The 142,609-nt window shown below is 51.3% G+C and overlaps 2 protein-coding genes across 3 annotated transcripts; both read right to left on the reverse strand.

Moving 5' to 3' along the window:
- Positions 1-10,006: 10,006 nt before the first annotated feature.
- On the reverse strand, positions 10,007-41,308 carry TBL2 (transducin beta like 2). Its single transcript, XM_044993493.1, has 7 exons — positions 41,092-41,308; positions 35,799-35,929; positions 34,516-34,700; positions 32,996-33,147; positions 12,304-12,430; positions 11,153-11,305; positions 10,007-10,577 (listed from the first exon to the last, which is right to left on the reverse strand). Exons 1-7 carry the CDS (start codon positions 41,204-41,206, stop codon positions 10,121-10,123), a joined length of 1,320 nt encoding a protein of 439 aa, XP_044849428.1. The 5' UTR covers positions 41,207-41,308; the 3' UTR covers positions 10,007-10,120.
- A 2,912-nt stretch (positions 41,309-44,220) lies between these two features.
- On the reverse strand, positions 44,221-106,960 carry MLXIPL (MLX interacting protein like). 2 transcript variants are annotated; one of them, XM_044993605.1, is made up of 17 exons: positions 106,457-106,960; positions 90,770-90,876; positions 90,382-90,464; positions 88,960-89,049; positions 87,911-87,955; positions 85,581-85,779; positions 82,968-83,048; positions 71,387-71,586; positions 70,584-71,154; positions 60,657-60,730; positions 55,387-55,561; positions 53,170-53,282; positions 52,803-52,922; positions 52,201-52,328; positions 50,856-50,936; positions 47,702-47,831; positions 44,221-46,168 (listed from the first exon to the last, which is right to left on the reverse strand). In XM_044993605.1, the coding sequence occupies exons 1-16, from the start codon at positions 106,750-106,752 to the stop codon at positions 47,744-47,746; spliced, it is 2,451 nt and encodes an 816-aa protein (XP_044849540.1). In that variant the 5' UTR covers positions 106,753-106,960; the 3' UTR covers positions 44,221-46,168; positions 47,702-47,743. The 2 variants fall into 2 exon arrangements, with proteins under 2 accessions (XP_044849540.1, XP_044849539.1); XM_044993604.1 differs by having other exon boundaries at positions 50,813-50,936.
- Positions 106,961-142,609: the final 35,649 nt, after the last annotated feature.

A 142,609-nucleotide genomic window follows, 5' to 3' on the forward strand; every position in this document is an offset into this window, starting at 1 on the left:
ACGTTCTGGTTGCACATCGGGGCGAGCTCCGCAGCACCGGCAGCAATGCAGAGCTCTCCAGCACAGGAGTTCATGTAATCTCTGAATAGAAAGAGGGACCCGGCATAGACTGACCGGGAACTCTTGGATCTGATCGGTGTGTGGGGCGAGGAGTCTGTGTTTTCGGAGCTGCGCTCCAACGAACGGAATGCAAAGACCTACGAGAAGGTCTCCAAAGCCATGATACAGACAGAGGATACAGCCGTCATGCAACGCAGCGCCGCGTGAAAATCAAGGACCCCAGACAAGCCTACCAAAAAATCAAAGCGGCCAACGGACGCTACGGAGCCTGCCACCACTGCCCCACCAGTGACCATGGACTCTGATGATGGGACAGTGTCGACGGACAGTTCCTCGACGATGTTCACGGACGGGGAAGATGAGGAAGGGTTTGTGGAGGACGAGGCAGGCGATAGCGCTTACAACGCTGGTTTCCCCGACAGCCAGGATCTATTCATCACCGTCACGGAGATCCCCTACCAACCCTCCCCGGCCAGGAACCCGGATCCTGAATCAGGGGTAGGAGCAGTCGGTAAGTGCTTTAACCATGTTAACTTTTATTCTTAATATAACAGGAATCTGAAGTGTGTGAAAAGGAGGTCTCTGTATATATGGTGATAGAACAGAAATCCTCCTGGGAGAACGCCACGAAGCTCTCCTGCCGTTAATCGATAAGCATCAGCAGGAGGTTCCTGGGGAGAGCTGCCTTATTGGGTGCTCCGTGATAGCACACTTTTCCGCGCGAGGCTTTCATGCGGTATTCAGGGAGCACTGCCTCCCAGAGCATGGCTGCATAGGTCCGTGGTTCGTGCTAGATTTCACGCCGCATGCGCTCTCTATCTCCTTCAGTGCCCGTCCTCACGGTGATCTCGCTCGGAGACTCCTGCATCTAAGTAGGGGAAGAAATGTTACGTTACGCCTGGTCCAAAGTATTTTTAATAAATAAACGGACAGACGGCATAGCACAGACTCAGCACGCAGCTGCGTGACGAGCGTAACGGAAAGCCAAAGAATCAAATGGACGCTCATGGAGGGAGGGGGGAACGAGGACGCAAGGTATCCCACAGTTCCTGCTGTCTCCGAAAAGCATTTGCATTCTTGGCTGATCTCCAAATGCTTCTAGGGTCAAACACAGTGTCCGCGGTGGGTCGGGGCATAGCTCGGCAATTTACGCACCCCCCCGACCCCCAGAAGTTAAAGGGAAAACAATCCTCTGTTGACTCTTTTACATGTCACCATATCTGTACTGAATGCTGCAGATAGACGCGATGGTGCAGCACTCAACACCAACATCCTTACTCCCCCCACGCTATGGATGGCTGATGATGAGGATGCATTTCCATCTTTTTGTACCATCAGCCTATTGGCACATGGGGCAGTGCAAAAGGGCTGGTAACCATGACAACCATACCAACTTGCTTGGGACCGGTCGGTCAAGGCCGCCTGTTGCTAATTTTTCATGGTAGATGGTGCAGTATGGCTGGTAACCGTCCTCATCATTGCAACAGGGGGCTGAGCTCCATCAGCCCCCACCCTTCATTGTAAAGAAAAGATTCAATTGCCCCTGGACTAGCAGAGGGATGAGTGGCTCCCTCCTCCACACCCCTTAATGTCATCTCTGGACTATCATTGCAGCTGGAGGCTTCCTTCCACTCATTTCTCACAAACGACTACCTGTGTCTTATTCATGCATTCTATATTACTTCATCACACAAGTGGGGGGACAATGGTATTGGAACCCAGGAACGCTGGGGGAAGAACGGAATGAACAGCTGGGGTTGTTTCAGGAGCACACCCTGTGAATAGCGTTCAGCTCAAAATTTATGCAGGATTGGACAGAGAGCAGCTGTGGTCTCTGGTTGTATGATACAGTGGTTCTCTAGTACACTTGCCCATAATCTAGGCAGGACTGATTCTATTTTTAGATACCCAGAAAGGAGGGATTGACTCGGGGAGTCATTCCCAAATTTTGCTTTTGCACCCCTGGCTGATCGACCGGGGCACTTATGACAGCACCAAATGGCGCAGTGCAAAAGGACAGGTAACCATGACCATCTTATTACCGTCTTCTTACCAGTTCATGGTATGGTAGACGGTGCAGTATGCCTGGTAACCATCGCTGCTGTCATGCAAAAGCATAAGCATGCTGCTGTGTAGCGCTGCTGGTCCGCCTCTGTCAGCGGCATCCAGTACACATACGGTGACATACACAAAAGGCAAAATAGGGTCCATTGTTGCCACGCTATGGCGTGTGCCAGGGCATTTCATGGAAAACGTGCTCGAAATGATTGTCTGCCGTTGCTTTCCCGGAGGAAGGAATGACTGGCGACATTTACCCAGAATCCACCGCGCAAATGATTTGTGCAACAGCAGGCACAGGGGTCTCAACAAAAAATTCACAGAGACAGCCTAGACTCAGTTAATTGTTCGCAAAAAAGTATAATTGCAAGGAATTAACTGTTTCCCATCTCACAGCTTCCACTGTCTCCAGACCTTCCACAGCATCCACCTCGCAGAGGCTGGCGAAGATTAGGTGGCGAAAGAAAAAGACAAGGGACACGATTTTCGATGAATGTGTGGGCTGCTACCTAGCCGAGGCGGACCAGCAGAGGCAGTGGAGGGAGAAAGTCTCTCTGTACCAGCGCTCACACAGCGAATGGGAGGAGAGGTGGCGTGAGGAACACAAGCAGGCGACTCAAGCAATGCTTGTACTACTGAGGGAGCAAACGGACACGCTCCGGCGACTTGTGTATGTTCTGCAGGACCGCTGCAGGACAGAGCCCCCGGCAGTATCTCTGCAACCGCCCTCCCCCGCCACAAAGTCACATACCCCCCTCACCCCAAATAACCAGGAGGATGCCCGCCCTGGGCCGTGAATACTGTCACTGCACCCCAGCAGAGTGCTCAAGTAACCAAAAGCTCTCATACCCTACGTTTGCATAAGTCCTTCCCTTCCGGACTCAAACAAGTCCCAATCCCAGTCCCATCCCATAACTGTGTACTTAAGTAATAAAATTATTTTGCTGTTAAGTACTGTTTCCGTCATGTTTCTTCACTGAAGACTGTGTTTGAATGGGGTGCGTGGGGAAGTGCGTTGCTAATTGCATAGGACAGGCACCTTTCGCAGGGTACAGACACGGGGGCCGGATCAGCAGCGGGTAACACACACAGTGCAGTCAGCAGGCACCGTGGTCGGTATGGGAGGTGGTTTCCAGGTTCTGCGTGGGCGGTGGGGATGTGACTTTTTAGCGGGGGAGGGCGGGTACAGATCTTATACAGCGGTCCTTGTCGTGGACCGCTGAGTCACGCAGCAGAGGAATCTGTATCCGTCCTCCTCCGCCACAAGGCCACATAGCCCCCCGCACACAGAATCCCAAAAAGGAGGGATGGCAGGCTCCGTTGAAACAAGCAGTCCGGCAATGCGGACCGCTGTAGGAGCAGGAGCCTGTCATTCCTTGAGTTTAGAGGCGGTCTTTACATCAGCGCACACCCTACCCACCGCAGTCTGCGTTCCAGTTTCGACCCTTTAACGAAAAGTCATGAATAAAGAAACCTCTCCTCAGTAACAGTGTGACATGTATTTTATTTTTACACGTGTCTTGGAAGTGGAGGAAACGGGGAGAACGGGGTATTTAACCGAAGAGGAGAGTCAACAGTCAGTGGGTAAAGAAACAGGGGCAGGTTCAGCTTCTCTGTAAAGAAACTGAACAGTCACAGGTCACGCTGCTCGCTGGTATTTAAAGAGTTCCTTGTCGCTGTCCCAGGCGCCTGTATAGGGCTTCATGAGCAAGTGCATTAGCGGGCAGGCTGGGTCACCGAGGATCACTATAGGCAAATGCACATCCACAACAGTTATTTCGTGGTACGGGAAGAAACTACCTTCCAGCAGGCGTCTGAGCAGCCCACAGTTCCTGAGAACACACGCATCAGGAACCTTGCCCGGCCATACAACGTTCATGTTGGTAAAAAGGCCCCTATGGTCCCCCAGTGCTTGCAGAACCATTGAAAAGTAGCCCAATTTCTCAGCAGCTGAATGTGGAAGAGGTGGACGATAAAGTGCGAGGAGGAGAAAACGGCGAGGATCGCAGCGGGCTCCATGCTTGCAGTGCTGTGGCGTCCACGCTGTCACTGACCAGAAAAGTGCACGAACAGATTGCCCGCAGGCGCGTTCAGGGAGGGAGGGAGTGAGGGCGTGATTGACGGTTCAATGACGACAGTTACCCAAAACCACCCTCGACACATTTTTTCCCCCAGCAGGCATTGGGGGCTCTACCCAGCATTCCAATGGGCAGCGGGGACTGCGGGAACTGTGGGATAGCTTCCCACAGTGCACCGCTTCAAAAGTCGACGCCGGCCCCGTTAATGTGGACTCAGAAGTTCGAATTAGTGTATTTAGTATGGATACACAAATTCGACTTCATAAGGTTGAATCCACAAATTCGAATTAAGTAGATTTGAAATAGTCCTGTAGTGTAGACAAGGCCTAATTAGTCACCCAATAGCACTTGTGTCTATGGTCCTCCTCCATGCTGATGGAACAGTTAGAAGAACAGACAAAGCTGAATTAGGGCATCAGCTAGAAGCTCAAGCTGAAAAGAGTCCATGAGCTAAGAGTAGGGTGACCAGATGTCTCGATTTTATAGGGACAGTCCTGATCTTTGGGTCTTTTTCTTATATAGGCTCTTATTACCCCCCACCACAATCCTGATTTTTCACATTTGCTGTCTGATCACTCTAGCTGACAACACCTCTCCTGCCCCTGCTCCTGAGGGCATGTTGCCTTCTGCTGGAAAGGAGCTAGTCTCAGCCCATCGCATACCTGGAAGCACCCTGCTTCCCTGTGTAACAGAGTCACAGGAATCTGCACCCACCTCAGTGGTTTCTGAGATCTCCTGCCCCTTCTCTGGGTTCTCCTCTGGGACACGTTGCTCCATGCTCCCTAGAGCTGGTTTTGCCTCTAGTTTAACTGCGACCTGCTGGCAGCTAACAACCTGGACAGTTCTCCCTTCCTGATGTGGTGTTGCCTCCAGCTGCAGTGCAGGAGTTGGTCTCAACCACCCTCCCACCTGGAAGCATGTGGCTTCCCCCCTGCTGCAGAAGAATCAAGGAGACTCTCTCCCATTCTCTCAGCAGTTCCTGAGACCTGACCCTTTCCCTCAGGGGTCCCAGCATAAAACTCCCTCCTGCTCCAGGCAAATACTTTAACCTGAGCTACATGGAAAAAATCATTACCAAGGAGCAGGTGGAATAGGAGGTGTTCCATTACCTCCCCTCCACCCCCAGTCAAAACACTTTCCAAACCTTCCCACACCACATGGATTCTAGCTAGTGGTACAAGGAATCGGCTTTCGCCCACCCCTATAATCTCTGCCATTTGGCCAGGTAGCATATTGGCCTTTGGAACTACTCTGCTTAACCAGAGATCTGGGCACCTGTATCCCTCTGCCCCAAGTATTCCCTGCCATTAGTTTTGACAACCTTAACATTCTCCATATCTGGTTCTGCAAAGGCGAATCTCACAAAACCAGTATGACAGGTTTCAATTGCTGGGGGGGGAGGGGGGGCGGGTTGTGTGTTGAGGACAGGAGAACTAACATGAGCTATTGTTTGCCTGCTTCCTCCTAGCACAGGGCATTTATTCCTCAGGTGATCAATAGAACCTGTCAGGGTTCCCTCCCCACTCTGAGGTACAGATGTGGGGACACACATGAAAGACCCCTCTAAGCTTATTTTTACCAGCTCAGGTTAACACTTCTCCAAGGCACAAATCCTTTCCTTGTCCTTGGACGGTATTGCTGCCACCACCAAGTGATTTAGACAATTCAGGAAAAGGGTCACTTGGGAGTTCCTTGTTCTCCAAAATATTCTCCCAAGCCTCTTCACCTCCTTTCCTGGGGAGGCTTGAGAATAATGTGAGTACCGACCAGACCCTTTGTCTCTAGGACACTGAAAATCAAACAGGTTCTTAAAGGAAGAACTTTATTTAAAGGAAAAAAAGTAAACGAATCACACCTGCAAAATCAGGATGGAAGGTAATTTTACAGGGTAATAAGATTTAAAACACAGGATTCCCCTCTAGGCTCAACTTCAAAGTTACAAAACAGGAATAAACCTCCCTCTTGGCATAGGGAAAATTCACAAGCTAAAACAAGAGATAAACACATTTCCTTGCCCTTACTTACAATTTCTGTAATTTTAGGTATGTTTTTAAGAGATGTTTTACCTGCCTGGTCTCTCTCTCCATCCCGAGAGGGAACAACAAAGAGCACAAACAAAACCTCCTCCCTCCCCGGCCCCCCCCAGATGTGAAAGTATCTTCTTTCCTTATTGGTCCTTTTGGTCAGGTGCCAACTAGGTTATTTGAACTTCTTAACCCCCTCAGTACATCTGGCCAGGAGGGATTCCATGCTACTGCACACACAAAGGCTGTCACCCTTTAACAGCACCTTTTGGGCTCTTCTGCTTTTACAGGAGATTTGGGATGAGGGCTAGAGGAACATTTTTGGGTAAGAGAATGTTTAGGCTCCCAGCCCCTTTCCCAGGGGCAAAATGGGATCCTCCCTTCCCACCAGTTTTAAACCCCTCTTTCTGTGGCCTGCCCTCAATAGATGCCTGATTCTGTTAAAAGGCATCAGCTAAAAAAAGCCACCTCATCCACAAACTTTACATCTTTGTCCCATAGACACTGCTGTACATCAGCCTTACATATGCTTAGGAAATGCTCTTGAGCAACAAGATCCAACATTCCCTTAAAAATTACCAACTCTTTATCCCTTACCCATTTTCCCAACAAATCTTTCATTTTGTTTACATATTCTCCATTACTCATACCAATATCCCTCTTAAGATTCCTAAATTTAACTCTATATGTTTCAAGGGGTAATCTGAAAACGTACAGTGTCTTTAAATTTACCTTCAATAGGCATTCCATTGAATACTTTTCGAGCTTTACCAGTTAATTTTGCAATCAGGGTAGGAACTCTCTTGTCAGGGATTTCATGTATTACAGCCTTTCGAAGGTAGTCAGATATTCAGCAATATCATCGTCCTCACTGTATGCAGGACATAAGTGTTCCCACTTGCGGATTTTTGGAGTGATGGGAGTCGTTGGGGTCGGGGGTTCTGGTTCTGCTTCTCTAGCAGGTCCAATTGGTATTTTGCTCTCTTTTTCTTCTCTCTCCAGTTCTTTCAGTTGCAGTAATCTCTGGTGCTCCCGTTCCTTTTCTGCAATTTACAGCCTAAAAAGCTCCAACTTCACAATCACTTCACTGCTTTCATTCATTTTCCTACTTTTCTGTCCTGTAGATGGGTCGGACTCACCCCTGTGGCGCCTCCTGCTGGTGACTCCGGGAATTAGCTGTTCCAGCACAGAGCGCCCTCTGCAGACTGGTGATCCGCCTGTCCTCTGGCCCCCATGTCCCTCCCTGGACCCGGTGCCCTCTTACAGGGGGTGCTGCCCCTGGCAGTAACCCCTTTCTCTCTGGGTCTCCCCTCCTTGGGGAACCCCCACCCAATATCCCCACCTTGCCTCAGTATTGGCTACTGCCAATCATTGTCTAGCCCCACACTCTGGGGCAGACTGCAGTATCAGCCCACTCATCACAGGCATGGAGGGTTTGGACCTGCTGCCTTGGCCTACCCGTGGGCTGCCCTCTGCAACCCCCAGTACCAGTTGGCCCTTCGCTAGGCCGCAGCCTGGGGCTTTCTAGGCTGGAGCTCCCCAGCTCCTCAACCTTTCCCCAGCCCTGCTTCACCCTAGGTACCTTGCCTATAGCCCCTGCAGCCAGGCCCTTCTTCCTCTTCAGGCAGAGGAAGACTGTCTGCTTCTGGCTTCGCTGGCCTTTTTTAGGGGCCAGCTGTCGCTCAGTTTGGGGCATGGCCTCACCTGCAGCCACTTCCTCAATCAACCCAGCCTTGAGAGCAGCAGCTCTCAAGCCCTGCCAGGCTGCTTTTAAACCCCTCACAGCAGGAGCAGGGTTTCACCCTGCTACATGTCCCTACTTCCCTTTCCTGAAATAAGCAAACAGAAAATAAGAAAAACTATGACCTCCTCCTCCTGACTGTTCTTAGCCACTACACTTAAAACTCACTTAAAATCACAAATATCAGTGTTTAAAGTGTGAACTTCGCTTTGAGTAACAAGCTGTACGTACACCCTGCTCGCTGCGCCACTGTGATGTTACCCTCTGGTGTTATCCGGACCGGTGAGCTGCTGGGTCACCCCAATCCTTGACTCTGGGAGCCAACCTTACCCTGCGCTGCAGTGAGAACCCCCACTCCTGGGCTGTTCACGCACAGCCTCTGGCGTGTAAGCTGCTCCCAGTTACTTGCAAGTAAATGACACTAGCCAATATCTTTGGTCCCAGACACAACCCTAGGAACCTCCATCTTGCAGCGTCCAGTTATGCCCACTGGATGCTGCAAGCTTATGAGTTCGTCAATTTAACAAAGAAATTGATATGTACCAGGCTTCTTATCCCAAGGGGAGCCTCTGCCACACTTCAAACCAAACACACTGCTTCAGGTAGAACAAACAGATTTATTAACTATAAAGATGGATCTTAAGTGATTATAAGTCAAAGCATAAGAAGTCTGAGTGGTTACCAAAGGAAAATAAAATATAAGCACAGTCTAAACTCTCAACCCTATTAGACTGGGAAGCAAGTAGATTAAGCAGTTTTTCTCACCCCACTGGATATTGCAGTCCTTAATATACAGGTTTGTTCCTTAAACTTGGGCCAATCTCCTGTGTTGGAGCCTTGTCTTTTTTCTCAGTGTCCTGGTTGCTTGCAGTAGAAGTGGGGGCAGAAGGGCCTTGTATGTGTCCATTCTGTCTGTTTTATACCCTCAGTCCATGTGCTTGTAGAACATGAGTCCAGGCATGTCTGGGGGCACTGCTGAGTCCCCAGGCAAGGTTGAGCAATTCCTCTGGTGGGGCCTCATGCAGGTGAATCATTGCATTGTAGCTCTCTTGCTGGACATGGCTGTAGTTGGGCTGTTTCACACCCCGCCCGGGCGTTGGTTACTTTCCTTGCTGTTGCCTCTGGGGAGCTAATATCTGGCTGATTCCTCCAATTTACAGCATGTTTTAGTGATAACCATACAACACAATTCCCATAACTTAATATGCATTAAATGATACACCTCTATGGATAGAGAAATGACTTTCAGCAGATCGTAACCTTTCCCCTGATACCTTACAAGGCATGCTTCATATGCAAGATCATGATTATATGAAAATGAGCAATATGGGGGTTACAGCATTCTCCCCCCAAGGTACAGAATGTCACAGTCACCTATTACATTTCAATACCTGTACAAATTTATTATTCAATTTTGTTTGCCCTTTAAATTGCTTTTGTGATGCTTAGTGGTCACAAAGAAATCCAACAGAGTCATTAAACGAACAGAAACAAATGCAAATATCTATCAAATGCAGCTCCTCTCCATTCCCTCTCCCCCAGGAGAAAGCTGTATGCATAGCATGTGCGTGTGTGAGTTAGTTAGTGAGCTGTGCGTTGTTCTTTGGGACGATGAAGTCAAAGAAATGGGTCTTGCATTTGAACTGCATTGGAGCAACAGCTGTACACATTTCTAGGTCTTGTGAGAGTTCAACAGTCTGGGGCAATCCCCTAAGAAGGCCTGTCTCCTACATGGACAAGCTTCACCTCTGACAGACAGTTCCATTGCTCCTGAGGAGTGGCACTGATGAGCCCCTTCTAACTTCCTCACACAAAACCAATCCTCCATTTGGCACAAAATCTCTCTCACTGTGGCTCAAGCTTGAGGTGCAGTTTATTAGTAGTCTTCCTTCTCTCAGTTCTCCTCCCCAGGCAGCTAATTCGCTGCACGGAGCCCCACTAAACCACCCCCCCTCCCAGACGAAGTAAAAGGCACCAGCCACTCAGCTCTGTAACTCTCCATTCAACTCTGTACAGAAATAACACAAGGCAACCACAAGGGGAGGTCAGGCTGTCAGTAAACTCTTTTATTACAACTCATTCAGTTATTAAAAACCCACCACACAGCATAAGGCTCCCTGACCTGGAGGAGTCTGCACATACCCAGTTCCCAGAGAAGTTTAATCCTTCTTGGCATAGATACTGTCCAGCGCATTCTGGGCATCTGTGATCTGCTGCTGCAGTCTCTCTCTAGTAGCCTCATTAGTAGTTTTTTTCAGCATGCCTTTCATTTCTTCCACAACAGCCCGATAACCCGCCGTGTTATGGAACACCCTGATGGCCCGGTCCCCACACGACACAAGGTAGCGACTGTTAATGTCAAAGGCCAAGTCCGTGATGTACTCTCCATGGACGTTGACAAAGTGCTCCTCCTTCTCCCCCCTCCGGGTGTTGTACACAGTGATGCTGGTGCTGCTAGAGACGGCCAGCACACGAGCATCAGGGGACAGAGCAATGCGACAAGGCTCCATCACTTCACATTTCCCTGTCAGGAGCAGATAAGGATCCTGTTGCTTCTTGTATTCTACATCTGTGTCCCACAGCTTCCATGTGCCATCCTTCGAAACGGTCACCATCCTATGGCAGGAGAGAGCACACACGTTACAGCTGCAAAGAGACTAAGCGGCACCATTTCTCTATCCACCCTAACAAACCACAGCCCCTGTTATGGACCAGAAAGAAGGAACAACTCTCTTGAACAGTGCAGACTGCAAGTAGACAGCAGCTGACCCCATTATCTGGGGAGAGGGGAAGGTTAGTGCTCATAAAAGAAATTCCCTTCAAACATGAGCATATGGGCCTGTCACCAATTAGGTCAAAAATGAAGGAACAGGAAATCTCAAATGTTAAACGAGAGTCTTCAATCTCCATCCAAGTGGGGAAGAATGGCTATGTACAAAGGTTAGCGCAATCTGTCTGGAGTGGGAGAGGAAGAAGTGGGACCCTGCCTGGCACAGTCTCCATGCTGGCTCAGAGATTTGCTGCTATGGATTCCTTTTCCCAAGCTTCCTGTTGGTCAGGATGGACACTTTTGGGGCACACTGCTGGGAAAGAGGAGTCCATACAGGCTTACTGCTCCTATACATTAGAAGGGGCCAGCTAACAAGCCACAAAGGCATGGGATACTGATATTTTTCAGGGTAGCTCCTTACCGTCTGGAGTCATTGGAGAAGGAGAAGGAGTACACACCAGCAGAATGGCCCTTCAGCTCAAAGGCCCTGGTCACCTCCCGGAAGTCTCCTCCCTTGCCAAAGCACACCTCCCATACCTTCACATCAGGGGTGAAACCACACGATGCTACAAATCTGGGGAGGAGGGAGAGAGAGAGAGAATGTGTGTTCATCAGTTATGCCAGCCCAGTCACTAAGCATCTCCCAGGCCTGTGACAGCACCAGCATGATTCCATTTTTGGATCCCTCCTAAACAAACTGAAGGAATAAAACGCAACCAGCTGGGGGTGCCAAAAAAATGAGTGTGTATAAGAAAGCATTCAGGGTGCTGGCTGATCCTGTGTGGAGATGTGAATCACAGCTTGGGTCACACGGAAAACTATTTCACCTGCCACCAAGAAGTCACTGCAGTGACAGGTGAATGGCAATCCCAAGGGGTCAGTATGGGACAGGACGATGCAGAGTGACCACTCCAAATAAAGGAAATCCTGGCATTGCATGTTTTTAGCCCAGCGAAAGGGGAGCCCAAACACCTGCCCTCAGGGGTCAGATCCTCTAGTGCCTAAGCTTGGAGCCTGATGAGCTCATGATCTCAGTGGTGAGAGATCATTACAGAGTGATCTTGGTTAATGGACAATGTCCACTATGAAAATCACATTTCCATCAGAAGATTTAGTAAAAGTAACCCCTACAATTTTCTTAAACTTGGAAAAAACAGCAACACTTCTGCACCTCTGACAGCATAAGTCTAGTCAGTCGCAGATCTGATGACGTACACTCTTTCCCAGACTTCAAGAGTGCGGTTAGCTGAAAGGGAACAGGCAGCAAGCAGGTGTAGAAAGGGAAGGAGAGATGAGCCAGAACATGCCTGCTGGTACCACTTTTAGACCTGCCCAAAGGCCCTTCTAAACAAGCAGGGGAACATAACCGTCCATAACTTCTCAAAGGTTTTTAGGGGTAGCATGTACTGTTTAAAAGTGGATCTACTGCAAACAATTCAAGTTGATGATGCCCCTTTGGGGAAGGAGTGAGGCTCCTAGCCTGTTATATTTCTTGTGTCCCTCACGCTCCCCGATCGGAGCAGATAGCATCCTGATCCCCCATCCCATTGGCAGCAGTCTTGTGTTCCTCACCGCCCACAAGGAGATACAGCTGCAAAGGCGTTGTTCATCTGGTTAGTATTGATGTTGGCCAGGACTTCACCTTTCAGGTCCCAGATCAGGATGGTTGTGTCGCTGGAAGCTGTCATGATGAACTTCCCTAGGGAATGAAGGACAAAGATTAGTAGTCTCCCAAGTCTAGTGTTAAGTCTAGCCACACAGAAGAACATGCTAGCAGCCAAGCAGTCTTATCACTCAAGCTTCCTATGGGCTGTCCCACCCCTCACCAGGAGAGGAATATCTAGTCTAGAAAGCGATCCATTCCCAGACATCAGGGAGGGGAAGGAAAAAGCAAAAGAACTCCCCAATTCTGAGAGCTGTGGGGTAGGGGAGAGATCCACTCTGAGCTCCCCTCTTCCTGGATGCAATGGCAGAGAGAGGCACAAGGCTGGCAAATGCTCATTGAGAGCAGTTTCAGCTGCCCTTGGACCCAAACTCTCCCCTCTGAGCAGGATCCCCGTACTTGACTGGCTTAACATTTTTTGGAGGCGGGGCAGGAGTTGTAAAGAACAGGGCAGGAACTAAAGGTCCCAAATACTTCTGTCCCTGGGCATGCTCCTTTTTGTAACTAAGCAGACCATGGGCTTTCTGCGTTCAGCCAGATAAAGCTTTCCCATAGTGCACAGAATATGCCAACCAGATTCTACAAGCTTCAGTGACATAAGGCTTTAAGTGTGTCCGCGAAGATCACTTGCAAGAAGGCTCAGTCCCTGACTCTGCACTGATGCTGAGTCCCTTTAGTTTCCACAGGGTGTACCAGGATAGAAAGGATTGACTTTGAAATAAGACAGTTACCTTTTTCCATAACTGGTGTTCTTAGAGACGTGTTGCTCATGTCCATTCAACTTAGGTGTGTGTGCTCACCATATGCACCGGTGCCGCAAGTTTTTCCCTCGGCAATATCCGTGGGGGACTGGTTCTGGCGCCCCCTGGAATGGCGCGCACATGTCACAGTATATAGGGCGCCACCAGCCCACTCCACCTTCAGTTCCTTCTTGCTGGAAGAAGACAGTGGGGAAGGACGGCGGGTCATTGAATGGACATGAGCAACACATCTCGAAGAACACCAGTAATGGAAAAAGGTAACTTTTCTTCTTTGAGTGATTGCTGTTAGGATACAGATATTCAGGCCTGTCTGCAAAGGCCTATACTTTAAGAATTTAGGTATATTCTTATCACTTAGCTAGTTATAGAGGTATAAAAGAAAGAATCAAAAAAATCACTGTGTCTGTGTGATGGCCTTCTCTTACTGTGACAGTCTGAGGCCTGGTTCTTCAGCTAAGCAGCAGAGGCCAGCCATAAACTGGGAAATGTATGGTCACAGCCTCATATTCCAAACTAGTCGCATTGAAATAAGGCGCTATTGGGCTGTTAGGAATACAATCCAGTCCTGATATTCCTGTCACCTCCAGAGAAAGGGAAGAGCCTAGAAGATGTAAAAGGAAACTCACTTTGATAGCATCCTGTCTGGCAAGAACTCACTTATCAATAGCTGGGATGTGAAATCCTCATTTCTGCATTGTTCTATCACTGTAGTCTCCACTTCCCTATTGTTTGTCTGTATAATCTCTGTTTGGTTCTGTAATTGTTTCTGTCTGCTGTATAATTAATTTTGTTGGGTGTAAACCAATTAAGGTGGTGGGATATAATTGGTTAAATAACCATGTTACAATATGTTAGGATTGGTTAGTTAAATTTCAGTAAAATGATTGGTTAAAGTATAGCTAAGCAGAACTCAAGTTTTACTATATAGTCTGCAGTCAATCAGGAAGTAAGGGGGGGAAAATGGGAACAGGGACTGGGGATGGGGGAATTGGGATCATGTTTTGCTAAAGGGGGGAATGGGAATGGGGGATGGGAACAGGGACACAGCTCTGTGGTGTCAGAGCTGGGAAGGGGGACACTAAGGAAGGAAACTGGAATCCTGCTTGCTGGAAGTTCACCCCCAATAAACATCAAATTGTTTTCACCTTCGGACTTTGGGTATTGTTGCTCTCTGTTCATGCGAGAAGGACCAGGGAAGTGAGAGGGTGAAGGAATAAGCCCCCTAACAATTGCTCACATCCATTCAACTTAGGTGACTCCAAGCAGTACCTCTGGAGGCGGGTAAGGAGTTCACAGACATGTAGATTGCAACACAGCTCTGCCAAACCCAGCATCACTATTGGCCTGCTGCGTGATGGCACAGTGGGCCGTGAACATGTGTACCAGGGACCACATCACGGCTTTACAGATGTCCTGGATTGGAACGTGCCAGGAAGACCACAGAGGATGCCTGTGCTGTAGTCGAGTGGGCTCTGAATATCGGCAGCAGCAGAGCCCCTGCCAGCTCGTAACAAGTCCTTACGCAAGAGGTAATCCAGTTAGAAATCCTCTGAATGGACACTGGGAGGCCCTTCATCCTATCAGCTGTAGAGATGAAAAGCTGAGTCAACCTACGGAAACACTTTGTCCAATCTAGGTAGAAAGTCAGGGCCCTTCTTATGTCCAAAGCGTCGAAGCGCCTATCTTCACTAGTATCATGGGGCTTAGGGCAGAAGTTCGGAAGGAAGATGTCCTGGCACATGTGGAGAGTAAACACTACCCTGGGAAGGAAGGCTGGGTGGGGACAGAGTTGGAGCTTGTCCTTACAGAAGACCACATACGGCGGTTCTGAGGTCAGGGCATGCAGCTCAGAAACTGACCTCGCTGATGTCACCAGGAAAGCTATCTTCCACGATAGGTGAGACAAGGGAGCACAAGGCCACCCTCAGCAAATTTGCAGATGACACTAAACTGGGAGGAGTGGTAGATACGGTGGAGGGTAGGGATAGGATACAAAGGGACCTAGACAAATTAGAGGACTGGGCCAAAAGAAATCTGATGAGGTTCAACAATGACAAGTGCAGAGTCCTGCACTTAGGACAGAAGAATCCCATGCACTGCTACAGACTAGGGATTGAATGGCTGGGCAGCAGTTCTGCAGAAAAGGACATAGGGGTTACAGTGGACGAGAAGCTGGTTATAAGTCGACAGTGTGCCCTTGTTGCCAAGAAGGCTAACGGCATTTTGGGCTGTATAAGTAGATTGAGGAATGTGATCGTTCCCCTCTGTTCAACATTGGTGAGGCCTCATCTGCAGTACTGTGTCCAGTTCTGGGCCCCACACTACAAGAAGGATGTGGAAAAATTGGAAAGAGTCCAGCGGAGGGCAACAAAAATGATTAGGGGGCTGGAGCACATGATTTATGAGGAGAGGCTGAGGGAACTGGGATTGTTTAGTCTGCAGAAGAGAAGGATGAGGGGGGATTTGATAGCTGCTTTCAACTACCTGAAAGGGGGTTCCAAAGAGGATGGATCTAGACTGTTCTCAGTGGTAGAAGATGACAGAACAAGGAGTAATGGTCTCAAGTTGCAGTGGGGGAGGTTTAGGTTGGATATTAGGAAAAACTTTTTCACTCAGAGAGTGGTGAAGCACTGGAATGGGTTACCTAGGGAGGTGGTGGAATCTCCTTCCTTAGAGGTTTTTAAGGTTAGGCTTGACAAAGCCCTGGCTGGGATGATTTAGTTGGGGATTGGTCTTGCTTTGAGCAAGGGGTTGGACTAGATGACCTCTTGAGGTCCCTTCCAACTATGATTCTATGATGTGAGGTCGGGGTGCAACTGTGGTCCTGTGACAGCAGGTCTGGTCGGTCCAGCAGGGGCCACGGGAGGACCGCTGCCAAGCTCAGTGTGCCAAACCAATGTTGGCATGACCACATTGGGGCAATCATAACTTGGGCCCTCTCTCTTGACTTTTGCCAGGTCTCCGCTGATGAGTGGGATCGGAGGGAACGTGTACATCAGGCTTCCCACCCAGGATAGGAGGAAGGCATCGGAAAGGGAGATCCCCACCTCTGGAAGATCGCGCGGGCTACCTCTGGGTGGAGCGCCCACTCGTGGTGAGAGGAGAAGTCCCTGCTTAGGTGATCCACTAATGTGTTCTTGACTCCCAGGAGGTGACACACTTCTAGACGGATTCCGTGGTTGACGCAGAAGTCCCAAGGATGGAGTGCCTCTTTGCATAGGACCGAGGATCAAGCTTCCCCCGTGTGTTGATATAGAACATTGAGGCTGTGCTGCCTGTGAAGACTCTGACCAACAGGTGAGGAAGGAAGATTGCGCACGCCCTGCGGACCATCCTGAGCTCTTTGACATTTATGTGTAACGTCATCTGTTCTGGGGACCACATACCCTGAGTCTGGAGATTGCTAAGGTGTGCCCCCGACCCAAGATCCAAGGCATCCGAAACCAACTTGACCGAGTGGGGAGTGCTGTTGAAGGGGACTCCTTCCAGGACATTCCTGGGGTCGGACAACCATGGGACTGAGGTGAGTATCATTGCGGGAATGGTGACAAACTTTTCCAGGTGGTGCCTGGACTGGGAGTAGACACTTGCCAGCCATTGCTGCAGGGGTCGCATCTGGAGCCTGGCATGGTGCACAACATATGTGCATGCCGCCATGTGACCAAGGAGGTGCAGGCAAACCCTGGCTGAAACGCAGAGACTTCTGCAATGAGGTACGCTAATGCCCTGAACCTCGCCAATAGCAGGAACGCTCTGGGGGAGGCTGAGTCGAGCACTGCTCTGATGAACTGTATCCTCTGTACCAGAACTAATGTGGATTTTGTGTTGTTCACCAACAGCCGAGGCAATGGCATGTGCCCACAGCACCACAACGTCCCCTTGGACCTGGAGTTGCCCTTGAGAAGCCAGTTGTCAAGATGCATGGGAAACAAACAGGGAGAACTGGAAGTCCTGGCACAGTCAAGGAACTATGATGTGACTGGAATAACAGAGACTTGGTGGGATAACTCACATGATTGGAGTACTGTCATGGATGGATATAAACTGTTCAGGAAGGACAGGCAGGGCAGAAAAGGTGGGGGAGTTGCATTGTATGTAAGAGAGCAGTATGACTGCTCAGAGCTCCGGTATGAAACTGCAGAAAAGTCTGAGAGTCTCTGGATTAAGTTTAGAAGTGTGAGCAACAAGGGAGATGTCGTGGTGGGAGTCTGTTATAGACCACCAGACCAGGGGGATGAAGTGGACAAGGCTTTCTTCCGGCAACTAGCAGAAGTTACTAGATCGCAGGCCCTGGTTCTCATGGGAGACTTTAATCACCCTGATTACACGGGGGAAGCTTGAGCCTCAGTCCTATGCCAAGAGGCACTCCATCCTTGGGACTTCTGCGTCAACCACGGAATCCGTCTAGAAGCATGTCACCTCCTGGGAGTCAAGAACACGTTAGTGGATCACCTAAGCAGGGACTTCTCCTCTCACCACGAGTGGGCGCTCCACCCAGAGGTAGCCTGCGCGATATTCCAGAGGTGGGGATCTCCCTTTCCGATGCCTTCCTCCTATCCTGGGAGAGCAATACAGCGGTGCACAGACAATCCAGGAAGTTTTTGGAAAGTGTAGGGGACAATTTCCTGGTCCAAGTTCTGAAGGAACCAACTAGGGGCAGAGCTCCTCTTGACCTGCTGCACAAACAGAGAAAAGTTAGTAGGGGAAGCAAAAGTGGATGGGAACCTAGGAAGCAGTGACCATGAGATGGTCGAGTTCAGGATCCTGACACAAGGAAGAAAGAAGAGCAGCAGAATACAGACCCTGGACTTCAGAAAAGCAGACTTCGACTCCCTCAGGGAGCTGATGGGCAGGATCCCCTGGGAGAACAACATGAGAGGGAAAGGAGTCCAGGAGAGCTGGCTGTATTTTAAAGAATCCTTATTGAGGTTGCAGGAAAAAAACATCCCAATGTGTAGGAAGAATAGTAAATATGGCAGGCGACCAGCTTGGCTTAACAGTGAAATCCTTGCTGATCTTAAACGCAAAAGAGAAGCTTCCACTTCTTGTAAGACTGGACAAATGACCAGGGAGGAGTATAAAAATATTGCTCAGGCATGCAGGAGTGAAATCAGGAAGGCCAAATCACACTTGGAGTTGCAGCTAGCAAGAGATGTTAAGAGTAACAAGAAGGGTTTCTTCAGGTATGTTAGCAACAAGAAGAAAGTCAAGGAAAGTGTGGGCCCCTTACTGAATGAGGGAGGCAACCTAGTGACAGAGGATGTGGAAAAAGCTAATGTACTCAATGATTTTTTGGCCTCTGTCTTCACAAACAAGGTCAGCTCCCAGGCTGCTGTACTGGGCAGCACAGTAGGGGGAGAAGGTGACCAGCCCTCTGTGAAGAAAGAAGTGGTTCGGGACTATTTAGAAAAACTGGACGAGCACAAGTCCACAGGGCCGTATGCGCTGCATCCAAGGGTGCTAAAGGAGTTGGCGGATGTGATTGCAGAGCCATTGGCCATTATCTTTGAAAATTCATGGCCAACGGGGGAGGTCCCGGATGACTGGAAAAAGGCTACTGTAGTGCCCATCTTTAAAAAAGGGAAGGAGGAGGATCCGGGGAACTACAGGCCAGTCAGCCTCACCTCAGTCCCTGGAAAAAGTCATGGAGTAGGTCCTCAAGGAATCAATTCTGAAGCACTTAGAGGAGAGGAAAATGATCAGGAACAGTCAGCATGGATTCACCAAGGGCAAGTCATGCCTGACTAACCTAATTGCCTTCTATGAGGAGATAACTGAGTCTGTGGATAAGGGGAAAGCAGTGGATGCGTTATTCCTTGACGTTAGCAAAGCTTTAGATACGGTCTCCCACAGTATTCTTGCCAGCAAGTTAAAGAAGTATGGGCTGGATGATTGGACTATAAGGTGGATAGAAAGCTGGCTAGATCATCGGGCTCAACGGCTCGTGATCAACGGCTCCATGTCTAGTTGGCAGCCGGTTTCAAGTGGAGTGCCCCAAGGGTCTGTCCTGGGGCCGGTTTTGTTCAATATCTTCATTAATGATTTGGAGGATGGTGTGGACTGCACCCTCAGCAAGTTTGCAGATGACACTAAACTTGGAGGAGTGGTAGATACGGTGGAGGGTAGGGATAGGATACAAAGGGACCTAGACAAATTAGAGGACTGGGCCAAAAGAAACCTGATGAGATTCAGCAAGGACAAGTGCAGAGTCCTGCACTTAGGATGGAAGAATCCCATGCACTGCTACAGGCTGGGGACCGAATGGGCTAGGAAGCAGTTCTGCAGAAAAGGACCTAGGGGTTACAGTGGACGAGAAACTGGATATGAGTCAACAGTGTGCCCTTGTTGCCAAGAAGGCTAATGGCATTTTGGGTTGTATAAGTAGGGGCATTTCCAGCAGATCGAGGGATGTGATCATTCCCCTCTATTCAGCACTGGTGAGGCCTCATCTGGAGTACTGTGTCCAGTTTTGGGCCCCACACTACAAGAAGGATGTGGATAAATTGGAAAGAGTCCAGGGGGAGGGCAACAAAAATGATTAGGGGGCTGGAGCACATGACTTATGAGGAGAGGCTGAGGGAACTGGGATTGTTTAGTCTGCAGAAGAGAAGGATGAGGGGGGATTTGATAGCTGCTTTCAACTACCTGAAGGGGGGGTCCAAAGAGGATGGATCTAGACTGTTCTCAGTGGTAGCAGATAACAGAACAAGGAGTAATGGTCTCAAGTTGCAGTGGGGGAGGTTTAGGTTGAATATTAGGAAAAACTTTTTCACTCAGAGAGTGGTGAAGCACTGGAATGGGTTCCCTAGGGAGGTGGTGGAATCTCCTTCCTTAGAGGTTTTTAAGGTCAGGCTCGACAAAGCCCTGGCTGGGATGATTTAGTTGGGGACTGGGTCCTGCTTTGAGCAGGGGAGTGGACTAGATGACCTCCTGAGGTCCCTTCCAACCCTGATATTCTATGCGGTTGCTCTGGATACCCCAATGTCTGAGGTAAGCTGCCACCACTGGCATCACAGAAGGACCACGAATGGATAGTGGTTGGGATCTACCATGAACCGGAGAAAGTGTCTGTGTCCCTCGAAGATGGAGATATGGAAGTATGCATCTTTCAGATCGAGAGTGGCGTACCAGTCTCCCAGATCCAGGGATGGGGATGACGGAGGCCAGGGAGACCATGCGGAACTTCAGTTTTGCTAAGTAGTTGTTCAAGCCCCACAGGTCTAGTATGGGCCACAGACCACTCTTGGCCTTGGAGATTAAAAGGTATTGGGAACAGAACTCCTTGTTCCTGTACTCCACAGGAACTACCTCCACCACACCCAGCTGCAGTTGACCCTCTGCCTCCTGCGCGAGAAGACTCATGAGAAGGGTCCCTGAAGAGAGTCAGGGAGGGAGGGTGGGTAACTGAAGGGTGCAACCCTGTGCCACCGTATTGAGGACCCATTGGTCCGATGTTATAGACATCCATGCAAGGAGGAAGGAAGAAAACAGAGGGGAGGAAGGATCTGGGGAACAGGCCGGTAGGTCGTCCTCAGACATACCCTCAAAATGGGCGCTTGCCCATCTGCTTACTGCAGGTCGAGCCTGACTGTGATGTAGACAAGGGTTGGTGGCCAGGGTGCCTCTTGTAACCCCTGGATTTTTTATGGGGAGGCTCCTGGCGAGGGTGGCTCTCCTGGCTCTGAGGCTGCTGCGGCTTAAACCGCTTGTGGGCAGGTCCAGGGATGTAAAGGCCCAGTGTTTTCAGGGTCGTGTGGGAATCTTTCCGGCCATGGAGTTTACTGTCTGTTCTGCGAACAGGGTGTGTCCATCAAAAGGGAGGTCTTGCATTGACTGCTAAGCCTCTGAGGAAAGACCAGAGAGGAGCAGCCAAGAAGCCCTGAACAATGAGATGGCCAATGCCATGGTACAGGTGGCGGTGTCCAATGCTGCTTGGAGAGTTGCTCTGGCCACAGTCGAGCCCTAATCCAGGATCACCCAGAACTTCTTCCTCGAGGCCTCAGGAAGGGCGCTCTTGAACTTGGTCATGGCCTGCCACATATTAAAATCATAGCGGCCTAGAGGGCCTGATGGTTGGCCACCTGCAACTGTAAAACAAAAACTTTACGCCCAAACGAGTCTAGTCTCCTTGAGTCTTTATTCTTAGGGGTAGCCCCCGATTGACTCTCTCTCTCCCTGTAGTTGACTGCCTCTACCACTAAGGAATTGGGAGCAGGGTGGGTATAAAGGTGCTCGTGACCCCTGGTTGGCACAAAAGTACTTGTGCTCTGCCCTCTTGGAGATTGGAGGCAAGGAGGAGAGGGTTTGCCAGAGGGCATTTGTATTTTTTGCGACCCCTGGATGTAGGAGCGAAGCTTCCCTGGCCAGGGCTATGGAACAGAAAATATCAAAGAGGATGTCTGCAGGTTCCTCTAACTTCTCTGCCTGGAGGCTCAAGTTGGCGGCGACCCTCTTTAACAGCTCCTGATGCATCATAGCATCATCCTGGGGAACCACTGGAGGGGGCCCCACTATAGCCTCGTCTGGCAACGATGAGGAGGAAGCCAGTACCAAGGGTCCTCCGCAACAAGAGGTGGTCCAGCAGTTTGCTCACCCACTTCCTCCTGTGCCTTTGGGGTGCCTGCAGCCGAGGCCTCTTGAACTAGAGGGGAACAGGGGACGGAGGTAGCCGGTCTCTCCAAAATTCTGGATACCAAGCGGGCAGCCTGGGGGGGCCGAGTGACCTCCCATGAGTTCCATGGATACCACTGTGCTGGCCACAGAGTCGGAGGCCACAGGGCCGGCTGTGGTGCTGCCAATGTAGTCTGCACCGTAGGTATTGGAGCTTGTCCTGCAGCTAGGGAACCTTGCTCCAAACCTGAGCTAGAGCCCGAGCGGTCGCAGCCTGCAACCAAGGCGGGGCTGAGAGGTACCAGCCACCCCTCCCGGAGTTGGATCTGGCTTACTTCGACGAGCGCCTGGATCGGAGCTTCGGCAACTGGCGGCACTCGGTGGATCCGCGATGGCCCTGGGCTGGCAATCTACGCCTCACGCTTGATGAGCAGTACCGGGAACCAGAGCGGGCTTGGCGTTGTCAAGATGCAGCTGCATGCAGTGCTGCTGCCCTGGAAGATCGGTAACGCTCTGGAGAATGGTACCATCAGTCCCTCAACCTGTCCCTGGAGCAGTACCAGTGCTGCAGAGATTCTGGGGGCCGACTCTAACTCCTGCTGGTGTACGCATGCCTCCAGAGGTCTGCACTTGGTCATTGGCGAGCCGCCCCTTGAGTCTCTCTGCCCTCGTCCAAGGTCCAGAGGCCAGATGGGGCTGGAAGCTTCTGCCAATCATGGTCAGAAGCGTGTCGGCTGTGATAGGGTGACTGTTCGCGGGATGTCTCCTACGATGGGGAGTGTTGCTGTAGAGGTGGAGACTGTGGTGGTCCAAACGTGGGTTTACCCTGTGACTGGGACCCCACAGGGGCCAGAGTGGGCAGCACTGGGAGGGACAATCTCTTGCACCACTTGCAGGGCCTCTGGTGTGGATGGCACCTGGAGCTGACAAGGACCTCCGTTGCTATCCAGGGTAGCCAGCAGGGAGCGGGCTGGGGTACACCGCTCGACCTGAGCTGGGGCCTGAGATCCCGAAAGGGGTAAAGAGGTGCCCGAGACAGGGCCTTGATCCACCCCCGACTTGTCCTTTCCCTTGCGGGAAGCTGGAGACCTTCTTCGCTGGAGCCACATAAGGGGACTGTAGAAGCAGCAAAGAATCCTGTGGCACCTTATAGACTAACAGATGTTTTTGCAGCATGAGCTTTCGTGGGTGAATACCCACTTCTTCGGATGCAACCGAAGAAGGGGACTGGTGCTGGCTCACAGACGGTACTGGCAGGGCACTGCACACCGAGGTCACGGTACTTGGTGCTGAATCAGAGCACTGCTCCAGCATCGGGGTAAGGGCAGACTCCATAAGGAGCGCTTTAAAGCGAACGTCATGCTCCTTCTTCATCCTGGGCTTGAAGGACTTGCAGATTCTGCATTTATCACTAATGTGACCTTTGCCCAAGGACCGTAAACAACTGTTATGTGGATCGCTAATGGGCATGGGCCTTTTACAGCGACCACAGGGCTTAAAGCCGGGGAACGGAGCATGCCCCATCCCAAGGCGAAGTCCCGTTCAGGACCTACTAAGTCTCTAACTAACAAATAGGGAAACTAAAACTAGAGGGTAACTACATACAATAATGTACAAGAGGTAAATGGGTTCGAACAAACGAGAAGCAACAGCGCTAGCTGAAGCAGCAACAGTTCTATGCACCGTCACTGGCAGCAAGGAGGAACTGAGAGTGGAGGGGGCTGGCGGCGCCCTATATGCTGTGGCATATGTGCGCCACTCCAGGGGGTGCCAGAGCCAGTCCCCTACAGATACAGGCAAGTCTTATCTTACGCGGGGGTTCCGTTAGGGCATAAAGCGAAAACTGCGTATACTCAAAATTACATCCCCAAGCCCTTTAAATCCCGCCTGCAGCTCTGGCAGCCGGGCCGGGGCAGCATTTAAAGGCCTTCTCTGGAGCTGCGGGCAGGAGCTGGGAGCCCCCTGGGTGATTTAAAGGCCTTGAGACTCCCAGCCACAGCTGGTGCCCCAGGACCTTTAAATCTTGAGGCCACGCCCCACCCCAACTCCGGCCCTACAGCGTAAAGCTGAAATTGCGCATGTTAAATGCGCGTAAGTTGCGACAGACCTGTACTGCTGAGAGAAAAATTTCCAGCACCTGTGCATGTGGCGAGCACACACACCTAAGTTGAATAGACATGAGCAATCACTCGAAGAAGCAGCCAATGTACAGGATGCCAGTCTGAATTCTGAGCACTGCCTGGGACGTCACAGCTTTTTGGGCCTGTCAGAGTTGGAGTTGGAGTCTACAGAGGAGGCAGGATAACGATGCAGTTAAAAGACCTGATTCCCCACAAGAAACTCACTCTGACAGGTGCAAGTAATAAAATTGAAGGGACGCTGCCCACTTAAAAGTCATGGATAAAGAAACTGATTTGGTTACAACCCATGCTACTAATGCACTGCAGATTGCTGCTGATGCCATTTACTTTGTATATTTCTTTCAGCTTGGACACAATGAATGTTTCCCATTTGTTCAGAGACAAAAGGTGGGTGACGTAATCGCTTTTATTGGACCAACTTCTGTTGGTGAGAGAAATAAACTTTTGAGTTTACACATAGCTCTTCTTCAGGTCTGGGAAACTTACTTAGGCCGGGTCTACACTTAGAACGCTGCATCAGCGCAGCTGCACCACTGTAGCACTTAAGATGCTCCTATACCATAGTTAAACCACCTCCCCGAGAGGACGTAGCAGCTCTCCCATTGACATAGCACTGTCTACATAGAGGGTTAAGGTCAGTGTAACTATGTTGCTCGGGGTGTGGATTTTTCACCCCCCCGAACAACTTAGTTATACTGAGGCCTGGTCTACACTAGGACTTTAAATCGAATTTAGCAGCGTTAATTCGAACTAACCGCTCAACCGTCCACACCAGGAAGCCATTTAATTCGAACTAGAGGGCTCTTTAGTTCGAATTTGGTACTCCACCCCGACAGGTGGAGTAACGCTAAATTCGACATGGCTAGCTCGAATTAGGCTAGGTGTGGATGCAAATCGAACTTAGTAGCTCCGGGAGCTATCCCACACTGCACCACTCTGTTGACGCTCTGGAGAGCAGTCCGAGCTTCGATGCTCTGAGCAGCCACACAGGAAACGACCCGGGAAAATTTGAATTCCTTTTCCTTTCTGGACAGTTAGAATCTCATTTCGTGGTTGGACATCGGGGCGAGCTCAGCAGCACCGGCAGCAATGCAGAGCTCTCCAGCAGAGGAGTTCATGTAATCTCTGAATAGAAAGAGGGACCCGGCCTAGACTGACCGGGAACTCTTGGATCTGATCGGTGTGTGGGGCGAGGAGTCTGTGCTTTCGGAGCTGCGCTCCAACAAACGGAATGCAAAGACCTACGAGAAGGTCTCCAAAGCCATGATCCAGACAGAGGATACAGCCGTCATGCAACGCATCGCCGCGTGAAAACCAAGGACCCCAGACAAGGCTACCAAAAAATCAAAGCGGCAAACGGACGCTACGGAGCCTGCCACCACTGCCCCACCAGTGACCATGGACTCTGATGATGGGACAGTGTCGACGGACAGTTCCTCGACGATGTTCACGGACGGGGAAGATGAGGAAGTGTTTGTGGAGGACGAGGCAGGCGAGAGCGCTTACAACGCTGGTTTCCCCGACAGCCAGGATCTATTCATCACCGTCACGGAGATCCCCTACCAACCCTCCCCGGCCATGAACCCGGATCCTGAATCAGGGGAAGGAGCAGTCGGTAAGTGCTTTAACCATGTTAACTTTTATTCTTAATATAACAGGAATCTGAAGTGTGTGAGAAGGAGGTCTCTCTATATATGGTGATAGAACAGAAATCCTCCTGGGAGATCTCCACGAAGCTCTCCTTCCGTTAATCGATAAGCATCAGCAGGAGGTTCCTGGGGAAAGCTGCCTTATTGGGTGCTCCGTGATAGCACCCTTTTCCGCGCGAGGCTTTCATGCGGTATTCAGGGAGCATTGCCTCCCCGAGCACGGCTGCATCGGTCCGTGGTTCGTGATAGATTTCACGCAGCATGCGCTCTCTATCTCCTTCAGTGCCCGTCCTCACGGTGATCTCGCTAGGAGACTCATGCATCTAAGTAGTGGAATTACTGTTATGGTGCGCCTGGTCCAAAGTATTTTTAATAAATCCACGGACAGACGGCATAGCACAGACTCAGCACGCAGCTGCATGACGAGCGTAACGGAAAGCCAAAGAATATAATGGACGCTCATGGAGGGAGGGGGGAATGAGGACACAAGGTATCCCACAGTTCCTGCTGTCTCCGAAAAGTATTTGCATTCTTGGATGAGCTCCAAATGCTTTTAGGGTCAAACACAGTGTCTGCGGTGGGTCAGGGCATAGTTCGGCAATTTGCACACACACCCCACCCACCACCAGAAGTGAAAGGGAAAACAATCCTCTCTTGACTCTTCTACATGTCACCCTATCTTTACTGAATGCTGCAGATAGACGCGATGGTGCAGCACTCAACACCAACATCCTTGCTCCCCCCACGCTATGGATGGCTGATGGTGCAATATGGCTGGTATCCGTCCTCATCATCAGCCTATTGGCACATGGGGCAGTGCAAAAGGACTGGTAACCATGCGTACTAGCATCTGTGAGGTCGATCAAGGGCGCCTGGCCCTAATTTTTCATGGTAGATGGTGCAGTATGGCTGGTAACCGTCCTCATCATTGCAACAGGGGGCTGAGCTCCATCAGCCCCCACTCTTCCTGTGTAAAGAAAAGATTGAATTGCCCCTGGACTAGCAGAGGGATGATGGGCTCCTTCATCCACAGTAATTAATGTCCTGCCTGGACTATCATTGCAGCTGGAGGCTTCCTTCCACTCATTTCTCACAAACAAGTCACTGTGTCTTATTCCTGCATTCTTTATTACTTCATCACACAAGTGGGGGGACAATGGTATGGTAGCCCAGGAAGGCTGTGGGAAGGCCGGAATGAACAGGTGGTGTTGTTGCAGGAGCACCCCCTGTGAATAGCATACAGCTCCAAATTTATGCAGGATCGGACACAGAGCAGCTGTGCTATCTGGTTCTATGATACAGTGGTTCTCTAGTACACTTGCCCATAATCTAGGCAGGACTGATTCTATTTTTAGATACCAAAAAGGAGGGATTGACTCAGGGAGTCATTCCCAATTTTTGCTTTTGCGCCCCTGGCTGCTCGGCCAGGGGCACTTATGACAGCACCAAATGGTGCAGTGCAAAAGGACAGGTAACCATGCCCATCTTATTACCATCTTATTACTAATTTATGGTATGGTAGATGGTACAATATGGCTGGTAACCATCTCTGCTGTCATGCAAAAGCAAAAGCATGCTGCTGTGTAGCGCTGCTGGACCGCCTCTGTCAGCGGCTTCTAGTACACATACGGTGACATACACAAAAGGCAAAACAGTGTCCATGGTTGCCACGCTATGGCGTATGCCAGGGCAATTCTGGGAAAACGGGCTTGAAATGATTCTCTGCCGTTGCTTTCCCGGAGGAAGGAATGACTGGCGACATTTACCCAGAATCCACCGCGAAAATTATTTGTGCCCCAGCAGGCACAGGGGTCTCAACCCAGAATTCACAGAGACAGCCTAGACTCAGTTAATTGTTCGCAAAAATGTATCTTTGCAAGGAATTCACTCCCTGTTTCCCATCTCACAGCTTCCACTGTCTCCAGACCTGCCACAGCATCCCCCTCGCAGAGGCTGGCAAAGATTAGGCAGAGAAAGAAAAAGACAAGGGACAAGATGTTCGATCAACGTGTGGGCTGCTACCTAGCCGAGGCGGACCAGCAGAGCCAGTGGAGGGAGACCGTCTCTCTGTGCCAGCGCTCACACAGCGAACGGGAGGAGAGGTGGCGTGAGGAAGACAAGCAGGCGACTCAAACAATGTTTGGACTAGTGAGGGAGCAAACGGACACGCTCAGGCGCCTTGTGGATGTTCTGCAGGACCGCAGGAGGACAGAGCCCCCCTGCAGTGTATCTGCAACCGCCCTCCCCCGCCACAAAGTCCCATACCCCCCTCACCCAAAATAACCAGAAGGAGGGTCGCCAGAGGCCGTGTAAACTGTCACTGCACCCCAGCAGAGTGCTCAAGTACCCAAAAGCTCTCATACCCTACATTTGCAGAAGTCGTTCCCTTCCGGACTCACACAAGTCCCAATCCCAGTTCCATCCCCTAAGTGTCTACTTAAGTAATAAAAATACTTTGCTGTTAATTACTGTTTCCGTCATGTTTTTTCAAAGAAGACTGTGTTTGAATGGGGGGCGTGGGGAAGGGGGTTGTTAATTGCATAGGACAGTCACCTTTCCCAGGGTACAGACACGGGGGCAGGATCAGCAGCGGGTCACACACACAGTGCAGTCAGTAGGCACCATGGTCAGTATGGGAGGTGGTTTCCAGGTTCTGTGTGGGCGGGGGGGATGTGACTTTGTAGCAGGGGAGGGCGGTTACAGATCTTATACAGCGGTCCTTGTCCTGGACCGCTGAGTCACGCAGCAGAGGAATCTGTATCCGTACTCCTCCGTCACATATCCCCCCGCACACAGAATTCGAAAAAGAGGGATGGCAGGCTCCGTTGAAAGAAGCATTCCGGCACTGCGGACCGCTCTAGGAGCAGGAGCCTGTCATTCCTTGAGTTTAGAGGCGGTCTTTACATCACCGCACACCCTACCCAGCACAGTCTGCCTCCCAGTTTCAACCCTTTAACGCAAAGTCATGAATAAAGAAACCTTTCTTCAGTAACAATGGGACATGTATTTTATTTTTACACGTGTGTTGGAAGTGGGGGAAACGGGGTGAACGGGGTATGTAACCGAAGAGGAGAGTCAACAGTCAGTGGGTAAAGAAACAGGGGCAGGTTCAGCTTCTCTGTAAAGAAAATGAACAGTCACAGGTCACGCTGCTCGCTGGTATTTGAAGAGTTCCTTGTCGCTGTCCCAGGCGCCTGTATAGGGCTTCATGAGCAAGTGCATTAGCAGGCAGGCTGGGTCCCCGAGGATGACTTTAGGAATCTGCTCATCCACAACAGTTATTTCGTGGTCCGGGAAGGAACTACCTTCCTGCAGGCGTCTGAGCAGCCCACAGTTCCTGAAAACACACGCATCATGAACCTTGCCCGGCCACCCGACGATGTTTGCAAAACGTCCCCTATGGTCCCCCAGTGCTTGCAGCACCTTTGAAAAGTAGCCCAATTTCTCATCAGCTGACTGTGGAAGAGGTGGACGATAAAGTGCGAGGAGGAGAAAATGGCGAGGATCGCAGCGGGCTCCATGCTTGCAGTGCTGTGGCGTCCGCGCTGTCACTGACCAGAAAAGTGCACGAACAGATTGCCCGCAGGCGCTTTCAAGGAGGGAGGGAGGGAGGTTGTGATTGACGGTTCAATGACGACACTTACCCAAAACCACCCTCAACACATTTCTCCCCCCAGCAGGCATTGGGGGCTCTACCCAGCATTCCAATGGGCAGCGGGGACTGCGGGAACTGTGGGATAGCTTCCCACAGTGCACCGCTTCCAAAGTCGACGCTGGCCCCGTGAATGTGGACTCAGAAATTCGAATTAGTGTATTTAGTATGGATACACAAATTCGACTTCATAAGGTCGAATCCACAAATTCGAACTAAGTTGATTCGAAATAGTCTTGTAGTGTAGACAAGGCCTGACATAGCTCTGTAGTGTAGACCTGGCCTCAGAGTGTGTCAGATAAATACAAGGTGGAACAAATTGTTTAGGGTTAAGTAGGTATTTAACCCAAGGGACCATTCAAGGTGAAGTGGCCCATTCCCACCCTTCCTTTCCTCCCTGTGATTGGAGGGGTGTTAAGAGCAGTTGGGGGTGGGGGGAAAGGTTTGTTTGTGGGTTGGTTATAGATTGTTATAAGCAGCCATAAATCCAGTCTCTATTCAGTCCATGATTCCTAGTGTCTAGTAGAGTTATGATTTTAAGCTCACGTTTTGAAAGTGTTGTGTTGGTTTCCTTTGAGGATGAGGACTGATAGGTGAGACAGAGTGACTGCTTTGTGAAAAGTGTTTACCCATTGGTGAGAGGGTGTTTTTGTCTGTTACCATTTTCCCATGTGAGTTTATTCGAGAGCACAGTGATTGTCTACTTTCACTCACATAGTTGCTATTGGGGCACTTAGTGCATGGGGTGAGGTACACCATGCGTTGTGGTAGGCATGTATAGGACCATGGATCTTGAAAGGTGTGTTGCGGAGGGTTGTTGATTGCTGTAGCAGTGGAGATAGGTCTGCAGGTTTTGCATCTATTGTTCTGGCAGGGTCTGGTGCTGCTCTGCGTTAGGAGTCCCCTGGGCTGTGGGGAGCTTGCATCTGCTGATGAGCTTGGAGATAGGTTATCTGAAGGCTAGAGGAGTGGGTTCAGGAAAGATTTCTTTCAGGATGGGGTCCCCATCGAGTATGGGTTGTAGTTGTTTGAGAGTACCCCACACGGATTCCAGTTTGGGATGGTAGATGACAACTAGGGGTATGTGGTCAGAAGGGGGTTTATTTCTGTATTGAAGCAGGTTCTCTCAGAGTATTTGGGTGGCCCGTTCCATGATGCAATCTATTTCAATGGTGGAGTGTCCTTGTTTGGTGAAGGCAGTTTTGTCTGTGTTAAGGTGTTGGGAGCATTTTCTGTAGTATCTGAGTACCTGGCTGTAGATAACAGACAACTTCACCTTGAATGGTCCCTTGAAATATATGCTAACTACTTATGCTATTGTATTTAGCTCAGAGACTCTGGGTATGGCTACACAGCAATGTAAGCCTAAGCCCCCTTGCATCCGCACACCAATTGTTAATCTACAGCTCAAACCTAGGGTCCCAGGACCCTACAGGGCTAGAGGGTCTCTGAGCCCTATTGCTTTCCTGTGTGTACATGGCCCCAGAGGTCCTCCGGATATAGCCCAGAGTTCCTTGGGGCAACTTCCTTAGTCCTCTTCATGCCATTGCACTCTATTCCAGCAGAAGCCACACCTGCCTCTGCAACTCAGATCAGTGTTAACCCATTGTCTGCTGAACAAGCACACTATCAGAGCACCTGCAGGGTTTTCAATGCAAAGAAGCTTTTTGCAAACAAAGCTGTTCCCTGGTCACAAGAACACAGCCAGATTTTGATGCATGCTCCCCAGGCGCCCTGCATACATACCCCCCCCCGGGGGGGGGGGGTAGGAAGCAGAGAGCAAAGCAGGGACTAAGCAGCTGCCCAGCAGTGACTGGATGCAGCAGAGCTCCCGGCTCAGCGGGGAAGAGACCCCAATACCCTGGCTCACTGTGCATGTGGTGAATAGGAGCCAGCCCAAAAACCTCCCTGCAGCCTCCTGTGGCGGTGGCTCCAGCTTCTCCTTGCCACTGCACAGAGCTTGCTCGGATCAGGGAGCAAAGCTGACCAGTGGGAGATGGCTCCCAGCTGCCAAGGTATTGGGGTCATCCCTCCCCCAGCATGCTCCCCCTTCCTGCAGGGCAGCTGCTTGGTTCTGCCTTGCTCCTGGGTCCCCCTACCCTCCCTGGGGCTGTGTCCAAGGGCACCCAGGCAGTGTACCCTGTGAGGGCGGTGAGTGGGAGCCAGTCCCAACACTTCTCCACAGCCTCCCAGGAATCCCTTATCCCTACCTCCGGGGGTGTGGCAGGGATAAGGGAACCCCATAGGGTGCTGGAGCACACTGCACCCCAAACCTTGGGGAAGCTCTTCACCTCTCTGGCAGCAGAGAGGTGAAACCTACATTTTATGTCAAACTTGAAGACAGACAAAAATAAATAAAAAGCCAACCAAACAAAAACTATTTCACTAGAGATCCCATTTTAAAAATTAAGAATAGCAACGTTTCATTTTAATAGTTTGACAGCCCTGGAGATTGATGTGCTAATTATCCTCAGACAGGTGCACACGGGCATTTTCCTGCCAATGTGACTCAACCTAGAGCTGGAGAGCCCAGTTCTCAGGTTAGATAGTAGCTCAGTATAAAGCCTTCTCGAACTGCAGTCATTCTACTGAGACAGCCACCAAAGGAGCTAATTATGCAGTTATGTGCTCCTTATGGCACCAGAGTCCCATCAATAGCACCTCACAGTTAGGATGGACAGTAGAGTTTTCCCACAGTGAAACATTCATAGGGCTAGAGTGACGCTAGCCACTCTGGGATAGGGTTACTTTGACTTGGGTCTGTGCACTGCACAGCCCTCGGTTTGAACATGGGACAGAAAATCCCTAGTTTAGGGTTAAAATGCAGTGTAGATGCTCAATCCCAGAGTTCTCTGATACAGGTCAGCTGACTCACATCCCACTAACTCTAGGCTTACATTGCTGTGTAGCCATACCCTCTAAGCGTCCCAGATTTGAAGTAGAACTCTATAGGCTTGAAAGCGTGTCTCTCTCACCAACAGAAATTGGCCAATGAAAGATATTACCTCACCCACCCTGTCTCTCTAATATCCTGGGACTGACACAGCTACAACATCCCATTTGTTCAGACAGGTTTGTCCTCAGGTTCTCAGCTGCAATATTTGGGATTCCAACATCACAGCCAAGTGTGTTAAAAACTAACATTTCTCCACAACTCTAAAGAAATAAATCCAATGAAAATACTCATTTCACTTCGGAGTCACACACAGGTCAACAGTGTCCCTTGAAATGCTAGGGCTCCTACAAACAATGTGACCTCTCTTGCAGCCACAACTCTGAGCAGGGTCACAGGACATTCAGAGGTAAATCTTAATCCATCAGGACCTGTATGTATACAGTACAGCAGCTGAGGTCCCACCATTGGGAACAATGTTTTGTTACATGGATCCCAGAAGCTCTCGGTGAGCACCCCCTTCCTCATCCTATCAACCTGCACTTGGAGAGATTCTTACCAGTTAAAAACACGTGTGTGTCAGAACACAGCGTGTACAGTGTTAGAGACCAGACCTCTTTGCAAGCAGAATCTCTGAAGAGTCAAGAAGGGAGAACATATGCACTGGGAAGTGAATTTGAATGTTCCCGGCTCTTACGGGAAGAATATATCTACTTAACACATGAGACGTGGAGACAAGTGTTAACTGACTTCTCCAATGTCACTCAGTCAGTTACTAAGTTGGAATTGGATCGAAAGTGTAACCAATGCTCAAACCAGCAGCTGTTGCTCTTCAGAAAGTACAAGGCAGATGGCTCACAAGCCCAGACGAAAGGGGGCAGCCCTGTCTCTGTACCTGTCTCGGCAATTCCGATGTTGATGATGGGGGCTTTGTGCTTCTTTGGGAAGTCCTCAGGGGCTGCAGTGAAAGTGAAGTTGCCATCCTCCTTCTTGGTCATTTTAAAGACACGAATGGTCTCTCCGTTTGCCAGCCAGGTGATGAAGGCTCTGAATGAAGGAAGGACAGTCATTTCCTGTAGCCAACATAATGAACAAACCACTGCAGAATGTCACAGACCACGTGTAGGTGTACTCATCTCACACTAAGCTTATTTTTGTGCACCTAGCTAGATTGCAAGGGATAAAGCTGGGTGACTAGAGGCAACCAATCCAGGAATGTGATTAGAGCTTTCCTAGCCTGTCTCCCATTTGCAATGGTCTGAGTGTAGCTCTTTGTATGGAATTTAGTGCTGGTGAGAAGTTCCAGATGGCAGCTCTGATGACTGAATCCTCCGTTTGTCCCCAGAGTAGGTAGAACATGGGCAGCAGCAGGGCAAGCTTCCCCATCACAACAGCTCTGACCCAGAGATGCCTGCTCTCAGACACAGTCAAATAGGCTCCATAGCTCCTACTCCCTTTGTGAGAATGCCAAGTGTGACACCTAATGCCCATTTTGATGGTGTTTTTTGGTGATGCAGGCACCTGCCCACTGGGTATTACACCAAGACTCCCAGCTCATTCCATACAGGTCAGAGTCAGAGGTAGACTTGTGATCCCTACAAATCTGGGCTGGATTCAAACCAATAAGGCAGAGGGTTACAGCTACATGTAATCAGGCACAACCTAGGAGAGGTGGCTGGGATCATTACTGCAGTTAAGGGGTTTGGCCAGTTTTTATATTTAAAGACCACAGCTTATCATGCTGACCAATATTCTCTGTTTCCTTGGGTATAGAGAGATGGGAATACATCTCATGTCTATTGTCTTGCACTTTGATTGTAAACCCCTTGAGGCAGAGACTGTCTTTTTGTGGTTTGTACTGTGCCCAGCACAATGGGGGCTGGGTCCATGGCTGGGGCTCCTAGGAGCTACATTAATACAAGTCATAAAACAAAGACTCCAGGATCATTTGCACTTTGCGTGATGTAAACCTGCTGAGAAACAGCTGCAGCTCTGCTCACAGCACTGGCCTGAAAGCCTGGGAAGTGCTGCAGCTCGACGGCCTGCACAGTTAACCTCCCACTCAAATCCATTTTTCTGTTGCCAAACCCAGATAGTCGGGAGAGGGAGAAAGAAGCTGAAGTTAGAGCCTAGCTCCTGGGACATTGGGAGCCTGCAGGAGTAGGAACAGGCCAATTCTGAACTCACTAAACCCTGTGAAAAGAGGAACTAATTTTCGGTGAGGGAATTTACTTGTTCAGATCAGCAAGGATCTAATAAATCTTCAGGGGCAGAGTGTGCTGGATAAGATCCTGCTCCCCCACTTAGGCCTTTGTAATAAGAAGGGCTATCCTGTCAAGCTAAGAAAAGAAAATCCTTCCTTTGTAAGTCTCCTGCTTTGATTTCCCAGCCCCACCCACAGCAGTCACTTCTCACCTGGAATCTGGGCTGAAGCAGACCAGTGTGGCATGGTCCAGTTCCACATTGGCTCGCATGCAGCGGTGCTCACGCTCCAGGAAGTCTTTGGTGCTCCAGATCCGGACAGTGCGGTCATCAGCGCAGGACACCAAGTACTTGCCATTGCTACTGAAGTCGAGGCAGGTTACGCTCCCACTGTGACCCTGCAGAAAACCAACATGATCAGCACCAGCTTTCTGTGTGATGAATGGAACAGGTAATCTGCCTGTTCCATCCCAGGGCTCCAAGGCCTGCTGAAGGGACTACTGGCCACAGCTGAGACACAGAGAGAAAAACCATGTACATGAATCCCATCTGCTTCAAGAGCAAAAACTCACAAGACAAAGACCCCCTTCCCATCCAAACATAGCAATGACCATCCCTAGGTTCTCACACCCATTCTCCTTCCCCCTGCTCTTCTGCTGTTCCAGGGCATACCTTTCGCAGCTGATTCTCCAGGGCACTGGGCAAGTAAATCAAAGGGAATGGACACAGGATTATGTGTGAAGAATGAGGTGGGCTACAATAGGAAGAATTATAATAATTCCTAGCACTTACACAACGCTAGATCTCAGAGCACTTCCAAAAGGAGTTCGGGATAATTATCCCCATTTTACAGATGGGGAAACTTACGCGCAAGGAAGTCAAAGGTCACTAAGCAGGCCAGTGTCAGAGCTGGAAACTGAACCCAGGTCTCCTGAGTCCCAATCCAGTGCCCTCTCCACTAGGCTATATTGCCTCCCCAAAATACCACCAAGCTATTATATAGCATTTTTTCATATCATGTCATGCTACCCCTTGCCTGTGTGACTGCCTACGGCACCTTCCTGCAGCTTGATTTCAGGAGGCAGCTACTGACAAAAGGAGAGACATACCCATCATTAAGGAACTCTCAGCATTTCAGTGGGGACTGAAGCAGCAGAGAAAAGCCCAGCAGAGGAATGCAGAGGCACTGAGCTCTGTGAGGAGCTGCAGCAATCACAGACTAGGATGGGGACAGGGACGTGACAAGAAGTGTTCGTTTTCCAAGTTCCAAGGAGCTGCTCAGGGGTCGCAGACATTAAACGAAGCAGTCCCAAAGAGGGCACATCCAGGAACGGGCAGGGAACTTGTGCCTCATGCTTGAATGGCAGATCTCTCAGCAGGTGTGTGCAGATGCATGGAAGTCTGTTGGTACCTGTCCCCATGCATAACAGTAGGTCAATGTCCGTTGTCAGGCAAAAAAACAGGTGCTGATGCTCACCAACTGATATGCCAGTTACCTTGAGAGCAGCAGCTAGGAGTGGATGTGTGAAGTTGTGTGGCTGGGGCTTATCCTTGCGGCTTCGTTGGTGCTGCTTCTGTCTCTTTAGTCCCGATGTCTGTCTTACTGCTTCCCCATTTACTTTCTGGTCTAGAAAAAAACAGGAGGAGGGAGAGGCATCAAGGTGATTTCCTGACATCTGTCTCTCATTAGGAAACAAAGACAGACAAATTGAGTAAACCAGAGCCACCATGCACAGTGGGACACATGAATGAGTTATGAAGCACCTCAGATGCTAAGGCATTCCCTAGAACAGGGGTCTCCAAACTACGGCCCGCAGGCCGGATCTGGCCTCAGGCTTCCATTTATCCAGCCCTCCAACCAACAGGGGAGAAGTGAACAGCTGAGTAGGCACCCCAAGCAGGCAGGGGGAGGGGCTGCCGGCAGCAGCTCATGCGGGGTGGCAGCACAGCTGAGCTGTGCAGAGGGGTGAGTGCCCCCAGGAGCCAGTGTCCCCCCAGAAGGGGAGCCAACTTAGGGCAGAGTTGCTGCTGCAGCCGAACAGGCACAGACTCCTGCCTTAGAGTAAAAATACAAGCCAGATGCTTAATTACATCTCCAATAAATGGAGTAATGAAGATAAAATTTAACCATTATGAAATTGTTAATTTCCAACTACAACACTAATAAAACCAAACAGTATTTGTATGATACAAATGTGAGTTTTTAGAAATAAAAGAAAAGAAAGTGAAATGATTTTTAATGTATTGACAAATATTTTGTGTGATTTCACAGTACCTGCATCGATTAACTTTTATACCTGATTTAAAATTTAATGCAACACTGACACAGTAGAGTAGTGGGTTTTTTTTTAAACAATTTTGCATATATTTTGCATATAATTTCTTTCACAGTCGCTTCAGCCCATGAAACCCCTTCAAAAAACTAATATGGCCCTCGTCTCAAAGTTCGGAGACCCCTGCCCTAGAGAGCCTGCTCCCTCCTCTTTGCTAAAAGATTCCCACCTGACAGATAGACAGCCCCTAAAAAGATATTCTCATGGTAAAGCAAAATAAATCAGTTGTTCCTGGGAAGGGTGTGAGAAATTAATTGCCCCCTTAACTTGCCCTGACTTGTCTAGGTATGAAAGCTTGTACATAACATAAGGAGCAATTGCTTGCACCACTTATTGTTAGAAACATAAAACTGAAAATTATTCTTACTAGTTAACATACCATGCTATGATATGCTGGAGTTAGGGTTGAGAGTTTTTACCAGTAATTTACAGGTGCAAAGTTGTAGAAAAACACTGTAGTTTAATGACAAAAATCACCACTAGGAACTCAGCCTAGATTCCCCTTCCCATGCTGACAGTATTCCACTAGTCATCTGCACTCATAACCCTGTCCTTCTCCACATGTGGTATGGAAAAAAAAGGCTCTTGGATTTCTACTTGAAGCAAAAATATGACTAAACGAGTCTACTGGTCTCTTTTTATCCTGGACACTAAGGCAGACCAGCTCTTGCCCTAAGCAACAAGAGCAGAGTGTATTTACTGAAGAAAAGAACACAAAACAGGATTATAATGATGTTAGCAAATTAAACATACACCACTATTCCTAAGAGTTCCTATTCCTAAATTCCTAAGAAATGATTTAACTCAGATTTGCCTGGTACATTATCCTGCTCCACAAGCAGTGACTGAAGCTACATCAAGGTGACATACTGCATTCCCGATTATGAGGACTGACATTAATATTCAATAGCTTCTGGGGCCCAGACCCCAGAAACAGATAGAAGGCTTCTCTCCAGAAGGAAGAAAGCACTCGCACCCAGGCCAGCAAATCTGGATCTTCCAAATCTTCCAAATCGGGTCATGACACTACAGTACCCGCCTGGCCATCACATACAGTCCCCAGCTCAAACCCCTCCAGCGCATCATCAGGGATCTACAACCCATCCTGGAGAATGATCCCACACTACAGACAACCTGCCAACCTGAAGCATATTCTCACCAGTAACTGCACACCGCACCATAGTAACTCTAGCTCAGGAACCAACCCATGCAACAAACCTCGATGCCAACTCTGCCCACATATCTACACCAGCAACACCATCACAGGACCTAACCAGATCAGCCACACCATCACTGGTTCATTCACCTGCACGTCCACCAATGTAATATATGCCATCATATGCCAGCAGTGCCCCTCTGCTATGTACATCGGCCAAACTGGACAGTCTCTAAGGAAAAGGATAAATGGACACAAATCAGATATTAGGAATGGCAATATACAAAAACCTGTAGGAGAACACTTCAACCTCCCTGGCCACACAATAGCAGATCTTAAGGTGGCCATCCTGCAGCAAAAAAACTTCAGGACCAGACTTCAAAGAGAAACTGCTGAGCTCCAGTTCATCTGCAAATTTGACACCATCAGCTCAGGATTAAACAAAGACTGTGAATGGCTTGCCAATTACAGAACCAGTTTCTCCTCCCTTGGTTTTCACACCTCAACTGCTAGAACAGGGCCCCATCCTCCCTGATTGATCTAACCTCGTTATCTCTAGCTTGCTTCTTGCTTGCATATATAAACCTGCCCCTGGAAATTTCCACCACTTGCATCTGAAGAAGTGGGTATTCACCCACGAAAGCTCATGCTGCAAAACGTCTGTTAGTCTATAAGGTGCCACAGGATTCTTTGTTGCTTTTACAGATCCAGACTAACACGGCTACCCCTCTGATACTTGACACCATGCAAGGCACTGCATTTAGCCGTATGGAGTGGAAATCCATCAACCTCATGAAGAAACTTGCACAAATACAGACAGACATCATCTTCCTTTCCAAATGCAAATGGATGGACATCATACCAAATGGACTAAAGGTAAAAAACCACACACTCAGCCCAGAAGAAACGTCTGTCCTATCTCGGGGACTCTCTTTTTGCCCTGCCACCCCCACCAACATGATACAGTTCTGCGGCGATCTGGAAGCCTACTTTCGCCGTCTCCGACTCAAAGAATACTTTCAGGACAACACTGAACAGCGCACTGATACACAGTTACCCTCCCACCAACAGCACAGCCTCAGAAACCATCCTGACATTATAATCAAAGAGGCTGATAAAGGAGGTGCTGTTGTCATCATGAACAGGTCTGACTAATCATCTCGGGCATTGGAACTCTCACTGAAGGACTGTCTGGATACCCCACAGACAGAGACCAACACCTACAAAATCTCCAATAAGCATTCTCAAAACTACAGTACCCGCACGAGGAAATAAGGAGACAGATCAACAGAGCCAGACGTGTACCCAGAAGCCTCCTACTCACGTCCACCAATGTAATATATGCCATCATATGCCAGCAGTGCCCCTCTGCTATGTACATCGGCCAAACTGGACAGTCTCTAAGTCCCTGGCCACACAATAGCAGATCTTAAGGTGGCCATCCTGCAGCAAAAAAACTTCAGGACCAGACTTCAAAGAGAAACTGCTGAGCTCCAGTTCATCTGCAAATTTGACACCATCAGCTCAGGATTAAACAAAGACTGTGGGAAATTTCCACCACTTGCATCTGAAGAAGTGGGTATTCACCCACGAAAGCTCATGCTGCAAAACGTCTGTTAGTCTATAAGGTGCCACAGGATTCTTTGTTGCTTTTACAGATCCAGACTAACACGGCTACCCCTCTGATACTTAGTGGGTTTGGGCCTTCTCTACACTTAGAAGTTTTGCTGTTTTAACTATAGGCAAAGCAGCAAACCCCGTAATGTGGATGCAGCTACACTGGCAGTTAGTGGTATAACTCATTCAGGTTTGGCAAAGCACAATATACCAATATATCGGCATCTACACTAGCACTTTTATCAGCATAACTACACTGGTTAAAAAACTCACAAAACAGCATGCTTTGGTCTGAATGCTGCTGTTAACAATCAGGTGGACAACAGAAAGTGATTTTTGAGTTCTGTTCATCAAAATCTGCTGTCCATTGTAGAACAGTGGTTTTCAAACTGTGGGTCGCGACCCAGTACTAGGTAAGAGCAGCTCTGATCAGCACTGCCGACCAGGCTGTTAAAAGTCCTGCGGCAGTGCTGCCTGGCTAAGGCAGGCTAGTCTCTACCTGTTCCGATGCTGTGCTGCGCACAAACGGCCAGTGGGCCTGGCTCCTAGGCGGGGAGGGCACAGGGCTCTGCATGCTGCCCCCACCCTCAGCACCAGCTCCGCACTCCCACTGGCCGGGAGCACAGTGCCTGCAGAACAGAGCCACGAGGGACCATTTGTATGCCTCTGCTTATGAGCCAGACCTGCTGCTGGCTGCTTATGGAGCATAGTGAGGTCCGCAGTGCCAGAATAGGCGGGACGCTGCTGACTGGGAGCTGCTGGAGGTAAGCCTGTGCCCCAACCCCCTGCCCCAGCCCTCATCAAACCCAGAGCCCCTCCCTGCACCACAAGGCCAAAGCCCACACCCCCAGCCGAGCCTGAGCTGCTCCCACACCCCAACCCCCTCCCTGCACCCCAAGGCCAAAGCCCACACCCCCAGCCAAGCCTGACCTGCTCCCACACCCCAACCCCCTGCCCCAGCACAGAGCCCCCTCCTATATCCTGAGCCTTCATTCCCAGCCCCACGCCACAGCCCTCAAAACAACCCTCGGCCCCAGCCCTAAGCCCCTCCCACACCCCAAACCACTCCTCCTCAGCTCTGTTGGGTCACAGGCCTCAACAATTTTCTTAACTGGGTCGCCAGAAAAAGAGTTTGAACAACAGGGGTGCTCTAGAGAGCTTGCCTGAGCTGGAGCCCAGGCTCGTTTCACGGAGGAGGGGGATTTCGGGACTACGGGTACGCAGGCAGGCAGAACCTGGGGAGAAGGATGGCACCGGGGCTGAGGCACAGAATTAGGGGGTCCCAATCCTGGATGACCAGAAGAGCCCGTGTCTCCGGCTCCGGGCTGGAGGATACCCTGGCTCGCCCTGCCGGATGTCTGGGAAGCGCTGAGAGGAGCTAGCGCCCTGGCTTTAATCCCTGCGGCTCCCAGGCGGCCTTCGCCTCGCCGCCCCCCTCTGGCTCTGCTCCGGAGCCGGGCGATCCCAGTCACGTTTCCCGGGCCGGTGCTGAGCAAACCGGGGCCCGCCCGGGTCCGCTGGCTCCCTCGGCAGCGCCTGGTGCGGGGCGCTCTCGCAGGACGGACCCAGCCTGGCTGGGCATGGAGCCGCCCCCGGCCCGCGGGCTCCCGGCCTCGCCGCCCGCTGAGGGGCCGCGTCCCGCGGGGCCCGATCGAGGGCGGCCCCGGCCTCGGCCCCGCTTACCGGCCGGCTCCCCGGTGCCCGGCTCCCGCGGCGAGCCCCGCCCCAGCCCCGCCAGCAGCAGCAGGACCAGGGCGCCCAGGAACAGCGAGACCCCGATCAGCGCCGCCGCCTCCATCTCACCGCCGCCGCCACGTCAGCGCGCGGGGCCGAGCACGGCGCCGCGGTCACGCGCACGCTGAGACCACGCCGGCGGTATTACGAGTCAATGAACAGGAAGCGACCCGCGCACGCGCACTACTCGCATAGTCCGGGAAGAGGCGTGTCATCAGGAATCGTCTTTACGCATGCGCAGAGAGGCTTCTCTTAGATGAGCCGCCCATCCTGACAAGTCCTTGCAAAGCGACCCCTGCACAATCCCCTGTGCGCATGCGCTCTGGAGGCAATGAGTAGACGCTTGTGCGGGACGAAGTTTGGAGACGAGGATTCGGATCCCAGTTCCGCCGCAGACTTCTGTGTGACCCTGGTTGGGCCTGTCCCCTATCTGCACCGACGGGGAAGGATGTCGCGTGGTTCTTGGCAGCAGTGCCCTGCGCCCTTCACTCCCCTGCTAAGGGGGGAGGGCTAGCTCAGTGGTTTGAGCATTGCCCCCCCCCCAAGCCCAGGGTTGTGAGTTCAATCCTTGAGGGGGCCTCTTAGGGATCTGGGGCAAAAATTGGTCCTGCTAGTGAAGGCGGGGGCTGGATTCAATGACCTTTCAAGGTATATCTCCAATTATTACCTATTACCCCCTCCTGCACAGCACCCTCCCCCGGAGGCTGGTTCCATTAGCCTTGTTTAGCAGATGGGGAAACTGAGGCACAAAATGATGACATGACTAGCCACCAAGCCAGGAACAGAACCCAGCACCCCTGTGTGCCAGACCAGCATCACCGTGGGCCACCAGAGCCACTCTACTGCCTGCTGTTTTCTAGTTTCATGCCCTTCCCTCTGCACACAGAGACAGTGGTAAAAACTGCAGCCCCGCTGTGACATTGCACTCCTCCATATGTTTTATGGAAATATGTTTATAAATGTGAATATCATGTAACTGGAATATGCTTTATGCAAAAGGTCTCTTGTAAGGTATCATTACAAAGCTTATAATCTACTGAGTGTGATCATTCTATTTGTATGAAGGTATCATTCTTGTATCTAAAACTAGAAATATGAAGTATTACTCTGTAGTCCTATTGTAAGTATGCAAAGTGTGGGCCATTAATGTGTAGGATCTTGATGCCTCCCATTGACTAGGACAATTGGTTGTGAATGGGTTTATTTACCTGCAAGCCTTCCTGTGTACTTGACATGAATAATGAAGAATGGGGTCTTAGTGACATGTGACCATGTCGCATGATACTGGAATCCATCTTAAACCTGGTGCTTTTCCATTTAGAAGGAGGGGTGGGGACCCAGAGAGACCAAGGATCCCCACCTTGCATAGGTGCCGACTCAGTGGGATGGAGAATCCGTGGAGAAAAATTAGTGGGTGCTCTGCACCCACCAGCAGCCAAGCACCCCACCCCTCCTCACCTCCTCCTCCGGCTCTTCCCCTGAGCATGCCGCATCCCTGCTCCTCCACCTCCCTCCCAGTGCTTGCCGCTGCCAAACAGCTGTAGCAAGCTCTGGGAGGGAGAGGGAGGAGTGGGAACGTGGCGCACTCAGGGGAGGAGGTGGGGCCGGGGCAGGAATTTGAGGGAGTCGGAATAGGGGCAGGGAGGGGGTGGAGTTGGGGCAGAGACTTTGGGGAAGGGGTTCGAATGGGGGTGGGAGGAGGCAGGGTAGGGGTGGAGTCAGGGTCTATGCCGCCTTATGCCAAAGCTATAAAAGGGGTGGAGCAGGACAAAGCGGTCCCAGTCATGAAAAAGCCCCTGCTTTTCACCTAAGATGCCCGCTGGAACTAGCAAGGAATTACCAGGGGAAAGGATTGGGCCCAGACTAGGAAGGAGTCTAGTCTGTGAAAGAAGCTTATTGGAATATCTCTGAGGGTGAGCTGTACCTGTATTCAGTGTCTTAATATATTAGGCTTAGATTTGTATAGTTTTGCTTTATTTTGCTTGGTGACTTACTTTTTTCTGTCTGTTATCACTTGAAACCATTTAAATCCTACTTTTACACTTAATAAATAAATTTTGTTTATTAACAAACCCAGTGTATTTGATTAACACCTGGGGAAGCAAACAATTGTGAATTTCTCTCTATCAGTGTTATAGAGGGCGGACAATTCATGAGTTTACCCTGCATAAGCTTTATACAGAGTAAAATAGATTTGGGCTTTGGATCCCATTGGGAACTGGGTGTCTGGGTGCTGAAGATACGTAACCTGCTGAGTGGTTTTCAATTAAAGCCTTTAGCTTTGGGGGCATGGTTCAGACCTGGGTCTGTGTTGCAGCAGGCTAGTGTGTCTGGCTTAACAAAGCAGGGTTCTGGAGTCCCAAACCATCAGGGAAAATGGGCTCAGAGGTAATTTCAGCATGTCAGGTGACAGTCCCAAGGGGGTCTCTGTGACTGAGCCCGTCACACCCACCCCGGACTGTTCCCAGGAGACACCAACCCTGTAGGCAGCAGTGCCAAGCAAGGGGAGCTCTGGGGGCTCCAGCAGGGAGGTGGTGAGTGTGGGAATGAGGCACAGTCCAGGAGGAAGGGTGCAGGAGTGCGTCACTACTGGCAGAGATGGCTCTGCTCTGGTGAGTGGCTTCCCCATCCTATTGCCCCATGTGTGGCCTGCGTCCATGGCTCCTCCCCTCCCAGAACTATTACTATTATTCTTCCCTGTAGTTGGACTGTCTCCTTTTTTTGTGATTCCTTCGCACCTTACATAATACAGGAGCATTTCCACCGCTTCTTACACAGATTGTGGCTCCAGCTCTTGGATCAGCAGGTCGTATGCAGGCACAGCAGCTGGAGACACCTGCATAGTCATAAGCACCTGAAATCTGCCTGGGGCTGGTACAGGTTACTATGCACTGCTCCTTTGCAAACCATCTATTCACAGTATGTTCCGCTTGGAGTATTACAGAGCCCAGGGAAAGGAGGAATCCTTTGGTGTGGACTTTTGGCAGCAGGAGCCCCTGTTGCTCAGTTCTGTGTATTTTTCCAGAGGCAGCAACAGGGTGAGAAATGCTGAAAAACTTAAGAAATACACCATCAAAATGGGAAGGAACAAAGTCTCTTTATCACAAAGGATCTGCCATTGCTTACAGAGCCAGGTCATGCAGCATGGGATATAGGAACAGGATATTCCTTTGGCAACATGACATCAAACAACATTCATGGGAAAACTTCTGCATTCTAGAACATCCTAAAACTAAAAGACAGAGAACATTTGCTTGGGAAACACTCATAAAGAGGAAATCCAGCAGCTGCCTTTGAGCTACTATTCCAAACATGAGAGACAAGAAGCTACGTTGCTCACATTACAGAAAAAGGAGCAAAAGGGCAACAAAATGCAGCAGGAGACAACTGAGCAGCCCAATTATTCAGCTGAGCACAGCAACAATATGAACAGGAGATTTCTGTTGATTTGTACCCTATTCTCCACTCCAGAAGCCAGCTTCTGAGTTCAAATTTGACCGAAAGGGAGGTGGGGATTCCACCAGAGATGTGACCAGAACAACCACTGCTTAGAATTTAACACCCACCAGCCAGAGTAACCACTCAGACCTAGTGTGGACATGGGAGCTATTAACAATGGGCTGGAGACTAAAGCAAACACACAAAGAGTGGATAGAGTTGGTTATCCAGAGTCTAGGCCCTCGCATACTGAATGGAAGCAGCCATATTTGTGAAGATAAGGCTTGGGCAGTGAGAGATGCTGACCTTCTCATGGGGCATCTTCCATGGAACCACAAAGAGCTTCATGCACTAGCCTCATTGTTTGCAACTCTCCAGGGGCACTTCCATCCCTAGGACAGGTGGGGGATGAGGCAGTAGCATCTTGTTGCTGAGGTGGGCTTTTCTGCAGCTCTTGTGGTCTCCCTGTCCCTTGGTCTCTGGGGATGCAGTACCAGGTTCCATTGCTTGCTTCAGAAGATAAGGCTTTAGGGAGACTGAAGGCCCAAATCCTTCTCCTCAGGAGCAGCTGAGTGATTCCCTCCCCTGGTCAGTGGCTGGTGCCTCTAGAGCTGAGCAGTGAGTTGGGGAGGGCGCTCTCCTCTTAGTGGGCACCCTGGACTCCTCTGAACCCCTTGGGGCCATGCTCTCACTGATCATCATCATAGCTTGTCCCTCCAAAACTGCAGCCAAGACCTGGTGTTCTCACTGATCTCAATAATTCCTTGGGAGTACAGGATGATTGCCAGGGCACTGCATCAGCCAATGTTCACCTAAGCTCTCCATGTTCACATTTAGGGTCATCTCTCAGCTTCCACTTAGAATAGAATCATAAAATATCAGGATTGGAAGAGACCTCAGGAGCTCATCTAGTCCCACCCCCTGCTTAAAGCAGGACCAATCCCCAGACAGATTACTGCCCCAGATCCCTAAATGGCCCCCTCAACAACCCTGGATTTAGCAGGCCAATGCTCAAACCACTGAGCTATCCCTCCCCCCTAAAGTCACCAACCTTTGCCACTCTGCCTCTTGTTCAAGTTAGAGTATACCAGTGTTTTAATTTGAGGTCAGCACCTGGAGGGAGTCGTTGTGAAGGAACCAGGTTCTCCAAGACCGTCGGCATTTCCCACCATTGTGTTACTCTGTAGCCTTGCACGGTGCTATTTTCAGGTAAGGAATTTTCTGAGGCAAAGCTCTTCTGGACATCAGCATCTTGGTTGGTGGAACGTGTCCATGCAGCAGGTGTCCTGGATCATGCACTGATTTTGTCTCTCCTTTTGCTGACAGCCTTCCACCGCATGGATGGGGGAGGCAGTATGGTGACAGCGGGACTGAGACTGCAATAGGAGACTCTTGCTGGTGAAGGTGAGTGGTTGTTTTGCAGAAATGGAGCATCTTACCAGGTGTGATGGGCCCCTCCCTTGTAACTAGGAGGAATTGTTGCTGGGGTCTGTCCCCATCACTGCCTGGGTGGCCTGCTCGGGTACACATGCTGGGTCGGTCAGAATAGAGGTGGAAGTGCTCAGCTGGCGGAGAGAGCTCAGGACAGCTGGGGAGACAAAACCAAATGAGACGAGTCGCTGTCCTCTGCTTATAGGCTCTGAGCTGTCAGCTTGCCATAGGGCATAGGGACCACCGTGCCCAGCCATCTAACCCATACCCCAGCTCTCACACTGGCCTGGGCCAGCTGTTGCACAGGAAGATCCCTGTTAATAGGCAGCTATGGCATAACCTTCCCCAGGGGAGGTGTCCTCCTAACCCCTGGCAGGGCTTAAATCCTTTCCCATGTACCCGTGGCTCTTCTCATTATCTGCACCTTTGTCCGATCCCCTATTGAATCCTGCTAAGTTTCGCCTTGGGGAGCTCATGTGGACGGGACTTTCACAGGCTAATTGTGTGATGTGAAAAGCACTGCTCCTCCCTCTGGGTTTGCAATGTGCAGCCTTTCCCTTTGCCCACAGTATGAGACTGGGAAACCATCAATGTCTCTTGCTGCAGCTGCAGACCAGGAGACTGTACATCCAACAAGCCAGTCCTCCCCTCCCCATCCTTCCAATCCTGACCTTGCTCCCGGAACCACATCCCAGTTTAGTGGGTCCCTGCCCCTGAACCTCATCTAGTGTAGAGATTGGACCTCCCTCTGGCCAAGCTCAGGAGCAGGAGAACCAGGGCCGAATGGAGCTAGGAAGCGAATCCCTTGCTGACCCCAAGGCAGGGGGGAAGAGCATTGCCAGAGCAGCTTTGGGCTGGCTCTGAGAGTGCCACTCCCCTGAGACAGCATCCCCCAATGCGAGCACAGCCCCCTCACATGCCCCCATCACAGTGCAGTTCTCCTGATCACGGCACTGAGACGAATATTCCCCCCCCTTTTTTTTTTTTTACAAATACCCTTGCTGAGTGCAGACATAGCAGAGGAATTGCCCCCATATTTTCCTGTGTTTTTGTTTTATAGGCAGGCCAGCTTTTAATGGCTTCTATATTTTAAGGGTTTAGGGGAAATTATTCCATTGTTTAGTTATTACATTTATGGGGTGGTGTACCTCAGCAATTAATTTCGCAACTGATCTTTGATTATCAGCAGGTAAATATGCCCAGTGGTCTGTGATGGGTTGGGATCTGAGTTACTACAGAGAATTCTTTCCTGGGTGCTGGCTGGTGAGTCTTGCCCATAAGCTCAGGGTTTAACTGATCACCATATTTAGGGTCGGGAAGGAATTTTCCTCCAGGGCAGATTGGCAGAGGCCCTGGAGGTTTTTCGCCTTCCTCTGCAGCATGGGGCACGGGTCACTTGCTGGAGGATTCTCTGCAGCTTGAGATCTTCAAACCACAATTTGAGGACTTCAATAACTCAGACATAGGTTAGGGGTTTGTTATAGAAGTGGATGGGTGAGATTCTGTGGCCTGCATTGTGCAGGAGGTCAGACTAGATGATCATAATGGTCCCTTCTGACCTTAAAGTCTATGAGTCTATGAGACCTCCCACCCAGCTCAGGCGCGAACAGCAGGGGCTGCAAGCAAATGGCAGGCAGGGCCAGCCCCCATCTTCTCCAGGGCAGGCAAGGGCTGAAGCGGGACTACGTACTAGGCCGAAGTGCTGGGAGGGAGCAATACTGGTCCAGCCAGGCTAGTGACGTCTCGCTGAGGCTGTCCATGCTGGCTGTGGAGACCATGCCATTGAAGGATTCAAACAGAGGCCGGATGATGATGCTGAACTGATGCAAACAGAGCAGTTAAGGACTCCCCATCACAAGGCAAAACTGATTGACCAGCCCCCATGTCCCTCCCTCTGCTGCTGCCCCTTTCCTGCTGGCTCCTGGCACTTGGGGAGCGACACAGCAGGCTGCAGAGTTAGTGCCACCCCGCGTGGTGCCAGACCAGGCCATGGCTCACCTGGGGGGCAGGAGCATGAGCTCTAAGCCCACAGCATCTTGCTGGGAACAAGAAAAGGTGTCCTGAGGCCAACACTGGGGTTTGGGGGGGGACTACAGGGGATGTGGCTACCAGGAGTGTGGGGGGTGTCAGGTGATACCCTGTACCCCATGTTCACCACTTTTGTTCTGATATATTTTGTACAAAGCATGCCTTACGAAGTATCATTTGAAAACTCATGATCTACTGAATATTGCTGTCCTGTTAACTGGTGTATCATTATTGTGTAGGGAGTCATGAGATTTTGCTATTTGTTTGTTACTGAAACATGATTTTGAGTCTGGGGAATGCCCATAGACTAGGTCCTTAGAAATAACAAAAGGACTGTAAACAAAGGCCTTGCATGTCATCCCTGAAGATGCTTCAAACATCAAGAACACAGATGGTGTCAGCAAGAAATTTACAATTCACCTGAAAGGGGCTTTGAATCTCATGTACACCACAGAGTGATGGTCTGAACCGCAGCCGGGGGTGGGTGTGCCTCACAGAGAGGAGGGTATAAAGAGTATAAGAGACAATGGCTTCCCCATTACCTTTCTTCTCCCACTTCCATACATGGAAGCAAGATGGTTTGAAAGACCGAGATGTATCATTGAACTGTGGGAGGGGTCATAGGTGCTGACTCCATGGGTGCTCTGGGGTAGGAGCAGCCATGGAAAAAAAATGATGGGTGCTGAGCACCCACTGGCAGCCCCCCTACAAGAACCTCCCCACCCCACTACAGATCAGCTGTTTTGTGGTGTCAGACTCAGGAGGTGCTGGGGGGAGGAGTGAGGTGCAGCAGGCTCAGGGGAGGGGGGGAAAATTGGGTGGGGCCTGGGCAGATTAGAAACTCAGCTGCTATGGGAGGGGTTATATATGGTGATAAACCTCTCTCATAGAGCTGGAAAGGATCCTGAAAGATCATTGAGTGCAGCCCCCTGCCTTCACTAGGCAGGACCAAGTACTGATTTTTTTACCCAGATCCCTAAGTGGCCCCCTCAAGAACTGAACTCACAACCCTGGGTGTAGCAGGCCAATGCTCAAACCACTGAGCTATCCCTCCCCCCATCCCAGGCTGAGCAGACACAGCCTGTGAAATGTATTGCAATTTATGGTGAGACAACCGGTTTTGCTTTTAGAACTATTAGCAAGGCCGGGTTAATGCAGGGGCTTTAGGGGCTGCAGCACAGGGCCACGGGCTAAGGGGGGCCCTGCATGCCTGCAGGCTGGATGTGTCCTGCTGCTTCTTTTCATCTGGCCAGCGGCAAGTCTCCGCACCAGCTGGAGCCGTGAGCGCCAGCTTGTCAATATGCCCCTGTGGCCCCTAGGCGAGGGGCATTCAGGGAATCTCTGCTCTGCCTGCTGCCCCCGCCCCCAGCACCAGCTCCACAGCTCCCATTGACTTGGTACCGCAGCCAATGGGAGCTGCAGGGGTGGCACCTGTGGGCATGGGCAGTGTGCACTGTGCAGAGTGGCCTGGCCCCTCTGTCTAGGGGCTGGACATGCTGGCCACCTCGGGGAGCAGAGCAGCGCGGAGCCAGGGCAGGCAGGGATCCTGCCTTAGCCCTGCTGCACCGCTGACCAGGAGCCACCTGAGGTAAGCACCTCCTGGCCGGAGCCTGCATCCCGCACCCCCTCCTGCAGCACAACCCCCTACCCCAGCCCAGAGCCCCTGCCTGCACCCAAACTCCCTCCCAGAACCTGCACCCTGAACCTCTTGCTGAACCCCAACCCCCTGTCCCATCTCTGGCCCCACTCCAGAGTCCCCCCCCACTGGAGCTGCATCTCCTCCTGCATCCCAATCCCCTGCCCCAGGCCTGAGCCCACTCCCTCACTCTAAACCCCCAGTGGCCCCACAAAATCTAATAGCCCCAGCCGGGCCCACAGGAGAGTTAATCTGGCCCTGACTATTAGCCTTGGTAAAGTGTAGGAATTAGCTTGCGATTTTATCACTTTATTTCCTTTTGTAATCAATTCTGCTTTTATGCTTTTATCACTTAAAATCACTTACAATCTCTCTTTCCCTAGTTTATAAACTTATTTTAATATTTTGTCCAAGACAGTGTGTTTTGACTGAAGTGTCTGGGGAATCTCTACTCAGGTTAACAAAGGCTGTGGCATGATCATTTCCTTTGATGAAATGATGAACTAATTAATGAGCTTACACTAGTCAAGGGGGTCTTAAGCAGTGTGAGATGCACATTGCTGAGGTGCAAGGCTGGGGCTGGGGGATTTGCGGGTGTCACCCTGTATACAGTTAATGAGTGGCTGTGGGAGCATTCGTGTAACTTTGCTGAGTGTGCCTTCACATGCTATTGGCTGTGTGAGTAGACCCTGCAGGGGCTGCTTTTCACTAGCAGAGCAGTGTAAGAGACACCCTAGGCTGGAGCAGTAAAGGGACACTGCTGTTCAAAACTCAAGCTTGGACCCTGGTCCCTGGGGGCTGCAGAGGGGATCTGGAGACTAGCCTAGGGGAGCGGACTTCAAAGTCTTGAAAACTTCCAGCTGGCTCCAGGGAGCAGGCTGATACCTGTGTGTGGGGTGCGTGAGCAGGACATAGAAGCCATGGACTCAGAGCCATTTCCCAGCAGCCAGGCTCTAGCAGGCACGGGTGTCTCCCCTCGAGAGGTGACAGAAGAGGGGAGGGGCTGTGAGGTGTCTGCCTCCAGGAGGCTGTCACCATAGTAACATCTTTGACCCTCCTCAGCACCCCAAGAAGCTGCAGGGACCCCACATGTTTGGGCAGGGAACAATGGGGTGGGGCGCCCATCTCCAAGGATACAACCCAGAACTTCCAGTTTTGCAGCGTGCAGGAGCGGACGTACTCGTCAAACATATCACGCATCTGGTCGAAGCGCTGGCGGGTGATGGGCACTCCTGTGGCGGGCAGCTGCTGCTGGCACAGGCTGCAGAGGCACAAGAAGATGGCATCTGCCTCGGTTGACAGGCACACACACGGAGAGATTGGCACTGGGGAGAACAGTCAATGTCCCACCCTCAGGCCCAGCTCTCCAGCTGCCTTCACCCCCCAGCCTTGTCCAGGAGGGATGCTGCAGCAGGGAGGGATGGACTGGCACCATGCCCTAAGCATGGCCAAGCTGCTCACCAGCGATTAGCGATTCCATGGCTGATGGTCACCTGAGGAAAGCCCCACTTCTGAGACGAGTCAGCAAGAGATGGTGGTGGACAGCAACCCCATCCCTGGGGCAGCGGACGGACAGCTCCTGCCCACCTCCCCATGCACTCTCTCCCGCTGAGGGCTGCCCCATACTAATGGCCATGCCAGGCTCTCTAAGAGGTGCCAGGCTCCTGGTGCCACCCTCCACCTCATGGGGGAGGAGACTGCCGGGGGCTGGCTATTGCTTGCATCCGGGTGAAGCTGGCTGGGGCCCACCCACTGCTCCCCATCCTGTAGCTGCCTGTGCACAGCGTTCTGCTCTCATCCTGCCCCTGGTACCTGGGGCCCACAGGGTCCCTCAGGAGGGTGATCCTTCCCAAGACCCCTGTGTGTGGGCTCCAGGTTCTGCCCCGCTCTGGAGGGGCTGGCTCCCAGGGCTGTAGCAGAGGCAGCCCCAGCCTCCCAGCATGACTATGTGGGGCATTTACAATCGAATTGGAGCGACTGAATTGTGGAGAGAGAAGCTGGGGCTGTATGGGGAACTGTGCCCAGATGGGCTAATCCTCCCTCCCTCCCCGCCCCCATTGGCACCATGGCAGGTTGGGCGCTTCAGGGAAAGCGGCTCCATTAATAATAACCCTGCATTGCTGGGCCACTCTCCATCTCCGGGTCCCAAAATGCATTACAATCATAGTGGGAAACCTCCTCCCACGCGACTGATGTGCTGCCACTTCTGGGGTGGAACACAGCAGCTGCTGCTAGCACACACTGCACAGCAACGCTGCACCACCAGCCTCATGGGAAGGGCCCCCTTTTAGATGTGACGTCTCATTCAGCAGACAGCAGCCCAGTGCCCGTTTGCATCATGCTGGGGGATTAAGTTCAACACTGACAAGGGAAGAGTGCCCCCTACTGAGTGGTCACCCTTTGCAGCACATTCCCTGTCTTCTCCCCTCCTCTCCCTGCTTTTCCCCTCCCCAGCATGGCTCCCCACCCCTCTCCACCCTTCCCGTCCCCTGGCATGGCTCCCCTCCCCTCTCCCCCCATCCTACTTGATGGTTGCATTGAGCTTCTCGATCTGCTCCCGCAGCCGCTGTGCCTCGTCCTGCAGGGCGGCCCTCTCCTGCTGCAACTTGCAGATGTACTCTGCTGTCTTCTGCAGTGTGGTGGCCTTGCTGACCTGAGGGGCCAGATGTGGGGGCTGAGTGACGCTGATCTCCTGCGGCTGTCCCTCATCTCCCTCCCACCTCTCTGCCTCCCAGGAGGAAAGAGCTCCACAGCAGAGGGCTGGGCCTATCACGGTTTTTGGGAGACACGGCCTCCCCCAGGTGCCCCTACAGGGGCTCCACAACCTAGATGGTTGGTCAGCACAGAATGCCCCATTCCACAACAGGAGGCCAAGGGACAGTCTGTAGCTGGGGAAAGGGGCTGAGGGGAGCGGTTGGCTGGGGGCCTAGAGCCACAGGGGCACCCAGAAGCTGCCTGACTGATGCAGCCCAAACCTGGCACTCCCTCTCCTAGCTCTGGGGACTCTCTGGGGGGGCTGGGCACCACGGATAGGAGAGGTTTGGTACTTTGGGCACTGGGTGTCCCCTGGAGAGCTGCCAGTCCTGCCCTCAGAGCCTGCTTTGGGGTTCACTACCCTCTCACTCACCTTGATGCTGGGCTGGGCACTCAGAGTGCTCACCAGCCCGTGCAGAGTGTCAAAGCCCAGCTTGATGTTGAAACGTCTCTTCTGCTCGGCGGAGATGTGTGTGATGCGGCGGCTCTCTGTCTGCAGGGCAGGGGCAGAGTCAGGCACCGCAAGGGGTGGGGGGGATACCCCCAGCATCCCCCACCTGAACCAAGGCCGGGACAGACCCATCAACATTGCAACAGGGGGAGCAGGTGCGATGCAATGGGAACACAAAGGGAGGGAAGTGGGCAGTCTGGAGCCCTGGAGGGGCGGGGAGGAGAGGGGCTGTGCCTGTCGGTGGGCAGAGAGGAGACAGTCTCCCTGGGAGCCCTGGATTGTTCCGTACCTTGCTGGACTCCGGCCTACCCCGGCTGGGGGTGGAGTGATGCAGCGAGATCCCGGCAGTCAGCACCCCAACCGGCACCGGGGAGACCTGTCCAGGCTTCAGCCAGTCACTGGCTGGAAGATAAAACAAGACTCTTTGGGTGGGGCTGAGTGGGCAGCACCTACTGGTTCCAGGACCTGCCCCAGTGCAGGGGCTGGGACTGGGGGCATGACTGCCTAGGCTGGGTCCTGCGAGCCTCCTGCCCGGGCAGGCTCAGTCCTAATGGCTCAGGGTCCTGTCCCACTGCACCACAGAGACGGAGGGACAGGTGCCCTGGAGCAGACCAAGAGCCCCATTGATGCAGCAGCCCAGAACTGACTGGCCAGTGCCAGGGGCTTCAGGAAAAGGGGTTACCTCCCCATAATGCATCACACTGACCAAGGTGGAACTGCGGCGGGGGAGGGGGGGAGCATTGCTTCCTGACCATGCAGTGATAGAGCAGCCTGTACCCTGAAGCAAGGGGATGATGGCCCTTGACACTGATCCCAGACACTGTCCCTGCCAATCCTAGCCTCACTCAGGTCACAGTCTAATCACTGCTGAATCTCACTAAGCTATGTGCCTCCATAATGTCCTGCAGCAGTGAGTCCCACAGATTATACACTGCATCCAAAGAACGGAGTCACTCTAACTATTCTATGGTGCCTCCTGGGTTCACCACGAGTCCCTGTGTTCACATATTGGGGGGGTGTGTGTGAATTCATTCCTCTCTCCATACCTCTGTCAAAGCTCCCTGTGCTCCTTTCTGATCCCAACAGGCCTTGTCTTTGCAATGCTAACAGCATCGTATCCGTCAGTAGTGCTTTCCATCAGAGGAACCGCAATGCTTTTACCGACTCTTCTCAATCCCACCAGGAGGCAGGCATGAGCTATTCTCATTAGGCAGGTTAAGTGATTCGCCCAAGTTCACAGAGCAGGTCAGTAGCAGAGCCGGGAGAGACGCTACAAGCTGACACTAACTAGTAGTGGTGACCCTAGTACCTTTCATTGCCCCTTTCTGTTCTCGCTGCAATGGGTGACTTGATGTGGGTACAGAATCCCAGCGGGGGTGGGAAGATCCCCACCAATTTCAGAGCTGCTCAAAAAATGCCAGTAATGTTCCCTGAGAAATTTTGAACTTTTTTAGGTGGTTGATGATGATGACTGGCAGTAGCCTGATACTGAGGCAAGGTGGGGATAGTGTGTGGGGGTTTCCCAGGGAGGGGAGACCCTGAGAGAAAGGGGTTACTGCCAGGGGGCAGCACCCCAGCTAACAGGGCACTGGGTCATGGGAGAGACATGGGGGTCAGAGGACAGGTGGGTCACTGGCCTGCAGAGGGTGCTCTGGAGCTGGAATGAGCTAATTCCCAGAACAGACCAGCAGGAGGTGCTGCAGGGGTGAATCTGCATGTCTACACAACCCAAAAAGGCTTGTTTACCTGAATTTAAAAAAAGCAACAACACTTTTTTGGTTTTTGAAAACTAAACATTGAATTACTTTTTCCAAAAACCAAACATTTTAACCCAAGTTGATATTTTTACTGAAAGAATTGTGATTTCTTTTTTTTCCACTGTAAAAGCAGAACATTTCAAGCAGAATGAATAGTTACTGCGAACATTTTCCATTTGGTGAAAGGCACATTTTTTGCAGAAAAAACATTGAGAAAAAGACTCCAACCAGCTGCCTTGGGTTGCCCTGTTGGTGACCAACCCTCCAACATTTGGCACCAGTTCCCCCGGAACTGCCCACTGTCCCTGCATGCAGCTGCCCACCAGGACCCTGTCAGCTAAGTCAAGCTGATTCAAGTTGTCTGCATCGTTCTGCCCACTCTAGGACAGCAGTGCGGCAGCAGGGCTGGCTCTGGTGTCGTGTCCCTGGTGTGGCTCCATGTCCTGGCTTTTCTGGATCTCTTTTCTCACCCGCCTGCCTAGCCTCTACTAACCCCAATCGCTCTGTATTGTCAACACCTACCCATCCATCTCTTGCATTAATAAACAGAACTGAGGGGTGGGGTGGATCTTCAAGAGGATCTCAGGGGGACGCACCAGCAGCCTGCTCGGCTCTGGCGATATGCAGTGGGGGAGCCTTCTTCAGGTGGATTTCCCCCACTGAAAGGCTGTTGAGCCTGCATCACCTGCAGGGGTGTTTGTTCTCTCTGGTAATCAAAGAGGAGGTGTCAGAGACGCTGCCCCGCTCACCACAGGCCGATGGAGGGGAAAGCTGCTCCGTCTTGGGGACAAGCAGGGATCCCGGCTGTACCACAGCCAGTGTGATGGGGACAGACTGCGAAGGGCTGGAGCCAGGAGACAGCCCCGGACTCAGCTGGGCCATGCGGGGCAGGAAGCTAGAGGGGACTTCAGCAAGGCCCCCTGCCTGCAAAGAGAGAAGCCGGAGAGGAGTTTGCACGTTAGGCTCCCCAGCTCAAAGTCTCAACCCGCGACCCAAGAGGCCAAGGGCAAGAAGGGGCCAGGGCCTTTCTCCAGCCAGCACACAGGAGACAGTCACTGAAGTACCTACAGCAGTTTGACTCTAGTAGACGAGGAGAGCTGGTCACTGCCCGCGAGGCTCATTGTCAAACTACACCTAAGGGGACGGCAAGAAGGGAGGGCCCCCAACTCCTCACAAGGTTACAGCAACATGGCATGAGCCCTGGGGCTCCTAGAGTCTGGACAGACCCTCTCATGTGAGACAGCCCCCCCTTGGCGGCCAAGGGACCGTTTGCCAGCCCTGAGCCAGGCATGGGGGGAAAAGGGATTTTCTTTAACCTCAGGAAATGCTCTCCACTTGGAAATACAGGGCATAAAATATCATCCTGACTGTCCCCCAAGCTCTGCTGATACCCCTTGCTCCTGCCCTGGTACACCCCCCTGTTTGTCCAGCCCCCAGTGCCCCCTTGCTCCTCCGATGCCCTTTGCTCCTGCCCTGGTACACCCCCTGTTTGTCCAGTCCCCAGTGCCCCCTTGCTCCTCCGATGCCCTTTGCTCCCACCCTGACCCATCCCCTGCTCATCCAGACCCAATTTCCCCCCGCTCCACCAATGCCCCTCACTCCTGCCCTGATGGTGTCACCAGGCACTTTGGTTTCCTCGACCATGGAATCCTGTTGCGAGAAAAAGGGCTGATGAGCAGAGATGGGATCCACCTGTCTTGGAAGGGGAAGAGTGTCTTCAGACACAGACTGGCTAAGCTAGTGAGGGGGCTTTAAACTAGGTCCAACAGGGGCAGCAGACAAAAGCCCACAGGTAAGTCTAGAACAGGGGTAGGCAACCTTTCAGAAGCGGTGTGCTGAGTCTTCATTTATTCACTCTAATTTAAGGTTTCGCGTGCCAGTAATTCATTTTAACGTTTTTAGAAGGTCTCTGTCTATAAGTCTATAATATATAACTAAACTATTGTTGTATGTAAAGTAAATAAGGTTTTTAAAATGTTTAAGAAGCTTCATTTAAAATTAAATTAAAATGCAGAGCCCCCTGGACCGGTGGCCAGGACCCGGGCAGTGTGAGTGCCACTGAAAATCAGCTCGCGTGCCGCAGGTTGCCTACCCCTGGTCTAGAACATGGAGACTTGGGTGAAGGATCTGAATCTGGAGGGAACATGGAAAATCACAGCATGGACAAAGGAGAAACCAGAGGAATATAGAGGAGAAATGTAATAAATATCTCCGATGTCTGTATACTAATGCAAGAAGTATGGGGAATAAACAGGAAGAACTAGAAATACTAGTGAATAATCATAAATAGAACAGAACTGGCATCACAGAAACTTGGTGGGATCGTTCGCATGACTGAAATACTGGTACAGAAAGGTACAGCTTGTTCAGGAAGGCCAGGCAGGGGAGGAGGAGTTGCCTTGTATGTCAAAGATATCTACACTTGCACTGAGACAACAGTGGGAGGCAGACCTGTTGAAAGTCCCTGATAAAGGGTAAAAAACAAGGGTGATGTCATGGTAGGGGGTCTATTATGGAGCACCTCACCTGGAAGAAGAGGTGGATGAGACGGTTTGTTTGTTTTTTACACAACTAACAAAATCCAAAGCACAGAACTTGGTGATGATGGGGGACTTCAACTACTCAGACATCTGTTGGAAAAATAACACAGCAGAGCACAGATTATCCAACAAGTTCTTGGGATGCATTGGAGACAACTTTTTATTACAGAAGGTGGAGAAAGCGACTAGGGGAGAGGCTCTTCTGGATTTGATTCTGACAAACAGGGAGGAACTAGCTGAGAATCTGAAGGTGGAAGGCAGCTTGGGTGAAGGTGACCATGAAATGACGGAGTTTGTGGTTCTAAGGAATGGGAAGAGGGAAAACCACAGAATAAAGACCATGGACTTTGTGAAGGCAGAGACTTTACCAGACTCAGAGAACTGGTAGGTTAGATCCCATGGGAAGCCAGTTTAAGGAAAAAAAGAGTTCAGGAGAGTTGGCAATTTTTCAAAAGGACATCATTAAGGGCACAAGAGCCAACTATTCCACTGCGTAGGAAAGGTAGGAAATATAAGAGGCCACCCTGGCTTAACCAGGAGATCTTCAATGACCTGAAACTCAAAATAGTGTCATACAAGAAGTGGAAACTAGGTAAAATTACAAAGGATGAATATAAACAAACACCACAAGCATGTAGGGACAAAATTAGAAAGGTAAATGTACAAAATAAGATTAAACTAGCTAGGGATATAAAGGGTAACAGGAAAGTATTTTACAAACACATGAGAAGCAAGAGGAAGACCAGATGAAGGGTAGGCCCATTATTAAATCAGGAGGGAAAGACAATAACAGAAAATGCAGCATTGGTTGAAGTGTTAAATGCCTTTTTTATTTCAGTTTTCACCAAAAAAGTTAGCAATGATTGGACAACTAACATAGAGAACATTAGTGTAAATGGGGCAGGATCTGAGGCTAAAATAGGAAAAGAACAAGTTAAGAATTACTTAGACAAGTTAGAGGTCTTCAAACTTGATGAAATACATCCTAGAATACTCAAAGAACTGACTGAAGAGATCTTTGAGCCATTAACAATTATATTTGAGAACTCATGGAGGACGGGAGAGATCCCAGAGGACAGGAAAGGGCAAATATAGTATGTCTATAAAAAGGGGAATAAGCTGACTGATCTGTGATTTCCTTAACTTCTGTACCCGGATAGATAATGGAGTAATAATCAAACAATCAATTTGTTAAGCACCTAGAAGATAATAAGATGATAAGCAACAGTCAACATGGATTTGTCAAGAACAAATCATGTCAAACCAATATAATATCCTTCTTTGACATGGTAACAAGACTTGTGGATGAGGGAAACGATAGATGTGGTATATCTTGACTTTAGTAAGGCTTCTGATACTGTCTTACATGACCTCATAAATAAACTAGGGAATTACTACCTAGATGAATCTACTATATGGTGGGTGCACAACTGGCTCCAAAACTGCACAGAGAGAGTGGGCTCACAATCGAACTGGAAGGGCATATCGAGTGGGGTCCCGCAAGGATCTGTCCTGGTTCCAGTTCTATTCAATATCTTCACAAATGATTTAAATAATGGCATAGAGAGTACACTTATAAAGTTTGCAAATGATACTAAGCTGGGAGGGATTGCAAGTGCTTTGGAGGGTAGGATTATAATTCAAAATGATCTGGACAAACTGGAGAAATGGTCTAAAGTAAAGAGGAGGAAATTCAATAAGGACAAATGCAAAGTGCTCCACTTAGGAAGGAATAAACAACTGCACAAATACAAAATGGGAAATGACTGCCTAGGAAGGAGTTCTGCAGAAAAGGATCTGGAGGTTATCGTGGATCACAAACTGAATGTGGGTCAACGATGTAACACTGTTGCAAAAAAAGCGAACATTCAGTTGTGCTGTATTAACTGGAGTGTTGTAAGCAAGATACAAGAAATAATTTTTTCACTCTACTCTGCATTGATTAGTCCTCAACTGAAGTATTGTTCCAGTTCTGAGCACCATACTTTAGAAAAGATGTAGACAAACTGGAGAAAGTCCAGAGAAGAGCAACAAAAATGAATAAAGGTCTAGAAAACATGACCTATGAGGGAAGATTGAAAAAACTGGATCTGTTTAGTATGGAGAAGAGAAGACTGGGGGGGGATATGATGAAACAAGGTGGGTGAGGTAATATCTGTTATGGGACCAACTTCTGTTGGTGAAAGATACAAGCTTTTGAGCCACACAGAGCTCTTCTTCAGGTCTGGGAATGGGGCACATGATAACAGTCTTCAGGTACATAAAAGGTTGTTATAAGCTGGAGGGTGATAAATTGTTCTCCTTAGCCACTGAAGAAAGGACAAGAAGCAATAGGATTAAATTGCAGCAAGTGAGGTTTAGGTTGGACACTAGGAAGAACTTCCTGACTGTCAGTGGTTAAGCACTGGAGCAAATTACCTAGGGAGGTTGTGGAATCTCCATTGCTGGAGCTTTTAAGAGCAGGTTAGACAAACACCTGTCAGGGATGGTCTAGACAACCCCCCTCAGTGCAGGGGACAGACTAGACGATGTCTCAGGGTGCCTTCATGCCCTACAGTTCTGTGATCTATGATCTGATGTACCCTGTTAGTCCAGCCCCAATGCCCCCAAGCTCCACCAATGCTCCTTGCTTGTGCCCTGACCCACCCCCTACTCGTCCAGCCTCAATGCCCCCCAGCTCCACCAGTGCCCCTCGCTCCTGCCCTGAGACACCCCCTACTCGTCCAGCCTCAATGCCCCCCAGCTCCACCAGTGCCCCTCGCTCCTGCCCTGAGACACCCCCTGCTTGTCCAGCCCCAATGGCCTCCAGCTCCACCAGTGCCCCTCGCTCCTGCCCTGAGACACCCCCTGCGTGTCCAGCCCCAATGGCCCCCAGCTGCACCAGTTCCCCTCGCTCCTGCCCTGAGAAACCCCCTGCGTGTCCAGCCCCAATGCCCCCCAGCTTCACCAGTGCCCCTCGTTCCTGCCCTGAGAAACCCCCTGCGTGTCCAGCCCCAATGGCCCCCAGCTGCACCAGTGCCCCTCGCTCCTGCCCTGAGACACCCCCTGCTTGTCCAGCCCCAATGCCCCCCAGCTGCACCAGTGCCCCTCGCTCCTGCCCTGAGAAACCCCCTGCGTGTCCAGCCCCAATGGCCCCCAGCTGCACCAGTGCCCCTCGTTCCTGCCCTGAGACACCCCCTGCTGGTCCAGCCCCAATGCCCCCCAGCTGCACCAGTTCCCCTCGCTCCTGCCCTGAGAAACCCCCTGCGTGTCCAGCCCCAATGCCCCCCAGCTTCACCAGTGCCCCTCGCTCCTGCCCTGAGACACCCCCTGCTGGTCCAGCTCTGCCTGTTGTTAGGACTGAGGCACCCACAGAAGCGACCGGTGATCTCACTGCCATGCCCTGCCCACTGCTGCTTGCCAGAGCCCATGTCTGAACCCAGCATGCGGCGGTGAAAGGCCGATGCCCTCGGCTGCCCTGCAGAGGGTGTTGCTCTTACCGGGGAGGCTGGCGACGTGGGGATAAGAGTGGTACTGGGAGTGGACGGAGGGTCCAGGGCCAGCTCTGGTTTAGCTGCAAGACAGAAGGCAGCAGAAGGTGAGGACGCAGCATGAGAGGAGAGTCAGACTGGGGCTCCACGACATCCCCTCCCACCACAGTGAGTGGCCAGCACAAGGAAGCCTTGCAGACAGATGCGGACTTATTACTGCTGCCGCCTCCTGGTTCTCAGGGCAGAGGGTCCAGGCCCAACAGCCCCAGGGAGGTGCTGCAGGGGCTGGCCAAGCCTGGGGATTAGGGTGGGGCTAGAATGAAGGTTCCAGCCTTTGTTTCTTTGCAAATCAAGCCAAACAGGGACTGGACAGGGGGCTGAGTGCTGACACTCCACAGCTGATCTGGACTGTGCTGACCTACTCACAGGGACTCCTGGGACCAGGGTACCTGGTGTTACAGAGACAGAGATACAGGCCAGGAAACCGCAGCGTTTGTCAGTAGGATGAGGCACAGCATCCAGGCAGGGCCAGCTTTAGGCCTATTCCACCAATTCCCCCGAATCGGGCCCCGCGCCCAGTGAGAATCCCTTCCCTGGCTAGAGGCGCCTTTTTAAGTTTTACTCACCTGGCGGCGCTTCAGGTCTTCGGCGGCACTTTGGCGGCGGGTCCTTCGCTCGCTCTGGGTCTTCGGCGGCACTTCGGCGGCAGGTCCTTCAGTGCCGCCGAAGACCTGGAGCGAGTGAAGGACCGGCTGCCAAAGTCTCGAAGTACAAGCCCCACGTGTTTTTTTACATGTGTTTTTTTTTTAAAGTCATCCCTGCCAGGGCCCCATCAAAACTGTTCTAATTGGGCCCCGTACTTCCTAAAGCCGGTCCTGCATCCAGGCAAAGCAGGGTTGGCGAGAGGTTTGACGTGGTCACCAAATGTTGCATTGTGTGATCCCTTCCCATGCTGGCACAGAGCTTGTCATGTGCTCACATTGACACTGGCTGCAGACCCCAAGGCTCAGCATGGAGCTGGTAGCAGGTTTAAAAAAAACAAAAGGAAGTATTGCTTCACACAGATTACCAGTGCGTGGAACTCTTTGCCAGAGGATGTTGTGAAGGTCAAAACTATAACAGGGTTCAGAAAAGAACTAGATCAGTTCCTGGAGGAACAGGGCTGCTAAGAACTAGATCAGTTCCTGGAGGAACAGGGCTGCTAAGAACTAGATCAGTTCATGGAGGAACAAGGCTGCTAAGAACTAGATCAGTTCCTGGAGGAACAGGGCTGCTAAGAACTAGATCAGTTCCTGGAGGAACAGGGCTGCTAAGAACTAGATCAGTTCCTGGAGGAACAGGGCTGCTAAGAACTAGATCAGTTCCTGGAGGAACAGGGCTGCTAAGAACTAGATCAGTTCCTGGAGGAACAGGGCTGCTAAGAACTAGATCAGTTCCTGGAGGAACAGGGCTGCTAAGAACTAGATCAGTTCATGGAGGAACAGGGCTGCTAAGAACTAGATCAGTTCATGGAGGAACAGGGCTGCTAACAGGGACTTTCACAAAGGAGTTTGGAAGGGGAGTGGGAAGGGGGCAAAGGTCACTTGCCGTTCTTTAAAACCTGTAAACTAAACTACATTCAAACCTTCTTGATTTAAACAGAACCCCTGTCATTAACCTAGGGAGCTGCAGGAGACCATGCAGGCAGACGCCCAGCAGCAGGGTGGGGGCTGTCCAGTTTATTGCGCTGAGTGCAGCATGTATGATTCCCTGCCCTGTGGGCGGGTGGCGTATGTGTGCATTCGGTGCAAGGAGCTCCTGGCCCTCAGAGGCCGCGTACGGGCTTTGGAGGCCAGGGTGGCGGAACTGGAGGCACTAAGGGAGGCAGAGAGGTATGTTGATGAGGCTTTCCGGGACACTGTAGAATTGTCCCACCTCCGCTCAGACAGCTCCTGTGCTGTTGTGGAGGATGAAAGGCCCAGGGAAGCAGAGCAGTCAATGGGAGCAGAGGGAAACCTTCCCATAGTTGGGACCCTCCTTCCAGATGGTGCTAGGGCAGGGGTTGGCAACCTTTCCGAAGTGCTGTGCTGAGTCTTCATTTATTCACTCTAATTTAAGGTTTCGAGTGCCGGTAATACATTTTAACGTTTTTAGGTCTCTTTCTAGAAGTCTATATTATATAACTAAACTATTGTAAGTAAAGTAAACAAGATTTTCAAAATGTTTAAGAAGTGTCATTTAAAATTAAATTAAAATGCTGATCTTACGTCGCCAGCCTGCTCAGCTCGCTGCCAGCCTGGGGTTCTGTTCACCTAGGCCGGGACCCCAGACCTGGGGGCAGGGGTGGTTTCAGGGGTCAGGGCAGAGGACTGGGGGAGGGGGTTCAGGGCAGAAGGCTGGGGTGGGGGGGGTTCAGGGATCAGGGCAGAGGGCTGGGGTGTGTGGGGGATGTACGGCAGAAGGCTGGGTGGGTGGTGTCAAGGGTCAGGGCAGAGGGCTGGAGGTGTGGGGGGGTTCACGGCAGAAGTCTGTGGGGGGGTTCAAGGGTCAGGGCAGAGGGATGGGGCTGTGGGAGTGCAGGGCAGAAGGCTGGGTGTGTGTTGAGGTGGGGCGGTTGAGGGAAGATGGCTGAGTGTGTAGGGGGGTTCAAGGTTCAGGGCAGAAGGCTGGAGGTATGGGGGGTGCAGGGCAGAGGGCTGAGTGTGTGTGTGGGGGTCAGGGCAGAGGGCTGGGGGGTGCAGGGCAGAGAGATGGGGCTGTGGGGGTGCAGGGCAGAAGGCTGGGTGTGTGTTGGGTGAGGGGGTTCAGGGCAGAGGGCTGGGGGTATGGGGGGTGCAGGGCAGAATGTTGAGTGTGGGGGGGGGTTCAAGGGTCAGGGCAGAGGGCTGGTGGGTACAGGGCAGAAGGCTGAGTGTGTGGGGGGGTCAGGGCAGAATGTTGAGTGTGTGGGGGGTCAGGGCAGGGGGCTGAGTGTGTGGGGGGTCAGGGCAGAGGGCTGGGGGTATGGGGGGTGCAGGGTAGAATGTTGAGTGTGTGGGGGGGTCAGGGCAGAATGTTGAGTGGGGGGGCAGGGCAGAGGGCTGGGGGGTGCAGGGCAGAAGGCTGTGGAGGTGCAGGGCAGAGGGCTGGGTGTGTGTTGGGTGAGGGGGTTCAGGGCAGAGGGATGGGGCTGTGGGGGTGCAGGGCAGAAGGCTGGGTGTGTGTGGGGGTTCAAGGTTCAGGGCAGAGGGCTGGGGGTATGGGAGGTGTAGAACAGAAGGCTGAGTGTGTGGGGGTTCAAGGGTCAGGGCAGAGGGCTGGTGGGTGCAGGGCAGAAGGCTGAGTGTGTGGGGGGGTCAGGGCAGAGGGCTGAGTGTGTGGGGGGGGTCAGGGCAGAATGTTGAGTGTGGGGGGGTCAGGGCAGAGGGCTGGGGGTATGGGGGTGCAGGGCAGAATGTTGAGTGTGTGGGGGGGGAGGGCAGAGGGCTGGGGGTATGGGGGGTGCAGGGCAGAATGTTGAGTGTGGGGGGGGTCAGGGCAGAGGGCTGGGGGTATGGGGGATGCAGGGCAGAATGTTGAGGGGGGGGTCAGGGCAGAGGGCTGGGGGTATGGGGGGGGGGGTCAGGGCAGAGGGCTGGGGGTATGGGGGTGCAGGGCAGAATGTTGAGTGTGGGGGGGTCAGGGCAGAGGGCTGAGGGTGGGGGGGTCAGGGCAGAGGGCTGGGGGTATGGGGGGTGCAGGGCAGAATGTTGAGTGGGGGGGGTCAGGGCAGAGGGCTGAGGGTAGGGGGGGGTCAGGGCAGGGGGCTGAGTGTGTGTGGGGGTCAGGGCAGAGGGCTGGGGGTATGGGGGTGCAGGGCAGAATGTTGAGTGTGGGAGGGTCAGGGCAGAGGGCTGAGTGTGTGGGGGGGTCAGGGCAGAGGGCTGGGGGTATGGGGAGTGCAGGGCAGAATGTTGAGTGTGGGGGGGGGTCAGGGCAGAGGGCTGGGGGTATGGGGGGTGCAGGGCAGAATGTTGAGTGGGGGGGGTCAGGGCAGAGGGCTGGGGGTATGGGGGTGCAGGGCAGAATGTTGAGTGTGGGGGGGTCAGGGCAGAGGGCTGGGGGTATGGGGGTGCAGGGCAGAATGTTGAGTGTGGGGGGGTCAGGGCAGAGGGCTGGGGGTATGGGGGGTGCAGGGCAGAATGTTGAGTGGGGGGGTCAGGGCAGAGGGCTGGGGGTATGGGGGTGCAGGGCAGAATGTTGAGTGTGGGGGGGTCAGGGCAGAGGGCTGAGTGTGTGTGGGGGTCAGGGCAGAGGGCTGGGGGTATGGGGAGTGCAGGGCAGAATGTTGAGTGTGGGGGGGGGTCAGGGCAGAGGGCTGGGGGTATGGGGGTGCAGGGCAGAATGTTGAGTGGGGGGGGTCAGGGCAGAGGGCTGGGGGTATGGGGGTGCAGGGCAGAATGTTGAGTGGGGGGGGTCAGGGCAGAGGGCTGGGGGTATGGGGGTGCAGGGCAGAATGTTGAGTGTGGGGGGGTCAGGGCAGAGGGCTGGAGGTATGGGGGGTGCAGGGCAGAATGTTGAGTGTGTGGGGGGGGTCAGAGCAGAGGGCTGGGGTTCTCGGCTCATAGGGGTGCTCCCAGCCCCCTGCCCTGAGCGGCTCAGGGCAGGGGGCTGGAAGGGACATGCCCTGTTCCACCCCCTTCCCCAAGGCCCCGCCCCAACTCTCTCTGTCCCCTCTACGGAGCTATGTACACGCTGCCGCTCTTCCCTCTCCCTCTCACTAGGGCCATCAGCTGATCGGTGCAGGGAAGGAGAGGGGGCGGGGCAGGAAAGCACCACTCTGGGGGAAGAAGCGGGGGAGGGGGAAGCTTGGCTGCTGCAGAACCAAACTTCTGCCTCCTGCCCCGCCAAAAGAGAGCGGTGGGCAGGGGGGCTGAGTGGGGCTGGGGGCCGGGACTGCAGCAGGCAGCTGCATGCCGCTCAAAATCGGCTCGCGTGCCGTAGGTTGCCAACCCCTGTGTTAGGGTATCCTCTCACACTGAGGTTACCTCTCCAAGGGAGGGAACTCCAGTCACTAGGAAAAGGCAGGTGTTAGTAATGGGAGCGTCAATCATTAGAAACGTGGATAGCTGGGTCTGTGATGACCGGGAGAACCGTATGGTGACTTGCCTGCCTGGTGCGAAGGTTGCGAATCTCTTGAGGTATCTAAATAGACTTATGTGTAGTGCTGGGGAGAAGCCAGTGGTCATGCTACAGGTAGGTACCAATGACATAGGGAAGGGTAGGAGAGATATCCTGGAAGCCAAATTTAGGCTGCTAGGGAAGAGACTGAAATCCAGGACCTCTATGGTGGCATTCTCAGAAATGCTCCCAGTTCCACGCGCAGGGCCAGGTAGGCAGGCAGAGCTTCAGAGTCTCAATGCATGGATGAGATGATGGTGTAGAGAGGAGGGGTTTAGATTCATTAGGAACCGGGGAAACTTTTGGGATGCGGGGGAGCCTATACAGAAGAGATGGGCTCCACCTAAACCAAAGTAGCAAAGAATCCTGTGGCACCTTATAGACTAACAGACGTTTTGGAGCATGAGCTTTCGTGGGTGAATACCCACTTCGTCGGATGCAAGTAGTGGAAATTTCCAGGGGCAGGTATATATATGCAAGCAAGAAGCAGGCTAGAGATAACGAGGTTAGTTCAATCAGGGAGGATGAGGCCCTGTTCTAGCAGTTGAGGTGTGAAAACCAAGGGAGGAGAAACTGGTTCTGTAGTGGGCAAGCCATTCACAGTCTTTGTTTAATCCTGAGCTGATGGTGTCAAATTTGCAGATGAACTGAAGCTCAGCAGTTTCTGCAAATTTGACACCATCAGCTCAGGAGGATATTGACATAACAGGCATCACAGAAACCTGGTGGACTGAGGACAATCAGTGGGACACAATCATTCCGGGGTACAAAATATATCGGAAGGACAGAACAGGTCGTGCGGGGGGAAGTGGCACTATCTGTGAAAGAAAATGTAGAATCAAATGAACTAAAAATCTTAAGTGAATCTACATGTTCCATAGAATCTCTATGGATAGTAATTTCATGCTTTAATAAAAATATAACATTAGGGATCTATTATCGACCACCTGACCAGGACAGTGATACTGATGATGAAATCCTAAGGGAAATTAGAGAGGCTATCAAAATTAAGAACTCAATAATAATGAGGAATTTCAATTATCCCCATATTGACTGGAAACATGTCACCTCAGGACGAAATGCAGAGACAAAATTTCTCGATACTTTAAAAGACTGCTTCTTGGAGCAGCTGGTACAGGAACCCACAAGCGGAGAGGCAACTCTCGATTTAGTCCTGAGTGGAGTGCAGGATCTGGTCCAAGAGGTAACTATAACAGGACCGCTTGGAAATAGTGACCATATTATAATAACATTTAACATCCCTGTGGTGGGAAGAACATCTCAACAGCCCAATACTGTGGCATTTAATTTCAGAAAGGGGAACTATGCAAAAATGAGGGGGTTAGTTAGACAGAAATTAAAAGGTACAGTGACTAAAGTGAAATCCCTGCAAGCTGCATGGGCGCTTTTCAAAGACACCATAATAGAGGCCCAACTTAAATATATACCCCAAATTAAAAAAACACAGTAAAAGAACTAAAAAAGAGCCACTGTGGCTTAACAACAATGTAAAAGAAGCAGTGAGAGATAAAAAGGCATCTTTTAAAAAGTGGAAGTCAGATCCTAGTGAGGTAAATAGAAAGGAGCATAAACCCTGCCAATTAAATGTAAAAATGTAATAAGAAAAGCCAAAGAGGAGTTTGAAGAACGGCTAGCCAAAAACTCCAAAGGTAATAACAAAATGTTTTTTAAGTACATCAGAAGCAGGAAGCCTGCTAAACAATCAGTGGGGCCCCTGGACGATCGAGATACAAAAGGAGCACTTAAAGATGATAAAGTCATTGCGGAGAAACTAAATGGATTCTTTGCTTCAGCCTTCATGGCTGAGGATGTTAGGGAGATTCCCAAACCTGAGCCGGCTTTTGTAGGTGACAAATCTGAGGAATTGTCACAGATTGAGGTGTCACTAGAGGAGGTTTTGGTAAACTTAACAGTAACAAGTCACCGGGACCAGATGGCATTCACCCAAGAGTTCTGAGAGCTCAAATGTGAAGTTGAGGAACTATTAACTATGGTTTGTAACCTGTCCTTTAAATCGGCTTCTGTACCCAATGATTGGAAGATAGCGAATGTAACGCCAATATTTAAAAAAGGCTTTAGAGGTGATCCTGGCAATTACAGATCGGTAAATCTAACGTCAGTTACGGGCAAATTAGTTGAAACAATAGTAAGGAATAAAATTGTCAGACACATAGAAGAACATAAATTGTTGGGCAAAACTCAACATGGTTTCTGTGAAGGGAAATCGTGTCTTACTAATCTGAGTTCTTTGAAGAGGTCAACAAACATGTGGAAAAGGGGGATTCAGTGGACATAGTGTACTTAGATTTCCAGAAAGCTTTTGACAAGGTCCCTCACCAAAGTCTCTTATGTAAATTAAGTTGTCATGGGATAAAAGGGAAGGTCCTTTCATGAATTGAGAACTGGTTAAAAGACAGGGAACAAAGGGTAGGAATAAATGATAAATTCTCAGAATGGAGAGGGGTAACTAGTGGTGTTCCCCAAGGGTCAGTCCTAGGACCAATCCTATTCAACTTATTCCTAAATGATCTGGAGAAAGGGGTAAATAGTGAGGTGGCAAAGTTTGCAGACGATACTAAACTGCTCAAGATAGTTAAGACCAAAGCAGACTGTGAAGAACTTCAAAAAGATCTCACAAAACTAAGTGATTGGGCAACAAAATGGCAAATGAAATTTAATGTGGATAAATGTAAAGTAATGCACATTGGAAAAAATAACCCCAACTATACATACAATATGATAGGGACTAATTTAGCTACAACGAATCAGGAAAAAGATCTTAGTGTCATCATGGATAGTTCTCTAAAGACGTCCACGCAGTGTGCAGAGGCGGTCAAAAAAGCAAACAGGATGTTAGGAATCATTAAAAAGGGGATAGAGAATAAGATGGAGAATATCTTATTGCCCTTATATAAATCCATGGTACGCCCACATCTTGAATACTGTGTACAGATGTGGTCTTCTCATCTCAAAAAAGATATACTGGCATTAGAAAAGGTTCAGAGAAGGGCAACTAAAATGATTAGGGGTTTGGAATGGGTCCCATATGAGGAGAGATTAAAGAGGCTAGGACTTTTCAGCTTGGAAAAGAGGAGACTAAAGGGGGATATGATAGAGGTATATAAAATCATGAGTGATGTGGAGAAAGTAAATAAGGAAAAGTTATTTACTTGTTCCCATAATACATGAACTAGGGGCCACCAAATGAAATTAATGGGCAGCAGGTTTAAAACAAATAAAAGGAAGTTCTTCTTCACACAGCGCACAGTCAACTTGTGGAACTCCTTACCTGAGGAGGTTGTGAAGACTAGGACTATAACAGCGTTTAAAAGAGAACTGGATAAATTCATGGAGGTTAAGTCTGTTAATGGCTATTAGCCAGGATGGGTAAGGAATGGTGTCCCTAGCCTCTGTTTGTCAGAGGGTGGAGATGGATGGCAGGAGAGAGATCACTTGATCATTGCCTGTTAGGTTCACTCCCTCTGGGGCACCTGACATTGGCCACTGTCGGTAGACAGGATACTGGGCTAGATAGACCTTTGGTCTGACCCAGTATGGCCATTCTTATGTTCTTACGTCCATCAATGGCTACTAGCCAGGATGGGCAGAGATGGTGTCTCTAGCCTCTGTTTGCCAGAAGCTGGCAATGGGCGACGGGATGCATCACTTGATGGTGACCTGTTCTGTTCATTCCCTCTGGGGACCTGGCATTGGCCACTGTTGGAAGACAGGACACTTTGGTCTGACCCAGTATGGTCACTCTTATGTTCTTATGAATGTCTGGCCCAGACTGTGCCTGCTGAGGTACTGCAGCCATTGAGTTCCTCCTCTCTTCCAGGTACCCGGCCTGGGGCAGGGCAGCTCCTCCCATACTGCTCAGCATGCAGGTCCCCTGGCTCTCCCAAGAGGGCGGTCACTATCATGGGCTCTGGGGGCAGGGCACTGCACTGGGAGGTGAACGATCCCAGGGGGTAAAACGGCAGCGCTAATCAATCTCCCAATCTGTGTGACTAGCATTGGCCCCAGGGTTCAGATCCTGCCCCACAGCCAGGCACTCACAGCACCCTGTGGACAACTGCACCCATCCTGCCCTCACCAGGGTCGCCAATGGCCTCCTCCCAGCCGAGGCGGAGTCACCACGGCCCTTTGCCCTTCTGGGGCTCCCTGCAGCCTCAGATACAGGTGCTGTGATCACCTGGCCTCTCCTGCCTGCTGAGACACCGCTGCCCTGTTAGCACCTTGCGCCCTTGGCCAGCGGTTCAAGGCTCTCACTCCCAGTGCCTCCTGCAGGCAGCGATTCCCAAACTCAAGCTCCCACGTGACTCCTCCTACAGCTCGGCCACCATCTCAGACTCATTTCTCTGCACTCCTCCTCCTCCGCCAGGCCTCCTGCTCCCACCTCCCCACCAGCTCTCTCCTGCTCTAGATGCTTCTTCCGCATCATGGCAGCCTGTGGATCAGCAGGCGAGGGAAAGAGCATCGCTGGCATGAAGAGAGGAGGCTAGGTGCCTGCAGCAACGCAGTGCTATGGAGCATAGCGTGGCAGGAGAGTGGCATTGTATGAGATGAGTATTGATCCTAAAGAGGGGGCACTACCAGCCCATGCCCAGATATCAGCTCCCTTTCCCCTCTCTAGAACGCAGAGTCAGCCCATCTGCCGCCATCCTCCGGCCCAACAGCCTGGTACCAGCTTCCCGCTCCAGCAGAATGAAGTCAGCTGGTCAGATGGGGGCAGTCAGATGCCCTCAGCCAGTGGCAAACAGCAACCCCCCCCAAAGCAATTCCCCACCCTGTTACCTGCAGTCAGGAGCTGGGTCAGGCAGGGGTTGGGCACAGCCACGCGAGGGGGCACAGGGAGTCCCATGGGTTTCTTTGTCTTGGGGCTGGCTGGCTTCACCATTGGGCTGCTGCCCCCAGACGGCAACTGCTCTTTGGGGGTGGCAAACCTGGGGCCGCTCAGCATCACTGGGGGCAGGGGCTGGGCACTGGACAGAGCAGGGTATGCTGTTGGCAGAAGGTCCGCGCTGTAGCTCAAGCCTGGTGCATGCTGGGTAAAGCATGGCGTGGAGAGTGAAGAGCCACTAATGGAGCTGGAGTAATGGAATTTGGATCTCGGTGCTGAAGCCGGTGGATACAGTGGGTCCTGGCCCAGCAGGAAGGCTCCTGGGGGGGCTGCTGGGGTGCAGTAAGAAGGGCCGAAGGGCTCCATGCTGAGACTCTTGCTGGGGAGCCCATAATGGAGCGGGGGCTTGTGCTTGAGGTCAGAGCACAGACTGCTGCGGGGGTCCACGGGCCGCGGGGCTGGCTGGAAATCAGGACTGAGGAAGGAGCCAGGCAGGCTGAGCCGGGAGGAGCAGTTGCTGCTAGACTGAAAGAGACAGAGGCAGATTACAGAGCGTTTGCCCCTGGACTACTGGATTGGACCAGGACTGAGAGGGACAGGGATAACAGACAGCAGGGGAGACGGGGACAGAGCCCGCTGCGCAGCAGCACAGGGGCCTGGCACCATTGCCTCGGTGAAGCAAACACAAAGGGCAGAGCAATCGCAGGGCCAGAGAGAAGCAGACCAGGACGTGATCCCTGCCTGGAGACCTGCTCACCTGTAGGTGGCCATTGGGTGGGATTGAGGCATCAACGTAGCTGGCAGGCAGGGCTCTGGAGGCCATCAGTGGGTCTGCGTGGCTGGCAGGTGGGGCACTGCTGCTGCTGTATAGGGTGTCAGCCATGGGCGTGAAGCAGGGCTGCTCTTGGTAGCTCAGATGCATTTGTGAAGGCAGTGGGCGGTGGCCGGTGAAGAGATCTGCAAGGCAAAGCAGAGACATGGTGACCCCCAGCTCCTGAGGCAGCCCAAGCTCATGTTAGCCAGCCCCCTGGGCAGGTACAGGATTTGCCCTCACAGCACAGTCCCAGCCAGAGTACTGGGCCACCCGGGCTGACAGCCTGCCTCCCGCAGCAGCCCACCCTGGTGCAGAGAAAATGTACCATGAGCCTAGGCAGTGCCCCCTGCAGGGCAGTTCACCCCTGCACCCCAGCAAGGGGCCACAGGAGGGCCCCGCCCTGCTGCAGGCGGTGGCTCCCCTGTGGCGTGGGAGGGACTCTTGTGTCAGAGCCCAGCTCCGCACATTTAAAGCCATGCAGGCCTCCAGCCCACCTTAACCCAGCTACAGTATTGTACTCCCCAGGCTCCTGCCTGCCGGGGACCAGCCCCCTTCACCTCTCCTGCCCGGGAGTGACCCCTGGTGCTGGGGGGTGGTCTCAGGGGGAGGGCTGCTTGGCTCACTCTCCCCTTTCCAGCACCATCCCTCCATCAGTCCCACAAAGTGCCTCCCTCCCAGGCTGCATCGGCCAGGGCTTTGCACCCTCTCCTGGCCCAGCACAGTGGGATGGGGTGTTACTTTCCCATGGAGGGGCGGTGGGACTCTCTGTGGGGATGCTGGGAACGGGGAAGACACTCCTTAAATCAAGGGGTGAGGCTGGCATGCTGGGCCAGGTCCTGCCAGATACAACCCGGCTTGTGGCAGGGCTCCATGCCCAGCTCCCAACCACACAGTCCAGGCCAGTCAGAGACAGCTGCTGCCCCACATAACCAGACTGGATGAGCAGTGTGCCCACCTGCCCCATGCTCAGACAGGCACAGCAGGTTGCTCCTACAGCTGCCTGTGCCCTGGCATTCCAAGCCTCCAATAACCAGGAGCTGGAACACCTGGCCCCAGACACCCTGGGCTTTTCTGCCCATAATGCCCCCACTGGGAGCAAGGACCAGCTGCCCTGCTTCTCACTCACCCCACAGAACTTTCTTTCCCAAATTCAGAAGCAGCCTCGCCCTTCCCTCCCCACTAACCCCCTGGCCCATGTGGACAGGCCCATTGCAGGCGTTTCAGCATCTCCTCAGGGCTGGGGGACGCTGATGATGGTGGAGGTGGGGGCCTTCCAGAATATCCTGGGGAGACAGGGTTTTGCTCACCAATTTTTCTGCCTCTAGCTGAGGTGAAGGGGTGTCAGCATCCCCTGGCTCTCCCTTGTGGGTTCTGGGGGCTCAGGGCAGTGGGGTGGGGTTAAGGGAGTTCCTAGCTCCCCATGATCTATGTGGCAGCAGCAATTGTGAAATGCTGGAGTTTCTGGTGCAAAGAGGAAAGAGGCAGCTCCATGCAGCCGCTATACCGGGGCCCAGCCGTGCTGCACACAGGGAGAGGGACACAGGAAAACCCTCCCACGCCACAGGGGAGCCACCGCCTGCAGCAGGGCGGGACCCTCCTTCCCTCGCCCATCCGTCCAGCCACGGCAAGCATGGTCCTCGGGGCGAGGCCAGCCTGCAGCACGGCTGAGCCCCTCCGGGCTCCATCCTGCACCAGCCTGAGTAGAGTGGGAAGCCCCTGGAGAACAGAAGGGAGACATCACACAGCTCTGCAGCCCCAGCTGCAGCCTCCAATTCCACAGGCTGGTGGGGTCAGCAGGTGCGCTGCTGAGTGGGGTGTAACCAGCTCAGCCAGCCCTGGGTTCCACCTGTGTCCCCTCCCTCATCCGTGGGTCCCAGGCGTGTCCCCTCCCCCAGCTCAGCCAGCCCTGAGTCCAACACGTATAATCTCCCCCAGGCCTGGGTCCCATGTGTGTCCCCTCCCCCAGCCCTGGGTCCCACGTGTCCCCTTCCCCAGCTTGGCCAGCACTGAGTCCAACACGTATAATCTCCCCCAGGCCTGGGTCCTACATGTGTCCCCTTCCTCAGCTTGGTGTCTTCCTGCAGCTCGGCCAATCCGGGTCCCTTGTGTGCTGGGTGCCATGTTAACTCCTGCAGACATTCCGCATCACCACGGTGAGCTTTATCCCAATGAGGCTCCTGGCCTCAGAGCGGTGCTGGGGGATCGGGCCCTGCCTAGCATGGCAGTGCCAGGCTAACACCCCGCCGGCGGTCTGGGTGGAGGTTTATTTTCATTGTAGGCTCTGAGTCCCTCATGCCCGTGCTCTAACCTTGCATGTGGCCTGTGGCTAACCACATCCTGCAGCCTTCCCGAAACCAGGCCCCATGACCCTGATGCGACTCCGCTCTCCCTTCCTTTCCCCATCTCCAACCCCGCTCCTTCCGCAAGCTCAGACAGGCCCAGCACAAAGTGCTGGGCGGGCAGTTTTGGGCCTGCCACCTCCATGCGGGGAATGACCTTCGCCCTGTAACCGCCCCCTCTCTGGCAGAGACACCCCTCCCCCAGATTTCCTCAGCCCCATCACACGTACACCTGCAGCTCTCCAGCACCGGGCGCCCCTGGGCAGGCTGTTGGGTGTCTGCTGCTTTCCTGCTTCCCCTTCCACTGCCCCAGGGGTGCTGTTTCTGGCACAGCACTGCCTAGCATGATCCCTTGGCCGGGAGCCCAGCCCCCGACCTCATGTGGGTGCCGGTCCCCAGGAGCCTGTGGCAGGGTGTTCGCCATGTGCTGGAGCCAGGGATGCCATAGGCCCCGTCACAACCCAAGCCCCAGATCTCAGCACTGCCCTGGCTGGGGAGAACTGATTGGTTCTCTCTAGGGTTCATCTACACTGGGGCTGGAGGTGCAATTCCCAGCTCAGGTAGATGTACATGGGCTAGCTCTGATGGAGCTGGTGCGCTGAGAACAGCAGCACAGCTGTGGCAGTGCAGGCCGGCTGCCTGATGACAACCCCATCTCAGGTCCCAGGTACATGCTCAGGTGGCTAGCGACACCGCTGCTGCTACTCTGCTAGTTGTCTCATGTTAGCTCGGTCAAAGCACCAGTGCATGTATGTCTGTCTGAGATGGGACTTACACCGCTCCCTGCAGCGAAGCCGTATCCCAGAGACCAGAGACATTGTGTCTAGCAGGGAATTCACTAAGGAACGGGGATCCCAGTAGAGCCAAGAGCTTGTTTTGACATGAGCCACCCTGGGGGAGCCCCGGCATTAACAGCCACAGGCCAACCCCACCACTAACTGACCCACTCAGCCTCGTGTCTATTGCAAACTCATCAGTGCAGCAGGGTCCTAGTCTCTAGGGCTCAGCTCCCAGCAGCTGCGCAGATAATTCTGGATGGGACTCCCTGGGCTCTGATGTTTCCTCAGGCTGAGGGGGGAGGGATAGCTCAGTGGTTTGAGCAGTGGCCTGCTAAACCCAGGGTTGTGAGTTCAATCCTTGAGGGGGCCATTTAGGGATCTGGGGCAGAAATCTGTCTGGGGATTGGCCCTGCTTTGAGCAGGGGGTGGGACTAGATACCTCCTGAGGTCCCTTCCAACCCTGAGATTCTATGATCTGGGGAGCAAGCCCTATGCTGGTGCCTTGGAAAACACTTCTCTTCTCTACAGAGCTGGTAACCCCAGAGGCCCCACTTTCACCTTTGTAAAGTTGCCTCCTTTAGGGGTGGGAGATGTTGGGGTGGGCATCTTGGGTTACTCGATGCAGTATCCCAGGAGCTCAGCCATACGAAGTGCAAAGCCCCACAATCATCCACAGAGATGGCAAAGCCTGGTCTTCCTTGGCAAAGGGAATGAGCTGCTGGCACAGCAGAGGGTTGTGTGTATTTTAGGCATTTCCCTGGTGCTCAATTCGATTCCTCAGGGGATCTCTCCAAGCACACAACAGAGACAGGTGGCAAGTCCTGCCCAACTGCTTCTCAGTGCAGGGACTGTATGTGCCCCTATCCCCCCAAGACAGTCCAATGCTCTCCCCAGACCCCTCTGTCCCAGTCAGGCCTCCCCTCCTCCCCTAGCACATGGTCCTAGGCACTGGCTGCTGCCTCCCACTGAGCCTGGGCTGGTGACGGTAACCATGGTGGGCTGGAGTTCTAGCTTAGAGCAGGAGCTCATGCTGACAGCCCAATACCTGAGCTCCCAAACCCTTTGCCCCAGTGGCAAGAGTACTGGGGCTGTCCTCAGTAGACTCCTGGGGGGCGGTACAGCTCCTTCTTATGTCTTTTCCACCTTCCCCAGCTTCCAAATCAAAGCCCCTTTAGTGCCATCTCTGGGCTTTAACCCCCCCCCCCGCCCCCAGTCCATGGAGAAGGGAGGGGCTGTCCTTTGGGAGAGCCGGGGTAGCCCAGCCCCACAGCAGTCCCAAGAGCAAAGAGCAGGTTCCTACCTGAAGCAGGATGCAGGCAGCTGTCAGACACCAGGCCCAGCTGCTCCCCTGGCTCTGCCATCAGGACTTCTCCATCTGACTCAGACCCCTCTCCCACACACCCTAAGGGCACGGGGTGGTTCCTCATTCCGGACTGGCTTCTGCTCCTTGACTGACAGGCACACGGCACCGTGACAGGGCCCAGGCTTATCCTCAGCTCAGGCTTGTGTCTCCCTCTTGGGCTTTGCTTGTTTTATTCCACTGTGAGGTACTGACCTACCTGACGCTAGTGATGGGGCCAGCAACCCCCCAGGCCCACCTCACTCTCCCAGGGTCGGTGCAAGGATGTTTTGCAACTTCCACCTTGCGCCTCCCACGCCCCCGCCCTGAGGCACCCCCCCCCGTGGCAGCTCCCCCCCTCCACCCTGAAGTGCCCCCCTTGCGGCAGCACCCCACCCCCCCGCCCTGAGGCACCCCAGCTCACTCCTGCTCCGCGCACAAGCACAAGCACCCCGAGCACGCCGTGGCCGCTTCACTTCTCCCGCCTCCCAAGCTTGCGGCGCCTAAGCTGATTGGCGCCGCAAGCCTGGGAAGCGGGAGAAGTGAAGCGGCCACGGCGTGCTCGGGGAGGAGGCGGAGCAGGGGTGAGCTGGGGTGGGGAGTTCCCCTCGTGCCGCCCCCCTCCCCTTACTTGCTGCAGGCGGCCCTCCCCGCGCTCCCGTGCCCCAGCTCCCTCCACCTAAATGCCGGCGGCGACCAGGGCGGCCAAAGACCCAGCCGCCACAGTCACTGCCAAAGAAAATGCCGCCCCCCATATCCCAGCTCCTTAGGCGACCGCCTAAATGGTTGCACTGGCCCTGCACTCTCCCACACTCTACGCATTTCTGTCTCCCAGCACTGGGAGAGGCATCTCTCAGGAAACCCAGGGCCAGACTTCCAGAGCAGCTCAGCACCCACTCAGTCCACTCAGCCAAGTGGCCAGATTGTCAAAAGCAGTGGGCACCCAGCAGCTCCTGTTGAGAACAGCGCTGAGCACCTGGAAGTCTGGCTCCAGCAGCCTTCCTGGCAATGGGGGTGTTGCGATGTCCCCTACCCAACACACACCTCTACGCACCCCACCACACACACACTCACATTTCAGGTTTTTCCAGGGGCTGTGATCCTGGATTATAACCATTTTGGGGAAAGAGATGTGTCATTCCCTTGCACTGGGTAGAGTCCTGGCTCTGAACAATTCTCTTCCTATTTACATGCAGCGAGCTCCCGCACTACACCTTTGCCTCTCCCTCCATCCCAGGCCTAGGAGCACTGGCCAGGTAGGCACTGGGCCTTTGGTGCCCACTAGAAATATGGCCTAAGCCAGCCAGCCCCTCCCAGCAGGAGGGTATTTTCCTCTCTGGCTGTGCTGATCAGAAATGCTACGACTTCCTACAGCCTCCGTGCAAAAGCAGCAGCAGCAGCACAGGCCCAGAGAGAGTAAGCATGAAGGGGCCAAACTGAACTGCTGCTTCAGCTCAGAGCCCTTGCTGGGCTGAGTGGTCACTCCACCCGTCCAGCATGCCAGGCTGTCCCCAGGAAAGACAAGAAAGGAAACATCTTGTAGAATATCAGAGGGGTAGCCATGTTAATCTGGATCTGTAAAAAGCAACAAAGAGCCCCGTGGCACCTTATAGACTAACAGATGTATTGCAGCATGAGCTTTCGTGGGTGAATACTCACTTCGTCAGATGCATGTAGTGGAAATTTCCAGAGGCAGGTATAAATACATTTCCACTACATGCGTCTGACGAAGTGGGTATTCACCCACGAAAGCTCATGCTCCAATACGTCTGTTAGTCTATAAAGTGCCAAAGGATTCTTTGTCGCATCTTGGAGAGTGTTCCGTAGAGTTGCCCCTTCCCACTCATCACTGCCCCTCAATCACATAACCTGTACAGGGCAGCTGCAGAGAACAGGAAAGGGAGCTTGTGCTTCCATTCATGCATTTTAGCAGCTGGCAATAAGAACCACCACATTCCCAATCTGCCCTCCACAGAGCCCCAGCCACATGCTCCATGGACCACAGACTAGGAATGGCTGATGTAGGCCACGGTTCAGGAGTGCTGGTTGTGGGGAGCTCCCAGCAGAGCGAGTTGGAAAATAGGGAAGGGGGGGGGTCATGGAAAATGTTGAGTTTTCAGCCAAATATTTTGGCTAAAAACTGAAATATTTTTATTCAAACTAGTGCCATGGTGCCTTATGGGAGCTGTAGTTTGGGTGCCTTATGTTAGCCTATTTAGCTACCTCTCCCATGAAGCACCCCTTTCTCCCTCTTGGTAGGGCTGTCAAGGAAAAGGCAGAAGAAGTGCTTAATATATATTGCTGCTCTGTATTTGGGAAAAAACACAGCCAGTGTAGTCATGTCAGAGATGAGGATGAAGATGATGGTGAAATACTTTCCATTCCCATAGCAACATAAAAGTATGTTAAACAGCAACTACTAAAGTCAGATATTTTTAAATCAGCAAGATGAGATAACATAATCCAAGACTTTTAAAGGAGCAGGCCAAGAAACTTGTTGGACCATTAATGTTGATTTTCAATAACTCTAGGAGCCTTGGAGGAAGTTCTAGAGGACAGGAAGAAAGCTAATGTTGGGCCAATATTTCAAAAGGATAATCGGGATGATCTAGGTAATTACAGGCCTGTCAGCCTGACATCAATTCTGGGCAACATAATAGAATAGCTGATCTGGGACTCGATTAATATACAAGTAAATGAGGGTGATATAATTAATGCCAATCAGCACGGGTTTATGGAAAATAGCTCCCATCAAACTAATGATATATCCATCCTCTTTGGAACCCCCTTTCAGGTAGTTGAAAGCAGCTATCAAATCTCACCTCATTCTTCTCTTCTGCAGACTAAATAATCCCAGTTCCTTCAGCCTCTCCTCATAAATCATGTGCTCCAGCTCCTTAATCATTTTTGTTGCCCTCCGCTGGACTCTTTCCAATTTTTCCACATCCTTCTTGTAGTGTGGGGCCCCAAACTGGACACAGTACTCCAAATGAGGCCTCACCAATGTCGAATAGAGGGGAATGATCACATCCCTCGATCTGCTGGCAATGCCCCCACTTATACAGCCCAAAATGCCGTTAGCCTTCTTGGCAACAAGGGCACACTTCTTGCCCACTGTAACCCCTAGGTCCTTTTCTGCACAACTGCTGCCCAGCCACTCGGTCCCCAGCCTGTAGCAGTGCATGGGATTCTTCCATCCTAAGTGCAGGACTCTACACTTGTCCTTGTTGAACCTCATCAGATTTCTTTTGGCCCAATGCTCTAATTTGTCTAGGTCCCTCTGTATCCTATCCCTATCTTCCAGGGTATCTACCACTCCTCCCAATTTAGTGTCATCTGCAAACTTGCTGAGAGTGCAGTCCACGCCATCCTCCAGATCATTAATGAAGATACTGAACAAAATTGGCCCCGTACCAACCCTTGCGGCACTCCGCTTGATGTAATATCCTTAGGCTCCTGTAAGGTGTTTGACTTGGAACTGCAAAGCATTTTGATTAAAAAATCAGAATATACAAAATTAACATGGCACACATTAAATGGATTAAAAACTGGCTAACTGATAGGGCTCAAAATGTAAATGTAAATAGGAAATCACCATCGAGCAGGTGTGTTTCCAGTGGGGTCCTGCAGGGACTGATTCTTGGCCCTACACTATTTAACAGTTTTGTCAGTGACATGGAAGAAAACAAAATAATCCCTGATGAAGTTTGCAGACAACACAAAGATAGAGGGGACAGTAAACAATGAAGAGGACAGGCCACTGATACACAGTGATTTGGATCACTTGGTAAGCTGAATGCAGCAAACAATATGCAATTTAACTTGGCCAAATGTAAAGTCATACATCAATCTAGGACCCCAGAATGTAGGCCATACTTTACAGGACAAGAGACTCTGAGAAGCAGTGACTCAGAAAAAGATGTGGGGGTCATGGTGGATAATCAGCTGAAGATGAGCTCCCAGTGCGCTGTGGCCAAAAGGGCTAATGTGATCCTGGGATGTACAAACAGGGGAATCTCAAGTATGAATAGAGAGGTTATTTTACCTCTGCATTTGGCAGTGGTGGAATACTTTGTCCAGTTCTGACATTTCCCACTCAAGAAGGATGTTGATAATTTGGAGAGGGTTCAGAGAAGAGCCATGAAAATGATTAAAGGTTTGGAAAACCTGCCTTCTAGTAACACAGTCAAGGAGTTCAATCTATCCATCATAGTTTTTAGGTACTTCTACGGGGAATAAAACTTTACTAGTGAGTTCTCCAATCTAGCAGACAAAGGCAGAACAAGATAAAATGACTGGAGGTGGAAGCTAGACAAATTCAGTCTAGACATAAAGTGCAAATGTTTAATAGTGAGGGTAATTAACCTTTGGAACAATTTACCAGGAGTCATGGTGGATTCTCGAGCATTCACAATCTGGGATGTTTTTCTAAAAGCTCTGCTCTAGTTCAACCAGGATTTAATTCAGGGCAGGTCTATGGCCTGTGTTATACAGGTCATATCCCAGGGATCCCTTCTGGCCTTCTAATCTAGGAATCTCAGGTTCCCTGCCCATGGTGCAGCATGAGCAATGGAGTCAGACACCACGGCCCACGGAGGAGAATGGGAGTGTGAGGCATGCACACGACAATTCCCACGAGGTACCATGGTACCAAATGTAACAGAGGTAGTTCTGTTTCTCAGTGATGTGGGAATTTTCCATGGAAAGCAGACAGACTTCAGGAGCATTGTGCTGAAAACCTGATTTTTCATCGAAAAACAAGTTCAGCAGAAAATTTCCCACCAGCCCTAGGTCCGAGCTGCAGGAGCACTGGCCGTGGGGAGCTTCCAGCTGCTCCAGTCCTGGCCTTTCCCCTCAGGGGGTGCTGTAGGAAACGAATTAGGGGATGCTGGCCAGAAGTGGGGCATCCCCAGTGTCTCCAACAAGCGGGGCCGCGGGAAGTGGTGTAAGAGTGCAGAATCTGCATTCACTTCCTCCGTGTCTGGCTCGTCCACAGGGCGCCCCAGGAATGCACCTACAGGCTACGCTAATGTCTGCCGTCCCAGCCTCAGCTTTCTGCCAGCGTCTGGTCTTGCATCAGCCATCAGCCAAATGATGCAAGGTCACTTGTTTCCTCCCAAGGAGGAAAGTGGGAAGTGGATACTGGCAGTAGAGCTCCAGGAGGCCCAGGCCAACCAGCCTCCGCAAAGGTCAGCCCTGAGCCCACATGAAGCTGCAGGCACAAGAGCTGTGCCGATGCCCCCCACTAGGACAGCCACCCCTGGTTTGCGAGATATGGTGCAGCCAAAGTGACTGACCCTCTACATAGCTTCTTACTGACCTCTGCTGAGCTCAGCAGGTTGTGCTGGCCAGGCGCTTTCCACGTTCACACCTAGGGCATTCCCCCTAGCTGAAGCCCAAAGCTGCAGGTTGGTTTGGGGACAGATTGGGCCCATCAAAGGCAAGGGGCCATGCTGGAGCCTTGGGGTGGGGCTGCCCCACAGTCAAAAAAAGGTGCAGAGGGGCCTGAGTTGTATCTCTCATTTGTGTTCCTCCCCCGGCTCCCTGCCCCTCTCCTCAGTGCCGCTCAGCATCTCGCTCTAGCCCGGTTTGCAGTGCTGTGAGCAGGTGTCTCTGCTCTCCCTCACCAGTCTCTAGAGCTGGGTTTCCTTTAGCCCAACTTTCATGGTTTAACTCTGTCCCGATTCCCCCTGCAAACTCTTTCCTGCATATTCTCACCCCCCATGCTCTCTTAGCCTCCTCTGCAGCCTCTCTCCTCCCAGCCCCACTCCAGCAGGGGAGGCAGAGGCCCCCAGATGCTCACACTCCTGCCCCCCCACCCGGATGGGGCACCCCATGACTCCTACCCCCTAGAAGCCCTTGCACCCCTGCTCTCAGGTTGGGCTGTTCCCCTTTGCAAAGCTGGTGGCGCGAGCATCATGGGGCAGGGTCCACCATTAACTATTGCCCCATAGCCCAGTGGCCCAGTCTGGCCTTATTGTCTCTCCCTCTGGGGCTGATTTGGGGGCTGAGCTGCTGGAGCGCGATGGAGAAGCCCAGCACCTAGTGGATGCGCCCCCTCCCCTTCCTTCTCCCGCCCTTGCACAGGTGGCCCATGACCCGCCTGCAAGTCCAACCCCGAGATGAGGAGGCTGGTTCCATGAGCAGCACTGGGAGGACGGCATTGCCCAGAGGATGCAGGAACAGCCCCCTGCAGGGTCAGCCACCATATGCATTAAGTCACTGCCCTCCCCTGGCAGCAAATCACTGCCCCGCCCCATCAGGACCTGATACCCTGGGGGCCACCATCAGGATCCCACTTCCTTTCCTCTCAGCTGCAAGGGGCAGCTATCACAGGGCTGCACCTCTGTCTGGGCCCTGAGCCATGCACGGTGACCTAGAGTTCCCTGAGGGTCCTGCTGGGGGGACCCAGCCCCCATGCAGCCAGACGTAGGCTGTCTCAATGGCCCAGGGGTGCAGGGGCAGACAGGGGAGTTCCAGGGGCAACGAGGGGACTCCTCCGAAAGCTCCCTCCCGTCCCCCCCAGGCTCCTTCCCCCATCCCGCTCCCCAGCCCTGGCAGCATAGCAGAAAGCTGCTCGCCCCCTAGAGATTTCCTCTTTCTTGTGGGGAGAGTTTTCCTTCCTCTGTCTGCAGCCAAACCCCGTTGTGGTTTCACATTCCTGTAAAGAGAGCTACATTTGGAGAAATTCATTTCCCCAGGACCTGGCCTCCTGCCCTCCTGCCCCAGCGCAGCTTAGCTCCCCAGGACCGGCTATATACTCTGTCCTTGTTCTGTTTGCAACTCCCCCCACCTTAGTACCATTGGGTTGTTTCACCGCAGTGCCACTGCTTCCCCTCCTTCGGCTCATTGGTGTGAAATCCCAGGGGCCCCGCAGATCCCTGTTCAGCTCTACCCACTGCCATCTGTCAGCCCCCTCTGTTGCCAGGCCAGGGGACAGCACTCAGTTCCAGCCCACTGTGGCTAAACTTTCTGAGGCAGTGGGGAGATGGGCCATGCGTCCGCATCCCCGCTGCACAAATCCAGCTTCCACAAACAGACGGCCTTCTGCCAGGGCTGGCTCCTACCTGAGATTTCCATAAAATCATCGAGATTTGGCTGCAGTGGGGTCAGGCCTGGCTGGATCATGTCGGCGTTCCCAGTGTAGGCTGCAAAAGGGCAGAACCAGCCCATCAGTTCCCCTTTCCCTGGTCCCCGATTCCTGCTCCCCATAGTCCTCCACTTGTGCCCCACATTCCCTGGCTCACTGTTGCCAGCTTGTTAGCCCTCAAGGAGCCTCCTGCCCTGCCTGTCTGCCCCTGCCCCATTATCGGGCTCTCCTGGGAGACCGTTCGCCTCATGGCCTCGCAGAGAATGTATCTGTGCCACTAGACAGTAGAAGGGGGGTAGCTGAGAACTCATCTGCTCCAGCACTAATGCTGGGCAGCCCCTCCCCTTCCCCATGGCCTGAAGCCCCCCAGAATCCTCTGCTGTTCCCCCCATGGCCTGAAGCCTCCATCCCCCCCCCAAGAATCGCCTGCTGTTCCCCCCATGGCCTGAAGCCTCCATCATCTGCACAAGGGATGGGAGGCATTTCCCAGCCCTGGGGACTGGATCCCCTCTTCCTGCTGGTTGGGGGAGACAGAAGCCCAGGAGGGGGGCTGCATTCTGGTGGGAGATTCTCCTTCCCTCAGTCAGGAGGGGAGGGTTGAGATGGCAGGGTCCCTGGAGCAGGAGGGAGAGGACCTGCCCTGCAAAGGCCAGGGAGGGCTCAGCCTGGCAAAAGGATGTGGTGGGGACAACTGCCCTGGAAGGGGAGATATTAACAATAAACTCCAGCACCTATCCTGCACCTTTCAGCCACGGGTCTCAGCACATTTGAAAAGGAGGCCAGTGTCATTATACACATTTGATAGTTGAGGAAACTGAGGCACGAGAAGAGATGTGACTTGCCCAAGGTCACCCAGCGGCAGAGAATAGCACCCAGGGCTCCTGTCATAACTATAAAGGGAAGGGAACAGCCCTCCTGTGTACAATACTATAAAATCCCTCCTGGCCAGCGACACCAAAATCCTTTTACCTGTAAAGGGTTAAGAAGCTCAGGTAACCTGGCTGACACCTGACCCAAAGGACCAATGAGGGGACAAATCTTGGTGGGGGGAGGCTTTTGTTTGTGTGCTCTTTGTTTTGGGGGTTGTTCGCTCTTGGGACTAAGAGGGACCAGACATCAATCCAGGCTCTCCAAATCTTTCTGAACGAGTCTCTCATATTTCAAACTTGTAAGTAACAGCCAGGCAAAGCGTGTTAGGTTTATCTTTGTTTTCTCAACTTGTAAATGTTCCTTTTACTAAAGGATTTACCTCTGTTTGCTGTAACTTTGAACCTAAGGCTAGAGGGGGTTCCTCTGGGCTCTTTGAATCTGATTACCCTGTAAAGTTATTTTCCATCCTGATTTTACAGAGATGATTTTTTACCTTTCTTTCTTTAATTAAAAGCCTTCTTTTTAAGAACCTGATTGATTTTTCCTTGTTTGAAGATCCAAGGGGGTTGGATCTTGACTCACCAGGAATTGTTGGGGGGGGGAAAGAGGGGGAATGGTTAATTTCTCCTTATTTTAAGATCCAAGGGTTTGGATCGGTGTTCACCAGGAACTTGGTGGAGAAGTCTCTCAAGGCTACTCAGGGAAGGGTTATAGCACTTGAGAGGAAAATATTCTGCAGGGGAGATAGACAGAGTTTCCCAAATAACTCAAATTAATTTGGGTGGTGGCAGCAAAACCAGATCTAAGCTGGTAGTTAAGCTTAGAGGTTCTCATGCAGGTCCCCACATCTGTACCCTAGAGTTCAGAGTGGGGAAGGAACCTTGACAGCTCCTGAGTCCCAGCCTAGTGTGCCAGCCTTTAGGCCACACTGCCTCGCTGCAGGGCCAGTAGTGACTTTGCTCCCTCCATTGTAAAGCACTGGCAGCTTGAAGCCCTCCCTGGAACTCTGCCCCACTGGGGCTCTTACAGCAGCTGCTAGGGAACACTCCTGTCTCGGCCCCACCTCTCCCACTGACCTCCTGAGACACGCCCATGGCCCTGGCCACTGGGGGAGAAGGGGGCTACCAAAGAGGCTACCAATCAGCATGTTAGCCTGCTCCCACTCCATGCTTTACACTGCGCCTACTTTCAGCAGGGCATGGCATTCTCCAGCTTGCTGTGCAGTGGCACACAATGGCCACATTCCACCCCAGAGCGGGCTGCATGTCCGTGGTGGCTGAGTGGAGCCCTGAGGTCCCCTGGCAGGAAGGCACTCTGGAAGTGTATGTTGTTATTATTAGCGCTGGGCCATTGCTCCTGGGACTAGCACCATGTATCGTTTGCTCTGCTGCAAGCATGGGAAGTGCTGCCCCTGCCCACCTGAATGGCTCGTGGGTTGCCGGGTGGGGGCAGGGCGCTGGAGGAAAGGGCGCGGGCACTGTCTGTGGCACCTCGTTAACCTGACCTGGCTGCTTTGGGAGGAGCCACGCTGGGGCGATTGCTCCGGAGACCGGGCCTGGCTAACGCAGGGCAGGACCAGAGTGCCTCATTTGCGGGGGGGAGGGTGCTAAGAAAACGTGAAGAAGCTAATGTAACTAGGGCAGGACCCGCCGCAGAACCCCTCAGCCACACACCCCACCCGGTGAGGTTCATGGTTGAGAATGTGGTCTGAGGGACGTACCGTTTTCTGAGAGCATCTGGTGGGAGCAGGGGGGCTGCGTCATGGTGAAGAGTGTGTCTGAGATGTCCGAGAGGAAGCTGTCCAAGTCAAAGAGCTGCCGCCCTCCGGCCTCCTCATTCTCATCCCCCAGAAGCATGGGCACCACGCTGGAGAACAGCTGGTTGCACCATTTCTCCGATGGCTTCCACACACCCTCATCCTGCACGAGACAGTTCATCAAAGGAGCCCCCCCAGATACCTCTCCCTGGGCACCTCTCCCCAGGCACCCGCCCAACCTGTCTCCCCTGGCAGCCTCCTGGCCCCTTCCCCTGGCAGACCCCAGCTTCCCCCGGCCCCTCTCCCCGGGCACCCACCCAGCCCCTCTCCCCTGGCAGCTCCCAGCCTCCCCTGGTCCCTCTCCACCTGGCTGGTGCTGGTTCCAGGTCCTCTGCCCTCGCAGCCATTGCAGTCCCCAGGGAGCCTTTAATCCGGGGGGTGGGGGGCTGTTAACCTCCCTGCCCTGGCCACACACAAACTCTGGCAAGGATCTTCTGCCACGCTCCATCCCATCCCCCTGCAGTTTGATCTGACATCCGTCCTTTGCTGCCTGCCCGAGAGTGCTGGGATGTAGCTATGCAGGGGAACAGTTGCCCTCGCCTAGCCCAGAAATGGCTGCATGTTGCCATGGGAAATGACTCTTGTACTAGAGCCTTCCCCAGCAGGCGGGGCTGCCACAGCTCCTGTACCCCAGACCCCTCTCTGAAGAAAGTTTTCCTGGTTCATTCAAGATCACATCCCCTGTCTAAACCCAGAGAGTCTGGCATAGTCAGAGCAAAATGCATCCAGCTGGAATTCTGGGGCATTGGGGGAATCTCACCATTTCCCCTCCCTTGCCTTAGTGGAGCCATCCAAAATGTGGGGCTGGTCAGCCACTGCCCTCCTGGAGGCAGCTGGGCTGCAGGGTGGGATGGGACAATCTGGACCTGTAGAGCTGGCTGCAGCGCCGTCCGGACCCAGAGGAATCAGTGCTGGAGTGAGGGTCACTCGACATTCGCCTGACTCCAGACACAGAAGGGCCCAAACTCAAACCACAGAGCCAAGTCCAGGAGACCTTGCAGCTCAGGCCCAGCTCTCATCCAACCATGGCAGCAAATGGAACAATATCACCCCTCTACCCGCCCCCAGCCTTTTGATTACCCACAAACATACAGTCTGTCCGGCCCCCTCCCGACCACATTTACAGACAAGGAGCAGCCCCCTCTGACCCACAGCCAGCCAGTCTGGGGAGCATAATTAGCCCATGTGTAGGGCTCTACGTCTGCATTTACCAACACAAGTCTCCTTTCATTCTCACAGCCCCACTTACAATGGGGACGTGGCAGCCCAGAAAGGACACTGGTTGAATGCCACTGTGTCTCCCAGTCACACACTCAGGCCTCAAGCTCTCTCTGACACTGGCCTGAATCCCCTCTTTTGGGGGACACGATGGGTGTCTGCCATAGTTCTACTACTTCTCTCTCCGGCTCCCAGACCTGGCAGGTTTGTACAGCCAGCTGAGGCATGTCTCTTCCCTGCTTTTGGTGGCAAGGATGCCATGCTCAGAGAGGCAGGGTGGGGCCAGGGGCAGGATGGCTGGAGTCTGAACTGGACTCTTCTCTCCATTTCAGATCCCATTTCTTGGAGCTGAATTCAGCCCAGGCGGTGACGCAGTGCTCCAGCTGGGTCCCGGAGGGCATGCTGGCCCCTGGGCGCTGGCCAGGCTTCAAACCATTCCCAAAGGCAGCTCTGAAGCTGCAGAAATGCTTCCCCTGCCAGCACCCCTGTGCTGTGTAGGGGGCTTAGCCAATCAAGCCAGCTCAGTGGTTTTAACCAAATGAATATTTACCTGCACAGGACTTTATTTAACCCCTCATTGCCAGGACATTGCGCCTGTTAATTTCATACATTCCAACTGTGAAGATGAGGCTCCAGCATCTCCAGCTCCACGAACTCCAAAGAGTTGGGTCCCAAAAAGTCATGAGACTGGCTTAAAAGCCAGGAGCCCTTTAGAAAAGACCACTGCATTCGGGGAGTGTGGTACCTACCTTCTGGGATCTGAGCCTTCTGGAGGCACTTTCTGGCGTTTTCACAGAGCCATGAGGGCTAGAAACTTACTTTTTAAAAGACACCAAAGCTGAGATGCTAGTGTAATCACCAGACTCCAGCAGCTGGGGCTTTAAGAAAACACCAAGTACCACGAGACAAGTGATCAAACCACGGGAGCTGGCAATGCTGGGGATCTGGAGCAAGCGCCACTCCTCCCACCACTTCCTCCTGCAGAGGGCCGCCCCTCACCCCTGTAGGGCACTCACCTGCTTCGGGCTGGAGATCTCACCCTCCCGGCTGGACTTTCGAAGCTGCACGGAAAACATGGCCTGTCAGCCCCTCCTCCTGATGGGGGAGCCAGGCCAGGGCGAGGTTGGCAGTGCACCCCATGCAGCCAACAAGGGAGGTGGACAAGGGCACCATGGCTCTTCCCTTTGGGCAGGGCTGACGAGACTGCAGTGGTCTCCAGCCCAGAGGTGGGGTGCCCTGGGAGAGGGCAGCCTGTAGGGTGGCATCTGTACCCTGGCACCCCAAAGTAGACACTCTGGCCACCCTCAGCATGGATAACCCCCCATTATTGGCCAGGACCATGACCCCATGCACTGGCCAAGTGACAGTGGCATTTTTATTTGTATTTATTTTATAAAGGCTCTGATCCTTCCCTTCACCAAACCCCAGCAGGATCAAGCGAGGGCTGCCCAGGGACTAGAGGGGCTATCACAGATGGCTGTCAGCATCCTCCCCTTGCCTTACTGGAACGCTGGCTCCAGGAGGTAAGCAGCAGGGAATGAGAGATCCTTCCCCCGGGGGAGCAGCTGCTCTTCCTGGCTTACGCAGCCAGCCACTGCAGCACTTCAAAATGGGAGACTCTGGAGACAACCAGTAGGTGGCATCATCGCCCTGCCTGGTGCCGGCAGATTACTGCAGCACCCTTTGGTTGCTGATTTTCCCTCTTTCACTCTGTCCCAGGTCACCTGCTCCTGGGGTGGCTGATGGGGCCCATCAGCGCCCAGCGAAGCGCAGCCCCGGGGATCCTGCTGCGGGGTCTGGGGAGTGAGTTGTGCCAGGCTGCTGAGACCTGAGGCCTGCCCTCTATCAGAGACAAGGGGGCAGCTGCAATCCGCCCTACACAGCGACAGGTGCAGCCCTCAGCCTCCCAACAAGCTGCCACCACTGTCTGTCAGGGGCCGGCTCAGGATCTGTGCATGTCAAGCATGCCCAGTGCTGTAGTGTCTGGGCCCCGCCACCCACGAGTCTCCCGCTCTGGCCTCACAGCCCCAAAGCAATGAGCACCGTGGGGAAGGGAGATGCTGACCCGCTTCTTGTAGTAAATCCTCCATTTGTGATACTCCTTCATCACCACCTCGATCCGTCGCTTCCAGTAGTTCCCCTCCAGCACAACAGCCTAGCAAGGACACAGCCAGCACATAGGTCACAGGCATCCTCAGCCAGCACCTGGGTGTTAGCTCCCGCCACAACCAGAGCTCCTCCCCACAGCGTCCCCTGCTGGGGGAGGCTGGGCTGGCGTAGCCGGGAGCTCCCGCCCCAGCCAGCGCTCCTGCCCCCTCCCCACAGCAACCCCTGCTGGGGGAGGCTGGGCTGGCGTAGCCGGGAGCTCCCGCCCCAGCCAGCGCTCCTGCCCCCTCCCCACAGCAACCCCTGCTTGGGGAGGCTGGGCTGGCGTAGCCGGGAGCTCCCGCCCCAGCCAGCGCTTCTGCCCCCTCCCCACAGCATCTCCTGCTGGGGGAGGCTGGGCTGGCGTTGCCGGGAGCTCCCGCCCCAGCCAGCGCTCCTGCCCCCTCCCCACAGCGTCCCCTGCTGGGGGAGGCTGGGCTGGCGTTGCCGGGAGCTCCCGCCCCAGCCAGCGCTCCTGCCCCCTCCCCACAGCATCTCCTGCTGGGGGAGGCTGGGCTGGCGTAGCCGGGAGCTCCCCCCCCAGCCAGCACTCCTGCCCCCTCCCCACAGCAACCTCTGCTAGGGGAGGCTGGGCTGGCGTTGCCGGGAGCTCCCCCCCCAGCCAGCGCTCCTGCCCCCTCCCCACAGCATCTCCTGCTGGGGGAGGCTGGGCTGGCGTTGCCGGGAGCTCCCCCCCCCGCCAGCGCTCCTGCCCACTCCCCACAGCAACCCCTGCTGGGGGAGGCTGGGCTGGCGTAGCCGGGAGCTCCCCCTCCCCCCCCCCAGCCAGTGCTCCTGCCCCCTCCCCACAGCATCTCCTGCTGGGGGAGGCTGGGCTGGCGTTGCCGGGAGCTCCCGCCCCAGCCAGCACTCCTGCCCCCTCCCCACAGCAACCCCTGCTGGGGGAGGCTGGGCGGCGTTGCCGGGAGCTCCCCCCGCCAGCCAGCACTCCTGCCCCCTCCCCACAGCGTCCCCTGCTGGGGGAGGCTGGGCTGGCGTTGCCGGGAGCTCCCGCCCCAGCCAGCGCTCCTGCCCCCTCCCCACAGCAACCCCTGCTGGGAGAGGCCTGACACACACATATCCCCTTCCCCAGCTGTGGGAGTGCAATGTGGCTCCCATCTGGGCGCTTGGCCTCAGGGCTGGTTTTCCTCAGCCAAAAGAGAAGCCATTGTATACTGGACCCTGGGAACTGCAGAAACAACTCCCACTGCCCCATCACTGCCCCCAGCCTGTCAGAGCCAGACCAGTAGAGACCCTCAGCCCAGACCCCAGCAAGTGGCTCCGGATCTATTTCCCTCCCCCCCGCCCCCAATGTGGCTGGGAAGAGCCCTTGTGTACGTACCTCGGGTTTCCGGTGCTCCTCCGCCTCGGAGCCCTCCAGGGGGGTCACAAACCCACACACGGGGCTCTTCCTCCGCTCCACATCTGCCCACAAGAGGCTAGAGTCAGGGTCTAGTCGTCCCTCCCCATGCCATCCAGGGACAGGCCTTGCCCCTTCCCTCACCTCGTCCAGGGACAGGATTTGCCCTTTTCACTCAGTCACCCACTCCCTCTGAGTCCCTCCTCAGGGTGAATATGTGCCCCGCCCCTACCGTAGGAGAGAATTCTCCCACTCCCCAGAGTCATTCCCCCAGGACCCCCAGACAAGGGCCAGGCTCTCGGAGTCATAGGTCCGCCCGCATGGGGAGGATTCAGGGCCCGGCCCCAGGGCAGCTGGGCTGTGTACTCACATTGGATGTACCAGGCTCTCCAGATAGCGTTGTTGAGGCGGATTTTATCCCGGCAAAGCAGCCTCAGACCCTTGAAATTCTTCCACTTTGGAGACACCAGCTTCCCACTGAAACATGCACAGGAGAGGGATGGGGTGAGATTGGTTTAGTTGGGGATTGGTCCTGCTTTGAGCGGGGGTTGGACTAGATACCTCCTGAGGTCCCTTCCAACCCTGATATTCTGTGATTCTATTATGGGAGATGGCTGGTCCTAGCAGCACTGTCCATCAGAGGAGTTTCCAGGGCTCTATAAACCAGCAGTAATGGTGCCTCACAAACCCTGGGTTTGTGGGTACATATGTGGGTACATAGCCAAAGGAAACTACAGGGCAGCTGGAGATTGCATACTGCTCTGGGGCTGAACACAGTACTGGGCTGTGTCACATTCAGCGCTGCCAAGGTCTGTGCAGCTCCATTGGTGGTGATCTATGGCCATTACTTGAAGATCTGCAGATAGGATTTTTCAAAAGCTCCCCCTCATCTCCACCTCCCCTGGGTCTAGGCCTGCTCTCTGCCTCCCTTCCCTTCCCCTCCCTGCTTCCAGGGCCTGGCCTGCACCCTCTCTCCCCGTATCCAGGCTCCCAGAGGCAGCCGTGTTTGTTTTACAGCTTGTTGTGGTGGCTGTGTGCCCCTAATGGGCCTGCGGTGCTGGCAGCCTCATTACACTAATCCATGCACCCGGGCTCAGGAGAGCACATCTACTTCCAGCCCAGAGAGCAGCTGGGCAGCCGCAACACTGGGAGACCATGTCTGGTAGCAGAGTTCAGGGTGGTCACCCCAAGTGTAACTTCAGTCAGAGGCTTCCAGGCTGCTTGTGCACAGCAAGAGTGTGCCAAGGCCCAGGGAGGGGCAGGCTCTGGGGCTGGGGCCTGAGGTATGGGACAGCCGGGTCTGGGGCAGGGCAGGCTTCCGGGCTGGGGTATGGGACAGCTGGGTCTTGGGCAGGGCAGCGAGCTGAAGTGAGCATGTGATGCCAGGGATCTGAACTGGAGTTCTTTTAGCTTCTGGATGTCATTCAGGATTCTGGGGACAAGCCCAGGAAAGGTCCCTTGCAAGCAGGAGAGGCTATGTTTTGTCTGGCATTGCAGCAGGAATTCTACAGCCATCCTTTGGGGGTGGAGCTCAGTTTCTCCAGAGACTTCCCCCATGCACAGGATGTAGAAGCAGGAGGCGTGGATCCTCTCTTTATACGGAGCAGTGGGAGCAACACACCCTGCTGTTCCCAGCATCCCACTAGCTTTCTAGAGTTGCCCCCGCGTGCAGTGTCCTGACCGAGCCTGAGAAGGCACCATCCTGGTGTGTCTCTATGGGAATGTCATTAGAGCAAAGTCTGTCCCGCCAGACACACTAAGACGGGAGCCCTGAGACAGGCTGCTCCTGCAGCTCTCTCCTTCGTATATTCAAATCTACAAAACGCTCTTCCTGCATGATCTCCCCTGAAATCTATTTCCTGTGACCTAGGCTCCAGGAGCCGAGTTTCAGAAGAGCTCAGCATCCAGCGTGCACCCGCCATGCCGTGTCCTTCTGAACACCTGGCCTATGGTGTCTATGGTCAGTTCTGCATAGTGTCCCCAGGGCCATCGGCTGTGTCATTGACAGAGGGCACGACAGGATCCTGCAAGAACCACATGCATCTAGAACCCCTTCCTGGAGGGAGGCCAGGAGACCCCTGGGATTTCTGAGGCCCCAGCATATGGAGCTCCTGGCAGTGCACCCTTGCTGGAAGGCTGGGCACACTAGAGCTACTCAGTCTCCGCTGGCTGCATGGTGGGGCTGCTTCCTGTGATTTCCCCCTCCTCAGAGGTGCTGCCCAGTCCTGGCACAGTGAGGTGTCTGCCTGGGAGCCCTTAGGAGGGTCTCTCACCATCACCCCTGCTATGGGGAGAGGGAGTTTATAATGTACAGTTGGGACCCCCCACACACACTCTCTATGAACACACTAGGGAAGGGGTGGTGGGGTCTCTCCATGTTCCATGCTGCTCCTTCCCACACAAGAACAAAAGACAGTGAGAAAGCAAACAGCTTATGGCTGCCCCCAGCTCTGTCTGGGCCTTTTCTAGCCCAGGGTGTGATAAGCCCGGGCCCTGGTTGAGAAAGGGCAGGTGCACTGGGGAGGAGCAAATGGCCAGTGGCAATGCAAAGCCGGTGGGACCCGTGCAGTGGGGTTATACTTCGGGGTAGCTCCTGTGCCGATGGTGTGAGTGCCACCTGCTCACCGGAGTGCCCATCAAGGGCTGTGGAGTTGTGGGTGGGGGGGATCAGGCGGAAAGGAGAGAGGTGCACAGAGAGGTGCAACTGCTATCACCAGGGAATTTGAACTTTCCCCAGAGCTACAAAGCAAACACCTTGCCAGTGCCAAGCGGGCGAGCCAATTGAGTTGCAGAATTTCCTGGGTGCTTGGCCAGTGCCAGCCGGCCAAGGTTACCCAGTCTCAGTCACTGCCAAAAGTGCTGAACTTTGACCCCTTAAAGAGACAGCAACTCACCCTTACACAAAAGGCTTTAAAGAACCCCCTATGCCCACAATGGACATGGTGCCAGCCTCTTTCCCTGTGGCAGGACACGGAGCCCCCCCCTTTAGAAGCATGGACAGAAGAGGGAGATAGATTTAGGGCTTAATTATCCTTATGTTGTTTCCCAACATTAATTATCACGTAATCATTTGTCAAGTTCATCAGGCTGATCTTTGCTCCCTGATCCACCCTTGAAGACGGCCCTACCCCTTCAGAAACAACTCCTGGAGGAGAGCGCGGCTGAGCTGGGGAGCGGGACTTGAAGAGACAGATGAGCCACTTGACCAGCCACCTGAAACTCAGAAAGGGAAGCCTCAGCTCCTGATCACACGCATGTCATGGAGGGCCAGAGGCAGCTTCCCCTTCATGGCCTGGGCCTGAGATGGGAAATGGTTGGGATTCTTTTCAAGCCAGACGGTCAGTTCCCCATGGTGTCATTACCTTGCACTGAGAGTCAGTTCAGCCAGGCTGGGAAATGCATCCAGGTGCCTAGGAAGTGCCAGCCCCCAGGGAATAGGCACAACAATAAGGTCATAATGTAAAAGGGAAGGAACTGGAACACAGGACTCCGGGTTTCTATCCCTAGCTTTGCCATCGACTCACTGTGTGATTTAGGGCAAGTCACTTAACTTCTGTGCCTCAGTTTCCCACCTGTAAAATGGGGACCAACGTACTTACAGAGGTAGGGAGCTTTGGGGTGAGGGGGATCTACGGTCAAAAAGTGCCAAGCCTGAGGATTATTCCTGAGTACAGCTCAGTGAAGGAGGGTCCTGGGTGGAGTTTGCAGCAATGTCACTGAGACCTAACACAGCACTAACTTCAGCTGTGCCTGGATCGATCCCACCCTCCAAAACACGCCCAACCGCACAAGCACAACAGCCCCCTGCCCACACCACAGCCCTTTCCCAGGCACACTCAGAGAATGTTGGTGCAGACTGCACAACATGGGAGGCAGGAGCAACAGAGGGACCAGAAACAGGGCCAGGAAACAGAACGAGATCCATTGTGACAAACACGAGTGACTCCCCCAGTGCAAGGCTGTAACCAGAGGGAAAGAGACCCTGGCCTGAGACTACAGGGTGAGAGCAGGTAGTGATTAGAGGAAATGTAAGCGTGACCAGCCCAGGGAAAGGCCTGGAGACATCACGTCACAGACCAGGTAGGGGAGAGGTCGGTGGTTCTCTGTGGCTCTGGTTCAACTGCCACTGGAATATCGCATTCAAATCGGGATGTCCCAAAACTAGATAAATACAGACAACTGGGAAGGAGCTCTGAGAAAAAGCAACAAAAATGGAGGGACTGCAGGAAGAGTGAAAAACTAGATTTGCAGAGCTTGGCTAAATGACTTCACAGGGGGTGGGGAATGTGATCTGTGCACATGTGATGGGGATAAATACCAGGGGGGCAGGAATTAATCAGGTTAGGGCTCAGGGGTGGACCAAGGAGAAGTGGGATGAAATGAAGAAAGGGAACATTTAGGCTGAATATCAGGAAAATCTTCCTTCCTGTCAGAGAGATCCAGGGGCCTGGGGAACAATCCCCCAAGGGAAGTGGGAGCCCCAGGACTTGAACCATTTAAATTAGACCAGACAAAGCACCCAGCAATGCACAGTAGAGACCATCCTGCTCTTGGGTCTCTGGGAGAATGGACAAGGTGGAGTTGCACAAGACTCCTCCAGGCCCTCCTGACTGCTTTCCTGGGATAAAACGCCACTTCAATTAAACATGATGCCAGCCACACACGCAGCCACCCCAGCCTGGCCAGGCTGTCAGGTCACATGATAAATCCTTGGCCTCAGAATTCAGCCTTCCACAGACCTGTTCAACTGCTGAGCCTGATCCTTCACCTGAATCCTGTATTTGTTGCTCCTGAACCAAACACCCCGCTAGTGCGTAACAAACGGGCACCCCTTCCATTGATACCTCATTTCCCCTTGCAGAGAGCTCTCGCCATGTCCAGGGCTCACATCCTGGCAAACACTCCTCAAGGTGCATTGGGAGACCCAGAATACTAATGGTTGTCCTCCCCATGCACCCCTGAGAGCACAGGCTCCATGGTACATTTAGAACCCTGAAATATCCTGGAACTGTCAGTAAACTGTTAACGTTCCTCATTGGGTCTATGCTGGTTGTTCTCTGAGCTGCCTCTGCAGACCTGTCCCAGATCCTCGTCTTGTCCTCTTTCCCTGCCATATCCTCCAGCTAAGATAAACACAGCCACAACCCTGCTTTGTATTGTTTCCCCAAAAACTCTCTATTCGCCATTGTCACGGCTGACACCATCCTTGCTGGTTCTCAGGCTCATAACCTTGGATTCATCTTCAAACCCCTCTCCTCACGTACACACATCCCCACTGCTTTTCCCTCCATAGTGTAGCAAAAATCCATCCCTTTCTTCCTGTCCACACAGCTACAACACATGTCCATGCCCTAGTTATCTTCTGTTCTGACTACTGGCCTCTCCTCCTTGGCCTCCTCAATGCTCATATTTAGTATCCTACATAGAGAGGAAGTGTGGGCCAGTGTTAAATTTGCTGCACTGCCACAGACTTCCTGGGTTACTCTGGACAAGTTAATCAGGCCTGGTCTACACTTATAATTTAGTTTGCTGAAATCCACACCCCAAGTGCTGTAACTATGCCAACATAAACCCCAGTGTAGATGCAGCTAGACTGACCGAAGAATTGGTCAAACTAGCTACAGTCACTTGGGGAGGTGAAGCTCCAAAAATGATGGAAAAACCCCTTCCCTGTCTACACTATGGGTTTACAGAGGCATAGCTACAGCAGTGTAGCTATACTGCTATAGTGCCCCAGTGTATCATAGAAGATTAGGGCTCAAAGCAGGATCAACCCCAACTAAATCATCCCAGCCAGGGCTTTGTCAAGCCAGGCCTTAAAAATGTCTAAGGATGGAGATTCCACCACCTCCCTAGAGGACCCATTTCTAGTATTTCACAGAATATCAGAATTGGAAGGGACCTCAGAAGGTCATCTAGTCCAACCTGCTGCTTAAAGCAGGACCAATCTCCTGACAGATTTTTGCCCCAGATCCCTAAATGGCCCCCTCAAGGATTGAACTCACAACTCTAGGTTTAACCAGCTGATGTTCAAACCACTGAGCTATCCCTCTCCCCACCCCCAAGCAATGTACCAAAGCCTGGGATTGAACCAGGGACTTCTAGATCTTCAGTCTAATGCACGCCTGACTGAGCTATTTTGGCAACTAATAGCCAAATATCCTATTCTTAATATCCAACCTAGACCTCCTGCACTGCAGCTTGAGACCATTGCTCCTTGTTCTGCCATCTGCTACCACTGAGAGCAGCCTACCTCCATCCTCTTTGGAATCCCCCTTCAGGTAGTTGAAGGCTGCTATCAAATCCCCCCTTACTCTTCTCCTCTGCAGACTAAATAACCCAAGTTCCCTAGCCTCTCCTTGTAAGTCATGTGCCCCAGCCCCCTAATCATTTTCATTGCCCTCCGCTGGACTGTCTCCAATTTGTCCACATCCTTTCTGTAGTGGGGGGCCCAAAACTGGACACAGTACTGCAGATGTGGCCTCATCAGTACCAAATAGAGGGGAATAATCACTTCCCTCGATCTGCTGGCAATGCTCCTACTAATGCAGCCCAATATGCCGTAGCCTTCTTAGCAACAAGGGCACACTGCTGACTCATATCCAGCTTCTCATCCACTGTAACCCCTAGGTCCTTTTCTGCAGAACTGCTGCCCAGCCATTCGGTCCCTAGTCTGTACCAGTGCATGGGATTCTTCTGCCCTAAGTGCAGGACTCTGCACTTGTCCTTGTTGAACCTCATCAGATTTCTTTTGGCCCAATCCTCCAATTTGTTTAGGTCACTCTGGACCCTATCCCTACCCTCCAGCGTATCTACTTCTCCCCACGGCTTAGTGTCACCGCAAACTTGCTGAGGGTGCAATCCATCATCCAGATCATTAATGAATTAATGTAGACATGGCCTTACTCTTTCTCTGCCTCCACGCCCCATCCGTTCTTCCTACCCTGCTCTGTGTCTGTGTTAAAGATGGAGGGATGCACAGAAACTACAGTAATGGGGCCCAAATAAGAACCTATGTATGCCGGAGCTTTCCCTCTCCCTCTATGTTGTACACATAGAGCAGCATGTTGTGTAAATATAGTTGGCCAAGCGAAGTGAGCCCTCACTCTCAATTCGATGGCATTTCTCTGTCTGAAATGTGATAACATGTGACCACTGCATCCAATACATTCCAACATTTCAGGGACTGTTCAACACATCTAAGAGCAGAGCCCTAGTGATTGTGGTGAAAATCAGAAAACTAGAAGAGGGAGTGGGGGGACACATAGAATCCCTGGTGTCCCAGTTTCAGGATAAGTGCACCTGTATTCCCATATGGTGGGTGGCATAGATGCCAAATTATTTCCTCGCTTTAGGAGTGGGATGACATGGGTGTGTTTCTAAATGCTTTTGAAATGGGGTGTGAATAGAACAAGGTGGGGCAGAAGAACATGGTCTGGTATCTGGCTCCACTGATGTCAGGGACAATGGTCTTAGACATTTTCACCCTTTTGGATAGAGAGGACTATATAGATTATGAGCAACGTAAACAAGCTCTGTTGCAAAAGTTTAAACTGACCCCTGATACATACAGGAAAAGATTTGGGGAGTTTAGAAAAAAGGGGACATGACCTATGCTGAGGTTTCAGCTCAAATTAGGGATTATGTAAGAAAATGGGGAACTGGGTAAGGGGTTACCAGAGTCAATGAGGCCGGTGAACTAATAGGTTTAGAACAGTTCTATCGATTCTACCCCTCTGGCCTGAAATCATGGTTAATAGACCAAGATACTAGAGATACGACCATATCTGGGAAATGGAACAACAAATATGCAGATTGCAGGCCTGGATCTGAGAGGAAAATCAAGGGAGATAGCCACAAAGTGGACCCCAGTCCGGCCCTCCCAGAGGGGAGACATCCCGGGAAGGGAGAACAGGCTAGATCCAGACCTGGATGGGAGGCCATCCCAAAAAGGGAACCCAGGGAGCTAAAGTGTTTTTATTGCCATAAGTCTGGCCATAAGGCAACACACTGCCCGGTGCTAGTGATAACCCACAATGGGTCCAGGTAGCAGTGACCTCACCACTGATGGAACCAGCCCCAATGGTCCCAGCAGAAACCTGACCTTGTCAGATCCCAAAGGGGAATCAGCTTCCCTGTGGTGGTGGATGGGGAAAGGCCCAGGGATGGAGGGATGCTGAAGACCAGGTAACTCTGGCTCACTAAAGGGTGCTGGCCCTTTGAGCATCATCCCGGATAGATTCCTGACCAGTGAGCCCCCCTTTCCTTGGTGGCTCAAATCCATCTGAAATGGGGTGACTGTAAAGGGCCTAAGGATGTTGGGTTACACTCCCAACTGCCGGGAGAGGTCTTGCTGGGAAATGACAAACCGTCCTGGGCCCAGGTCACTTGTGTGGTCTCCTGGAGCCAAAATGCCAACAGCTGCAGCCCTAGGCTGTGACCTTGAGCTGCATGCTGGCAGCTGAGGAGAGGCCCTGAGTGGCTGTCTGATAGTGCAAGTGTGTGGCCACGGCCATGTAGAGTCCTGCTGATATGCTGACCTGAGAGGGACTAGGGATGGGCCCCAGTGACCAGGCTGAGCAGAGAATCCCAGCTCCCGGTTTGGAATGGATTGCAAGTGATTGACCCCTAGCTAGAAAAACCGAGGGCTTCAACAGACTCCCTTGGCAGCCCCTGACAAGAGAGCCCTTGGAAATGTTTTCTGGGTCTCAGGGGCTGCTCCATAGAGAGTGACTGCCCCCTGGGAAAGCTGAGCCATGTGGAATACGGAGACAACTGGTGGTACCACAAAAGTACTGCCTTAGATTTCTCAGCCTGGCCCATGATATACCCTTCTCAGGGCACATGCATAGTGCGCCAAGCAGCACTTACTACATGTTTCACACTGGCCTGGGGATTGTGAGGCAGTACAAAAATAGTGTAAGTCCTGTAACCCCTGCCAGAAGGTGGCAAAGGGCCAGGATACAGGCAAGGCTGCCCTGAGCCTCCTGCCCATAATAGTGGAACCCATTCAGAGGGTCATTGTGGGGCCCCTTAGCAAAGTTAACCAGAAGGGGGAAAAGGCTATTCTGGTGGTAGTAGGTTACATCACCCACTATCCACAGGCAGCAGCTCCATCCTCCACAGAGGCAGAAAAGTTGGTGGACACTTTGCTGGCGCTATTCAGCTGGGTGGAATTTCTGCAGGAGGTTTTGACTGACCAGGAGGCAAACTTTATGTCTGCCCTGCGTGTTGGTCTATTGGAGAAACATGGAGTTCAGCACTTACCATCACCTCCCTATCAACCCCAAGATAATGAGCTGCTTGAAAGATTTAATAGGACCCTTAAAATGATGCTGAAAATTTTTGTGGACCAACTCCCTGTTGGCTGGGATAAATGTGCCCTTACCAGCTGTTTCCCTATTGGGAGGTTCCCCAGGAATCCATAGGATTCTCCGCTTTTGAACTGCTCTATGGGAGGAGAGTATGGGGGCCCCTGAACCTAATGAGGGCAGAGTGGGAAGGTACAGCCTCTCCCAAGGGGACTCCTTGCTGCAGTACGTGCTGGCCTTTTGGGAGTACTCACTGAACCACTGGGTTTTGCCCAGGAGAATCCAGTGAGTGCTCAGGAGAAACAGACAGCTTGGTCTGACCACAACACGTGTCTGGACTGAGTGCTGGTTCTCATCCCACTGTGGTGGAATAAACTCCAGGCTGCCTGGGAAGGGCCCTTTAAAACCATGAAACAGCTCAATGAGGTGACCTGTGTGGTGGAGCCGCTAACCTCTCCCTCCTCCACCGAAAGTAGCATGGGAACGTGATGAACCCCTGTTCTGACCGAGGACTCCAGCGCTGGCCGGGTGCGAGCACTAGGAGGAGGAGGGAGAGGATCCTCTAAGAGATCTGGGGGCAGAAACAGAGGCCTGCCCCTCCCCTGACTCCACAGCCCTCTGTGATCACTGAACCCTGCACAGCAAGCAGAGATCAGGGGTGTGCTGCAGGGTTAGCATCAGGTATTTTCCAATAAGCCTGGACATGCATCACTTTGCTGTCCACCGGGTGGAGACCGGCCCCGGTTAAAAGTCCACCCTTTGGGGTTACTGGGAAAACAGAGCAGAACCTGGAGGAGGAAATCACTGACATTCTGGAATTAGGGGTGATCCAACAGTCAGACACTCCGTGGGCATCCCCCTGTGCGTTGGTGCTAGTCGGATGCTGTGGGATTGTAGACAGGTCCACTGTGGTGGATGCATACCCCATGCCTAGAATCGTCTGGTGTCCTACCAGACGAGGTGGGAAGGGCCAATTCCTGACCACAAGTGACCTCACCCAGATGCCTTTGGATTCAGGTGCAAGGCTCAAATTGGCATTTGCCACCCCAACACAGCTCTTTAAGTTCCTGGTGCTTCCTTTTGGCGTCAAGGGGGCCCTGATTCCCTTCCAGCAGCTGGTGGATCAGTGACTGGATAGGCTGTGGGAGTTTGGCCTGGCATATATCAAGGATGTTTGTGCTCAAAGCAGGACCAATTCCCAACTAAATCATCCCAGCCAGGGCTCTGTCAAGCCTGACCTTAAAAACCTCTAAAGAAGGAGATTCCACCACCTCCCTAGGGAACCCATTCCAGTTCTTCACCACCCTACTAGTAAAAAAGTTTTTCCTAATATCCAACCTAAACCTCCCCCTCTGCAACTTGAGACCATTACTCCTTGTTCTGTCATTTGCTGCCACTGAGAACAGTCTAGATCCATCTTCTTTGGAACCCCCTTTCAGGTAGTTGAAAGCAGCTATCAAATCCCCCCTCCGTCTTCTCTTCTGCAGGCTAAATAATCCCAGTTCTCTCAGCCTCTCCTCATAAATCATGTGCTCCAGCCCCCTAATTATTTTTGTTGCCCTCCCCTGGACTCTTTCCAATTTATCCACATCCTTCTTGTAGTGTGGGGCCTAAAACCAGACACAGTACTCCAGATGAGGCCTCACCATAGGGTTGAGGTCTCTTATTTCTCACCTCAATATATTATTTATTTGTTTATTTAAAAACATTTTTGCTGTTAACAAGCATGTTATCTCTAGACACACAAATCCACTTTGAGAACTGCAAAACTAAGCATCTCTGATGGTATCTTCTAGACGGAGCACTGAGTCCCATTGGGTAGATAGAAAGATTAACCTAAATAATCGATACAGAAGCCGCTGGAACCCCATAAGATTAATGTTCTGGAGGATGGCGTGGATTGCACCCTCAGCAAGTTTGCAGATGACACTAAACTGGGAGGAGTGGTAGATATGCTGGAGGGTAGGGATAGGATACAGATAGAGGATTGGGCCAAAAGAAATCTGATGAGGTTCAACAAGGACAAGTGCAGAGTCCTGCACTTAGGAAGGAAGAATCCCATGCACTGCTACAGACTAGGGACCGAGTGGCTAGGCAGCAGTTCTGCAGAAAAGAACCTAGGGGTTACAGTGGATGAGAAGCTGGATATTGTATTAAGCGTACATATTATTGTGGGCCGGGGTTGTGTGTAACCTTTCTAGGGTGACAAATATAAGATCTGAGAGTTCAAAAGGTTATAGTGAAAATGTGCCAGACCAGAATGGAGTTTTGGGACAATAAGTGTGAAGTGGATTTCCTGGGGAATCCCGTGGCTGAGGTAATGCAAAAACCCAGCCCTTTGAAGCTATGCTCTGAGGAGTGGGTCTTTGTCTGCTGATTACCTGTTACAGAAGAAAAGTAGCAAAGGCCCAAGCTGCCTAAAGAAATGGCTGCTCTGCCCAGTTGGTGATTTGGTTTTGAGTCTAAGACAGATATGAACTTGTAACCAGGGGGAAAACCCAGTTGCGGTTTTGAAGGATTGATTGCCCCAGGCTGGATTTGGGGTGAGCTCTGGTGAGCTTTTTAGCATGCGTGTAGGTTCTTCTATTGTTTTAAAAGGTTTTCTCTGTAATGCTTTTATCTTAAGACTACACAGGCTTGCTTAGAAAGAGCTGGGTGGTAACTTCAGCTGTAAGCAATACCCAGGTCACCACCCTAGGAGAGAAAGCAAAGAGCAGGCACTGGCCTGTTTAGGCAGCCTGGCCTGCTGGGGATAGCACAGTGTAAATCCAGGGAGCTCTGCAACCTTGCAACCCCTGATCAGGACAGAGCGAGACATGGGTCTCTGCCCAAGAAAGGTGATGGCTTTTTGCTTTTTTTTTTTTTACATAAAAATTAAAAAGAAAAATGTTGGATTTCAAAATTTAAAAAAAAAGTATTAAAAATGTGAACCTGAACATTAAAAATTTCTTCATTTCTTCATTTCTGGCTTTTCATCCCAAACTTGGAAAGCGTCTACCAAAGTGCAGCTTGTCAGTGCAAAGCCTCGTCCTGGGGAACAGAACAGGCTTCTCTTAAAAACTTGTTTTGATGAAAAGTGCCGACCGTGACCCAGTGCTGTGCTGTTTACCGAGTCCTTTCCTGGAAGTCACAGAGCTGAACTCTGGCAGCCTCGTTAGCAGAAGATGCTAAACATGTTTCTAGGTGAGCCGTGTGCCTGTGCTGATGGGACGTAAAGGCATTAACGAAATGCATGTGAGAGATTAGGGAAACTCCATGGAAAGGATTAGACACAAAGGCCTGGCTCTCCAGTGCACAGCATGTTGTGCTGTCCTCACACCAGTGCAAAGGAAGGATAAAATGCTACCAGATGAGACTGGGAGACCTTTACAGCCTGTGCTGGGCTTTTTACCTCACACACCCTGTGAAAGAGTTAATATGGACCTGAACAGCCACTTAACCTGTCTTCCTGTGTCTGGAAGGTGGGCCAGGCCTCATTAGAAGTACAGCCCAGCTGGGGAGAGATGGCTCCCCCCATAAAGAGCTGGAGAGCCCAGCAGTAGGGAGGAGACCCAGAAGAGGTGAAGTAGATTGTTCCTCGAAGGTTCTCTGGGAGGCAGCCTGAAACACGGCTGAGAAGAGCACACAGGCAGGCTGGCTCCTTCACCGTGAGTGAGGAGAGGGGACCTGTGGAGCTGGAGCTGCCTGAACCCCTGAGTGAGGGGAAGGTGTGCCAGCCCCAGGATGGGCATTGATTGAGGCATAGAAGTCTGTGGTCACACAGGTGGAGAGCCTAGAGCAGCGGAGGTGCGCCCACCATGAGGTGGCTACCAGCCGAGCAGAAGGTTTGGTTTCTATGCATTTCTGTCAGGCTTTGGTAAGAGACTCTGAAGCCCCAGCAGAGGCAAGCATCTGTAACGTGGTCTGGTCAGAGTGCCAGGTTATTCCTGCCCTGGAGTCGGCATAGAAAGGTGGGTAAAAAGGAGGCAAAAAATGCTGCAATGCCACATCCAGCCAGGAGGGGGTGTGTTGGGGGTAAATTTATCCCCCCACCCCTCCCCCTTCCACATGTGCACATCAGCACTCTAGGTGTAGGGCAACAGTGAATTGGGCCCGATGAGTCCAGGCTGAGTTTGCCCCAGGGCGTGGCTGCCACAGTCACAGCGCGGTGTGCACTGAAGAATGGATTACGCTCGCTTCTCTGGCTGGGGGCTAGCTGAGGAGTGTAGTAGTGAGAGCAAGGTGCTCAGGAGCAGGCTTGGTGCCCGGGCCCACTTGAACTAGCCCACGCAGAGCGTTGTGACCATGACTTCATAGCACCTAGGAAACATGTCCAGGGCACCGGCAGAAAAGAGGAGAAGACAGTGTGTTCTAAAAGCAAAAGGACCAAGACAAAGGATGAGGGAAGGGGACTGCGTCTTGGCAACAGGAGCAAAGACTCAGTGAGTCCAGAGCTGGGCTTTCTGCAAGTTCAATTGCCTGGGTGCAGTTCTGGCCCCCTATGAAGGGAAACAGGATTCGGGGCAGTTGTGTAAACAGAAAATCACACCAGGAATTGCCAAGTCTGCATCACCAGTTTCTCTTTTAATAAGAAACTGATCCACTGCAAAGCCACAGAATCTGCTACCATTCTGCTGGGAGGAGGGGGGGCGGGGGCTATGGGATCAGATTAGTACCCAATGAGCATGTGATCATGGAGTTAAGGCCCACCCCACAAGGACACAAAAGGGGGGCAGTGTTAACATGCAAAAGTTTCTCCCTGCCAATTTCAGCCTCAGCATGTTCAGTCGCAGGGCTGGTCTGAAAGGAAAACAAACAGGCTGCTGGAGCTCTTTGCTAACAGGAAAAGTGACTGCAGGATGAACCATGGCCACAAGCACCTGTACTCGTTGTCTATTTTGATCTGTATCCGAAATGCAATAGATGTGCTTGACTCCTAAGATGTAGGCCAGGTTTACACAGATTTTGCACAGGTATAACTATTTTGGTTAGGGGGGTGATTTTTTTTTAATTACCAAAATAGTTATAGCAGTACAACTGCTGGTGTGGCTGCAGCTATACCAGTATAAGGACGCTGTACATTGGTGTAGGTCTTCCTGTAGAGGATAAGCGGAATTAGCTATACTGCTATAAGGCACTCTGACACTGTATCAATGTGTCTGCACGAAGGGGTTGTACCACTTTAACTCTAGGGATGTAAATAAAGCAATGCAGGTTTTGTGTGTAGACGAGGCCTGAGAGATGCACAGACAAGTGTGGGGAGAAGAACAAGAGGACATGCTGTGAATGGTCACCAGCATGAGTTACAGAAGCATCTGGGCTTGATAGGAGAACAGGAGTTGTTTCTAGTCTCCTCCTGTAACCAAAGAGAAAAGCTGATCTCTGGGGTGGGGAAGTGTAGGAGTAAATATGTGTGTCACCTGTTTGCTTTTATCATCTTTTTTCTCTAATGCTTTGTTCCAGTTACTAACTAAAAATAATTGAAGAGGGCTGGTGATCAGTGTTACTGACTGCAGGTGTCCAAAATGCAGTGGGACCTGCAGGATAGTAATGGTTGGTAGACACAGGGCAGGGTAGTCTAAGAGTGGAAGGATTGCAAGATTCTGCCAAGCTGTAGCAACCCCTGCCATGCAGTATGTGGGCCCTGAGACAGGTAGGGGCAGGAATCCTAAGACGTGAGGTGCGTGCACTGTGAGGGACAGAGGCACAGCTAGCCCTGGAAAGGTGACAGTACTGGCTTCCCACTCTGCTTCTCATATGCAGACAACTGGCTCCTCCTCAAATGATCCAAGGGGAACAACCCCCCTGGGTCAGAGACCAGGCCTGGAAGTGCAGAAGGACTGTAAAGGGGTTAGAATAGGAGCCAGGCTGCAGCTTGAATAAGGAAAACGCGAAACAAGACCAAATTCTCCTCTGTCCCACTAGCCAGTGTGGGAAAGGGAGTGGGGGGGATTGGGAAAAGGGTAATGCCTGTTTGGTGTGGGTTTGTGGGGTACCCAGCTGGCTGAGGGCAGAGACGGGGAGGGGGAAAAGACTCAGTCCTAGGGCTTTCTTTCCCCTGTCCCTCTGCCCCATGCCCAGACTCCGGCTGCACTAGCAGGAGTCTCAGGAGCCCAGTGTGAATGCTGGCTGAATTCAGCACTGTGCCGAGTGCAGGGCTGAAGCTTGCACCACTCTATCCCAGAGCCACCAGGGCTCTGTTCAGCCTCCTGCCCCAGGCACAGCTGAGGGCAGCCCTGAAATCTGCCCTACCCTGTACCTGGCTTTCCAAGGGTCCCTATGGAACTAGTGGCAGCCAGGATGTAGTTGCCACAGCCATACCCCTTTCTGCCTCTGGAATGCTCCTCACTCACCTAGAATGTGCCCTGCGCCAGGGAGCGCTTGGGGGAGGGGAGGGTCCAGAGCTAGCAGCGCCAGCTCTGCACTGGGAAGGGGTGACCCTACTGCCCCAGGAGCATTCCCCAAGGGTTTGTGCGGCTGCTTTGCAGCTCCTTAGCACCAGTGTGTGCCCTGTAAAGGGCTGCAGGGTGACGGGGAATCTGGTCAGCCAAATGGGGCTCCGTGGGCCTTTGCTGCTTCCTTTCTTGGTTAAGAGGGAGAAGGCTGGTTGGTTGGTTGGGGAAATTCCTAAGCAGACTCCCCAGTCTGTCCCCCGTCCTCCTCAGCCCATGAGTCCTGGGCCAGGAGGCTTATCCCGGGGAAGGGGATCACTGATCCCAGGGGAGAGGGAAGCCAGGGGTCCCGGGCAAAAGGATCCTCAGACTCACCTGTAGGCCAGGCTCATGCACTCGAAGAGCCGAGTGAGGGTCAGGTCGATGGTGTGGGGATCAGCTGGCTCTGGGTCAGTACCATGGTGGCGCCGGCGGGGCACCGAGTCGCTGTGCGGCGAGGAGATCATGAAGTGGCCGCTGTGGATGACCTGCGAGTGCGGCAGGGAGGCTGAGCCTGGTCCAGCACTGCCCGCGCCCAGACCCTCTGAGTCTGAATCAGAATCCGAGTCTGGACCTGACCTGACCTGCGGGTCCAGGAATGGTCCGTGCAGCCCCACCTGCGTTCCAGCCATTGTTCCCGGTGTTGGTAGCAAGTAGCCGCCTGCCAGTAAACCTCTCTGTCTGTCTGGGTACCTAAACAGCCCACATCACAGCAGCCCCACACAGGCCCATTAGCATAATGAGTGAGTGTGCACCATGCCCCCTGGTCAGCATGTTGCTTCCACACCCTTTGCCTCCCACATCCTGTCCCTTGCTTGCTTGCTCTGTCTCCTCTCAGACTCCCTGCTAAGCTTGCAGTTTCCCTGCTGTCTCCCCGTGAGTCCTATTTATAGGGTGTAATCCCGCCCCTGCCTCAGCCCTCAGCCTAGCTTCTTTACCCCAGCCATGCCCTTGGGTGGGGCTAGGGGTGGGCACAGGAGTCGAGCAGGGAGTTAACTCCTTGTCTGCTGGATCCGTGGAAAAGGTGGGACCTCTGGGTCACACTAGATTTTATTTCCATAACAAGCCGCCTAAATTTAAAGGAGAAGCTGTGCCAGCTTCCTCCTGTTCCCAACCCCCCTAGCTGGGAAGCCAGAGACAGGACTCACAAGCAGCAGGTCCTCACTCTGCTGCTAGAGAGCTCAGTCAGCTTTGTTTACCTTGGCTCGGTGGCTGCTTTGCCTGCGTGTGGGAGAAAAATACATGGTATTTACCTAGTGCCTCTGTACTAATGTATCCCCCAACACTTCCCGGGGAACAAATATAGATTAAGGGACAAAAACAGAGGAGATTATAGCAACCAGGGTCCAGCTCAGCACAAAGCAGGGAGCAACTCACTGAGCCATGCCCCAGGGCCCTGGAAACAGACGGGGTGAGAACCTGCTTTAAACTGGCATCTCCAGGGTCTTCCTCTGAGTCAGGGAGAGGACGGAGGCAAAGATACAGACAGTGTCTCCCTGGGGACCTCCGAGGAGGCAAGGACTCAGAGAAAGATCGGCAGACCTAGTCCATTCACGGCCTGAAAAGTTCAAACAAAAGTCTTAGGGGGAGATTTTCAAAGATGGATCCCACGGTACCTGCCTCTGACTTTCAACGGGAGTCAGGCAGCCAGCTCCATGGGTGTCGCTGAGAATCTCTCCCTTAGACCCAGGAGCTGTCTACAGCCAATGAAGGTAGCAGTGGGCAGGCAGGACCCTCTGCCCAAGTCTCCATGCTCTGTGTTGGTTGTGGATGATGGTCTGCGTAGGGGGAAGTCTAAAGGATGGTGCGGTGCTGTAGCCAGACCTCAATTGAATAATAATATTAATGAAAAGAATTGCCCTGGCATCACAGCACTGCAAACAGAAGCAGCTAACAGGAGTTTGGAGGAGTTTAGAGAGAGAGAGTGGGAGAGGTTTTCCTTCCAGGTTCAGCATCACATGTGATATCAAGCTGTCCAGCGATGGAATGGACGTGCCTGCCATGCTTTCTTTCCTGTGCATGAAATGCAAGTTGGTGGCTGTGCTGGAGGAAAAGGTTATTGGATTGGAGAGGCGAGCAGAGATGCTGCTGAGAAGCAGAGAAGCTGAGATGTTCCTAGACTGTCGGGTCTGGGAAACACCAGTAGCTCAGGTTCAAAGAAGAATGGAGCTAGCCACCTAGGAATTGCAGAGAGAGGAAGACAGAGAGAAGGCCCAGCAGTTCATAACCACCAGAGACAAGAGCTCAACGGCAGCATTCTGCACAGATGGAGACATAGGAACTAGGCAGGCTGTGGCCACCAGAGAGAAGGACCAAGAGGAATTCCACACAGCTAGAAGTTTCCAATCGACACCAGGGCCTCCATGTGGAAACTTTGGAAGGTGCCTGTCAAAATTCTGCCAAGGCAAGGGGAGGGAGAGATGTACGGGACACACCTGGGGATGGCAGCTTAGTCCAACTTGTAAAAAAAGCAAGCTTGCCCACAAAGAGGTCTCCAAGCATCCAAGGAAGACAGACAATTCTTGTTGGAGATTCAATACTCAGAAGAATCAAAAGAAGATTCTGCAAGGGAGAGGCAGACCACAGGTTGGCCGAAACATGAGACATTGCTCTCCAGTTAGCTAGGCTTCTGAAGTCAGTGGGCAATGGCTCATATTGGCAATGGTTCATATCAGCACTAATGACTCTGTGTTGTGGGCTATTTTACAGATAGTAGATGACTTCAGGGAATTTGGAAGCATGTTGAAGCATAAGAGTGTCCAAATGATCTTCTCTGAGATCCTTCCAGTCCCACAAGCCACAAGTGGGTGGGTGAGGTTCTGTGACCTGCAATGTGCAGGAGGTCAGACTAGATGGTCATGATGGTCCCATCTTACCTTAAAGTCTATGAGTCTATGCCAAGGAAGACAGAAGGCAGGAGATTCTGGAAGTGAAGCGCTGGGTGAGTAAACGGTGTAGGGTAGAGGATTTTGTGGAACATTGGTCTATCCTCTATGTGGAGAGGGGGATGTATAGTTTGGATGGCCTCCACCTCAGTAGAAGGGGGACCAACCTCCTCAGGAACAGGCTGGCTAGACTAGACAGGAGGGTGTTAAACTGATAGCAAAAGGGGAGAGAAGATATAAACAGCACAAAATTGAGATGTTGAGAACAAAATTAATCAAGGAATCAAAAGACGTGAAGAGAAGGAATGATTGAATTGCCTACACACCAGAGCTAGGAGACTGGGTTACAAACAAGAGGACTTGTTCATTTAGGAGCCTACATTTGCTCTAGTTGGTACTATACATGCCTGTTTATCCGGAACCCTGTTATCTGAACTTCCGCACTATCCGAGTCCCTTCCTTGTCCCCCAGCTGGAGACAGATGCTGCAGAGGGTGTGGATCTCATGCTGGGGGACAAGGAAGAGATTTGGACGACGCAGAAGCTCAGATAATACAGCAGAGACCCCGATCAGGGCTGTGAGGAGGAGGATGGGCCCCCGCTGAGGGGAGGCCACCCTGCAGCTGAATGGTTCCTGTGGCAGCACAGGGAGCCCTCTCCACCCCTGCTGTCATGGGAGAGAGCGAGCAGGCTGAGCAGAGACACCCCCCCGGGCAGGGCTGAGAGGAGGGGGTGGCCCTGGCCAAGGGGAGGCCACCCTGCTGCTGAATGGCTCAATGGCTCCTGCCCTCTCGATTATCTGAATAAAATCCATGTCCCCCAGGTCATTCGGATCATCGGGAGCATGCTGTATCGCTGACACCTGGTGGGATGATTTCCACAATTGGAATGTTGAAATCAATGGTTGTAACCTATGTAGAAAGGATCAAAAAGTCAAAAGGGGAGGGCGAGTGGCACTCTGTCAAAAATGCCATGACTTGTTTCCAAGTCACTGATAACTCGGAAGAAAATGATCTGGAATGCTTATGGAGCAATGTCCTAACAGATAAAGCACAGACCGGGGTGTTAGTTGGTGTGTGCTACAGACCACCAAATGACACTAGGTGCCTCCTTACACACCTATCCATAATGTGTAGGGGAAACGCTATGTGATCATGGGGGATTTCAATCTGAGTGACACATGCTGGAGGTCTCATGCTGCCAGCACTAAAACATCCTTGGAATTTCAAACATTAGAAATGAGAATTTCCTAACTCAGAAAGAACAGGAGTACTTGTGGCACCTTAAAGACTAACAAATTTATTTTAGCATGAGTTGGTGTGTGCTACAGCTCACGAAAGCTCATGCTAAAATAAATTTGTTAGTCTTTAAGGTGCCACAAGTACTCCTGTTCTTTTTGCGGATACAGACTAACACGGCTGCTACTCTGAAACGTAACTCAGAAAGTCTTGTAACCAACATGGGGGAATTCTCTATTAGACCTTGTCCTAACAGATAAAGAGAGATCACAGAACTAAAAATTAATGGCAGCCTGCAAAAGAACTGGTGTAGCTGTCCAATTTTTTTGAATATTAACATTTGACAGACATGTCTGATCTGATAAACATACAAGGGGAGCAGTGGGGGCAAAAGACATATCTGGCTTCAAGACTAAGCTTAATACGTTTATGGAGGGAATGGTATGATGGCATAGCCTAATTTTGGCTATTAATTGGTCTTTGATTATTAGCAGTAAATATGCCCAATGGCCTGTGATGGGATGTTAGATGGGTGAGATTTGAGTTACTACAGAGAATTCTTTCCTGGATGCTGGCGGGTGAGTCTTGCCCACATGCTCAGGATTTAGCTGATCTCCATATTTGGGGTCGGGAAGGAATTTTCCTCCAGGGCAGATTGGCAGAGGCCCTGGGGTTTTTTCTCTCTGCAGCATGGGGCACGGGTCTCTTGCTGGAGGATTCTCTGCACCTTGAATTCTTTAAACCATGATTTGAGGACTTCAACAGCTCAGACATAGGTTAGGGGTTTATTACAGGAGTGGGTGGGTGAGATTCTGTGGCCTGCGTTGTGCAGGAGGTCAGACTAGACGATCATGATGGTTCTTTCTGACCTTAAAGTCTATGACTCTATTTAACTCATTTTTCAATAAACTCACTAGAAACAACATAGGTGTTGAAATGGTGCACACACTGTAATATGGTAACATCCTGTTAAATAGAAAGATTTGATGACTATATTCCTGTATAACGTCTCTTTAAACAAAAACTAATTGTTGTAATGATTGTTTTGTTTCTGATATTTACATGGCAAGGATTTGTAAACTTGTTAAAACTTCCTAAATAAATAGTTTTAAAAAAATTAATGATAGCTTAAGTACAAGTGATCATGACTTGATCACATTTGTAATGTGCAAGCAGAATAAACTCCAGACCAGTAATATATATCCTTGGTACTTTAACAGCACCAGTTTCACAAAGCCAATAACAATTATGAGCCAAATCAGCTAGGAGGAAGAATTTAAGCAGAAAAATATGAAGGATAATTGGGAATTGTTTAAGAACACCTTCTAGACACACAAAAAGCCACAATCCCACAACTGAGGAAGAAAGCTGTACTGGTTAAAAAAAATCAACCTGATTTAGAGGAGAAGTGAAAGCAGCTGTCAAAAATAAAAAAATAATATATAACAAATGGAAGAAAAGAGAAATTGATAGTAATGAATATAAATCAGAAGTTATGAACTGTAGAAGATTAATAAGGGACACAAGGAGAAATCTATGGCCAACAAAACAAAGGACAATAGGAAGGAGTTTTTAAAATATATTAGGAACAAAAAGAATCCTGACAATATAAAATGAACATGGCACACATTAAATGGACTAAAAACTGGCTTATGGATAGGTCTCAGCAGGTAATTTATATATGGGGAATCATTACCAAGCAGGTGTGTTTCTAGTGGGGTAGTTCTTGGCCCTAGGCTATTTAACATTTTTATCAATGACCTGGAAGGAAACATAAAATCATCAGTGATAATGTTTGCAGATGACACAAAGATTGGAGGAGTGGTAAATGAATAAGAGGACAGGTCACTGATTCAGAGTGATCTGGGATCACTTGGTAAATTGGGCACAAGCAAACAATATAAATTTTAATACAGCTAAATATAAATGTATACATTTAGGAACAAAGAATGTCGGCCACACTTACACAATGAGGGACTTTATCCTGAGAAGCAGTGACTCTGTAAAAGATCTGGGGGTCATGGTGAACATGAGCTCCCAGTGTGATGCTGTGGCCAAAAACAGATAATGTAATCCTGGGATGTTTAAACCAGAAATCCTGAGCTGGAACAGAGAGGTTATTTTATCTCTGTATTTGGCACTAGTGTGACTGCTGCTGGAATCCTGTGTCCAGTTCTGGTGCCTACAATTCAAGAAGGATGTTGCTAAATTGCAGAGGGATCAGAGAAGATCCACAAGAGTGATTAAAAAATTAGAAAACCTGCCTGATAGTGATAGACTCAAGGAGATCGGTCTACTTAGTTTACCAAAGAGAAGGTTAAGGGTGACTTTATTACAGTCTATAAGTATATACAGGGGGAACTAATATTTAATAATGAGCTCTTCAGTCAAGCAGAGAAAGGTCTAACAATCCAATGGCTCAAAGATGAAGCTCAACAAATTCAGACTGGAAAAAGGGTATACATTTTAACAGTGAGGGTAATTAACCATTGGAACAATTTACCAAGGGTTGTGATGTATTCTCCATCACTGGCCATTTAAAAATCAATATTGGCTGTTTTTCTATAAGATCTGCTCTAGGAATTATTTAGGGTCAGGTCTCCAGCCTGTGCTATACAGGAGGTCATACTAGATGATCACAGTGGTCCCTGCTGCGCTTGGAATCTATTAATCTATTAATTTTCCTGGTGCCATGCAGACTTGAACGAATGTCACTATGAACATAAGAACATAAGAACATAAGAGAGGCCGTACCGGGTCAGGCCAAAGGTCCATCTAGCCCAGTATCTGTCTACCAACAGTGGCCAATTCCAGGTGCCCCAGAGGGAGTGAATCTAACAGGCAATGATCAAGTGATCTCTCTTCTGCCATCCATCTCCATCCTCTGACGAACAGAGGCTAGGGACACCATTCTTACCCATCCTGGCTAATAGCCATTTATGGACTTAGCCACCATGAATTTATCCAGTCCCCTTTTAAACATTGTTATAGTCCTAGCCTTCACAACCTCCTCAGGTAAGGAGTTCCACAAGTTGACTGTGCGCTGCGTGAAGAAGAACTTCCTTTTATTTGTTTTAAACCTGCTGCCTATTAATTTCATTTGGTGACCCCTAGTTCTTGTATTATGGGAATAAGTAAATAACTTTTCCTTATCCACTTTCTCAACATCACTCATGATTTTATATACCTCTATCATGTCCCCCTTTAGTCTTCTCTTTTCCAAGCTGAAGAGTCCTAGCCTCTTTAATCTTTCCTCATAAGAACATAAGAACGGCCATACTGGGTCAGACCAAAGGTCCATCTAGCCCAGTATCCTGTCTTCTGACAGTGGCCAATGCCAGGTGCTTCAGAAGGAATGAACAGAACAGGGAATCATCAAATGATCCATCCCCTGTCGCCCATTCTCAGCTTTTGGCAAACAGAGGCTAAGGACACTCAGAGCACGGTTTTGAATCCCTGCCCATCCTGGCTAATAGTCATTGGTGGACCCATCCTCCATAAACTTATCTAGTTCGTTTTTGAACCCTGTTAGTGTCTTGGCCTTCACAACATTCTCTGGCAAAGAGTTCCATAGGTTGACTGTGCATTGTGTGAAGAAATACTTCCTTTTGTTTGCTTTAAACCTGCTGCCTATCAATTTCATTTGGTGACCCCTAGTTCTTGTGATACGAGAAGGAGTAAATAACACTTCCTTATTTTCTTCTCTACACCATTCATGATTTTATAGACCTCTACCATATCCCCCTTTAATCGTCTCTTTTCCAAGCTGAAAAGTCCCAGTCCTATTAATCTCTCCTCATATGGAAGCTGTTCTATACCCCTAATCATTTTTGTTGCCCTTTTCTGAATCTTTTCCAATTCCAATATATCTTTTTAGATGGGGCAACCAGATCTGCATGCAATGTTCGAGATGTGGGCATACCATGGATTTATATAGAGGCAACATGATATTTTCTGTCTTATTATCTATTCCTTTCCTAATGATTCCGAACATTCTGTTCCCTTTTTGACTGCCACTGCACATTGAGTGGATGATTTCAAAGAACTATCCACAATGACTCCAAGATCTCTTTCTTGAGTGCTAACGGCTAAGTTAGACCTCATCATTTTATATGTATAGTTGGGATTATGTTTTCCAGTGTGCATTACTTTGCATTTATCAACATTGAATTTCATCTGCCATTTTGTTGGCCAGTCACCCAGTTTTGCCTCTACACTGTCACTAGATCAGCAGGGGAGTGAATTGGTCAGAGATTCTTATTTTAATCATTTCCCCCCCAATTTCTTAATAATAAATATACAAGAGCAACATGGATCAGCCCCAGCACAGGCATATGGAAGTGTCCAGCTCAGCTACTCTTGGCATAGCCCCCTGATTATAATCAGGGCGAACAGTGGCATAAAGCTGGGATCAGTCTCATAGGGCCTGATTTCCAAACAGAGGGCCAGATCCTGTGAGGTGTTGAGTGGCCTCAACTCTCACTGAGAGATCAACCGTGCAAATCTGCACTCAGATGAGTAATCCCTGCCCCAGTGAGTAGTCTCCATGACATTCACTATGGAGATCATTGTTGAGAGCTGGGTGAATAACATGTACATAGAGTTTACTTGACTGACTTTTCTGTAGATTGGCACAAGGATCATTCAGGAATCATTTTTTTATTCTCCAACCCGCTCTTCATTTGCTCACAATTCAGAGAAAAACAAGCCTGGACCTCACCACTGTGCCCCGCGGATTCATTATAACACTAGCCGCTGAGAAGTTAAAGGGAATTTTTTAAAAAAAAATCCCATCTGGAGACATTTTAAAGCCATGGTGAGCAGGCTTGGTGCCCTTCAGGGCCGGTGCAAGGATGTTTCGCGCCCTAGGCGAAATTTCCACCTTGCGCCCCCCACGCCCCTACCCTGAGGCACCACCCTCCCGCGGCAGCTCCCCTCCTCCGCCCTGAGGCACCCCCCGCCCACGGCAGCTCCCCCCCTCTGCCCTGAACCGCCCCCCTTGCGACAGCTCCCCATCCCCCACCCTCCGCCCTGAGGCGCCCCCCTTGCGGCAGCACCCCACCCCCCACCCTCCGCCCTGAGGCACCCCAGCTCACCCCTGCTCCACGCACGAGCACAAGCACCCCGAGCACGCCGTGGCTGCTTCACTTCTCCCGCCTCCCAAGCTTGCGGCGCCTAAGCTGATTGGCTCCGCAAGCCTGGGAGGTGGGAGAAGTGAAGCAGCCACAGCGTGCTCGGGGAGGAGGCGGAGCAGGGGTGAGCTGGGGCGGGGAGTTCCCCTGCATGCCGCCCCACCCTTACTTGCTGCTGGTGACCCTCCCCGTGCTCCCCTGCCCCAGCTCCCTCTGCCTAAATGCCGGCGGCGACTGGGGCAGCCGAAGATCTGGCCACCGCAGTCGCTGCCGAAGAAAATGGCGCCCCCCAAATGCCAGTGCCCTAGGCAGCCGCCTAGGTTGCCTAAATGGTTGCACCGGCCCTGGTGCCCTTGTAGACTGGGGATTAGCCACTTACCAGAGCAAAAAGGAAATGGAAGAGATGTACTGTGACTGAGTGTCTGGAGGGGCTACATGGAGAATACCACACTCAGGGCAGACTGCAAGGAATAGGGCAGACAATCTCCCTAATTGGTAGTTTATTCTTAAAAAAAAAATTAATTAGATTCACCAAGCCAGTAACAAAACAGCTTCTGAAATACCAGACTGGTTAACAAGAAGTAAAATACAGTCCCTTTAAGCATTCCAGCTCTTGATCCCCATCTAGACAGCCAAGTCTAATATAGTGAGTGGTTACTGAAAATCGGATTCCCCAGATGTTCGATCCACTAGTCCTAAAGAACCAGATGCTGATCCCCAGCTCAGTATGAGTCTCAGATCTTACCCAATAATCACACGTGTCAACCCTTTAGTAACTAAAACTAAACATTTTAATAATAGAAAGAAACAAAAAGAAGAGAGTTGCAGTGGTTAATAGATCAATTTACATACTGGTATGGGAAAAGCCCTTAGGTCAGTTTCACAGTGGAGATGGCAAGGCTACTGATTTATAAAATCTCTCTGGAATCAATTTAAAAGATTATACTCCAATGGGCAGTCCAAGTGTAGAGTTTGTTCAAATTTTTTCATGAGAACCCCAGGGTAAATCCAGAGTAAACCTGGAGACCTCAGTCTTGTGGCTTAGACCATCCCTGTCAAAGTTTAAGCAGACCTGAGATAAAAAGGATCAGATCCGGGGCTTTTTCTGTATAGTGTTCTAGCAAGCTGATAAGCCTCTTGACAGCAATTGTCACAGCAGGATTTTCCTGGATGAAGAATAGGCAGCACATATTGCTGCTTAGAAGCTAAACTTTTATTTCCTATGCATATACAGGTAAACTAGTGGCATTCATTTACATAAGGCAATTAGCCATTCAAACTATCAAGACAGTTGATTATAGCCTAGATAATTAAGCTGAAGACAAAGATTCTTACATCTTTGATCTTAAGGTTAACTGAACCATCCGCATGCATAATATAATGCTATTAAGACATTAAAGGGAATTAGCATCTACAAACTAATCTGGTTACCTTGTTAAACTTCCAAGAAGATACAGGTAAACACAGAGAAATACACTTAGTATCTACCCTGGATTTCTACCACTACAAATAAATGGGTTAATGATTTCTTATTTAGTACACCTCTTTGAAATTCACATACAAGTAGATTGTCTTGATTACATTTCAATGCCTGTTAAGTTGTGTGATGGAGCAAGGCCGGATGGCTACAGGAAAGTACTCAGGAACAGGTATGTTAGCCCCAGGCTAAGCAAATCCCTAGTACCATGGGAACCAAAAAGGCAGTTGCTCCAGGGTAATTAAGGCACCTGGGGCCAATTAAGAACTTTCTAGAAGACACCGGAGAGAGCTACATTGATTGGAGCACCTGCAGCCAATCAGGGCAGGCTAATCAGGGCACCTGGTATAAAAAGGGGAGCTCACTCCAGTCAAGGAGGAGGAGCCACAGGAAGGAAGGGTGTATGAGGAGCTGGGAGCCAGAGACACAAGGAACTAAGAACTGAGAGAGTGTACTACTGGAGGATTGAGGAAACACCATACAATCAAGCAGTATCAGACACAAGGAGGATCCTATGGTGAGGATAAGAAAGGTGTTTGAAGGAGGCTATGGGGAAGTAGCCCAGGGAGCTGCAGCGGTCAAGCAGCAGTTACAAGTAGCACTATAGAGACTGCTGCAATTCACAGGGCCCTGGGCTGGAACCTGGAGTAGAGGGCGGGCCCGGGTTCCCCCCAAGCCTCGCTACTCCTAATCAGACATAGGAGGAGGTGATCCAGACTGTGGGTTTCATCCAAGGGGAAGACCACTGAGGGGAGGAAATCTGCCAATAAGCGCAGGACCTACTAGAGGAGAGGAAGAACTTTGCCACAGTTGTTATTGGTCATATCCAGTTGACTAGTCTGTCAGTGTCACACATACCAACTTTGAGCACAGTCCTTCCTGCAATCAATACAATACAATACAATAGGACTCTTCTAAAACTGGGCTTGTCTAGTTCTTTCCTCCTAGGGCACTTACAGCGAGCAGCTCCCTCCCAACCCTCCCCCCGCACTGCATGGTTTTCAAAGTGTTTCAATCTGCAAAGAACCAAGAAAGGCTCCATGGGAGCTGCGGCAGTAGAAGACTACTGATAAGTGCAATACCCCACAGGCATAAGAGGGCAGCGTGACCCTTCACCCTCAGTTCCTTTGCTGTCCACAGTTTCCAGAGGAGTCTCTGAGCTGCAAGGATGGAAGATGGGTTGTGGGATCCATGAACACAGAACATCTCAAAGAGCAACAGTTTATATTGTATAAGGTAGGTCATTGTTTCTTTCTCTTCCAGTTCCTGCCCGTGTGCATGGGTGGTGGGTATAACAGGCCAGACCCCCCAGTTGCAGGGTTTTGGGGGAAGGGAATTTTTTGTTTTATTATTCAGGGGCGGCTCTACAAATTTGGCCGCCCCAAGCAGTCATGCCCGGGAGGCGCCCCCGAGCCGCGGGAGCAGCGGACCTCCCGCGGGCATGACTGCGGAGGGTCCGCTGGTCGCGCGGCTCGGCTGGACCTCCCGCAGCTGCGGGCGGTTCGCTGGTCCGGCGGCTCCGGTTGAGCTGCCGCAGTCATGCCTGCGGGAGGTCCAGCCGAGCCGCGGGACCAGCGAACCGTCCGCAGTCATGCCTGCGGGAGGTCCACTGGAGCCGCCGGACCAGCGTCCCCTCCGCAGTCATGCCTGCGGCAGGTCCGCTGCTCCCGGGGCTCCGGTGGACCTCCCGCAGGCATGACTGCGGCAGGTCCGCCGGCCCAGCCTGCCGCCCCCCACGGGAAAGGGCCGCCCCAGGCGGGTGCTTGCCCCGCTGGGCTCTGGAGCCGGCCCTGTTATTATTCCCCATGAAGGTTCTGGGGTGGCTGGGGAGGCAGTATGTGCTATTCAGCTTCCTGGGTTCATCAGTAACTTCCCTGGACTCCAGAGAGATTACTGAGGAACCCAGGAAGCTGAGTAGCAAATACCGCCTCCTCAGCCACCCTGGAACCTGCATGGGACATAGCAAAAGCATCTGTGTGAGAGTGAGACGCTTTTCCCCAGGACAGGTTGGGGTCTGGGAAGGGGAGGCGTGGCACAGCTGTGGTTGGCTTGGGGTTCCTTCAGGCAGGTGGGGAGGGCGGGGTCTTGGGGCTTCAGCCAGCAGGGTGTGGGGGGGTCTTGGTACTCTGGCCGTGGGTGAAAGGGGTGGAGCCAGGGGCTAGCCTCCCTGAAGTGGGGGGGCTCCACCTGCCACCCATGTCTACGTGTCACCCATTTATGGAGATTTACCAGTGGTGGGAGCTGTGAGCCCATCTGCACATGGATTGCAGAAGCTGAGTATCCACTCTAAATGATGATACTGAAGAGTAAGGTTTTGTGGTATATACTGAGGACCATGTTGCTGCTCTACAGATTTAGATGATTGGAAGTCTACTGAAGCTTGCTGCTGAGGTAACTTGGGCCTGGTAGAATGAGCAATTGCTTGATCTGGTAGCTGGAACAAATGTTGAAAGAGAAAGTGGTTAAGGACATAGACGTAAATGGTAATTGGGTAAACGGTAAAATGCAACAGGGTTTTACAAAAGGTAGATCATGCCAGACCAACCTGATCTCCTTCTTTGAGAAGATAACCAATTTTTTTGACAAAGGAAATGCAGTAGATCTAATCTACCTCAATTCCAATAAGGTGCAGTTTGACCCAGTTCCGCATGGAAAATTATTAGTTACATTGGAGAAGATGGGGATTAACATGAGAACTGAAAGGAGGATAAGGGACTGGTTAAAGGAAGACTACAACAGGTCATACTGAAAGGTGAACTGTCAGGCTGGAGGGAGGTTACTAGGGGAGTTCCTCAGGGATACAGCTTGGGACCAATCTTATTTAACATTTTCATTCATGACCTTGGCATAGAAAGTGGGATTGCACTAATAAAATTTGGGAATGACACAAAGTTGGACAGTATTGCCAATATGGAGGGGAACCGGAATATCGTACAAGAAGATCTGGATGACCGTGAAAACTGGAATAATAGAAATGGGATGAAATTTAATAGTGCAAAGTGCAAGATCATACATAGGGACTAACAACAATAATTTTTTGCTGCAAACTGGGGACATATCAGTTGAAAGTGACAGTGGAGGAGAAAGACCTGGGTGTATTGGTCACGCACAGGATGACTATGAGCTGCCAATGTGATGCGGCCATGAAAAAGGCTAATGCAGTCCAAGGATGCATCAGGCGAGGTAATTCCAGTAGAGACAGGGAAGTATTAGTACCATTATACAAGACACTGGTGAGATCTCATCTGGAATGCTGTGTGCAATTTTGTTCTCCCAAGAAAGATAAATTCAAACTGGGACAGGTGCAGAGAAAGGCTCATAGGATGATCTGAGGAATGAAAAACCTACCTTATGGGAAGACATTCAACGAGCCTGTCTGGTTTAGCCTAACCAAACTAAGGCTAAGGGGAGATATGATTGCTCTCTATAAATACATTCAAGTATTAATGTCATGGATGGAGAAGAGTTAAGTGCCAATGTGGACACAAAAAAAATGGTTATAAACTGGCCATCAACAAATTTAGGCTTGAAATTAGGCAAATATTTCTAACCAGCGGAGGAGTGAAGTTCTGGAACAGCCTTCCAAGCGGGTAGTGGGGGTAAAAAACCTAACTGGCTTCAAGTCTGAGTTTGATAATTTTATGGCAGGGCTCGTATGATGAGACTGCCTACAATGGCATGTGGCCCATCTGCGACTGCTAGCAGCAAATATCTCCAGAGGCTTGTGATGGTGATGGGACACTGGATGGGGAGGGCTCCGAGTTATTACAGAGAATTCTTTCCCAGGTTTCTGGCTAGTAGATCTTGCCCACATGCTCAAGGTCCTACTGATCACCATATTTGGTGTTCAGGAAGGAATTTCCCCCTAGGTCAAATTGACAGAGACCTTGGTGGTTTTTTGCCTTCCTTTGCAGCCTGGGGCATGGGTCACTTGCAGGTTTAAATTAGTGTAACTGGTGGATTCTCCGTAACTTAAAGTCTTTAAATCATGAATTGAGGACTTCAGTAACTCAGCCAGAGGTTAGGGGGTCTATCACAGGAGGGGTGAGTGAGGTTCTATGGCCTGCAATGTTCACAATGATCCCTTCTGGCCTTAAAGTCTTAAAATCTATGAGTTGTAATTTATTAATGATGTTAGAAATCTTGATGCAATCCACAAACCATGTGGATAAATTTTGAGAGCAGGTTGGTTTACCTTTTAATGCACTGACATACGCTGCAAAGAGTCTAGGAGATTTTCTAACTGCTCTTATTCTAGAGTGAATAACCTTGTCTCATCCAGGGACAGGTGAGGCCTTGGACAAAATACCAGTAAGTATGTATTGATTAATATGAAAGTTTGAGACAATCTTAGGGATAAACCAAGGGTGAGGTTACATAGTTACTCTGCAAGGAATACTGCATATGGAGGAGCAGGCATAAATGCCTGGATCTCACTGTACATGCCAAAACAATTGCCATGACAAATGCCACTTTAATTGATAAATGACAATAAGAACGGTGGTCCAGAGCTTCCAAAGGGAGCTCCACAAGTGAAGGGAGAACTAAGTTTAAGTCCCAAGAAGGTGGCATTTCTATTATTAGCAGATACATGAGCAATAAGTCCATAAGGAATCATATGACTGGTGCCTGAGAAAAATCCAAGGAACCTTGACTAGGAGGATAAAAGACCAAAATCTCAGGTAGGTGCACTCATCAAATTAAGTAAAAGTCCTGACTGGTTTAGCAACAGAAGCTGGTCCAGGATTGGTGGAATAGATGATTGAAGAGGAGCAGAATGCATCCATAGGGAAAAACTCTTCAGTTTAGCCAAATCTGCTCCATAGTCGAAGGTTTTCTACTTTCCATGATAATGCTCTGTATGTCATAAGAACAGCCTTTACCCAGTGATAATAATCAGAGGGTTCCCAGGCCCAGCGGTGAACAGGGTTACACCCTGCACGGTTAAGTCTGGCAGAGGTGGAAGAGTTACGAATTGATGATTGGAGAGACGCAGTAGGTCTGGAGAGCAGAAGTGATAAGGCCACGCTGGGGGCCACCAGGATCAGCTGAGCCCTCTCTGACCTCTTTGTCTGTAGCATCCTGGGAACTGGAGACATGGGTGAAATGTCAGCCCTAAGGCCTGAACCTACCAGAGGAGGGAGGTGAGCTCTCTGAAGGCACCCATGGGAGAGCAAGGGGAATTAAATGAGTGAAGAAGTGGGTATTCACCCACGAAAGCTCATGCTGCAAAACGTCTGTTAGTCTATAAGGTGCCACAGGACTCTTTGCTGCTTCTACAGAACCAGACTAACACGGCTACCCCTCTGATACATCTCATTTAAATATCAGCTGTGTTCTCTAGTGCCATCTATTGGAGAGCACGGGGAGTGGACTGAGAGAGGCAGTATCTTATTTGCCTATTACTGTAACTGCGGGTCGTTTGGGGACATTGGGTATAATTGCACCAAGTTTTGTGTTTGGGGCCCATATTTTCGAGATGATCCTGTTGGGAATCCACCTGGGCAAAGCCTGGCCAATGATTGGGTGTGACGTCACCCTAACAATCGCTGATGTTTGCTGAGGGGGTGGGTGGTAAGAGGTCCTGGACAAAACTAGAGGGCAAAGAGCAGGAATTTGCGTCATTCTTGGGTGGTTGCTGGGAACACCTCTCCAGGGGGTTACAGGGACTCTGATAGGTGCCCAAGGCCACTGATCCCCCGTTATCTGAAAAAGCTGAGCCATGAGCTGTCCGTGCTGTATGCAGGCAGAGCTCACCAGAGGGGCCAGTTGTCTAGCCAGTGGGGTAGAGGCCAGACCCCAGCAGCAGTTCTGTTCACCTGAGCAGCAGGCAGAGCCAGGCAGCCCTTGGGCCCAACCACAGCCCCCAGAAGGCAGCACAAAGTGCAGTTGGATTCAGCCACAGGCCACAGCCTCCAGCAGATGGCACATCAGAGTGAGAGCAGTTGGGTGCACTCCAGTGGGAGCAGAGGACTCCATAGCAACTGTCTACATCAGCCTAGTGACTCTGGTGAGGCCTCCCTGTCCTAGCTGCTGACATCATTATAGCAGGGCAGGAGGTAGAGCCCCAGCTGTCTACAAAACCGGGCCCTTGATTTTGCTGGACTCTTGGAACCACAGACTGTGAGTGAGGAAGTTGGGGTACCCACAAACTGAGAGTGGGAGGCCGAAAACTGCACCAGCCATTCAGGGTCCAACTGGTTTATCTGCCAGAACCTTCGAGTCCTTGGGAGATGGCTCACTATGGGATATATGTGGTGACTGACGCGCCATTCCCAGAGTAGAATGGCTTCTTGACAGAGGGGGTCTGATCTGGCTCCTCCCTGTCTCTTTATACAATATATTGCTGAGGCATTGTCTGTTTAATATCGTCACTGCTTGGTTTCTCAACAGTGGTAGGAACGATTTACAGGCGTAACAAATCACCCTCAGCTCCAATACTGCGAGCTGATAGATCTTCAGAGGTCCACAGGCTGTGACTGTGGAATTGAGCCAGATATGCACCCAAGCTGCTTGTGGATGCATTGGTGACTAGTGTCTGGGTGGGAGAGATCAGACAGCTATTCCTTGACAAATGTAGTCCTAATCTAACCACCAACAAAGGGACAAAAGAATCGACTGAGGAATCCCGATACATTGGTTAAGGCTCAGATGTTATCCAGAACTGAATAGATCTGTCCCAATCTGGCAAAAAGGGTCACCTGAGTGGAAGAGGCCATGCAAGCTAGTAACCTCAAACCAGTTCTTATCAGTGTTTGTGGGTGTGAGAGGTGAGAGATGAACCCTTGCCAGCCTGGAATCCAGGAGCGCCTATAAACTCTGTGGATTAGGATGGGCTCAAATGTGATTTCTTTAGGTTGATGGGAGGGAGAGAGAATGACATGACATTGTCGGGCACACCTCTATTGAATGACCTGCAAGTCCCAAGGATCTGAGGTTCTTGCAGTTCAGGCCTCCCTGAAGAGAAGGGGGAACCAAACGGGGGTGGGGTGGGATGGGGGAGAAAGGTGCAGATCCACATAGGCTGGCTTGGGATCCTCAACTGAAGCCTCAAATTTGTTGTTTCTGCTATTGGGATGCTTGAGAAGTGAATGGAGACCTTTCTTTCCACATTAAGAACCTCTGTCACTTCCTGAGCCGAACTGGTTGTTTTGATGATACCAGGAGGAAGACGAATGAGATTGCTGTCAAGCAGTATACTGAGGTTTATACTGTTTATTTTAAAGTTAGAAGGACAAAGGTGCCCCAGAGGGAATGAACAGAACAGGGAATCATCAAGTGATCCATCCCCTGTCGCCCATTACCTGCTTCTGGCAAACAGAGGAAGGGACACCATCCCTGCCCATCCTGTCTAATAGTCATTGATGGACCTAACCTCCGTGAACTTACCTAGTTCTTTTTTGAACCCTGTTATAGTTTTGACGTACAGCCACCTCTGTAATTAAGCTGCTGTTGCATGTCCACACTAGCTCCTTGTGTTGACTGAGCACTTCCACAGTAGCAGCTCTTGCATGGACACAGAGAGCAGAACACTATGGGTAGCTATCCCACCATGGAACTGGCTGCAGGATGTTTTTGGGAAGGCTTTGCAATGCCTCATGGGGGTAGCATCACATGATGCAGGTTTCTCAATCCCATTGTTCCATGGGTTTCCTACTAGGTTTCCAGCTGCTTTTCAACTGCTCTGGTAACCTGTGAGCCAGCCATCAGTCTCAGAAAGCATGGATCCTGCACTGCTCTTCAGTCATGTGCTGTGTGTTATGAACACAAGGCGATAGGAGGAGCTCCATGGGGGCACATTCACCGCCATCCTGACCCCAGCCCGCTCCTCATAGAAGCAGCACGTCTGCGGCTCCGCCCCAGAGTGACTATTTGCCTCCCTTGCCTCCTGCTATGCTTGCCGCAGCTCTCTGAGTTTTACACAGCACTGCTGCGTGTCCCTATCATAGCCCTTCCCCTCCATGCCCTAAGCAAGTCCCTGCGGCTGGAGTGGAGCTGTGCCTGCAAAGCTTCCTCTCCCCACAGACCCAGAAGATTCACCACCACCTCCCGTGTACTCCAGGCAGGAACACGTTTGCTGCACGGAGCCCAGGCTCAGCTGGGCAGTTGCTATGTGAGCTCTCTACACCAAGCAAACAGGAAGAGCAAGTTCTAAACTTCCTGGGGCTTAACAGGGAAGGGGCATTCATCTGTGTACCTGGCTTCTGGGCAGCGGAGCTTGAACTGGTGACCAGAGCAGTCATGGAGTGCATTGTGGGATACCTCCTGAAGGCCATTTACATCGACATAAATAAAGCAGGGTCTATGCTGACACTGTGTCGCTCTAACTACGTCACCCTAGGCTCTCTGCCTCTCGTCGAGGTGGTTTTACAATGTCAGCGTAGCAGGAGGAGCACTGCAGTGTGTGCAAGCTGCTTTATGTCAACAAAACTGTGTAGTGTTGTTGCCGGCTCAAAGGGCCCGAGGCGGAGCAACAGCGGGGGTTCGTTGCCCGGTGTGCGTCGCACTAATTAACACACCAGGGTGGAGAAGCAAACCACGTTTATTTGAGCCCAAATAAGGTGCCAGGGAGAAAAAGCATTCTCAAATCCTGCACACCCGCGCGCAGGCGGGGTCCCAGCATTTATACCCACCTTGTTTGTGTAAGCCTTTTGTTAGGTTTTCTCCCTCACCCCTCCCTTCCCAACAGCAGTTACTTTAAACATTACATCTCAGCGTGTTAGAAAAGTTCCCATTCGCATATTTATCTATGGCCTTCACAGCACAGACACATGCAGATTTTCCTCCCCCCTCTCCCCCTCCTCCCCGCCGCTTTTTGCTGTTTCAAACTGTCCTACAGCTGCAAGCTGAGACAGCTGACAGTTACACATTTTGCTTGCAGTCTGTTAGCATCTTAGGCTGGTTAAAGTTCACAGCATGGAAGACCTCTGGTTCACTCAGGCCTGCAGTCACAACTTTGGTTTACTTAGGCCTAGTGACACCAACAATTCCCCCCTTTGAGAATACTCAACAAACTTTTGGCGAGTTTTCTCAAACTTTAAAGACAAAAAGCAATGAAGCAAGCTCTGCAAAAATATTTGCAACTGCTTTTTTGAGCTTAGTCACCCCCAACCCAAGAATGAACACATGGACAAAAGAGTGGAATGTTCATTTAACAACTAAGGGATTGGGGCACTGACTATAAATTAGGTAGGTATACCAAGTGGTTTAATTTCCCAGATGACTTGGTGAATAATTCAGTCCCACATGCAGCCTCCCCATGGACCCAGCAGGATTCGGTATGTGGGAGCCCACACCCACCCTAACCGGTCCATATGCTTGGAAGGAGCACTGTGAATGTCCACACTTCCATCCAGAAAGTGTCCAAGTATGTCTCCACGACCACAGATCAGATGGTACTCCTGATGCGTCTGTAAGGGCAGTGGGCCAAGTCTGGTGCTTAAGATCACTCGAAATCCTGAATTTTTAAACATACTAGATCCCACTGCAATGCCTTCCCAGCCTCAGTGATATTCAATACCATCTCTGTCAGTAACTTCTGGGTCATAGAACTAAGGGTGGAAATTACATGTAACTCACCAGCTCCAGCCTGTACTTAAGATAGCTGAGCTTCAAGAATAAGGCTAGTGGCCTTTTCTAGTTGGCCCAACTTCTTATCACATTCTTGGCTTTTAAGACTATTCCAAATGGCTGTTGTACTAGTGGCCCCTAGCCCACAGGGATTTGCTCAATTCTCTTTCTTTCCAGAGGAAATAACCCAGGCCCTCTGTTGTGTTAATCTAATGGCAGCTCCTTGTGAGCAATCTGGGTATGTAGAAGTGATTTGAAAACTGGATAAGGGCAATGTCATTTAAAATCCAATTAGGGAGGGCAATACACACTGAAGGATTTATCCAGAACACAGGGTGCAGCCTGTAGAATAAACCCCAAAATCCAAGTAATACCACATTCCCAAGCATGGGTCCCACAAATTTCTTCCTGCCAGTGTGTAATTCTTTGTTTCTTCACCAGGGACAGTTCTCAATGTCCTTTTAGTCAGGAATTCCTGGACTTTGGCAATGTCAGTGGAGTGAGTGTTTCTTCTTCTTTCCTGAAGCAGTCGTGGTTCAGCATCCTACAGGGGAGATTACCAGGACATCACCCTGTAATGATTCTGCTTCTTCTAGAAAAGTTCAAAGGCACAGTAGGTCTGTCAGTGGACAAAGGAGAGGTTACGAGCACGTCACCTTGTCCTTTTTCCCTGCTGTCCAGAAGCACAGTAGAACTAGAAGAAAGAATAGGCTAATCATCAGTAGGAAAATTCTCCTGAGGTGAAGGGGTCTTTTTGCAGTGAGAATCATGGGTCCAGGCAGTCAGTCTTTGGCACTTCACAGCAGTGTTGGTAGTCAGCAGGACTTAAGGGCCTTTCCAGCATGGAGCCAAAGCAGTCTTTCGTTGATGGATCTTTATGTAGACCCAGTCTCCTGGTTCCGACGAGTGGCAAGGTTGCACAGGATCCTTTGGTAATGCTTCCTTCACCTGTGTATAAAAAGACTTAACACATTTCATTAGTGCCTGACAATACTTAAGCATTATGTTATCCATCAAAGGAATGTCCATCTGAGCTAGGGTTAGTGGGGGTGCAGCTGGTAGTCGCATTGGGCATCCTGTCAAAATTTCATGAGGGCTGAGTCCAGTTTTTCAATTAGGAATGGCTCTCATACTCATCAGTGCCAAAGGAAGGGCATCTGGCCACTTTAAGTTTGTCTCAGCACAAATCTTGGCCAGTTTATTTTTTAAAATCCCATTCTGGCGTTCCACTGTCCCAAGTGAGGGCAGTGAAGGTTGTGTTGGATCTGCAAAGTTGCACATAACTCCTTTACCATCTGTCCAGTAAAATCAGTTCCAGGATCACTGTTGATACTCACAGGGATGACAAAACGTGGTACAAAATCTTTAAGCAAAATTTCACAACAGTCCTGGCATCTGCTTTCCTGCAGGGAAAAGCTTCAACCCAATTGGTAAATACATCAACTAAAACTAATACATATTCATAACCACAACATTTAGACATTTGAATAAAATCAATCTGAATATTTACAAAAGGTCCCCAAGGAGTAGGGTGGGCTGCCCGGTGCACACCAATCTCGTTTAACTGCAGCAACCATCCCCCCCTTTCCTTGATAGTCAGCCAAGTCTTAGCTGTGAGCGGTGTCCTTGACTGGGGCCAGTGCCTTATCCTTAGACTAAGCATGTTAGCTATTCTTTTTTTTTTTAACCTACAAAGGAAACTTTCACTCTTCACTCATACACCTTCTTCCATACCATGAACACATAAACATTGCTGTTATACAGTACATTAGTCTTATTATTCAATGTATGCCACATATACCCTTTCACTAAAATAACCTTATTACAGAGGTTTAAAACAAACCAGGACAAGCACACCCACTTAGAGAAGTTTACTTAATATAACCTCTAGTCCAATAGTTTTCCCACCATCCCCAGCCCTCTGGCTAGAAGTCTGAGGTAGCCAGAAGGATCCCATGTACAATATGGGGAGTGGGTTAACTTTCCATGTCCTTGCTTTTAAAGACTGTTAGTATGCAAATTTTAATAACAATTTTCAATTAAAAGATTTGGCCAATGAAGTTTCTTTCTCTTACTTAAGAAAATGTATTAGACTTTAGTATATCACATTTTTTGATGTATCCAAACACTTTGTATTTTAAGTTGAACAGAACCAGTATCTGCATTTCAATCCAACCCTTCCGCTTGATTTTAAATCAGACCATCCAATAAAAATATTAAACACATCAATTCTGGCCACAAGACAAACACCACAAGACAGAACATAGAACACAAAACATAATTTTACTCTGTCAGTAAATGCATAATATGTTAAATGCTGTTCAGCTGGCATTAGTTTTCTTTGATTATCTGAAAGACAAAAACAGAGGTCTCCCCCTTCTGGGCAGTCAATCATTACTTAAAATATACAAATACTCTTTTCAGAGTAGCAGCCGTGTTAGTCTGTATCCGCAAAAAAAAAAAACAAAAAAAACAGGAGTACTTGTGGCACCTTAAAGACTAACAAATTTATTTTAGCATGAGCTTTCGTGAGCTAAAGCTCACTTCTTCGGATGCTAAAATAAATGTGTTAGTCTTTAAGGTGCCACAAGTACTCCTGTTTTTTTTTTTTTTTTTACAAATACTCTTGTTGATTTCAGGCAAAACAGGGGAATTACCCCATATTTCCTTTGCCTGAATTTATTTACAAACATTTCAAAGACACCAAAAACTTTTCTCTTTAGCATTTTTACAAAGTTCAGCTGCTGTTCCCTCCAGCAACTACAGAGTTAACTTTTCACCTTCCCTTCAAAATCACTTGCTTTTCCCTTAAATCACTTGCTTGCCTTTCAACAGCCACTTACCAATTCAAATCACCATTTCTAATATCCTCCTTAGTATTTGAAATCCTCATGCTTATACTCACTTACTTCTTCCATCCACTACACCCTCAAAAGTTTCCAACCTGTTTTCCAATCTCTCTGTCTGTTGCCTGCCCGCCTGGGCCCGATCCTGCTTTTCTCGCTGAACCGTCCCTTTCATGGACACCAACTTGTTCCACTACCAGTTTAGATAGGAGGGTGGGCTTCTCAACTAGCCCCCACCCTTCTGGTCTTTTCCCTAAAACATTTCTACTCACAAGACTACCCGAGTACTCCCTAGTAAGGCTTGCCACCTGGGCAAAAATACATGGCCATTGGGTAAAGGCCATTTACTTAACACACAATCCAAACCCCTTTAGGGGGTCTACCCAGAGACCCACCCATTTGTCTGCTGACACTTAAACAGAAAAGAAAATTACACAGAGAGCAGAGAAAATTACAGTCTAAGCCAGATTTTTCCTACTTCTATTACATTGTCCGTTACAGGGGGCGGGACAGAAGGATCTCAATACAACCTCAGAGCTTCATCGCACACATGGCGTCCACCCTGAGGAATTACGAACGAGAAGTTCAGTTCCGCCCACACACCTAACGCTCAAATGAACAGAGCAGAAAAACAACAGTAACCGGTTAAACAGAACAGAACCAAAACTAGATAGTGCACCAAAACCAAATAGTGTTTCCTTATTCTATTAGGGCCCACCTTTAATCATACAATCCTTATCACATAACACCAACAATACCAAACAAAGCAAACATAAATAACAAGGGTAAAACAGATAGATGGTGTAAATTCTGCAGGGCTCCCCCATTCTCAATTGCTCACCAAACTGTGACAAATTTCTGTTACCAATTTATCCCTCATGTCAGGTGATCAGACTGACACTGCAGGAGGTTGGGGGAAGAAAACACTCCATATAACCAAATTTTAAAGCTTCATTAAAAATAATAAAACAACAATGGAGAGTGTTGGGAACGCTCCCACATCACTCAGGAAAAATATGAATGCCCCAAGCCTTAAGCCACTTTAATACTTACACATGTCTCACTGGAAAGTTAAGCTTTGCAAATGTAATTTCAATTCTTTAACTTGTACTGCCTTTGGTTTGCCTGTCTCTATTTTTCCACAACCAGCTGGGGCTGAAAGCAGTTTTTCTTTGCACTTAGCATAGTCTGCGCTGGTTCTTGACCTTGAACACAAAACAAATTCTCTTTATCTCTGGGCTAAGCTGAATTTCAAATTAACCCGTTCCTAGACAAATTGCTCACACTGTGTCAGAGGCTTTTCTTTGTGATTAAAAGCTCCTCTGAAATATATGATCTTATCTAGATTGAAGATACCTTCTAATGGGCATTGTTTAGATGGATCTTCACGTGTGTGAAGATTCCAATTCTCTAAATACCTGCAGGTTTTAGGACCATAATGTACGTACATGTACTATGCTGGGGTACCCTTAGGGGGTGAGGTAGAATGTTTAGACTGTCCCTTACCCATTTTCCACTTACACACACAGAGAGGGTGCCCTGTCCGCGCTAGCGGCTCATAAACTAAGGATCTCTCCCTACAGGGCACTCACACAGGAGAGACTAACGGGGATGACCATGACTCTCCTACACCTCCCTTCAGCAAAGAGCGTCGGCTAGTCTCTGGGAGACGGCGCCGCTTACTCTGATTGCATCCAGTGAGATGATCAGACTGTCAGTAGCCCACACGGAAAGGAATGGGGGGAGGGAAGATGGGTTCACACATTCCTAGACCCAGGCAGCTTCCTCGCCGGACGATGCCAGGCCGAGTCAGCCCACCGTGGGTCGGATCTCCTAAAGATCCACTAGTTACCGGGCTTGCGTTAGAATAGTCCTGATCATGAGCATTCGCTTCACAGGGTATTCTGGGTGTCTTCCGGTAACAGCCACTCACACTGGTATACACACACACACACACACACCAAGACCATTATTTCCTATTACCACGATGCATCTGATCTTGCTGCACAGTCAATAAGTTCAGATGGCATGAGCCCAACAGAGACAGACATTCCCACGGACAGTCCTCCTCCCAGTGCAGCTCTGGGGCATATGATGGGGGATTTTTTACAAGAGCTCTCTATACAAACAGCTTCAGAAGCTACCCATTCACTGACAAAACAGAAGTAATTGAAGGATCATGTTGTAATTAAGTGATCCTTCTGGTGGCCACCTTTCCTGGCTCTCTAACTGATACTGAGGCCAGTCTACTGTACAAAATCTTTTCAGTTTACTTTTAGCCAATGGATCTGATTCAAACACTTTCCAATTCGTCAGAATGCATTCTAAGGGTGTACACCGTGCCCTGCCTATACTCTGTCCCTGCCCCATACCACGGGCTTGCCCTTGACCCACTATAGGACGCTCTATCGTCTAGTGGGAATTACAACGGCTGGGCGTCCCCAGCCTCAGGCAAAAGTCCACACCACTGAACTGTTCCTACCTTATCCACAGGACCGGTTCCTCACCGTCGCCTGCAACTGCTTCTCCACTATCTGAGTGCGTTGCACCGTTGTGTCCTTCAAGGTCAGCCTGACGCATCTCTGCCGAGGCCCCCGGTAAAGGTACCGGTGCGCGCTGGGCGTCGGCTGTGACCATCGTCCACCGGCCATTGGAGGAGTCCGGGCAAGGCACAATTTTGCCTCGAGCCCACCCAGGGACGCCAAAACTGTTGCCGGCTCAAAGGGCCCGAGGCGGAGCAACAGCGGGGGTTCGTTGCCCGGTGTGCGTCGCACTAATTAACACACCAGGGTGGAGAAGCAAAACCAGGTTTATTTGAGCCCAAATAAGGTGCCAGGGAGAAAAAGCATTCTCAAATCCTGCACACCCGTGCGGAGGCGGGGTCCCAGCATTTATACCCCCCTTGTTTGTGTAAGCCTTTTGTTTGGTTTTCTCCCTCACCCCTCCCTTCCCAACAGCAGTTACTTTAAACATTACATCTCAGCGTGTTAGAAAAGTTCCCATTCGCAAGCTTATCTATGGCCTTCACAGCACAGACACATGCAGATTTTCCTCCCCCCTCTTCCCCTCCTCCCAGCCGCTTTTTGCTGTTTCAAACTGTCCTACAGCTGCAAGCTGAGACAGCTGACAGTTACACATTTTGCTTGCAGTCTGTTAGCATCTTAGGCTGGTTAAAGTTCACAGCATGGAAGACCTCTGGTTCACTCAGGCCTGCAGTCACAACTTTGGTTTACTTAGGCCTAGTGACACCAACAGTGAGGACACGGCTGCTTGAAGAGAGGTTCTGGCAGTGAGCTGACCTGAGCAAATTTAATTCAATTCATCCAACTGCTGCTGTGTCCCACTGACTGTAACTATATTTGGTCAGCATGCGGCTCGCAATTCTAACCAGAAAAGAAGCTGAAAGATACACCTTATGACCCGAACATCTAATACAGAGGTCTCAAACTCAATTAACCTTAGGGCCGGTGCCAGTCCTCAAATCCTCCCAGTGGGCCAATAATGTCATTGAAGATGGTGTTCATGCCACCTCCCAGCCCATTTTCCACCCTTTTCCCTCGCTCCCTTGGCCTCATGCCACCCCAGCTGACTCTGCCCTCACAGAGACAGGTGCTAAATACTATGAGGAGTTTTCCCAGCTGTCCAAAGGCAGATCCATGAACTGGGATGTCTTCATCTGTCCTTTATCCGGCTACATAGGGCACAGGCTACACCCACCATGCTCACAGCTTCAGGACACGTGAAGAATCACACATATTCATTTCAGACACAGTAGAAGAAACTAGCAAGAAACCCTTGGGAAACCCATCCTGTCTCTTCTTTTCTGTACCCTGTTCTAACTGTGACACCTTCTCCTTCATTTGCACTCACATTCCCCTGTCCCAGGGTTTACAGAGTGCCTGGAGTGCAATCCTGACAGTCCTGAGCTCTGGAGGAGACCACAAGGAGGCTGTCCCTTCCCGTGGATGGGTAGAGCTGAAGCAAGAGCCAGTGCCAGGCTCAGGAGAGCTGTGGTGTGCCACTGCAACTGCGCCTTCCCTCCTACTTCCCTTTCCGCCTGTTGAGGAGAAGCAGCTGTTCACAGAGACAGCACCAGATTTAACCAGCTGGGGAGCCGGGGCAAGAGCCAGGCTTCCCCCTCACCCATGTGGAGGAGGTGCTGCCCCCCACATGCCTGGGCTCCGTGGGGAGGGCTGCCAGCTGTCACACACCTTGCATGACAGTTACAACTTGGCAGGGCAGTCTTGTGTAAGTAGAGTCAGGATGAGCTCTACCCTGACATCTGGTGGTGAATTATGGCAAGTGTGGAAAAGAATTTCAGGGGCTGATCTTGTTTGCATAGGCACACCCACCCCACCTAGCATGGCAGCCCAAAATGGCCACTTTGGCTGCTGTGGGATCCCCAATTTCTCTGTTATTGAGGCAGGAGGAATAAAGTGTTGTTACCCTGATTATGTGAACTCTCAGAGAGGGACTATGAAGCTGTTTTATGACAGAGGGTCTCACCATCAACTAAGTAGCACTCGCTAGACAAGGGACATGAGTGCCAAAACCCAGTGAATTGAGAGAGGTTGGGGATAGATATGTGTACTTGATGGTCTGCCCCTTCCCCTCCGAGAGCCTGGAATGCCAATTGCACTTCCTCCTTCTCTCTCCACTGTTGAATAGCAGAGCTATTTTTGATTTCATGAGAAGTCTAGCTAGAGGCTGCTGAGCTGAATTCACTTTGGGCCAATGGTGCACCAGCACTGGGGCTCCCCTACTACAAGCTGAAATCAATAAGAGCTGAAACCACTAAAAGAGCTAAAATTACTGAGCTGAGATCACTAAGTGCTGTGTTAACTGGGGGGGGAGAGCCTGAAGATATATTGCTCAGTGGCTGGCAGAGCGGAGCAGTTTGCAGGACAGTTGGAGCGGCCCACGGATGGGCGGAGCTGAGCAGTTTGCAGGACAGTTGGAGCAACCCATGGAACAGTGAGTGGAGTGGAGCAGTTTGTGGGACGGTTGGAGCGGCCCAGAGAACAGCGAGCAGAGCAAAGCGGAGCAGTTTGCAGGGATGGCTGGAGCGGCTCATGGGACGGCTGGAAGAGTGGAGCGGAGCGGCTGGTGGAGTGGGGCCATTCGTGGTGAAGACTGCAGCAGAACTCCACGGAGAGGCGAGGCAGTCAGTCTCAGACCATGTAAGGTGCCCCTTAACACCCTGTGTGCCCCTCTTCCCCATTTCCACCCAGGCTGGGGGCGGGGGTAAAACTCTGCAGATAAACTTTTGAACTCTGGGGCAGCACTGACCAGGGACAGAGACTTTTGAGTTGTTGGACTTTGGGGTGATTGGACTTAAGACCCTAAGAGGAAAAGGACACTGCCAAAACTTACTTGGTGGGACTTTTGCTCATGGTTTATGTTATGAATCCTGTTTGCGGTGTTTCCCCAACATGATGCCACGTTGTTTCCCTCCTTTATTAAAAGGGTTTTGCTACACTCGGACTCCGTGCTTGCGAGAGAGGAAGTATTGCCTCCTAGAGGTGCCCGGGGGGTGGTATGTAATTGTCCCAGGTCACTGGGTGGGGGCTCGAGCCAGTTTTACATTGCATTATTGAAACGGAACCCCTGGATACTGAACCCGGCCCTTGTTGCTGCCAGCTCAGGGGGGCAGAAGGGTTACACTTGCTAACCTGCTGCTCAGCCACCATTTCACTGCAGCATCCAGCTGCACTGGGACAGGACCTAGAGGCTGCAGAGCCTGGCTTCAAACTGTCAGGACTCAGACGACCTGCTCGGTTATCCTCTGGCTGTGTTACCTGCTAGGCTCAAGCAGGGAAGAAGCAGTTGAGAGAGGGCAGGAGGTAGCCACAGTGGCTAGCTGATTGGAAGGGAGGCCGATGAGGTGAGAGGGCTCAGTACTAGCAGAGGGCTCCCCAGTCTCCAGTGAGCTCCCTGCTTTCGGACAGACCACAAACCTACCCACCCTTAGTCAGCCCCCTAGCTAGACCCCAGACCCCTGCTTCCCAACCAGATTCCCAGAGAGAACCTAGCCAGACCCCAAACCTCTACCACACAGAGACCCAGAGACATCCTAGTCCCCTGCCCTCAGAAATGACCCCAGCTGCCCCCCCACTTCTCCAGCACCCACCCCAGCTAATACTGGCAGCATGCCAAGGCCTACACCCTCCCAGCTACCCCAGACACCTTCTGCCACCCCCCTCCAAGCCAGGCACTCCAGAACCACCCTACCTAACCAAATGCAGTGATCCCAGGCACTCACCAGCACCCTTGACACCATCCCATCTTCCTGCCCGCCCAAACGTCAGAGCTGCCCTACCCCCACCACTGCTAGGGAAAGGATGTATTGAACATTGCCTGAAGTTTATGGTCATATGCAACTGATCTGAAAATATGCATATTAACACATTGCATAATATACATAAAGTGTCACATGTGAGGCCAGGGGTGGCTCTAGACACCAGCAAAGCAAGCACTTGCTTGGGGCAGCCCATTTGCAGGGGTGGCAGGAACCAACAGGGGGCTCTGGGAGCTGTAGTTCCTTGGCTAGCTCCCTGCCTATAGACCCAGCCCTGGAGCAGGGAAAGAACTACATTTCCCAGCATTCCCTTGGCCACTACCAACTAGAAAGGAAGGAGTGGGAACCTCATGCGGCAGCGTGCTGTGAGTGCTGTGGGAGACCAGATTTGAACATTCACAAAACAGGACACTCCAGGGGGAGGGAAGCCCCAACCTGCCACCATCCACTCCCTCCGACTGCCCCCCCACAGAAACCACAACCCATCCAACTCCCCCCCCTGCTCCCTGATCGCCCCCTCCCGGGACCCCTGCCCCTAACTGCCCCCCAGGACCACACCCCCTATCTAAGTGCCGCTGGTCCTTGTCCCCAACTGCCCCTCCTGAGACCCCCCCAACTTCCCCCCTAGGACCCCACCCCCTACCTGTCCCCTGACAAACCCCTGGGACTCCCATGCCTGTCCAACTGCTGCTTGTCCCCTGACTGCCCCCTGACCCATCTAACCCCCCCTTCTCCCTGCCCCTGGCAGCCCCCCTGAACCTTCTCCCCATCCAACACCCCACTCCCTGTCCCTTGACTGCCCCCCCGGAACCCCCTACCCCTTCTCCAACCCCTCCAGCCCCCTTACCGTGCCACTCAGACAAGCGTGTCTGGCTCCGCGCAGCGCCAGACACGCTGCTGCATACATGCTACCATGCTCCCCCGCGGAGTCCACAGCCCCCCCCCACACACACACACACATCCAGCACCTGCCTTCCAGATTTGAACACCTCAAAATTCAGGAGTGCTCAAGCTCAGTTTGGGCAGCTGTTACTTCATTTCTGCCAAATCAAATATACTGATCCACTGTAACTTGCTGTAGAAAAAGTAGGATAAAATAGAGCAAGAAATGCTCCCCAGTGGTTATTAGGACTGGAATTGCTATTTTCAACAGCCATTGCCTTTTTGTTTGTTTAAAAGGAAGGCAGTGATATTGCATTGGCAAATTCCTCATAGAAAGAAAGAGTGGAACAAAAGAATAATAAAGGCACCTCAACTTTTCCTCATTTATGGAGGAGAGTCTTATAATATGCATCCAGATATCCTCCAATCACACAAGCTGAAAATTGTCCCACTTTACTGCAGCTCTGTAACCTTATGGGAACCAATCCTGTCTGTGTTTTGTGCACATCCAAAATTCCTGCTGAATGACCTGCCCTAGGAGCAAGTTACAAGTGACCCAGGGCTGTGGCGGAAGGAGGGTGCAGGTGACGGGGGTAGCCCAGGGCTGGGGCGGCAGGGGGGTAGTGGGAGGGCACTGGTGGGGGGGGGAAGGGGGAAGCCCAGCGCGGGGGGCGGCAGGGGGTGTGAGGGGGGGAGAGCCCAGAGCTGGGGCAGCAGTGGGGTGTGGGGGGGAGCCCAGGGCTGGGACAGGGGGCAGCCAAATTTTTTTTTGCTTGGGGCGGCAAAAAACCTAGAATCGGCCCTGCCCCCACCCCCTTCGCTGCTCCGGCCGGCCCACAGGTGTTTTTTTGCTTGGGGTGGCAAAAAAGTCAGAGCCAGCCCTGCATGAGGCTGCACAAAATGTAGCATCTAGGAGAGTGTGGGGGAACTAGAGGAACTAGAGGACACCTGCCAGCCATCTCCTGATTCGGGAGAGGGAGTCTGGTGGGTTGGGTCAGAGGAGATCTGGGGGAAGAAAGAGGCTGGGAGGAAAGAAAGAGGTGGAGAAGACAAAGGTTTTGCTGGGGATAGGTAGAGGAGCCCTTGGGGTGGGAAGGTGGAAAAAGGCAGGGCAGAGAAGGCCAAGTATCAGTTTCTGGGCAGGGATGGGGGCATCCCCAAATAGGTCATTCCTTTGAAAGAGGTTACAAAAAGGTTGGGAGAGTCTGGTCTAGCAGGAGGAGATGATACTACACCCTCCCGGTAGGGATGTTTCCAGTATCTAGACTCATATCTCTTCCTTGCCTCTTTGACATCTCTCTTCTAAGCCTTGGCCCATAATGTCCAGGCCTGAGTCACTTTTCCATGAACCCTCCCAGGAGGCAGTAGCAGGCCTGCTTTGCATCCTCCTGGTGAAGAGGGTATTGACATTGTTTGAGGGACTTGGGGGGATACCTCAGCAGGGAAGGGGAGTGTTGGGACGAACAGAAAGAAGCCAATAGCCAGCTCGCCTATCATGACTCCAGAGCAGTGGGAGCTACAACCCTTTTGTATATTTCTCCTGGGATGGGCTCTTTCCCAATTAGCCGATGGAAACTGTCCCCCCAGGGCAGTGACATCGTCTGCTCCATGCAGAGGAGGGGACATGTGGTGAGCGTGCTAAGGAAACATGAATTGACATTCATGTAGAACCCTGACCTAAAGTACAACACTCCCCTCTAGCACATTCATGAGCAGGGTGAGGGGTCCGGGTTAGCTCCCGCAGTACCGGTTCATTTCACAACCAAATGCGGTTTGATCAATCCTGGGACAAGATTGCCATCTAGAGGCCATTACCAATGTAACCAACATCAATCATATTTACAGACACAAGTTCCTGTGACGGGTTGGGTCACAGAAACCCCCTTGGGACTGCCACCTGATATGCTGGGACTACCTCTGAGCCCGTTTTCCCTGCCAGCTTGGGACTTCAGTGCCTTGTCTTGTTTGAACCAGACACGCTTGCCTGCTGCAAACACAGATCCAAGTCTGAACCATGTCCCTGACAAGCAGGGCCGGCTTTAGGCCAATTCAACCAATTCCCCCGAATCGGGCCCCGCGCCTAAGAGGGCCCCGCACCCAAGCCCTGCCACTGCGCTTTACCGGGGTGGCCCAGCTTCCCCAGGGGGCAATTTAAAGGGCCTGGGGCTCCCAGCATGGACTGGAGCCTCAGGCCCTTTAAATTGCCACCAGAGCCCCACTGCTGGAGCCCTGGGGGCTATTTAAAAAGTCTGGGGCTCCCCTTGCTTCTACTGCCCCGGCCCTTTAAATAGCCCCTGGAACCCCGCCGCTTCCCCAGGGCTCCCGTGGCTATTTAAAGGGCCGGGATGGTAGAAGCAGGGGAGCCCCAGGCCCTTTAATAACCCCAGAGTCCTGGGGTAGTGGGGGGCTCCAGCTGCCTCTGCTGCCCCAGTCCTTTAAATAGCCCCCCGAGCCCTGCCGCTTCCCCAGGGCTCCCATGGCTATTTAAAGGGCCGGGGCGGTGGAAGCAGGGGAACCCTGGGCCCTTTAAATAGCCCCCGAGCCCCGGGCTGCTGCTGCTGCTACTACCCCGGTGGGGGAGGGAGGAGGAGGAGGCACTTACCGTACAGGGTGGGCTGTACCCCCTGTATCCACACCCCCTGCCTGCACCCAGCCCCTGCCTGCAGCCAGCCCCTGCCCGCACCCCCTGCCCTGTCTCCAGACAACCCTTGCCACACGCCCCTGCCTGAAGCCAGCCAGTCCCGCACTCCTCTGTCTCCAGGCCTGCCAACCCTTGCCGCACCCTCCTGCGGCCCTGCCTGAAGCCAGCCAGCCCACCCCACATCCCCCTGTCTCCAGCCAGCCCCACACCCCTTGCCCTGCTTGCAGCCAGACCCTATCTCCAGCCAGCCCCTGCCCTGCCTCCAGCCAGCCCCATGTCCACTGGTGCCCTGCAGTTCCCAGGGCAGTAACCCTGCACACCTGCTTCAATGAGAGGGGCAGAGAACAGCTGGGACCCACACATGTGCACACCCTAGGGTGACCAGACAGCAAGTGTGAAAAATTGGAACAGGGGTGGGAGGTAGTAGGATCCTATATAAGAAAAAGACCTCCAAATCGGGACTGTCCCTATAAAATCGGGACATCTGGTCACCCTAGCACACCCCCAGGGAGTGGCAGGGACCCACACATGTGAAACGGAGCTCATTTCTAGTTCAGGCCCATCTTTTAAAAAAAGAACTTTAGGTAGGGTTAACGTACATCCGTATTTTCCCAGACATGTCCAGCTTTTTGGTTCTTAAATCGCCATCCGGGAGGAATTTTTAAAAATACGGACGTATGGTAACCCTATTGGTACAAAAAATACATACTGTGGCACATCCCTTAAAGCAGAACGTTTTACAGGGAACCGGTTGCTAAGAAATGAAAGGCTTTTTTTTACATGGTTTTTTTTTTTAGTCATCTCTGCCGGGGCCCCGCTGAAAATGTTCGAATTGGGCCCCGCACTTCCTAAAGCCGGCCCTGCTGACAAGTGCAGGCTAAACTGAAAACAGTTTAAGAAGTGCTCCTGTCTCCAGCACTCAGATACCCAGCTCCCAGTGAGGTCCAAACCCCAAATAAATCTGTTTTACCCCGTAGAAAGCTTATACAGGGTAAACTCATAAATTGTTCGCCCTCTATGACACTGAAAGAGAGAGATGCACAGCTGTTTGCCCCCCACCCCACTCTTCCCCTCCCCTCCCAGGTATTAATACTTACTCTTGGTTAATTAATAAGTAAAAAGTGATTTTATTAAATATAAAAAGTAGGATTTAAGTGGTTCCAAGTAAAGACAGTAAATTACCAGGCAAAATAAAACAAAAACAAGACGTCTAAGCCTAATATAATAGGAAACTAAATGCAAGTAAATGTCACTCTCAGAGATGTTCCAATAAGCTTCTTTGACAGATTAGCCTCCTTCTAGTCTGGATCCAGCAATCCCTCACAGCCCTGTACATATTGTCCTTTGTTCCAGGTTGTTTCAGGCATCTCTTTAGGGGGAGGGATGGCTCAATGGTTTGAGCATTGGCCTTGTTAAACCCAGGGTTGTGAGTTCAATCCTTGAAGGGGCCACTTAGAGAGCTGGTGTAAAAATCAGTATTCAGTCCTGCTAGTGAAGGCAGGGGGCTGGACTCAATGACCTTTCAAGGTCCCTTCCAGATATAGGTATATCTCTTGAGCCAGCTGAAGACAAAACAGAGGGATTTCCCAGGGCTTAAATAGACTTTCTCTTGTAGGTGCTCCTCTCCTATGCAGTATCCAGCGCCAATATGCAGTTTTGGAGTCACATGGGCAAGTCACATTTCCATGCGTGACTCGGTTCTTTACAGGACGTTCCCAGGAAAGCTCAGATGTGGATTGGCATCTATCAAGGTGCATTGTTAGCCAAGTACTCCCAATTACTCCCAATTACTTGAATAACCCCTTGTCAGGGTTCCCTTCCCACTCTGAACTCTGGGGTACAGATGTGGGGACCTGCATGAAAGACCCCCTAAGCTTATATTCCACCAGCTTAGGTTAAAAACTTCCCCAAGGCACAAATTCCTTTCCTTGTCCTTGGATGATATTGCTGTCACCACCAAGTGATTTAAACAAACATTCAGGGAGGGGCCACTTGGAGCCCTATCCCCCCAAAATATCTCCCCAAGCCCCTTCACCCCTTTCCTGGGGAGGCCTGAGAATAATATACCAACCAAATAGGTTAACAAGGTGAGCACAGACCAGACCCTTGGGTTTTTAGGACACTAAAAACAAATCAGGTTCTTAAAAGAAGCACCTCTGTAAAATCAGGATGGAAGGTAATTTTACAGGGTAATAAAAAGATTTAAAACACAGAGGATTCCCCTCTAGGCTCAGCTTCAAAATTACAAAACAGGAATGAACCTCCCTCTTGGCATAGGGAAAATTCACAAGCTAAAACAAAAGATAATCTAACGCATTTCCTTGCTGTTACTTACAATTTCTGTAATTTTAGATGTATCATGTGGAGGCCAAGAATTAATTAATGAAGGTTTGAAGGGATCTTAATGTGGTACAGAGAGAATTGTGTGAAGAGTCATTACGACCTTGTAAACTGCAGTTTTGTTTTCTGTTCTAGTATTGAAGACAAATAAGATAGCGAATAGGCTTATGTATAAACAAATGCAAATGTTTACTTTTACTGTCTCCAGGTTTGCTAGCCACTGTCTGTAACAAAGGTATAAAAATTACTATGATTGTTTACTAATTGAGAGAGATCCGTCCGGGACAAGGGGCAACCCAGTTCCTGACACTCTCTCCCTCTTGTGTTCACTAGAGAAATAAATAAAGTATTTAATTTTGCTGCACCCAAACAAAAAGTGAGAACTTAGTTTTTCTTCGACAATCATTTCTGTAGAAGCTGCATTACCTGCTTGAGTATCAGAGGGGTAGCCGTGTTAGTCTGGATCTGTAAAAGCAGCAAAGAATCCTGTGGCACCTTATAGACTAACAGACTTGCAACCGACGAAGTGGGTATTCACCCACGAAAGCTCATGCTGCAAAACGTCTGTTAGTCTATAAGGTGCCACAGGATTCTTTGCTGCTATTACCTGCTTGGTCTCTCTCTTTGTCTCAAGAGGAACACACACAAAAGAGCACAAACAAAACCTTCCTCCCAGATTTGAAAGTATTTTCTTTTTCCATTGGTCCTTCTGGTCAGGTGCCAACTAGGTTAATTGAATTGATTAACCCCTTACAGCTAAGTGATTCTGTATCTCTGTCCAAGAGGGATTTTATATTACTGCATACATAAAGGTTATTACCCTTCCCTTTATATTTATGACACACACACCCCAATCACAGAGAAAACAGAGTTAAAAAGACACATGCACCTTTAGATATACTACTGATTATATAAAAACTAACAATATTTCCCACATTTCAAGGACGATTTTAACCAGTTGATTCTGGGAAACTTTCATGGGAAAGTGCATCAGCCACTTTGTTAGAAGCTCCTGAAATGTATTGGATTTCAAAATCTAAATCTTGGAGAGCTAAACTCCACTGAAGAAGTTTTTTATTATTTACCTTGATTGTATGAAGCCACTTCAGCACAGCATGGTTGGTTTGTAGTTGGAAATGCTGTCCTCAAACATATGGACGTAGCTTTTCCAGAGCGTACAC

This window comes from Mauremys mutica, chromosome 19, assembly GCF_020497125.1.
Source record: "Mauremys mutica isolate MM-2020 ecotype Southern chromosome 19, ASM2049712v1, whole genome shotgun sequence".
Taxonomy (NCBI): Eukaryota; Metazoa; Chordata; order Testudines; family Geoemydidae; genus Mauremys; species Mauremys mutica.

Bases quoted from the DNA above. Each gene is read 5' to 3' on its own strand.
- TBL2 (XM_044993493.1), bottom strand. From the start codon at position 41,206: ATGGAGGCGGCGGCGCTGATCGGGGTCTCGCTGTTCCTGGGCGCCCTG. The intron at 35,930-41,091 runs GTAAGCGGGGCC...GTTTTTTTCTAG, and splicing joins GGGCACCGGGGAGCCGGCCG to ACCAGAAAGTAAATGGGGAA. The intron at 33,148-34,515 runs GTGAGAAGTGAC...TCCTTCATTCAG, and splicing joins TGCTTCAGCCCAGATTCCAG to AGCCTTCATCACCTGGCTGG.
- MLXIPL (XM_044993604.1), bottom strand. From the start codon at position 106,752: ATGGCTGGAACGCAGGTGGGGCTGCACGGACCATTCCTGGACCCGCAG. The intron at 71,587-82,967 runs GTAGGAGCCAGC...TTTGCCTTGCAG, and splicing joins TGATTTTATGGAAATCTCAG to ATCTCTTCACCGGCCACCGC. The intron at 55,562-60,656 runs GTAAGAGCAACA...CTCTCTTTGCAG, and splicing joins CCACGTCGCCAGCCTCCCCG to GCAGGGGGCCTTGCTGAAGT.